At 37.9% G+C, this 144,179-nt stretch overlaps 2 protein-coding genes across 3 annotated transcripts; one reads left to right on the forward strand and one right to left on the reverse strand.

The window, feature by feature from the left end:
• The first annotated feature begins 15,345 nt into the window (after window positions 1-15,345).
• LOC127437629 (neuron navigator 2-like) lies at window positions 15,346-93,406 on the forward strand. Of its 2 annotated transcripts, none has more exons than XM_051692662.1 (31): window positions 15,346-15,470; window positions 19,405-19,516; window positions 20,965-21,309; window positions 29,794-29,916; window positions 56,504-56,633; window positions 59,547-59,835; window positions 60,875-61,541; window positions 67,430-67,819; window positions 69,748-69,813; window positions 70,193-70,353; window positions 70,735-70,917; window positions 72,974-73,026; window positions 75,136-75,159; window positions 75,524-75,598; window positions 77,800-77,883; window positions 78,238-78,349; window positions 78,473-78,639; window positions 81,630-81,802; window positions 82,249-82,329; window positions 82,934-83,087; window positions 83,170-83,317; window positions 83,406-83,503; window positions 83,613-83,708; window positions 84,091-84,259; window positions 84,462-84,697; window positions 85,272-85,426; window positions 85,532-85,603; window positions 88,132-88,328; window positions 88,852-88,970; window positions 90,232-90,435; window positions 90,889-93,406. In XM_051692662.1, the coding sequence occupies exons 1-31, from the start codon at window positions 15,365-15,367 to the stop codon at window positions 91,030-91,032; spliced, it is 5,133 nt and encodes a 1,710-aa protein (XP_051548622.1). In that variant the 5' UTR covers window positions 15,346-15,364; the 3' UTR covers window positions 91,033-93,406. The 2 variants fall into 2 exon arrangements, with proteins under 2 accessions (XP_051548622.1, XP_051548623.1); XM_051692663.1 differs by having other exon boundaries at window positions 15,359-15,397.
• A 6,734-nt stretch (window positions 93,407-100,140) lies between these two features.
• On the reverse strand, window positions 100,141-102,735 carry LOC127437627 (homeobox protein DBX1-B-like). The gene is made up of 4 exons (XM_051692658.1): window positions 102,378-102,735; window positions 102,133-102,234; window positions 100,540-100,742; window positions 100,141-100,443 (listed from the first exon to the last, which is right to left on the reverse strand). The coding sequence occupies exons 1-4, from the start codon at window positions 102,733-102,735 to the stop codon at window positions 100,141-100,143; spliced, it is 966 nt and encodes a 321-aa protein (XP_051548618.1).
• Between the last annotated feature and the right edge of the window lie 41,444 nt (window positions 102,736-144,179).

Here is a 144,179-nt window from a genome sequence, read left to right on the forward strand (position 1 = left end):
GTGACATTTCACCCCACACGTCCTGTAGCACTTGCCATAGATGTGGCTGTCTTGTTGGGCACATAAGCTCAATGGAGTTAAGATCCATAACACACCTTTCCAATTATCTGTTGTCCAGTGTCTGTGTTTCAAAAGTGGCTTTTTCTTTGCAATTCTTCCCATAAGGCCTGCACCCCTGAGTCTTCTCTTTACTGTTGTACATGAAACTGGTGTTGAGTGGGTAGAATTAAATGAATCTGTCAGCTGAGTACATATGAGGCATCTATTTCTCAATTAGAGTCTCTGATGTACTTATCCTCTTGTTTAGTTGTACATCTGGCCTTCCACATCTCTTTCTGTGCTTGTTAGAGCCAGTTGTCATTTGTCTTTGAAGACTGTAGTGGACACCTTTGTATGAAATCTTCAGCTTTTTGGCAATTTCAAGCATTGTACAGCCTTCATTCCTCAAAACATTGATTGACTGATGAGTTTCTAGAGAAAGCTGTTTCTTTTTTTTGCCATTTTTGACCTTATATTGACCTTCAGACAGTCTTTTGCATACTGTGGCAACTCAAAAACAAACACAAAGACAATGTTAAGCTTCATTTAATGAACCAAATAGCTTTCAACTGTGTTTGATATAATGGCAAGTGATTTTCTAGTACCAAATTAGCAATTTAGCATGATTACTCAAGGATAAGGTGTTTGAGTGATGGCTGCTGGAAATGGGGCCTGTCTATAAATTACTTTTTTCAAATGGTGATGGTGCTGTTTTTTACATCAGTAATGCCCTGACTATACTTGGTGATCAGTTGAATGCCACTTTGGTGAATTAAAGTACCAATTTCCTTCTGAAACAGCAAAATCTGTACATTATTCCAAACTTTTGGCTGCCAGTGTATATATTCTTGTTGCACTCTAATCTGTCTTGAATACTACTATTCTTATGCTAGTGAAACTTTGTAATACAGCACTTTTCGTACCACTGTCTCCTTAAGATGAATCGCTTATGATGTATTATTACTCTTTTGTAAGTCACTTTGGATAAAAGCATCTGCCAAATGAATAAATGTAAATGTAAATATGTCATGTGGTTATACCATGGTTCTTTAATAGATATCATGGTACTGAATGATTGCCAAATTCATATACCTGTCCAAAAAACATGGTATTACTATGGTACCATGTCAAAATGCTTGTTTTTATTCAACTAGCCCTTAAAAGATTGCAAGTATGTGTAATTTGTTCTGATGTCCCTAACAACAAGGTACTGTGGTGGTACCATGGTAAAGTGGTGGTACATTAATATTTATTATTAATGATTGCTATATATTCATATACTATATTCACTTTAAAGAATACCATGGTTTCGCAACGGAACATTTCCAAGAAACATGTTATTACCATAGTACTATGTCAGTTGTATAAAAATGGCTTATTTTTAGTGACTACAAGTTAATTGATATTAAAGCTCAAAAACAAGATGCAGTTGTGGTCTTTGTGTGAAATGTCCAAATTTTTTTCTAATGTGATTGCAACAACCATGTGATATGATAAACAACTGGGTTACTGGTTTGTGAACAGGCGATTCTGTCTTGTTAACACTGAAAATGGTCCACATACCTCTTTCCCTATGTTTTTATTATTAGAGATTATTATTCCCACATGCTGTCCACCACAGCCTAGAGCTCTTGTTTACAGCCAATGAGTGGAGCGGTTCTCTAGGCTCTGTGGTCAGAAATACAAGCACCCCCTGCAGAACTCACTTGAAGTCTCTGTACTAAAAATAGAAGTTACTCCAAAGTTAAATGGCCCATGTTTGACTCCGTTCTGCATCATGTACAGCCATGCCGGTTCTGATTTTATATGAGTGTCCCATTTACACTGACCTGTTCCAAAGTGTGTGATGTGAACTCACCCATAACTTGTTCAGCAGCAACAAAACACTTGGTGGTTTTCACACTGGGCACGTTTGTTGCGGTCTGAATCCGAGCTCGATTGTTCCCAGCGTTGGTCTGGTTTCAGACTCGCATGATTCCGTTGAACCCTGGTGCTTTTCCGACATCGACTTGCATCATCACAGACGTGCACATGATGGAAAACACAATGCGGATCGCTATATTTGTGTTGTTTTTTTATTAATTTGGTGTCATTATGCACACCAGAGTGAAACTTTCATGCGTCGCATGCCATAATTCAGTAGTAGTACATGTCCAGGAAAAGGCGACTATATCAGCTGCTCACAAACTATCTTTTTTGAGGACACAGCTGGTTGCACACTCACTCATGCATGTATATATAAAAGGCACCTCACCTCTTCTGTGTCCCACAATGTTCCCCTGTCATTCATGGTTTGTTTCTGCACAAATGATGATGTCATAATACTTAAATCAGCAAAAACGCACGCACAAGTCATTTTACTTCCTGAACAAGTGCGGACCCGAGTACAGGTTGCTTTCTCACTCGTGCAAACCGAGCCACAATTCCATTTGCAACAGAGCTCAGACCACCTCCAACAGGTAGTCTTGGGTTCGGTACCACGGTCCCCTCCCCAGTCCACAACACAGCTTTCACATGACCTACTTTTCATGAGAACCGTTATCTGTTTCGGATTAAACCGCCTGTGTGAAAGCCCTCTAATTACAAACCATAATTTCTGACTCCTGTTCTAGTGGTAATAACAGACTAGTTGCCTGTTGAGACTGTGCTGCCCCTCACTGCCCACTTTGTGTAATTGCATGAAGATTATGGAACTTGTACAGATGCAAAGGGTATATTTGGAATTGTATACTTCCATATTACTCATACATTATATTGCAAAATGTGCTATGTATACTGTACAACATATGCAAATGTCCTGTATGCATGGAGTACCTGTATGACCTGCATTTGCCAAAATATGTAGTATGCAAGTATGTAGTGCTCTCAACTTGACCTTCTACAAGGAAGCAATATTAACCATGATTTTTAAAAATCTCCTCCTTATCTCATTATTTGATCAGACTGCCAAAATGAATTTTACCAAATATTTGCCAAATATATTTGTTACATCTTTTTTTTATTGTAGTATCAACTTGGTACTGAAGTACCAGTACCTTTGACATCTCTAAGGACTATAGTTGGCTATTACACTGAGAACCACAGTGCTAGTATTCCATTCCAAACAGATTCTTCAATTTATTTTTGTTTTAATTTTTGCTGTTTAGTGTAGTGCATTTTGTGGGACTTTTTTCCACATTTGTGGAAATAAAGCTAACTGATATATTTTAAATAAGAATACAGATTTATGATACAGTAGTGTTATTAAGTAATAACATTTTCAGTCTGATTCCAGACTATTTGACAGCCTGCTTTTATTAATACTGCATATGTATTTCCCTGTCTACACTCTAATATTTAAGTGGTAGTTGATGGACCTCAGTGTGGGATTTGTCTTTCATTCATATAAGAGCTCAACCCAGAGTTAGATGTTAAGTACCACTTCGTCATTCTGCCTCTCTCCATCTCCCTTCAAATAAATAGGTTTACACAGATTGGGCCAACCACTACCTCGCCAAGTCTGGACACAAGCGCCTGATTAAAGACCTGCAACAGGATGTTGCCGATGGCGTTTTGTTGGCAGAAATCATTCAGGTTGTAGGTAAGATTAAACATGATATAAATTCATTTTCCATACTAAAACAAAACCCTTTACTTCACTTGGAAAAAACTACATTTTTGCTCCACTGTACCAGTAATTCTAACCGTAATGAGGAGATACAGGGGAAGAAATAGCCACACATGAGTATCTAATGTTTGGCTGTTATTTGTTATTTGGAATCGGTCTGAACGTGCTCTGAAGCAGTTTTATGAGATCGGTTTATGAGAAGGGGTCATTTGTGGGTGGTTTATGAGGCTGCGAACCAAGTTGTGAACATTTTTATTAAGCCAAACTAAAATAAACGTATGCCGGAGAAGAATATGCTTTCCTATTCTCATACCTATAATGTGCAGACCACACACAGTGAATAATGACCGCTTTACTCATAAACCCAACTAGTTGGTGTGAAACAGCATTTTGTAAATTCAAAGTCTCTATGTTCTTCTTTTCATCCAGCTAACGAAAAGATTGCCGATATTAACGGATTCCCTGAGAGCCGCGCTCATATGGTGGGTCATATTTTTGTTTTGGTGTATTGCTTTGTATTTAAGCCCAGAAGAGCCAATCCACAGGACTGTAAAACATAGAGCTGCCCTATTGAGCTCCATCTACGTTTTACTAATTTTAGACCCGATTGTAGTATGCAGGCCAGCCTTGGAGGGACTTTTTTTTCTTTTTTTTTTTTTCCAGAGTATCCTTTTAAAAGTGTGTCATTGAAATAATTGAAAATATTATTAGTGTTGATTTCAGTAAACAAGCTCCTGATGTATGTGCATCTCTCTCCCACAGATTGAGAACATTGATGCCTGTCTAGGCTTTTTGGCTGCTAAAGGGGTGAACATAAAGGGACTTTGTGCCGAAGGTGAGCCACTGGTGTTTATGACAGCTTTTTGTGGGCTACAAATGTAGGCTAGACAGTCAAACCACAACTCAATTCCAAAAAAGTTGGGACAGTATGGAAAAAGCTAACAGAAACAGAAAGGAGTGATTTGTAAATTCAATTCACCCTGTGCTATATTGAAAGCAAAACAACAACACATTATTTGATGTTTTACCATGTGAATTTAATTGTTTTATTTATTTATTTAGAAAATATACACTCATTTCAAATCAGATCATTGCAACAAAATCCAAAAAAGTTGAGACTGGGGCAATTTAGGACTAATAACAATCTGACAGGTTGAAATAACAAGGTGATGTGAAACAGATGTTAAACAGGTAAGGCAATCGTGTTATAGTATATAAGGAGCCACCAAAAAAGTTTTTCCTGAGCAAGGATGGGTTGAGGCTCGCCAGTTTGCCAACAGATAGGTCAGCAAATAGTCCAGTGCTTTGAGAACATCCATCTTCTATAGCTGCTTGTCCTATGTAGGGTAGCGGGTAGTGCTGGAGCCTATCACATCTGTCTCGGGCCGAAGGCAGGGAAACATCCTGGCAGGTGGCCAGTCTATCACAGGCCTTGATAACAATGTTCCCCGAAGACAAATTGGAAGGATTTTGGGTATTTCACCCACTACAGTTTACAGATTATAGTTGATAGATTCAAGGAATACAGTCAAACCTCAGAGCGTAAAGGGCAAGACCAAAAACCTCTTCTATATGCATGTGATCTCCATTCCCTCAGACGTCACTGTTTTAAAAACTGTTATTCGTCTGTAATAGATAACATGACAAGGGCTCAGGAATACTTCTGAAAACCTTTGTCAGTCAACACCTTTCACCGCTGCATCAACAGATGCAAATTAAGGCTTTACTAAGCAAAGCAGAAGCCATACATCAACACTGACCAGAAGCGCCACTGACTTCTCTGGGCTCTGTCTCATTTCAGATGGAAAGTAGAACAGTAGAATCATGTTTTGTGAACCGACAAACCCATTTAATGTGGAAAAAAGGTCCAAAAGACTGTGTCTGCCATTGTATGGGGGTATATCATTGCCCATGGCATAAGTAACACATCTGTGAGGGCACCATTAATGCAGAAAGATATGCACAAATTTTGGAGCAGCACATGCTGCCATCCAGACGCCATCTTTTCCAGGGATGTCCCTGCATTTTCCAGCAGGACATTGCTAAACCACATAAATTCACAAGATAAAAGATCAAATAATGTGTTGTTGGAGTGTTTTCAATGTAGCACAGGGTAAAAAGAATTTACAAATCACTCCTTTTTGTTTTTATTAGCATTTTCCATACTGTCCCAACTTTAGAAAAACTGCCAACTTTCAAAAAACATTTATTTTTCAGAGATCCGCAATGGCAATCTGAAAGCCATTTTAGGTCTATTCTTCAGTTTGTCTCACTACAAGCAGCAGCTGCAGACTTTCAAACAGGCCTCCAGCAATGCTCACATGCTTCATAACAACCAGGCCCACCGATGCGCCAGCCCTACCCTGCCTTCTCACACCTCTCCTGGCCCCTCTCCCAACGGCTCTCCTTGTCCATCTCCCATTCATCAGCACTGCACCTTCTCCCCATGTGTACAAAAACCACAGGCTGACCTGCAGTCCAGGTATACTGTGCTTAAAATACTATTACTATATTTATTGTCTCCATAGACATAATAACAGTAAATCCAGAATAACTCAGTCTAGAATAACAGCTGGATTGTGTGATAATTTCTCAATTTAAAAAAGTCATGTACAGATAAAGATTTACAGTGTATGAATAAAGGTCTTTTTACAGTACATGAAGTCTGAATTTTTTTAATGAAAAGAGCTCATTCACACCGAATTCCATACAACTCCAGTGATCAATTGTTGTTGGTTTTTCTTATTTGGGTAGGGTACAACAAGGCTTAAGGCACCCCTTAAGGAAATTTTGCTTCTTTCTTGTCACAAAATGTATCAAGGTCAAAAAATAAATATTTATTTTTACTGAAAATTGATGGAGCAACCTTTGTGTGAAAAGAAATAATAACAGAAGGATGTTTTGATTAAAATTAATTTTTTTATTTAAAATAAAAAAAGAAGGTTAGGGAGCCTTTTACCCCACACTTGAGGTAAAAAGCTCCCTCACTTGGGGTAAAAGGCACCTATAGGGGGTTTAAAGTGATATTGTGTAGATACCGGGGCAATAGTTATAAATGCAAATAATTTTGAGACAGCAAGATGCTTTTTTGAGTAACAAATTAAGATGATGCTTACTCAAAATAACTACTTAAGAAAAAAGTCAACCATTTCCTGTTAATTTCAAACACATTTGACATTTCATTACATCTCAAGTATTCTATAAACAAACTAATCTCTATTATGATTGGATCAGTCAATGTGAGTCCACTTTGTACATTTTTCGTAACAAATCTATTCGCCCTACTTAAGAAAATTGTATAAAAGGCCAAAGAAATTGTGTGAAGTATCCAACATACTATGCTTTGAAACTCTTAAAATTCTGAACTGATTAAGACTTTTTGTTTGTTGTTATAGTTTCAGTTGTGACCGTTTCAGATGCTTTTCAGTACTTCTCTTCTTTTTCTTCTTCCTTTATTGCTTCTTATGTCCTCAACATTTCTAACAATAAACCAACTAACCCTGCATTTCCATTTCTAACAGTTTATTCTCTGTTGTTGCTTTTATTGCTTTAACGCATCTCTTCTATCCATTTCTTTTTCTCTCTTCTGTCTTTTTCCCTTTATTACGAAGTCATCCATCCAAACGCTCCAGTCAGAAAAAAGCTGCCAAACTCTCAGTTGCTCAGAAAAAAAACTCTAGGTCAGCTTTCTGCATTACTACATCCACTCCCAAAACATTACACCATGCCTGATTTACATCTCCTTGTCCACTCTTTGTGTGTTTGGTTGTTCAGAATATCATACAACCATACTACTCTTAAAAGTATACTACTAATATATTGTGCAGTATGCAGTAAGCTAGTTTTCCATTTCGAACATAGCCTGAGTTTGTAACATTTGTGACCATGTCTAGTATACTACTACACAACAGCACCAACTTCTGGTCTTATTGTGATACTACAAAGCCAATCTTGTGTCCTCAGGGCCTAAGAAGCATGTGAATCCCCTCCAATGGTCATTTTGTTCTCATTCATATGATCATATATTGATTTAAATATCATAAGGTCATTGTAGTTCATTTATAAAATTGTCTCTCTAGGCTTGTGTCTTTGGAGCATAAAAAGATATTGTTTAAAAAAGAGGATGAATGGGTATGTTATTTCTGACTGAACTCAGGCTTCTGAGCCCCTCTGTGAAGGCGGGTGGAGCGGGTGGAGAGTGTAAACCTCGAACCTGCAACAACGCCAGCAGACGCAGCCAGAGCTTCAGCCAGTGTGACAGAATGAAACCTGCAATCTCTGCCTGTCCTCAGGAAAGAGGTGAGTAAATCGCTGTTGATGTACACAATCTCAGAACCATCCACGCTTGCTATGTAAGAGTAAATATGCTGTCATTTAGCTAACACTTTTATACAAAGCATTTTACAGTAAACTTATTACAAGGAAAATTGCCCTGGAATAACCTGGAATTAAGTGATTTGTTCAAGGGCACATTGGTGACAGTTTATGGATCACTCCTTATGAGGTTCAAACCTACAACCTTTTGTTTGCCAGCCTAGATATTTTACCACTATGGCCCTCCACCCATAGAATCCACAGGTTTTATTCTTGTATCAATTTGGAGATAATTTCAGAAATGTATCAGACTTTTCCTGTTAAAAGTTCACTCTTAGCTTTTTTATATTTCAGTGACCAATGACTATTAAAAATGTACTAAGTGTGCCCATATAGGTTGTGTCTATGCATCAGTGTGCATCACATCAATTTTCAAGTGTTTAAGTATTGTTTTGCTGTCCGTGTTTATTCAAGTTCTGTGTGTACAGCTACAAGAACAGCTGCATGCAGTGTGAATGTTATTAATCTGAAGTGTTTACACGGTGAGTGAGAAAGTTTTGAGATATTTGTTAAGAAAATATTCCGGGTTCAATACAAGTGAAGCTCAATCGACAGCATTTGTGGCACAACATTGATTACCACGAACATTTATTTCTACTTGTCCCTCCTTTTCTTTAAAAAAAAAAAAAAAGCAAAAGTCATGGTTACAATGAAAGGCACTTACAATGAAAGTGAATGGGGCCCATTTTTGGAGGGTTTAAAGGCAGAAATATGAAGCTTATAATTTTAATTTAATTCTTCTGTTAAAACTCATGTATTATTTGAGCTGTAAAGTTGTTTAAATCGTAATTTTTTACAGTTGTTTTAGGGTTTAAGGGGTTGTTGACATTACATCATGGCAATGAAGTTGTAAAATTAGCTATCACTTTACACAGAAAAGGTTAGTAAGTGATTTTATCACACTAAAATCATGTTTACACGCATATTGTTCATGACTTGTGGCTTTAAATTAATATTTTAACATTCAAAAATTGGCCCCCATTCACTTTCATTGTAAGTGCCTCACTGTAACCCAGAAAAAAAGGGATGACAAAATAACTGACAAAGTGCCTCAGCAGTTTTTCACTTTTCTAAATGAGAACATAACGTACACTTCTATTGTTTATATATACATGATATATAAAGCTGTTTAAAACTGACTACAGACCAATCCTAACCCAACCCCTTAAAGAAAACAAATAAAGCAACTTTTTCTTTATAAATCGTTTTTCCAAATGGGGACATTCCCAAATGTTCCCAAGGGAGGATTTATTTAACTCGCATATAGCTAAGAACCCCACCTGCAGTGGCAGATTTAGGCATGAGCAGTTGCCCAGGGCGACATCATGTGGGGGGGGTAGCATGAGGCAACCCCCCCCCCCCCCGGTCAACAACTTTGGGGGCGTTGAAGCGGTTTTCGCCCAGGGCGCCATACAAGCTAGAACCGCTACTGCTCACCTGAATGGCTCAGGCTGTTTCCTGACATGAATTACCACCTCCAGGTTGAAGAAATATTTGAGCCAAATATTTTCTTTCTCTGAGTTCATCCCAGAGATTTTTTAAAACATACTGCAAAGAGAGCAATCCAAGCCATCCTTCAACCTCTGAGTTAGATAACTGCTCATAATCTTCACAATTTTACAATTCTGTAATTGCATACTGTGTTTTTGACACATCGTTGACTAGCTGTCATTTCATGTTTGGTTTACACACTTCAGTATTTAGTTATCTCTGTATAAGATATTTGAAGTTTAGGATTGATGACCTGTTGTTTCTGAATCCCATCTGGTGGTTGTTTACCCTCTAGCATTTTACACACTTGGAATTCTTGATTTAAATCCTAAGAGTAAGAGATATATTTGCATTGTTTGTTTTGTATGGCCAAGTTGTTTAATTGAGCGTATAGTTAGGTTGTATTCAAACTTCACAAAATCGAATTTCTTTGGATCTAAATCACTTTCAATTGTTTTAGGTGTATTACATCCCCCATATTATGCATATTTATGTCAACTGTGCCAATAAATACATTTCAACTTTGAACATGTATGGTCTGCGTGTCTGTGTGCATGCATGCAGATGTTTTCATTTGTGTGTGTGTGCACGATTGTCTGCACTCTCGGCTGCACACTGCTGACTCTAGTATGCTGATGATGAGGTGTTTACCGCTCACTGATTCAGCTCTAATTAATGTACTTGTGGCACAGCCAGTGCAGGAACAGACAAAAAGAGAGAATGACACCGCTGAAGTCAGTCATCATGACCGAACTTTTACAGAATGTGATCAAAGGATTGAGAAGTTTTTCACCTGGATGGAAAAGAAGGAAGGTAGTATTGACATTAATTTTGCACAGACTTGAAATGCAGTGTTGACGCCATACAAAAGGCACACAGAGTTGGTCGTCAGTCTATGAGGTAAGCATCGCTAAACCAACTTTTAATGAAGCAGACTTGTCAATAATTTCTCTCAAGACCAACTGTCAGATAAACAGTGTTGGAAAATTGGTATTGATTTTCCACCAATGAAATCAGGGCAACTCAAAGAGACATAACAGAGAAACTTTTCAAATGTTGACTTACTGTAGACTGAACGCGAGTTCATCACATAATAATGCAGAATGGTTTTATTGCTTGCTTTTTTGCTTTTCAAACAAAAAAAAAAAATCAAAGCTGCAAAAGCTGATTACTGTCTGATTATGATCATATGATAATTCTGTCATTGTTTACCCACCCTCTTCTTGTTCCAAACCCATATAACTTTTTTCTTTCTTTGAACATAAAAGGATGTTGGACAGGTTGTAATTCTTAAACTTTCATTGCATATTTTTTCTAATGAAAGTGAATGGTGACTGAGGCTAACATTCTGCTTAACATCTACTTTTGTGTTCCATGAAAGAGAGAACGGGTTTGGAACAACATAGGGGTGAGTAAATTATGACAGAATTTTCATTTTTGGGTGAACTGGCCTTAACAATAGTCAATATCAGTGGTCAACAGTGCTTTTCTAACTGCTTTTAAACTTTTACGCTTCATTAAATTACGTAGTTTAGAAGGTCCAATAGGTCCCTCAACAATGTCTCGTTTGTCATGCACCATTGAGCAAACCTTTGGATCTCAAAAATAAATATAAATACATCCCTTAACATACTTGGATTTTTCCTCTTTAAAGTTCATGCTTTTTTTCCTCAGTATTTTGTTTAATACTAATACACTTTGTCCAACTTTCATATTTTCAGAATCACAAGTGTGTCACGCTTGTTAATGTCCATGTACAACAGCTTAACTGCACTTGCTAGGTTTTGAAATATTTGACACACTTTCTTAGTGCCAGAGTGGCTATATTGCCTCTCTACTTGGCAAATTGCCTGTTACAGTAGTTAAAAGTTCAAATGTGAGATCAAACAATGAATACATTAATAATCCTTTTTTGTGAGGTTTGGACATTTTCTACAGTTTGTAATATAATGAACTATAGATGTAAAGGTATTGTGCCATATTTTTTGGAAATCTTTCAAATTATGAATTTTTAAAGATTCCGGGAAACAGACATGTGTAAAATTGGAAAAAAAAGACCCAGGTAGACAGGCAGTATTTGATTTGATCTCCCAAAACTGTGAGCACCACCACATTTCACAAAACACAAACCTGAATTTGGTTGTCTTGGACTGTAGTTAAAAATAACTGGATCTTTTTTCTATGGCCAGCAGACATCATTCAGATTAGACAAAACTTTGTGTGATTGTGAAATCCTTGGTCCTCACCATTAGCTGTATGCTGATTGGCAACATGGATGTTTACTTGAGAAATATTTAAACTTTTGTTGCAATGTACAGTAACAGTTGTGATTAGCAGCTTATAAGATGTCACATTAATGTATATTTCTGCACTTACAGAGAAAACAACCCCATCCCCCATGATGGTTGAACATGGACCCATCAGTTCCTCCATGCCTCCACCCAGTAGCACCAGCAGCAGCAGCAACATCACAACTACCACCTCTAAACCCTGGAGAAGCAAATCTCTCAGCACTAAACACTCTGCCACCTATTCAATGGTCACTGTTAAACAGCCACCCTCAGCTTCTCTTGAGGTTCCTCCAAAGGTGATTGCCCAGAAGTCCATGCTGGAGAAGCTCAAGCTCTTTAACAGTAAATCGGGCCCCAAAACCTCCAAGACAACCAGTACGGAAGATCTGGAAGCTCTGGAAACAGTGGAAGACCAAGTTCAGATCTGCCCCATCCACCCTAAGAACCAAAGCCCAGTGAACCCCAGCAGCTCCAGCAGCTCCAGTCCCAAGCTAGCCCTGAAGAGCATTGCACAGCTGACAATTGGTAGGGCTTTAGCACCCAAAATAACCTCAGCAAAGGCAGAAAAAAACAAAGTCAAAGACAAGTTGAAAACTAAAGAGAAAGACAAGCTTGGCAAACAAGTTACAGAATCAGACCACACTAGAGGACATACCAAAACTGAGGGACATGCTGTATCCGAGTTTAAGAAGTCCATTCCCAAAGGAAATAAAGGCAGCAACTGTGCGAAGAAAGATATTGCCAAATCGGCCATGAGTGGCATACCCAAACCAAGCCAGGCAGGGAAGGGTTTAGTTGCAAATAACAATATTGTGCCACCCACTTTAGGTACAGAAGGAGAACGGTTACGGAATGGAAAGGTGGGAGGTTTGTCTGTACTTAAGGGCCAGAAGCACAACAGACAGTCCTGCTCTACATCTAGTTTGGTGTCATCAGAAGGGAAAAGTTGCCAAGACCCCGCTACTGGGGCTCAGACCCACTCAACCGCCAACAATACAGTCAGTGTGCAACTTCCACAGCTCCAGCAACAATGCAGTCATCCCAATACGGCCACGGTCGCTCCATTCATGTACAGGTGATGACCGTTGTAATGAGTAATTGTATGTTTCTTCACAAAGTGTACTAATAAAGGGTTTGTTCACCCAAAAATTAAAATCCTCTCATGATTTACTTACCTTTAAGCCATCGCAGATGTGTATGACTTTCCCTCTTCAGCAGAACCAAAGTGAAGATTTTTATAAGCTGATTTCAACTCAGTTTGTCCATACAATGCATGTAAATGTATGCCATCAGGCTGCTGGCTCTTTGACGGTCCAAAAAGCATATTTAAGCTGCATACAAGTAATCCACACGATCATTTAATGTCTTCTGTAGCAAACCAATAGGTTGGTATAAGAAACAAATCGATAATTAACATTTTTTAACTTTAAATCGTTGCTTCCGCCCAGCGCTTTATTTCTGTTTGAAATGAACTAACTCTAGCGTGACGTTCGTTCCTCTGTTGTGTACAAAGCATACGCTTCCGACTTCTCGCGTGAACGCACCATTGTGCTTACATCACTGATGCATTGACTGCTGGCTGGAAGTGATTTTTTAAAGTTAATAAAGTTTTAATTATCGATTTGTTTCTTTGTTTTAAAGCCTGTGTAATTTCTGACCCACTAACCTACACCAAATTGAACTGTTAAAAATAACATTGTTTTCAAACAGCTTTTCCAAATCTGAAAAAAAAAAAAAAAAAGATTGTCCCTCCCCAAACTCTTGCCATTGTTTGAGTCAGTGTTGCTGCGTCTGGCTGGATGGGCCACTTCCTTGAAAAATCAACCTACAAATGGCTTACATTTAATTGTCTCTACATATTAAGCTGGAATACAAGAAAGTATTTTAACCTGGAAAAAGTTACTTGCTTCTGCTTTAATACATAGTGCCCCACTTTGTGGTACTATAATGCATTCTGTCCTACACATGCCATATGACACCCAGTTTAAGAATGCATGTTTGTTATACTGTAATGAATTTGAGCCAGAAGTTTGCTCTGTCTCTGTAGGTCTCAAACGGAAATTGATAAGACAGGACTAATGGCGGGAACAGATGAAAGGAGAGAAAGAACAGGCCTACGCAGTAAATCCATCCATACTTCTCTGGAGAACCTGACAGGTACACTTTAGTGATCATATAGATTCACAACCTAGTGTTTAATGAAACATTTAAAGCTGCGACGCGTAACTAATGAGCACATTTACATACACATTCTTACACCGATTATGCTTAATAAGCCGACAACGTGTGTGGTCATGTATTGCTGTAAGGTCATAAACGGTGTAAGAATTAACCGATCCACACGGGTACATTTTTGCACATTACATCAATTTCACGTTGCATGTCAACACCTTAAATGTCGTTCTTACTGGCTTATCCAACATGTGCATGTGTTTTGCACATGCCTCTTCATGGTTTTACATCAAAAGCAGAGAATAACACCATTATTTCAAATGTCACATAATGTGGATTTCTTGCTTTGTTTGACTGACTTTTTAAATAAGCTGATTTTTTGATAGCCAGCGTATTGGTGTGCTTATAAACGCGCTCAATGGCCCATTGTTTAGAAAACAGGTTGTCCTGCTCCCAACGCATGCTATTGGTTGCGCCTGAAATTGATAACAGTGTTTTGAAGTGTTGTTTGCTTTCAATAATTACGTGGTAATGTGTTACAAGATAAATCTCTTGACTTGAAAACACCTTTGTTCATTTAAATGTTTGCCTTAACCTACTGAGCACCATGTGTCAAGAAATTGTGATGGCCAGAAGAAGGTATTATAGAAGGTATTATACAATATCATATTTGTTCAGTGTGTCTTTAAGTATGAAAACACTGTTCATTTGTGAATTAGTGAGCAGTGTTTTCCGAACTCTGAGGCCAATGTCAGGCCAGACGGAGAGTGAAAAAGAAAACAAAACAGCACTCATCTGCATGTAAAAGGCTATGGATGTCAAGGAGTTGCCAAGGCCTACCAGCATGTGGGTGTCTGTGTGTGTGTGTGAGTGTGTGTGTGAGAGCAGATCCTTTCTCAGTTTGTCAGAGCTCTGTGCAAGAGAAAAACTCCTCTCCACAGGGGAAGTTCACTGTGCTGGTGTGGGCATGAGAGCTGTATTGCAATTTCCTCTCTCTTTTCCATTGAGGACAGGAAAATGCTGGATTGCCGTCACAAGAGCTTCTTTCACGAATCAATCGGGACATTCTCTGAAAACAACTCAGAATGTGTCAGACAGACCATTTATCCATCTTTAATAGTAGTGTAGGAGAGTCAAAGACAAACACGTTACCCAAAGAAAGTGTGCAAGGAAGGACAGTAGTTCCTCTCTGGAGTCTCCTCAAGACAGAAACTGACACATCTTCTCAATGGACCAAATGAGAAGTCATAGTCCATTGGAGTCCCCTGTTAGAACCAGAAGAGCAGGAAATGGATCTGATGAGGAAGTCTTACAAGACAGGTGCGAGGGGGTAGATACCTCTAGAGGACCACCACGGCCATCTGTTGAGGAGGTGAATGCATTCAGTTGCATGCATCAGCTGCACCTGACCCAGCACAAGTGGGTATGGGATGGCATTGCACAAGTTAACGAGGAGATCCTTCTAACCATGTTGGATATTTTTGAGAAGCATAGAAGTAAGTGTGGATGTGAATTTTAGATGACTTGATTGCAGTGTACACCAGCAGTGTTGGGTAAGGTTACTTTTAAAAGTAACTCATTACAATATTGTGTTGGGGGCCTGGGTAGCTCAGCAAGTAAAGACGCTGACTTCCACACCTGGAGTCGCTAGTTCGAATCCAGGGCATGCTGAGTGACTCCAGTCAGGCTTCCTAAGCAACCAATTGGCCCAGTTGCTAGGGTGGGTAGAGTCACGTTGGGTTAACCTCCTCGTGGTCACTATAAATGTGGTTCTTGCTTTTGGTGGGGCGCGTGGTGAGTTGTGCGTGGATACCGCGGAGAATAGCGTGAAGCCTCTACGTTTCTGCGGTAACGTGCTCAACAAGCCACATAATAAGATGCGTGGATTGATGGTCTCAGACACGGAGGCAACTGAGATTCGTCCTCCGCCACCTAGATTGAGGCGAGTCACTACAGCACCACGAGGACCGCATTGGGAATTGGCCATGCCAAATTGGGGAGAAAAGGGGAGATATATATATATATATATTGCATTACTCCTTAAAAAAGTAACTTAATTAATTAAAAAGTTATTTTTTATGGAAAGTAAAGCATTACTTTACTTTTGAGTTACTTTTTTAACTTTTTTTGTTTTTCCATCAACATGGCAGCCAATATGAATAATGAAGAATAACTATTGTCTTGCCTAAAGCAGCAAAGTCCAACACTTGAACCTGCATCATATATGTCATCATGTGCTGTGCCCATCGACAATGCCAGAGTCAACTTGAGATGTTTTTCAAAAGTCAGGATATAATTCAATAGGGAATGCCAGCCTAACATGTTCAAGGAATAAGTCTGATGAATAAATAAATATTTTTCACTTAAGTCATGGCAGTGCACGCTTGTTTTGAGCTAATCCACGGTGCGTTCAGATGCCACTGGTTGATGCATACAACTTCAAAGGCACATGTTGATACAACTTGAATGGAATCATTTTAATGCTACTAAAACGTCATAAAACAGTTTGTTTCATGAATCAAACTACTTGTTTATTATGAAACAAAAATTTAGAATATTTTTAGAAACTAAGACATTTTCTCTGCATACACAATCCATGTAGAATGTTGCTTGGAGTCACTGATCCAGAGTCAGCATTTCTCATCCCGTTCTCCCAAAAACGTGTTTACGGATTTTTTTAATGCAGTGTGTATTAACACATGAATCAACCATGTTTCACTCAACCGAAAGTTGTTGACTTTATATTACGTTAAAACACGAAATGCGCATGCATGTTAGTGAGTTGATTGACAGGTGATGTCTGTATCTAAAAGGTGATTGGCTCTTTTACCTGCAAAGTGGGACTTACTTTCTACATCCATTGACTGTTGGGTGCTAGAGCTTCTTGGTTGGGCGTTCCAATTTCTCCTATTCATTTAAATAGAAGTTACTCGTCTCTACAGGCAATACAGGGACAGTAGAGGTGTACAAAAGCAACACGTTACTTTATTTAAAAAGTAACTCCGATATTATGGTCTAAAATAAAAAATATTGCATTACTTTACTTGTTACTCGAATAAAGTAATCTGATTACATAATGCGCGTTACTTTTATCTCGTTAACCCCAATACTGTACACCAGTATTGAGTGACATCTTTTAAAATTCCTGACCTTTGGCACAGCTCATCTCAGCAGAGTTGCAAGTGGCCATGAGGTATTCAACATACTTTACGTCTTATTTTTATTATTATATTCTTTGGCTTTTTGACACTTTTAATTAACAGCAGAGACCAACTTTGTGTGTTGTCAAAGTATGTACCACATTTGATGAAGAACATCAACATAATAAGTACATTCTTTAGGTTGGCAGGTGAGTAGTATGAATACATTCCTAGATATACTTCATCCGGTAATGAGAGCATTGTCCCGTGGCCCGAATATATTACGTAGTAACAATAACTACTAAAGTAATTTTAACAAGTACAATTTAACCACAAATAACAACTTTCTTTGTATATATACCACTTACGGTTAAGAAAGCAACAGCAACTGTCTCGTGGTTCTCCGGCATTTTTAAAAATTCACAGTTTTGAATATGACATTGGATTATGAAGTAGTAAAGTGTCCAGTGGATGCACACTTCAGAATCTCATGAGATGTAGTATGTCAACCAGGTATTTCTCATAGTACTCAATTGACATACTGTTTTTGGTATATTGTATAATATGGGGAGAAGGAGTGAGAATACAAGTGGTACATAATGCATAATTTTGTTAGACTTTTTTTTGTCATAGCAGATGGCATAAATCTCTGTGCACTCTTACAATTATAAGTAAATCTCTTAAGGTGCACTCAGTAATTTTTTTCCTATTAAAAAAGTTTTATTCCTAAAGAAATGAGTTGTTAGTTTTAAGCATATGTATAAAATCATGACCACTCACATGAGATGAAGACTTTAGTCATTTCAGGAACCTTATAAAAGCTGTTTTATACTACATGGGCCAGGGGCGCCCTCATGGGGCCGCCATTTTATAATCACATGACCAGCTAAATACTACTTGCTTAATCTCAGTAACCGTCTTGTTATTGGACACATTCACTCTTGGATTGGCTGATTGTGAGTAGTGAATTTCTACAGTGACATTTGTAACTGAAAACTATTGATTTTATATGATGTTGCATCCACACCACTTGGTGTCACTGTAAGTCCAAGATGACACGAACAAAAATTTACTGAGTGCACCTTTAAAATATATACTCACTGAGCACTTTATTAGGAACACTTGTACACCTACTTATTCATGCGATTATCTAATTAGCCAATCGTGTGGCAACAATGCAGTGCATAAAATCATGCAGATGCGTGGCATGATTGTTGGTGCCAGATGAGCTGGTTTGAGTATTTCTATAACTGCTGATCTCCTGGGATTTTCATGGCCAGAGGCCAGAAATATACTCTACTCAAGTACACAAATGTAGATGCAAATGTTTGGCCAATGCATTTACTTTTGTTACTGTGCTGGTAACAAACCTCAGTACTCAAGGGGCTATAGAGTTACCTTGAAAGGTCTGAGCCATTGAAACAGATGTGGTTTTATTCAGGTAGCTAGTTTTAAACATGTTGACTTCAACTAATTTGATCAGCAAGATTCTCTTTATCTGTTTCTCTGCCAATACAGTTTTTGACCTGAAAAACAGACAATTGACCATAGAAGAAGACTTTTGTGCTAACGTTGCTATCTGGCATACATTTCAAAATGCAGCAACATGAAATCAAACTTGTGTAGCTAGAAACATTTGCATTCAAATTTTGGGTCTTAGTGATGCAAAAAATAATGTTTCCAGGAAGGTGGGTCTCTTTTTTTTAAAGGTCTGCAGAGGGCCTAAATGGCCAAGAGTTAGCATTAGCATGCGGTTCTGAAAGGGGCTGTTTGTGCTCTTACTGCCTTCAGGAATGTACTGTACCTCAACACTCGTTGTCTTGCACGTTTTACATCATGTGTGTCTGTGAATGTGTTGGTGTGTGTGTGTACACCACTCTGTACCTCCTGAGCCCCTTGTGGACCCCTCATGATCAGTAAACAGCCCTTAATCCAACTGGCCAAATCCCCTCTCACCTCTTGCATACAGTGTGTTTCTTTTTAAGCAGCAGTTGGCTAAGGTTTCATACGTTGAAACTGCATCAGGAAAACAAAAAGCTCTTTTAACAAGCACTGGGAGATTTAAACTCATGCTTCCTAATAAGCAAACAGGGGAGAGTTAGCACCGTGTTGCCAATACGTAGTCTGGAATTGCTTCATGTACATTATCCCATGATTCTCCGGATTTAGGAGCATTTTTTAAGCATTTTAAGTGTGTGAATGTTTGTGATCAGACATGTCTTAGAGTTACGGGAGCAGCTGTTTGCAGGCTGTGGTGAAGTTTGTGTGATGAAAAGTCTGGTTTCCTCAGGTGAAGATTCAGAGGCGAAAAGACTACGTACTGCAAAAAACATTGCTGATCTGAGGCAAAACCTAGAAGAAACCATGTCCAGCCTACGGGGAACAACTCATTTCAGTCACAGGTAGGACTGGTGTGTATGAGTTTGTGTTTTTACTTATGGGTGGTTGACAGATATGCATTTAAAAATTGGGCTTTTATTTATTTAATTAATTTATTTTACAAAAAGTTTTTAGGTTACAATTTGCATTCACTACCAATTTCGAAACCCTAGACTGAATTTATATTTTTCATAATCTTAAAAATCTTTTGATCTAAAGGCTTATGCTTCAGTGTTTATGCTTCAATGCTAATTGTGTTTACGAATGAATTTACCAATGAAAACTAAAATTATATTTATTATTTTATTTTAATGGATGAGTTGGACCTAAAAAAAAAAACTACATGCATAATGATTACACTTTGTAAATTGATACTAAAAAGTCAACGATATAGTGTTAAACAAAACTAAAATATCTGTTTGCCTTGACAGTTTGTACATAATCACACTCATTTTCAAAAATGTTAATCAATCACCTGCTTAATTATGAAATGGTATTTAAATAATGTATATTATGACACAGAGGTTTCCCTCTAGTGGTAGTTATCTCTTATTGCTCTTTCCACTGCAAGGTTATATTCAGATTCTAAATGACTTGAGTTCAGTAGGGCTGAAGTAAAACATGACATTAATTATGACTGGGCACAGAGATCACAGCAGAGCTCAGAATGCACCCCATTGTTCATGGGTGTGTGAACCCTTTTATCTGTGGGGGATTGTGAATAGTTGAAAACTCTTAACTGGCTTTGAGGAAGACAGTTTGATTGACATTAGGAGCTGTTTTGGGGGGTGTCGGGTTTTGTGTTTGCTGCGATCAGTTTGATATGTGTCTAAGCCATTCAGTGTACAAAAGCTAGCCGTGAAATCGGCTGGGGGCAACCTACTGTCTGCTAATGCTGGATAAAAAGCTTGTTTCAGTATCCCAATGAAACTCTGTCTCGACAGGATGCAGAATTGTGGCAGAAGTTTTTCTTAATGCTACTTTTACTTTTTCTTTGTTCGCTGTCTTTCACTCTGTTTAAGAACAAAAGGAAATCCCCTTATATGTTGATGTAACATTTTCAGTCTGTTTTCTTAAAGGAATAGTTCACCCAAAATGAAAATTCTGTCATTATTTACTTGCCCTGATGTTGTTCCAAACCTGTAGGCCTTTCTTTCTTTTTTGTGGAACACAAAAGTGTTAGTTCCGTACAATGAAAGCGAATAATAAAAAATAAAAAAAGCCATGAAAGTACAAAAAAGATGATATTTTTCCGCTATATTCCAAGCCTTCTGAAGCCATACTATAGCTTTGTGTGAGAAGCAGACTGCAAATCTTTGTCCTTCGTAACTCTAAAATCATGTTCCTATCTACCTACCTACCTCTTTGTCTATCTGTCCATCTGTCCCTATTTAACCTTGTCTGACATCTGTGAGTGTATGAATATGTCATTAACATCTCATGTATTCTCTCTCTATCAATCACCTTCCAGTACCCTGGAAACAACCTTTGACAGCACCATAACCACGGAGATCAATGGGAGGGCCTTGCTTGCCCTTAGTCCACGCCCAGCTTCTGCATTGCCGTGGCGACTAGGCTTGTCTAGCCCTCGCCTGCAAGCTGGTGATGCCCCCTCCTTAGGGAACACCTTCATGCTCCATGGCAGTGGCTGTGGGCAACACACACACAGACATCAGACCTGCACACACAACCTAGGCAGCCTTGAATGCTCAGAAAATGTGGAGAAGATGGAGGGTGTTGCAGTGGAAACACTGGGGTACATGAGTGATGGAGATATCCTTGGAAAATCCATGAGAGTGGATGGCGTCTCTACTGGGTGAGTGAGGTTTGCAAAGTTTTTCAACAATACATAAAACATATTCATATACAGTATATGATTACTGAGAGAATTTATTGATTATCAGAAGACAGCATCTCCCTGCATCTACCACTGGATGGCACTCTTTAGTTAGTCCTTATTACTGGAATCACCAAGCAACTCGCAAAATAATGAATTATTTATATGTTTTGAAAAACTTTCTCTCTTTTTAATTGTTAAGTGTGTAGTTTATGTTTTTTTTTTCTTTTGTCCCTGCTGCCTAACACTCTGTTTGCTCAACCAATGGCAGACAAGGGAGTTAAAAAAAAAAAATATGTTACAAAATGGTTTTTGCAATTCTGTTAAAGGGATAGTTCAACCAAAAATGAAAATTCTCTCATTATTTAGTCACCCTCATGATACCCCAGATGTGTATGACTTTCTTTCTTCACCAGAACACATATGAAGAAAAATAGAAAAATATCTCAGCTCAGTAGGTCCTTAAAATGCAAGTGAATTGTGATCTGATTAATGAAGCTTCAAAAATTACAGACAGTTAGCATAAACGTCATCCATACGCCTCCAGCTGTTAAATTAATGTCTTCTAAGCAACATGGTCGCTTTTGATGCAAAAAAGATAAATATTTAAGTACTTTAATCTCTAAATGATGCTTCCGGTCAGAAGCAGTACGCGCGTGTGACGTAATCGCATTGGCATTTGAAACGTGAGAACTGACGCTCATGAGTCAAAGCCGGAATAGCAGCGCTGTTTAATAGTAAGAAGGAGGGGGGCCTGGGTAGCTCAGCGAGTATTGATGCTGACTGCCACCCCTAGAGGCGCGAGTTCAAATCCAGGGTGTGCTAAGTGACTCCAGCCAGGTCTCCTAAGCAAACAAATTGGCCTGGTTGCTAGGGAGGGTAGAGTCACATGGGGTAACCTCCTCGTGGTCACGATTAGTGGTTCTCGCTCTCAATGGGGCTCGTGGTAAGTTGTGCGTTGATCGTGGAGAGTGGCATGAGCCTCCACATGCTGTGAGTCTCCGCGGTGTCATGCACAAGGATCCACGTGATAAGATGTGCGGATTGACTCTCTGAGACTTGTCCTCCGCCACCCGGATTGAGGTGAGTAACCGCGCCACCACGAGGACCTACTAAATAGTGGGAATTGGGCATTCCAAATTGGGAGAAATTCTTTTTTTTTTTTTTAAATAGTGAGAAGGAAGAATGCTGTACAGAAGCTTTGTTGGTTTTGGTTTAGATCTGTTTTTATCTGTTTCTTTACTCACAATGGTGCGTTTGTGTGCTTATCCTGGATATCTCAACCGAGAGGAGAACGTGAGATTACGTCCATATCATGGCAATGCGAATACCTCACACGAGAGACGGCGTGATCTCCACCCTCTCGTGAAGCTTACTGGAAGCGATGATTAAGAGTTAAAAAGTATTTGAATATTGATCTTTTTTCGCACCAAAAGTGATCATATCGCTTTAGAAGACATTAATTTAACCACTGGAGTTGTATTGATGATGTTTATGCTGACTGTCTGAGATTTTTGGAGCTTCAAAAATCGTATCACAATCCACTTGCATTTTAAGGACATACTGAGCTGAGATATTTTTCTATTTTTCTTCAAATGTGTTCTAGTGAAGAAAGAAAATTATACACACCTGGGATATCATGAGGGTGAGTAAATAATAAGAGACTTTTCATTTTTGGTTGAACTATCACTTTAAGTGAAGCTAGTGGTGCAGAAATTAACACCACAAACCATATTTTTCATGTTTGGATTTGGAATAATAAACAGATATGGGAGTGTTCCAGAAACTGTATTGCCTTGAGATCACGAAGACATACAGTAAGTAAAAACTTTAATGGACGTTTTTTAAATAGTTTGCAAACCATAAAACATTTTTGGATAAGCAAACTTTTAATTAAGGCTACAAAATGTACAATTTGCTTCCTTAACAAGTTTTGTTTGTTTGTTTGTTTGTTACATTAAAATGTATATTTTAAGTGTGTGCATGCTCTTTTTGAGTGTGTGTTTATGTATAGTGCAGTGGCTCGGACCGTATTGCGCAGAATTCCTTGTGCCATGAGTGGCTAGCCACATCTTTTTAGCATGTAATCATGCAATGCCGATCCAGCTTTCTTTATTCACTTCACTCTGTAATTGTGTCATTCACCAGGAGCTCTGGCAATTTCTGCTTGCATGCTTAAAGTCTGTTTTCTCTGGTATAAAACATACTTGTGTGGTTTGTGGCAACATGCAAATTACAGTATTTGGATGAACTCTTGACCTTGTCTGTTCCATGTATAGTTTTAAGCGACAACTGACATGGAAATCAGCTTAAATGAACAATTCACCCAAAAATGAAAATTACGACCGATAATGGATTTTGCAGATTACAAAAATGGGGGGAAACCTTATTTCTGATTAATTGGACGATTTTCACATTATTTCACATTAAGTTAATTTGTGTTGAAATTGTAAAATAAAAATAAATAAAAACATTATATAAAAATGTTTAATGTTATAATTAATTAATTAGTTATAATAATTAATTATACATAATTAGAGTTATAATTAAAGTAATACTTAGAGTTAATATTGTATAATTATTATTATTATAATAAATAATTTAATGCAAAGATATTAAAAATGAACCAATCGATATATTTATGACTACATGTAATGATAACGGTGATTGTTTTTATTTCACCTCTAGTGGCCGCTGTTGTACTCTAAAAACACCCCAGTGTCACCCACAGAAAAACAGAAATATTGGTGTTCATTTTTCTGATATCTGATAGTTCCAAAAGCTCTTTTCAGTGCTGATTAATCAGCAAAAATGATAAACATTTAGTCTGCTAATGTGTACATTAGCATTAGTCTCTAATAATGAGCCGGTCTACTGTATGATAAATACTGTGTGGCTAGAATTTTGAGAGCCCTCATTGCTCTTTCTTTTAGCAATTATTTTGTGCAGATGTCTGTTGTCAGCTGTTAATTTCACTGTCTGTCAGTGCACGCAACGTGTAGCCTGTGGAAGAGAACTGGAGTCAAGGGTCATGGGAAATATTCATGGTTGGATACTGAGAGAGGATGAATATTTGAATATTTGGGGCACAAAGAGAGAGAGGGCAAAAGAAAGAGAAAGCATTCAGGATTAAGTATTTACCTCGCAGAGATGCATAAGTTAGCTGGGTCTCATGGAAAAATCAGTAACCTTTTGACCCTGTGCTAGAGATATGAGGTTACATCCAAATATGGAAATATGACTAAATGCATAAACACACTACATGTAGCATTGTACACTTAGAGTCATGCATAATCTTTTCCCCTGTCTTGGTGAAACAAGAATCAGACAGACACCTTTTATTGAATTCTCATATTCCTTTTGCTCAGTACTGAATTCCTGTAAGTGATTCTATTACCAGAAGAAAATCTTTGGGAGACATTTGATCATAGTTGGAAAGCTTTTAGGGCCAATTACTGTGACCATATATGGGTGAGTTTTTTACTGGCTTATCTTAGTGCCATCAACATGAAGACAACATGAAACACATGTAATCATGTGAAATAGAAAATTCAGTGGGAAGTAATGTGGGGTGTGACTTTTATCCATTGGAATTTGATTGGATAGTGAATGTAAGGCTATGATATTAATAGTTAATATTATTTTTCCCCCGCCCATGCAGCCTTGGTTACATCAACAGAAATTGAAAGTTGTTTCAAAGATGTAGAAAGATACCACATTTTTTCTGAATAATTAAAACATAAAACAGTTTTATTCTCCAAAATAATGTGCACTGAGTAATCATGCACAATAATACCTAGAGCTTTTATTTAAAAGTTATTATTATTGATTTCATGATGTTTTGCTGGTGATCTCACCTTGTTCCTCTGTTCATCTACCATTCTTTTAAGATAAGATGTTAAATTACATATAAAGTGTTTACCAGGCCAGGGCAAATTAATAACCTGCTTGCACCAGAGTGTTTTACTGGTCAAGCCAATGTTAACAAGACTTTGTTGCTCAGTAACCAATGTTAAACAGCACCAATGGCCGCAAATCTTCCCATTAACACACCTGTCATGGAGGTATATAAAATGAAATATTTTCCAAGCATTGAACTCAAAACATTAAAACTTAAAAGCACTGCACAATCATAAATAACTCCTACAAAGCACACTGTGGAAGTGCTGTGTTGTATTTATTGTCTTAAATGGTAATGCCATGATACTATGATATATACCATGGTACATTATGTTTGCCATATTCATATACCATGGTATTTAAATGTTACTGTAAGGTACTTCAAAGAATAGTACCATGGCATTACCATCACTGTAGTGTCCAAAACACATGGCATTTTCATGGTAAGACGATGGTGCTTTTATGTAAGTAAATGTGATACAATTTTGATAAAGGGCAACCTCTCAATAAGTCTATTACCACATGCTATATTATAGAGTATTTATTCTAAAATAAAGTAACTTTAAACACAGTTTAAGCAATTAATCATTTTAATCAATAACTTAAAGGGACACCTAATTTGAAGCATGCAGTTCATGTCACTAAAACAGTGATATTACATATTAACATTCACAGTGGCGGGCCGTGCATTAAAAGTCTAGGCCTACAGTGTGATTCATGCCATTAAGAAAACACAGTTTCATAATGAATAAGACACCCTGTGCCTTTGGGCTTCATACGTCATGTCGCAGCTAACTAGTAATACCAATTGACATTTTAAAAACACGTCCACGCACGAAAGCCAGAACTTGAAATGACACTTAGTGCTCAAGCAAGCCTAATTTTAACTGCAGCATGACTGTTTTGTGAAATGAACATCTCCCGAATAAATCATAATTTTTTATATGAATCTACCAAGGAGGTCTATAATACCTAATCTATCTAATAATATTTGTGATTTAAATGTTGCTTGCAATAAATTTCATTTCGTCAGGGTACATGGTTATGCTGTGTTCCATTCAAGTTGGATGTGGGATATTCCTACTTGATATCTCCGACCATAAATGCATTCCATTCCCTGATATACGGAAGATGACGTTTAAGGAAACAAAACTGCAACGCTCCCGTTAGCTTAGCAGGTGTTTGACTCTCATTAGAAATATCTCCTAGCAACCCAACTGATAAACAATGCTGCAGCGCTAGCATTTGTGCTACAGGTGTACGATTATCAAAAGAGATTATAATGTTTTATACACCTGTTTCTGCAGGCGTTTGTTAAACAAGCTTTAATATCATGTAATGTGGAAACGAATTCATTTATCGATGTTACTTAATAAAGTGAATGTTTATCACTTACTTTGTATATCTCCCTGAGTGTCAACATGTTTGTGTGACATCATGCCCCTGCATCTCGGTGAAATCGGAAATAAGAATTTCTGCATGAGCCTACAAGTTGTAATTCTGACTTCAAGATGCATTACATTGCACTTTTCCTGGTAGGAAGTTGTAAAATCCAACTTTCCAAGTTGAATGGAATGCAGATCAAAACTTGATCCGACACTGAATGCTCAAGCAGCCTAATTTACACTTAGAAAACGCCTGATGTTGCTATAACAATGCAAAAAGCACTTACCAATTTACTTGAAGTGAAAATCAGTCCTCCTTTCCTGTTTAATAAATTAAGCAATCACACGGTCATGCAGAACATCTCGTGTTTTTAAATCCATATGGATCTCTTTCTCAATGGCGATAGCGGCAGTAATGACAGTCGACTCGTCAGCAAGATCTCGTGCTCGCTTTCAAATTACGTCACTTAAAGCGTGATTGCGTCACTCAAGGCCAGCTAGAAGGCCTCAACCGGGACATATCCTAAAGATCACACCCACCAAGAACAAATAAATCAATCTGATTGGCTGATGAATCTGACAGTCTGACTTTAGTTGCCCATTCATTTGCACTATTGAGGGATTCTGTGGAAATTCTGAAGGCCTGAAGGGGTGGAGCTCAAACTCACGCACTGCTTCTGTTAACAAGCTCAGCTTTGGGCATGTGATTTGTGAAACAGTTGTAAGGCAATAAATTCTGACTGGATAAACTTTTCGTTTTTCTCTATTTGTTTGTAGATTAATTAAGAGTGGAAAGCGATTAAAAATACACAGGCAAAAAGGTGATTGAGAATGAAAGGATGAAAAATATTTATTTATTTGGCATGTTAGGCCAGCAGAGAAGGCTTCTGAGAAGAATTCGCCACGGAACATTCATAGTGGAAGCTCAAAAGCCACTTAATGGACCAATTTCTTTGTCCTTTACTGGCTTCCAAATCCTTGCTAGATGTTTGGAAAAAATATGATCAGTAATAAAGGATTGCACAATGTTAAGCAACTGACTAAATCATATCTCTGAAAATAATCATACCTGATGATTTATTTGCTGCTTAAATGATTAGTGTGGCATTTGCTGTTTGGAGTCGCTCCCAATTTGCATGTACCTAAAATCCTCCCGCCTGCTCAGCAGGTTAGTCAGCAGCCCAGATGATAAAATTGTGCCATGTGATTGCTTCACAGCAGGAAATGAGTGATTAAGATGAAGGAAATTGGTCTATTAAGAAGTTTGTTTCACTAGAAAAGTCATGGAAATTAGCAAAATCCTATTATGGATTATGGAGAGTCATGGAAATTTCTATTGTAACTATAAAATGTTTCTAGTTATGCTTGCTACTAAAATTATGGCTAGAGATGGCTCTAAATATACGGCTGCTAGAAATTGCTCTTTGTGAATGCAATGGTGCAAAAATCTTCATCAGGTACTCAAGAACAACTGGGAAAATCATGCAAATTCATTCATCAAAAGGTATGGGAACCCTGAAATTGAAAAAGCTACATTATGCACGTCAAAATCAAATTAAACTGACAAAACATAAACTTAATCTTAAATTGGATGAGTGCAATTGCAGCTCTCCCCCAGCAGTAGTTTTAAGTGTTTGATGGATCATGTTGCTTGTCCCTTGAAGGCAAATTACTTTTGAAAACCTGTTTAGAACATCCACTTAAATGGCCCAACAGAGCAAACACCCATCAGTCTATTGCCTCAGGTTAAAACCCAATGTCCCACACAGATCAGCTGTCCACTTCTGCCTGCAGTCCAACCCACCAACTTCCCCTTATCTGTCTCTCTTATCCCCTCATCTCAGTGCAGTGTGTCCTTTATTAAGAACACATAGATACACTAAGATCACAAACACACTCCAGCTTAACAGTCAATAGACAGTTATGTGAAACCACCATGCAGGTTATATTGATGGTCGCAGTCCTGGTTTGTGACTTTTAGGGAGGTAAGTGAATATCTGGACTTGGTTAAGGTTTTGCTGGATTGATTGGATTGGTGTTAAGTAGAAAAAAACATAGTTTAGTTTGCAGCTGCTTATTTGGACTAATTGTCAACTGTTAATGAGTTAAAACACATTTTAAATAGCTAAAGTGTGAAAGTTTAAAAGTTCATGTTAGATAGATAGCTCATACCACGTGAGGTTCCTTTAGGATTATAGTTTTACAGATCATATATAGATGTGCTGAGCATATATACACAAAAGAATATATATATATATATGAGAGCATATTTATAGAGCTTACAAACTGTTGATGTTCTGCAAAGCTTGAATGTACATACAGCAAATTGTGCATGCTGTTTTCAGTACACAGAATGTCAAGTCAACATCATGGACGGTTACGTTTCAGAGACGGACTATAAAGAGGAATTGTGCAGACAGAAAAAAACAGCTTTTATTTCTTGAACAATACACTGTAATCTTAAACTGCTTTTTTTATTTACAATTGATGAAAGATACATTACTCTTAATTAACTCTTTAAAGGGAGATCATTAATATATGTTTATGTCAGTCACTTTTCTGTCACCAAATAAAACATTACAATGAGCGTCTAAATGGGTCAATATTCAGAATGACATACGACTATGAGTTTTTATGTGTGCTAGGCATCCTTTGCATACAAACAATGTTAACATAGTTAAACAGTTTTCATTGTTTCCATTTGTCAGCATACTGCAAGATATAAAAACATTATAGCACTTCTCAAATATAATGTTAACTCCAGCTGTACTACTTAAGGTGGTAAAACTGGTTTTACCTGTGTGTTGATTTCACTAACATTGACAAACATCCCTCTTTAAGCTGTTGGTATATAGATAATTGAATTCATTTGTTATGAATATGAACACTCCAAGTCATGACAGGTTGTCAAAAGAGCTGGGTAAGTACAGATCAAAAGAGTGGCATTATCTTGTAAAATATTTTCTTTTGTTCATCTCTCCCAAATACATTTTAAACTGTAGCGCTTACTGGATCATTTGTTTATGCTCCATTTACAGGTAAGGCATCGAATTAGACATGTAATTGCATTTCAGTTGTTTTAAAGGGCTGAAAAGGGTCCCATTTATTTCCCACACTGTAAACTAGGAGCATTTTATTGAATACAGCATAAAGTATGACACTGTGTCTGTGTCTGCAGCTATATGACGGATGGAGGGCTGAACGTTTACTCCCGGAGGGTTAATCGGGTCTTGGATGGAATGAGCACCGGAAGAGGGACCATACACCACTTCAATCCCAAGAGTCAAGATGACACTGACAGGTAGGACTTAACCTTTGATCTCTGCACTCTTGGTTACCTGAACAGATCCACCTGTGGACACTCCTGGTTCTTGTTCGTAGACTTCACAGCATGTTCAGTAGTCAAGTTTAGGGCTGGATGATATAGTACGAAAAATACATGTACATTTATGCATTTGGCAGAATCTTTTGTCCAAAGCAACTAACAGTGCAATCAGTTTGTGCATTCCCTGGGATTTAAACCCATAGAGGAAACAAATACTTTCCGTTTTTTTTTTCAGCCTTTTAAGAATAATCAGTATCCTGATTTTAAAAAAATAGCTCACCCAAAAATGAAAATTATCTCATCATTTACCCACCCTCATGCCATCCCAGATGTGTATGAATTTCTTTCTACTGCAGAACACAAATGAAGATTTTTAGATTAATATCTCAGCTCTGTTGGTCCATTCAGTACAAGTGAATGGTGGCCAGAACTTTGGCAGCACATAAAGGCAGCATAAAAGTAATCCATACAAATCCAGTGGTTAAATCCATATCTTCAGAAGCAGTATGATAGTTGTGGGTGAGAAACATTCAAAATTTAAACCCTTTTTTTTTTTTCTTTTTTTTTTTTACTATAAATCAACTACCGACCCCACCTATGCACGCTCACCAGAGTTCTTGTTCTTCTGTTTTTTTAATAATTTGCATTATTTGTGCATATCACCACCTACTGGGCAGGGAGGAGAAAGAAAAAAGGGAGGGATACAGCAAAGGAAAAAAATGAATAAATCATATTTGCACAACAAACCAGTAGGTGGCAATATGCACAAATAATCTGCAAAAAACAGAAGAATAACAACTCTGTGTGAAAGCAGATCTATATTAAAAAATGACTTAAATACTGATCTGTTTTTTTTTTTTTTTTACCCACACCTATCAAATCACTTCTGAAGATATGAATTACTTTTATCTGCCTTTATATACTTTTTGGACCTTCAAAGGTTTGGTCACCATTTGCTTGCATTGTGTGGACCTACAGAGCTGTGATATTCTTCTGCAGAAGGAAGAAAGTCATACACTTCTGGGATGGCAAGAGGGTGAGTAAATTATGAAAGAATGTTCATTTTTGGGTGAATATACCTTTTTTTTTTTTTTTTTTAATGAAATGGAGATTATCCTGAAAGATAAAAAAAAAAAAAAAAAATCAATTGGGGAAATTACCATTTCAAACAAACAACCGCTGTTGCCAAGTAGATTCAAAAGTTTAATGCAAATAAAATACAGTAAACTGTAGTTGAAAATTATTAAGGCATTTTTTCAATACTGCCCAATTAATTAATCTTAAATATTTTTTATTTATAGTCAACCAATTAGCTATGCATGTAGTAAATGTTCATTTTTACCTACAAACTTGACGCAAATGAATCGATTTTTGATTGAAGCATGAGTTGATTCATTCAAATGGACAGTTTGACCTGATTCACATTAATTCAATTTACCAATTTATGACATTTTTTCTACAGAGTTTAAATCAAAGACACTATTGAAACCCCTCTGTCTTTATGCTCTCATTCTCACAAGTTGCGAGAGCGAGGATTCGCAATCTGTCTTCAGTAAACTTGATGGCCATATAAAAAATGCATTAAAATCATCACAATACTCACAATTTAGTTTAATTTTATATTGGCAGTAAAATCATTCGACATATCACCCAGCCCTAGTAAACCTGGAGCATATCAGACAGGTAACAGAGTTGGCTTTGTTTGCTCACAAAGAAGAGAGCGGCGATTGTCTCATTCAGTGCCAAAGGCAACAGCTAATGGATAGGTTTAGACATAACCACTCACACACACACACATGGGCCATTGCAAACACTTTATGCATTGTTTTCTTTGAGTCAAACGCAGCTGCTTCACCAGCCAGTGCATTAATGTCTGTTTTCGTGTGTGTGTGCTTGCGTTTGGTGTGTCTGTGTACTGTACTGAAGGCCCTAAGGCTGTTTAACATCCCACATCCCTCTTTAAACTCATGTTTTTTGCACGGTGTTTCCTAAAAAACAAATATGAATGAATATGGTCTGCATATTCATTATTAAAAATGTTGATGGAACCGTGACTCACTGATTGAAAGTTGAAAGGTAAATGAAGACATGTTACAATCAAGCAGAATTACTCTCTCTTGCAAATCTTTATGTAAAAGATATATAGAAAAATATAATCGATACAAAAGAAATATGAGAAAAGATTTTAAGGAAACAGATGAAGAGAAAGGAAAGTAAAAAAATGCAGTAGGTGGGGAGGTAAGCAGATGTTACAAGAATGTGCAACTGGACTCTTTTGAAAAGAATGATTAAAGAAAGAAAAAACAAAATCATGTGAGAGGATGCCAGTTTTCTAGCATTGTGAACCTTAAACATTTTATTGATCATTAGTGATCATATTGTCTAGTATAGTAGTCTTCATACAGACATTTTAATCAAGGTTGCACTTGCCCCAGTATCAACCTCAAAAGCAAAAATCAAAATCATAAGTTCCAGACTGATTGGCTACTCAATTTCTATGTGAGAGTGCACAGGCTTTAACGGTCCACCAGGTACTAGGATGCTACAGCAAGCACTTCCTAGGAAGAACTAATCGCTGTTTTTGAGATTCAGGGCATCACATCTTTGTCTTATTGAAAGGGGGTTCGGTGGAAAGGAGGAGGCGAGAACCGGCTTGACAACTTAAATAATAATTTAATAAACAACTTAAACAAAACACACAACCAAAATCACACAGTACAGCTGCCTGCAGTTCTCTCTCTCTCGAACTGTCGTCCCCGGCCGCCTTTATCCCTCGCGCTTCCCATCAGGCTGATTGGGGACCGGGTGTGTCTCATTCCGGCCCGGCCCCGCCCTCCTCAGCTCTACACTTATATATTCAGGGGCCAATTCACTAACCAGTTGTGTGACTTTTATGCACTGAAAGCTGCTTCTTTTTCACTAACCACCCACAATCTACTTTAAGCAGGCACAGTTAGCACTGAAATAGCACTGCTTTGCTTCTTGAGAACTTAAATTAAGTCACTGTCATTCCTTTTTCGGGCAAACATGACCCCTTTCTATGTAAATTATTTGTGCTTTATGCACAAAACTCCTTTTTGCTCTTTCCTTGCGCAACTAACATTGTGCTATTACCACCCAAGGAAAGCAGGCAGTATACTGAGTTTAATTTAAGATATGTTTGTGTACATTTTCTATTGATCATTGCAGCAGTCATTCATCAAATAATAATCAAATGACGATGAAGAGCATTTAACCTGGCATATATCTATACACGTGGCATAGTCAAGCACTTTTTTGGCATGTTGAAGGATGATTTGAGGACTGCTTTGCTATTATTTCAATGAGTTAACGCTTTTGTCATGCTGTTCTGTAATTGGAATCAACAATTGGTATCATCGTTTTCCAGCCTGGTCTCATGAAATTTACGTGAGCATTGCAAAAAATGTGCTAAACTGAAATTACATGCTTCATTATACATTTGGCTGTAGTTTTAGGTGAGTTACCAAGCAAGCTAATGATATAGAAATAAGTGTGTATATGTAGGTGGGTCTGTAATACAAGTCTTAAAATGTATCGTTTTTCAAATCATGCATTAAATTAAAAGTGTTTTGATATCATAACATAGCGGGAGGTGAGTAATAGAGAGAAAAATAAGTGTTTATAAAGTCATAGTCAGCAATTGTTTCCATGATTTGTGTGGCAATGAATAAAACGCACAGTTGTTGTAGCGCCTTCAGTGTTAATTTCACCAGGAAACTGCAGCGAAATGTAGTAAGTGGCATGTAAAAATAAGTTTGCAAAAATGTATATAGAGGAACATTCATTCTATGAGACCAGGTTGTCATTTTCAGTTTTACTTACCTCTTAAATGTCACAAAAAGCTAACTGTGGTTGGACAATGACAGGTCAGTCAGACAGCCCCTTCTTGTACATGTGGGCAAGAATTTGTCCAGACTTTATAAAGTTAACCAGACTTTACACCAATAGTTAAAAGTCTGGCTCTGCAAGGCTAAGCTTGCCCTGTTCTTGATGAAGTAAACACACGCAACATCTCACAGATGGAGTGGCAGTTGATCAAGATCTTTCAAACCTTGGTACGTTGAAACTGAGGAAAGTCAGACAGATGACCTACAGACAAGCATTGTTAGATCCACAGTTGCCCAAATAAGGTCTTTTTTTTTTAGACCAGCCAGGTGAGCTCAGAGAATCCTGTGCCCAGTACCTGTCAAGATATCGACTTAGTGCCCAGACTGATACAGGTGAAAGAGGGATGATCTAAGACCTCATGAAATGTTTCTGTGGGGCAGGAATGGTGAGAATCCAAAAGGAATGTATTTTTTTCCCTTCTTCTTACTGGAAATGTTGATGTAATTTGTAATATGCGAATTCTTTCTCCACCAGCTGGCATAAGACAGAATTAGACCAATTCTCTTGCGTTATTTTGACTTGCTTTGTCATCAGATCTGCCAAAGCATAAGTCCCGGGCCAGTGGAGAAAGACGAGGCAGTGCAAACTTGGTGATACATTATCGTGAAAGCTGCATGAATAACATTGCGAAGAGAACCATGATAGATTTGGAGTTAGATGATGGTAATGCTGGAGCAGATTGTTTGATTCATACTGGACTATAAATTCGGTCAAGAATCCATGATCACAACAAGCCAAGCTCTCGTTTTTATGGTCTGATGATGCATTTTTGAACTGATGCTCCAGGTGAGCCATTAAAGGTTGTTGTTTTGTTTTGTTTTTTGCTATATGACTATGTTTGCCTTGCAGAAAATAATTTATTTTGCTGAGACGTTTTAGTTTTTATTAGTGTATCTATATATCTTTTAGTTGTAGGCCAAAACTTAAGGTAGTAGTGTTTGCTAAGGCAATCAGACTTAGAATTTTCACTTTGTTCACGATAAAATGGGTGAAAAAATACCATAAACTTATATAGAAGGTTGGACCCAAACTATTTCTACAGACCAGAATATCAAAAATACGGGAATAAAGTAGGGGGGCATTCATCAAAAAAAAGGTTGAGAAACACTGGGTTAGGGGCTCTGTAAACTGTATCTTTGCTAGCGGTTTGGAGCTCCCGCCCTTTTTAGAGCTTGGCCTGCAGCAATATCCTTCTCGTCATTACACTAGCAAGAACAAAAAAAGTCCTGTCCGACCCAGATCTTACTGTATCTATTTTAGACATGAAAAGTGCGGGTGCCATTTTTTCATGTTTACACTGTTGTATTACAATAGCGTGACGATGTGTCAACCGGTTAAGTTAGTAGATTGAGTTGTGTCAGACCACAAACTGTTTTTTTGTTGTTTTTTCAAGACTTTGCTTTTTATTCCCAGTGATGGCTATGCGAGAATCGGGGGAGATTAACAGTCATTCATCATGAACAAAGTTCTGTTACTAGCACTATTAGGTGATAAGGTTACAGTACACTATTAGGTGTTGAAGAATCATCCTCACTGACTTGACATCAGTTTTGCTTTTTTCCTCATAATTGGTCCACTTTGGATTCGACCGATATGGTACAGATTATTTTTTTATTTAAGTGTTTGATAACCGTTATGCAGAACTGATTATTATTATTTCTTATTTCTGCTTTTTGAAACAACAGTAGCTATATATTTCAATTGGACTACTACAATAAAACATAATGAACATTTTGGATATTTTGAATTGAGCTAGCTGTTAAGGTTAAAATGCTAGAGCTGATATTAAAGAGTTGATAATGAAATATGTTGTAAAGTGTGAATATTGGTAAAAATATTGGTTGAAACGATTGCAATGGCGGTCCAAGCCATTTTCCATTACTCCACTATTTTCATAAGGGAAGGTCACATAAGTATTGCGCCCATGTGGATATAAACCTATAGTGTTTGATTTCCGTTTGTCAGGATACAAAAATAATCTAACTTGAGAACCAATTACACTGTACAATTCAGAATTAAAGATGACTACATGGTCTTGTACACACCCCTTGGTTCTTCTTCTTTGTCATATACAAAAAGTTAATGGTTATTCATGCATACATATTACATATTATATTGACCGCAGTCAAGTGAGCCACAAAAAGAGGGAATATTTGAATTTTAAATATCTTCACATAAAAATAGGAAATATCAAACAAAATAGGAGAACTTTATACAGTTTAAATATTCAAAATAGGCATATTTTAATATACAAAAAACACTTAATATTAAGAAAAACATTATGAACCTCTTATGCTATTTATGGCTCTTACACCGATTATTGGTCTATCTCTACTTTGGAGACAGTTTCTTTATTTGCACAAATTCGCACATGATTTATGTCAAGCCTCTATTCTGTGTACTTTTTTCTTTTTGTAGAAAAGACACAGGACCTCTCTCCATTTTGTAATTTTACAGACATATTGACACGCCCTCATAAATGACAGTCGTCTCAAATGTGTAGTGTCTGAATCCCTGCAGTAGATGTCCATTTTTCAGTTGTGTGTTGACTGCTACATTGTGTTTAACTGAGTAATTTGGCTAAGGCAGTTCAAACGCAGCACTGTAATGTGATCGGGGCGTCTCGCCCAGAAAAGAGCTTAGGGACCATGTCTGGACTGAAAGCAGAGACCTGGTCAAATCCTCACCCACGCACAGAGGAAATGTGCCACATTGCACTCACATCTGTGGGTCAGTGGGTTTCTCTCTTTAATTTCAGTGGCTTTGAATGCCTTTGGCTTAGGAACGCTAAAGTTCTTGAGACTGATCAGGCTTTTGTACAGCGTTCTGTGTGATGTGGTGAACTTAACTTCTGGAGCTGTTGAGAGATGCTTTGCGGTAACTCTGTGGGGTCTTATTCTATACTTTTGTAGCATTTGGTAGTGTTTTTCCCTTAAGTCATTTTATTATATTGGAATAGGATGTGTGTTTTTATTGTTTTTCTATGTGTACATGCACTAGATGTACATTTGACCATTTTAACACATCTCTCTTTTTTTTCTTTTTTTATGCCAGTACGTGTCCTGTGTGAATGGCCCCTTAGAAGGTTTTTTTTTTTTTTTACATGGAATTGAATGAGCTTGTTTATTTTGCCTGCCATTTTGGATGTTAAAATGATTGTGATTTATGTTCATCTCTCTCTAGAAAGCAGTTTTGTTTTGGGTTAATGTCTGCCAGTATTGTTTTGCTGTCAGTAAATGAATGTATTTTCCTGCTGTTCTGTATTTTTTTTTTTTTTACCAGAAGTCTATCCGCCTACGCAAATATGATATCCACTAAGACATAGCACAGAGAAAAAGAGAGAAACACAGGGTGAGAAAAAGAGAGGGGCCTGTTGTCTTGCCAAACATACATTTAGTATTCATGATAGCCCAGCAGGTACATTCATTAAGTTCATGGGAGGGCTGAAAAAAATCTCTGCTTTCACACTTCTCTCGCACCCCTAGGCCCCTCACCACACCCAAATGTCAATTTATTTATGAAGTATGATTAAAAGCAACAGACTGTTCACCATTGTGCTGTGCAATAATCAATAAGATATAAAAATAAAGAAATAGAAATAAAACAAAAGGATACAGCCGGAAAGCTATTAATAACACTAATAATTATAAAAACTTTAAAGATTTAAAAGATTTAAAAATGAGGGGCAGTTCTTATGTATGGGGTAAGCTGTTCCAAAGCTTCAGGGCAGCTACTGCAAAAGCACGGTCACCCCTTAGCTTTAACATGGGCCTGGGAACGTAAAGCCCTCTGGTCAGAGGACCTAAGAGACCTTGAAGAGGCTTGTGTATGTGCAGGAGGTCTGAGAGGTAGGATAGCGCTAACCCATTCAGTGATGTTAAAACAAACAATAAGAGCTTACTCGATACTGTAGCAGACTGTCAGCCAATGAAGAGGGACTAAAATGGAGAAGATATGATCTTGTTTACGTGTACCCGCCAAGAGCTTAGCAGCAGCATTTTGTACTGTTTGCAGACGAGACAATGACAGCCGCCTGTGACTGACAAACACACACACTTGGCAGTAAGAGTGCAGTGGCGGAAGTGTTATGGCTGAGACTGATTGAGATCTTTGATAATATTGGTGTGTCTGGTTCTCATGGATCTGATATGCATCCCTGCAGTCTGTCTGTACCTGTAGAGTGCCAGATAGAAATGGACTTTGTTACAGAGAGAAAGACAGATCAAACTGGAGGGAACGCAATGGACATGACAGACTGGAATAAGCCAGGACAGTGAAGTAAGTGTGGTATTGAGGATGACAGTTCAAGTGTCTTTTGAATGTGTTTCTGTGTGCTTGCACTTAAATTTGTGGTTGTCCAGTAATTATATTGACTATATATTTTTAATATACATTTCTTGTTTTGTTTTTTGTGTTTGTTTTGCTTCTCACGTTTTACTTTTAGTTTTTTTTGCTTTGTTTAGTTTTTTTGTTTCACTTTTGTGTTGTGTTTAAGTTTTGGTGGTGTGTTTGTTTTGTTTTGTGTTTTGCTTTGCTTCATTTTGCTTTTAGTTTTTTGTTTAATTTAGTTTTTATTTTTGTTTCTCTTTTTTGTGTTGTGTTTAAGTTTTGGTGTTGTGTGGTTTTGTTTCTCATTTTTTGTGTTTTGTTTTATGTTTTGTTTGTCCTTTTGTTTTGTTTTTTTGTTTACAGTCCATTTTATTTTACATATTAAATGCATTGCAATTAGCCATTGTTGCTTGCTAGTATATTATTGGCAAGTTAGTAACAGGAGTAAATGAAACCCAGACAATCACAATTCAGCTTGCAGAATTTTAACACAAAGGGAGACACAACTGTGGTCTTTTGTCATCTGTTACGCTGAAGTCATTGTCCCATTGCCAAATATGTAGTGAATGGTTCATTTACCTTAAGCCCTAAGGACAGGCTCAGTGACAGCATATGAAGCATTCTTCAGTTTTAAGCTGCTTAAGTCACCACCCGTGCAATTATACTTTTATTGTCATGTTGAGACAGAGATGTGAAAGCAAACTTTTGGAAACTCAATCTTTTGGAAAAATACAAAAGAGATGTTTTGGAAATAAATAAAAACATTGTAAGATAATGATTGATTTGTTGTTTTGCTTTGAATCACGGAGACAAAAGCACATCCGTCCTTTTTTTGACACATCTGGTATTGATAGAGAAAGCATTACAAAGAAAGAGAACTACTTCCTCTTGGGCTCAGGTCGGGTGAGAACAGGCACTCAGGGGGGCTTAGTAATCACAACAGAGTGGGACCCATCTCCAAACAGTTAAATGGATGGGACGAGAGAGAGAGAGCGAGAGAGAGAGAGAGAGAGAGAGAGAGAGAGAGAGAGAGAGAGAGAGAGAGAGCGCGAGCGAGAGCTCTTATCTGTCATCTGCTAGAGGAAACAGCCACTTCCTTTACCACCAGCCTATACATACAACCCATGAGTGGCAGCCAAATTTGGTGGTTTCTCGTCTGATAAAGATGTGAATATTTGGATGGTACTATGGAGGAATTTTAAAATATATCTGTTGACCAGGAATTATTGTTTGACTTTTTGTTGAATCAAAAATCATTCTTTGTTGGTATTTTTGAGAGCTGTATTTGTTTTTATCCAAGAAAGCTTAACTCAGGGTGGGGTATCAGCAGGGACCTAGCGAAACGTTATTAAATCAGTATCAGGGTGGCAATATGATAATATTGCAATTCTTTATGTTTACTACTTTGAGATTCAAAACTGTAATATATTGCTATAGTTTTTTTCCCTCATTCACCTTCATTGGACTTTGATGATTTATGCAAAAAGGGCTGTTATTCCTGCTTTTCTTCATCATTTAGCCATAGAAGATACATGGAGCATAGACACAACCGTGCTAGTAATAAGAAACAACGTTAACTAATAGCGTATCTTCGTAAGTGAAAACTCTCGCAGTCTGTCGGTACAGAGCATCTGTAAGGACATCTTTACAAGTTAAACATGTAGACCTATATTCTTTGCTCATTCTAAGTTTGCATTTTGGTCAAATATAAATATGCTTCATATTTCATTTATATTTCAGATGACATATTTTGAAGAGAAATGGATGAATAGTCTTTTTAAATAGGAAAACATTGCTAAACAAAACGCATGAGAATTGAAATATGTCTAGAAATAAGTCTTTTCACACACTTATTCTGAGTGGTAATCAGTTCCTGTGAGAAATGTAAAAAAATAAAGAAAGAATATTGATTCTTCCCATTAGATTATCGATAAAGTATTGTGATAGTTTACCTCACAATACTTTGAAATATAAATATATTTTACTTCTCTCCTCCAGTCAAGTTCTTGGTACTAGATTCTTTCAGTTTTTACTAGGTTACTCCCAGGTTTTGAACTTAAGTGTTAAAGTGTTCACATGGACAATGCGATTTTGTTTGTGGAATGGAATCACACCCTCAACAGTGCTAATTGGGTGCTTGAGACAATGATCTCAATCACTCAGCCCAGCCATCACACCCAGCAGCCCATTCACATGCAGATGTGGCCAGAGAACAGGAAGTAGGAGATGGAGGGACAGAAAAGAAACAGAAAGACAGAGGGAGGAGGATATCCATCAACACAAGACCAAGAGACCCCCTTCCTCCCCCTCCACCACTGTGTGTGTGTGTGTGTGTGTGTGTGTGTGTGTGTGTGTGTGTGTGTGTGTGTGTGTGTGTGCGTGTGCGTGAGCGAGAGAGAGTGAATATTTGTTAGATAAATGGATTCTGTACGATGTGTGTGATCAATGAATATTGTCAAGATCATGTTCTTGCCCTCATTCCAATTGTAGATATTGTCATATAAGATTTGACTATTCCGAGAAAACAATGCAAGTATGTACTGCAACATTGTGTATTGTGTATTGTGTGTGTGAGAGAGATAAAAAAAGAGAGACAGAGGATATTTCTATTGTTTCAGTGTAGCATGTGTATTCGCAACAAAAGAAGAGAAAGTGAGGGATGGAAACACAGGAAGGAAAAAAGAAAAACAATACTGGAACTTGTGCTTTCAGTGGTACGTTCTGGTCATTGACCACTACAGACATTAGCTACAATGAACTCTGCTCTTTTATATTTATCTCTCTGTCTTAAAGGAGAAGTGTGTCATTTCTGTGTCATGTCTTGAACATTGGGGGGTCTGTCTTTTCATCACTGATGTATCTGTAAAATGACAAGACTGTGTCAGCTGGCTAGCAAAAAGAAAACACACCAAATTATCTACTGCCCTCAAGTTGTCCCTCATTGTTTTGTTTTTTTCCCCCAGCAGAATCTTAACACAATATTTTCTTCAAGAATCCTAACGCTGCTCTTTTCCACACAAAAACAGTTCAAATTGACCACTCCTGTCGAGGTCCCAAGAGAAAACAATTAACATACCGCAAAAGTAGTCCATGCAACACAAAGATGTTGCATGGCCCCGGAAAGCTTGGAATATAGTGTCATGTCATATGAACTATGGTGTCTGGATACTGCTACTTTACCAGTGCTTTATAGTGTTTGTCCTTTTTGAAGCTTGACAGCTCCTGCTCACTATAAACTGTTATTCTCTGGAATAGAACTGCTTAAAATATCTATTTTTATGTCCCAAGAAAAAGTAACAACAAATAGGTTTTGAACAACATAAGGGTGAGTAAATGGGTGAGAAAGTACATTTTCCATTTTTAGGTGAACTACTCCTTTAACTAGTGGCTCGTGACACTGCCCTTGTCGCAATCTAAAAACTCAATGGAAGCCACAAGTCACAGGTCTTACCATGTTCTAGTTCTGATCTGGGTGATAACGCTCTACTTTGTGTTTTGTTGATTATTTTCTGGGAATTCAGTGAATTTTTGAAAAAACTACTTCAGAAGCTTGCCAGATAACCACATTCACTCATTTCCTTCACAATATACACATACACTCTTTGTCTTAAGCCTAATATGCTGAAAACTGCTCCGTTAATGTTTTCACATTTACAGTTATGAGTGACATATGAATCACGTACTGTACATTACATATTTTCAATTTACAATGCCAAATTTCACCAAATGGTGAATAGTTTGCACCCTTGAAAATTACTGCCGGTTGGTACAACATTTCAATTATAAAATAGTGGGCAAATATTGCATGTTTAGTTACATACATCTTACATGACACTAACACTCTTAACATGAACTGCTTGCTGATGCACGGCGCTGGAATAATATATATGGTTCCCACTTAGCTTCTGAAACTTGCGTCTCACCTTCATCAATTTGACCACATCTCAAACGACATTGATGAGCGGTGTTGGATTAATGAGTACGCTAAAAATTAGACTTTTTTTAAACCATTATGTAATCCCTGCAACAACTTAATGACAACTAGACAGCACTGCTTAATGGACTGCAGCAGAACAGCAACAAGTATTTCAATTATTGGGGGGACAATCTGGCCATATCTGGTTATTGGGGGTACATGTCCCCCTCAATGTGTATTGTGGTTACAGCCCTGATGGAATTGCACAAGTAATGGCAGTTTTCAAACAGATTTTCTTGTTTATCTGCCATTGGTCAGGCTAACAGTTAATCCCTCCCAAATTCATGCTATTAGTTGAACCAGTTCTGCTGTGTCAGGCTGGTTGGGATGCAATGTTTTGATTTCTCTCATGCCTTCTTAAATATAGCAGATTTGAGTGAGACCTTACAAAATGGTTGGCTTTGTCATATTTGTATGTTGAAGTCATGTTGAAGGATACGAAAGTGAGAGAGAGAATGCAAAGAGGGATGGAGAAAGGAACTACTCTGAATTCCTCATGCTCACTAGCAGCTCTGTCATTACAAACGTCTGGCAGCAAAGGCTTGGGTATGAGGGCTGGAATCTCTCTCTCTCTTTATTTCTAACTCTGTGTTATTATACAGTCACACTTGTAACTATACAGACAGGAACCTCTCTTTACGCTATATATTCATTTTTAGGCATGGGGTTTGCTTGCACTTTTAATAGTTTTTCAGATTTAAAACAAACAAGATGGAATTGCATCCTGCGTCATTGTCGGTTAGTCTGGTTTTCCATCAAGGATTAGTGCAGATTGACCCTTAACTATGGGATGTGACCCTCAAAAAACCTCTCTAAACAACAGGGCATGAGAACATTAAGCGCAGAGGAATTAACTAATTGGGCAGGTTTGGTGAAGCCTATAAGTTAGTCACTTATTGACTTTAGGTACCTTACCCATAAGCTAGCCACATACTACCACCAACTCCAGACAGACACAACTGTTAACCAAAAATGGTTTCAACACAATCTGCAATCTTCTCGTATCAGAGTGGACTGTGCTTCCAAGCTGTAAAAACACACTTAGCCATAACTTATCACAAATGTTGGTGTGCTTAAGAAGATTACTCCTTTATGCACATACACGCACTCACTCATAGACTCTCACATACAAACATCTTTCATGTAGGAACCTACCTTAACTCAAACGTGTAGGGTCACCTGGCATTTACATTGTTTTAAGATGTTGACAGCTAAACCTGCCCGGTTCAGTGGCTACACAATTTTTGAAAATACTTTTTGTTTTTGTAGGACCTCCCAGAGCAAAGAAAAATCACAAATGAGATATTTCAGTTGTTTATTCTAGACAGCAGTGAGATTAAATGGAGACTTTTGTCGAAGTCTGATTTTTCTCTTGAGAAACAGCTGCTTTTGATTAGAGATGTTACCAAATGTTCAAGTTGTAAGGACTGAATGTAAAGATGTAAGAATCTACTGTAGCATTGGATAACCATGTTGACTGAGCACAAATCTGAATACAGGTGTGTAACAAAGGTGCAAGGAGGATGCGGGAGATGGCGAATCCAACTCGAACAGTATTTGTTTTATAACACAAAATTGGCTTTTCAGCACTTCACTCAATAATCAGACTTTTCAGCGCACACAGCCCAATATAGTCTCTGGGTGTGTGTGCTAGCTCTCTCTCTCTGCCTCACTGGCATCTGGCTTGCTCTTAAATCCATCTCCAACTCTCACTGCAATGACAAATAGCTGTTAGAGACAATCATTGCCAGGTGATGATCCTTTCAGGTCTTATCTCCTGATCTCACTCTCCATTCACAAGCCGGCACTCAACCACACCCCCACCACTACAAGGTGCATTTAAGCGGTTGTTCAGGCCGGATGCGTTCTTGTGCTTAAAAATGCTAGACACAGAGCAGCAAATAGAACAAAACACAGGTGTTTCGAGAGGTGCTTTTAAAAGTTGAAGTTCTTTTTAACTTGACATGGCTTCTTCAAACATGAGATGCTGAAAAATCTGCAAGATGAGGCCCAATGGTCAAAAACGTCCGTATAATGCATCTTTACATAGAAAATTGGACACAAAAAAGTTCAGATCAGAGCTGTTCTACAAACAATTTTATTTTTATAGCTTTATACTCTTACTGTATGTCAACAATTGTCTCTCTTGTATCTATTTTTACTTCTAAGGAATTTTAGGGGAAACACAAAGTTTTGACGTAATTGAAACAAAGCTAAGAATGTGAGCTAGGAAAGAGCAACTTTTCTCTGGTCTGATTTTTAACTTTTAACTTTGTGTTTGACCTGAGATTAGATAAACATTCAATACCAGGAGCAGTTTTGCACCTAAACTAATTACCTTAAGCCCTTTTCCTCATTACACATGAATAATTCTAGTTAATTAACATCTTGACATTCATTCTAATCCAGCTCTGTTCTGAGACCAGCTTATAAAGTCACCACCCATCTCCTTTTGATGTCCTGCCATGCTTAAGACTGCTTTGTGATCAGATTACCATTCCTTCAGTCGGTGAAGCCGCTCCCCTCAGCCTGTGGTTGGCTGTTGGGTTTGTGTGTTTTTGAGTTCACATGTGTAATAGGTTTCAGATTCAGAATAGTAAAAGGCAGAGAGAGGGAAGGAGTGCAGAGGAGGTTTACTTATGAAGCTCCCTGCCACCCAGCTAAACTTTAACGGCCTCTCGCCGGCTGTCCCAGGATCAGGGCCCTGCCAGAGAATTCTGCATCCAAACTCCGACACCCTGAGGTACAGTGGAGGAATTTTCTTTGTTTGAGGATTTATGGGGTGGAAAGTTGCTTTGCCACGTGGGACTGTTTGTGTGTGTGTGTGTGTATGATGACTTTTTTTTTTTTTTTTTTTTTTTTGATCTCAGGTCAGTTTAAAAAACAGTTAGTCTAATTTTATGCACAGTGCAAACACAGCATGAAATAGGTGTAAGAACATATAAAATAGTGAATTTAGTGAGGGTTATGCTTAGAACAGAACAAAATCTGCCAAAATTACACTTTTATTCAAGATTTATTCTCTGAAAACAAGTGTTAATACCTTAACAGTTTTGCTTCTCGGGTAAATTTATGTTGTTTTGAGGATTTAAATTTTTTTAAATGACAAAGATGCACATTAAGAACTGGGTTTTTGCAGTGAAAATGCAGGATATTGATTGTCAATGCAACTGCATAATGCTTGATTTTTTACATGTACACAAATCATGTCTTTGTCCACCTGGGATATGTGTTATGTTGTGATTATGTACTTTATGGTGGGAATTTTTGTTTTCTTAATATGACAATGGAGAACTGCCCTGTTTACACCTGGTATTAAGATGCATTCCAGCCGATCCGATCACAAGTGGACAGGTGAGACATCACTGTTTACAGCTGGTGGTAATATGCGATTTCGAAGGGAGGTGTCTGATTTCATGGCGACATACATCAATCATTACGTCAATGTATTAATGCATGTTAATAAAGCATAAAACAGAAAAGATGATGAAAGCATTAATTTTTTTTTCTCCAGTTATTCTTGCATTTAATTTAAACACAAACATGAAATTTCAAGCATAATTGTCAGTTATTTTAGTGGAATACCTGTATTAACTGAGCTTCAGATGAAGTCCCATTCTAGTGCATACATATTTGTGCACTTTTTCACATTTTCTAATTGAACGGTTCTTTCCTTTCAGTTTAAAACTCTTATTTTAGTGCATCAGTTGATTGAAAGGTGAGTGGGCGTTGCTTCGCTGCTGTTCGAATGCAGTTTGGTCGCATGCGTTTTCAACCTTCTCTAAATATGGTTGAAGTGGACAAATCTCAAAACGTTTTAGACCCCATTTACACCTGTCTTTAGCGCTGTCCCATTTCAATTGGATCGTCCATCTTAATACCGATAGTGTAAATGGTGTCTATGATTGTTCACAAGTTTGGGACATGTCTCTCATTCAGGTATCAGCTTTTAATTTATCTACAGGCTTTACTCTATTTTTAACAAATAATTTTGTCTAGTATTGCCTCTGCAATCTTTTGGTTTAGAAGTTTAGAAGTATTTAGAAAGTTTACAAACCATTCTCTCCACTGCCCCAACTGTTAATAATGGATGTTCCTCTCAAAGCAACAAGGTAGTCAATGATCTGTGCACATTTCTTAATACCAAGATTTTTTGGCCATTTCTAGTTAAAGTACCTTTCCTGATCTTCCACATTGCCTGGCAACAGTGCTGTGGTTGCTGTAGAGATGGGTATCCTTGCAGAACTAATTGGTGGGCCACTCTAAGCAAACAGGACAGGGCAGTGTGTGTGCAGTCTAGCTGTAGCTCACAACTCTATGCTGCTTTTTTTAAAACAGTTCTTTAGAAACAACCCATTTTCCTGCCCTGTGGATCAACCCCCAGTATGCCTTTACCTCTTTGGGGCTTGACACTAATCTAATGTCCCAGATGGGGGAGGGGGCGGTGCTTTTACATGCACATTTTTGTGTATGATTGGGGTAGATGAGAGGTTGTTTGGGGCAGTTTGTATGTTTATACATGTGCTCAACCGTGTCGTAAGCCTGTGGCTGTGGCTTCTCTTAGCACACCTGCGTCCTCTTTCAGTGAAAATTAATAAAATTTGCAGATTCATAAGACACTTTATTGTCATTGGATACAATACAATGACATTTAGTGTGGCAACCCTCAGAAAGCAATAGTAGACATATTACACTTAAAGAATAAAGTAGTGTTGGGTTCGAGTCCACCTTAGTCGAGACCAAGTCAAGGCCGAGTCTTTAAAAAATCAAGTCCGAGATGAGTCTGAGCCAAAAAGGGGCCGAGTCAGACTCAAGACCGAATCCATAACAGTCCGAGTCGAGTCTGAGTCCGAATGAATCTGTTTATGAATCTGAATTAAAATTGTAACCGTAAACTCAACATCAATATTTTAATTTGTTTTCATTTCTACTTCATTTTCAAATTGTCAATTCAATTTAATTTAGTTTTATTTAAAATTATCCCTATCTAAAGAAATAATAGTCTATACTGAGATTTCTTTCTGAATCTTTTTTTCTCTATCTGCCGACTGGTTTGGGAAAATACAGTACATACAAATGAGTCAACACAGTAGTAATTAGCATTTGCTGAAAAGTTTCGTCTCAAAATTTGTCTGCAAATGCTACATCCAAAAACACTGGAAAAGCCCACTGATAATATTAGGGGCATGTTGTCATGGACATGATTTTCTAGTTCATTTGCGGGAAACCGCACAATGCAGGGCAGATCTGCGTGCTGCTCGTGTACCTAAATCCCTGATGCGTCCCTGTGCGTCTCACAGCAGCTGCCGCAGAAGATAATAATTAACTGATTTAAATTAATTTTATTAAATTAATTAATTTAATTTTTATTGAAATCTTTAAATACCAACCAAAAAAAATTTCATTGAGCTCCAAAAACCTGGAGAATAATAATTTTGAGTCATAAATTTAACAGAATTGTCCTTCAAAAGTGTTAGAGATGTGGGCTAAAAAAAGACGTGCATAACCTAAAACGTGTAAACCTAGTGGTTTACAATAAAAATCAAAAACATTTAAAATACAAACATCATAACCAACTAAATTCATCTCGTAACATGAAGTTTAGCTTCATACACAAACTCTGTTATCGATTAATACATTTCTTTTATAGTCTATAATTAAATTATAAACAAAACATTTCACTGCCCAAAATATCCTAATATTTTATTGTGCATGGTTGAATGTTGTGAATGGTGGACAAATGCTATAAAAGAATGTATTTTAAGCAGCTCTTCAATGCTTTGAAAATAGTCATTCAATAATAAATAGGTGCTGTTTATCTTTTTAGAGTTGCTGTCTGCTTTAGCAATAACACTTTCCCCCCGACTATTTAAAAAGTGACACAGTTAATTCATCAAGCTATTATGGACCAGTTTAAGCTGACAACACTGCGTGGACCACAAGAGACTACAGAAGCCTACATGTGTAGATACATTATGCCTAAAAATACTTAATATCCAATATTAATACTATTTTATATATTTTTATTTCTATATGCTGTTTTTAGTAACTATGAGAGACATGATGTGGGTGACTTGACTCAATGAAGTTCTTGATTTAATGTTTTTATCCACGATGAAACTTCAATGCGAGCACTTTCTTGGCTGCACAAACGCCACACGCAATTTTACCAGTTGTCAGGTCCCGTGTTGTGTGAAACTGCCTTGTTTAGTTTGTATTACATTGGATACATACCCATCTTTGACTGATGAGTGTGCCTGTGCATGTGCGTATGTGTATGTGCGTGTGTTTGCTTAAACAGTGAAACAATTCTAGCTATGTCTACGACATGATTTTATTTTCATCGCATCACAAATGTCATGGACTCGGAAAAAAATCCAGAGTCCGAGTGAAGTCCGAGTAAAAATGCATCCGAGTCCATGAGAAGTCCAAGTCCATTAAAATCTCGAGTCCGAGTCCAAACTCAAGTACCCCAGCTCTAGAATAAAGATAAATAGATTAAGTAATAAAGATAGAATAATTAAATTATGAATAATGAAAAATTTGTTGTGCTTTCTTCACCAGGTGGGAGGGGTTGATGGACCATGTGAGATCTTTTGTTAAGTAGACTCCAAGGAACTTGATGTCGTTGACACACTCCACCTCCTCTCCATTTATGTGCAGAGGGGGATGGGTGGTCTTCCTGGATTTTCTGAAGTCTACAATGATCTCTTTGGTTTTTGTGGTGTTCAGGGCCAGGTTGTTGTCCATACACCACTCAACAAGAAGTTGGACCTTCTCCCTGCCTATGTTTGCTCATTTCCTGATATGAGGCCCACAATGGTGTCATCATCAAACTTTATTATAGAGTTGGAGTGGTGAATTGGGGTGCAGTCATGAGTGAAAAGGGTGAATAGGGCTGGGCTGAGTACACAGCCCTGCGGTGCACTTGTGTTCAGGATGAGGGTGGAGGAGGTGTGATTACCTATTCTGATGTGTTGTGGTCTATTGGTGAGAAAGTCCGTAATCCATGAGCAGAGTGAAGTGGCTAGGCCCAGGTTGCAAAGTTTCTGTACTGAAATCAATGAACAGCATCCTAACATAGGTGTTTGGCTGCTCCAAATGAGTCAAGGCTGTGTGAAGTGCAAGTGAGACAACATCATCAGTATATCTCTTTGCTCGGTAAGCAAACTGGTGACTATCTAGATCCTTGGTCTTGATTGTATGAGTCTCTCAAAGCACTTCATAATGACAGGGGTTAAAGCAACTGGACAGTAGTCTTTGAGGCATTCACTGCAAACTTTTTGGGAACAGAGATGATGGTGGTGGTCTTAATATTAGTTTAAGATTATATGTTGAATGTGATCTGTGTTGGCGATGAGAGGAAGTTGACGCTCTATGTGTACAGTGTCTACCGTTTTTATTCAAAGCATCTTAGAGGAGTGTCTGTTTATTAATGGGAAATATTTGCTTGTAGGATTTGCCTCTTTAATATCTCATTTGTTTTTGCCTCAGCCTCAGTCCCTTTTGCATCTTTTTTCCCATAAAATGGAAGTGAATGGTGACTGAGTCTGTCACTACCTAACTGTCACAAATTCTGACTAACATCATCTTTTTTGTTTAAATGCATTTATTCACTGCTGTTTTCTGCTCTTAAGATGTACAAAATGTTCTTTTGTTTCCATTTCAGAAAATGTCCTTTTTTGAATTCCTTGCCTCTTTCAAAAGAGTTCAAAAGCAACATATTGCACACACCCTTCTATTTTGGCCCGGTGTGCAGTTGGGACTGGCAAGAGGAGGAATGTTTTCGGATTATATTGAAAAGAGAGAAACAGAGGGATGAATTCTTTGAAAGTGTATAAAAGTAGGCCTACCGTCCTCTGCCACCCACACCTTCCCCATACGCTCCCTCTGACTCTCTCTCTTTCATTTCAGAGTCATTATTCTGTGGCTTTGCAGAACTTTGTTTTGCTGTTATGAAGGACAGAGAGGTTCAGTAACTGGTCAACAAGTTAAAGCTATGTTTCTCAATGGTGTTAGTTGAGCAGCTAGGAACAGATTTTACTAAACTGTACAGCATTTGGTTGGGCTAACCGTAGTTATTCAATATAACACTCATTTATAACTGAAATACATGTGCAATGCAATGAAATATTATGTACTTATAAAGTTTCAGTGAGTAATATCTGCTGTATTAGTGGCAGTGTTGAGGAAGCTAGCTTCCCAAGCTACAAGCTTCTTATAACCAAAGCCCAAAGTAAACTTTGGTTTTGACACAAATGCTTAGCATCTGCGTACAGTCGAACGCTCATATTTCAAAATGTACTTCATTTGACTGTGCGTGCTATGACTGCAATGAGACACTGGACTATTTCTCTTCATGAGTTTAAAGATGTCTTTATAGTTCTTCAGACTCGAGTTATACAAATGCAGGTATCTCCTGACTTCACACACGTGCTCTTGACATGCACAGCCACTGTTTTTGTTTCCACCTTCGTCTCCTGATATTTAGCAGAGATTGCATCTTCTTGCTTTTTTTCATGACAGCAACGTGAGTGTTGCCCTTCCTTGTGGACTCCCTTATTAGTGCAGATAATTTCAGGCATATACTGTGTATTCATATTACAACTAGAAAAACAAAAAAATATATATACTATCTTTTAAGACCTGTTGAAAAGGTGTGACAAACACAATTTTCTCTCTTTTGTTGATGGATTTCCTTTTGAAACAGGAAGTTTGGGTGGAACATATTGTTTGTTCTTTTTTAAACAGTCAGTTGCCTTTCTACATTAAGTCACAGCATAGAAAAACTAATGATTTGCTACATGCTGTTGCTAGTCAGTTACAGGTGGAACATTTTGAAGCAATGAACAAAAATTTGCTCAAGTCATCAATATTTCTGGTCCATTTTTCTTGGAAGAGAATCAAATACGAGATGTTAGAACTGTCCCTTGTGCCAGTAGGTGGTGAGCACTTTTCCAAGATTTGCCTTGTTGTTGGGAGTGGTAGACGATCAACTGGTGGGGATTCTCAGAGTTGTGTGGGAGCTAAAAAAAAGGTACTTCTTTCCGCCACCTCTGAGACTTCTCTGATGGTCTTCCACAAAGCCTGACTGTGGATTCTGAGTTCTTTCAACAGTCTGATGATAGATGACGCCACAAATCCTCTGCATCCCATTTCAACTGGATAAATTTTGGTGTTCCAGCCACGCTGCTTCTCTTCTGCTACTAGCTCTGCATAGCGCAGCTTCTTTCGCTCATAGGCCTCCTGAATTCTCCCATGGGACCGTGAGCTCTATGATGTAAACCATCTTAAGTGAGGGGGACCAGAGTACCAAGTCTGGCCTGAGGTTGGTGGGGGCGATCTCCGGTGGAAAGATTACCTGTTGGCCAATGTCTGCCAGCATTTTCCAGTCACGGGTCATGCATAGTTGTCCTGCTTCTGACTTGGAGGAAGGATGTTTGGGTGTTTTCTGCCCTTCTCTGACAAACATTGTTACCTTCGGGGGATTGCTTGCTCTTGGTGGCTGGGAGTTGGACGCGCTCCGCTTGCTCTCCAAAGCTAATGCCAGGGTCTTGAGGACCTGATTGTGTCTCCAGGTGTATCTCCCTTGCATGAGGCTGGTCTTGCAGCCTGTCATGATGTGTTTGAGAGTTGCTGGAGTTGGGCAGAGGGCACAGGTTGGATCCTCGCCATACCACTAATGGCAATTCGTTGGTGATGGAAGCACGTCATACATTGCCCTGATGATAAAGCTAATCTTGTTTGCTTCCATTTCCCATAGCTCCTTCCAGCTGATCTTTCTCCTCTCCACACCTTCCCAATGCATCCATTGCCCCTGCTTAGCAAGAGAGACTTCCTTCGCACTTCTCACAACCTCCTCCTGTCGACGTACCTCCTCGACCACCAGTGTTCTCCGGTCTGATGTTGTAGCCTTTCGCCAGGTTGGTTCACTTGCTTTCAGGCCAAAACCTCCTCTTCCCTGCTGGACCTGCCCCACAATGTCTTTGAGCTTCAGGGCTGATGTAGATTGCTGCACTGCGTCGGATGGTGTCCACTTCCGCCCAGTTACTAGGGGCAGTGCAGCAGTACTGATGGTCTTGTCTCTGGAGTCCTTCAGTGTCAATTGTAGTCTTACATTAGAACACTTGTATTCTTCGGTTAGACTAGTGAGAGGTAGTTCCAGGACCCCTTTGCCATAGAGGCTGATGTTAGTTAGACACCGTGGGACACAGAGACAGTTTTTTGCATATGAAGTGATGGTTCGCTCCATCTTCTCCACGGTTGTTAATGGGACTTTATACACGGTGAGTGGCCACATTATCCGGGGGAGGAGTCCCAACTCTAGGCACCAGAGCTTTAGTTTCCCAGACAGTAGAGTCTTGTTGATGTTGTCCAGGCCATTAACAATCTCTTGCCTTAGTTGTTGCACCTGCTCTTTATCCTTGAGGCTTGAGTTGTACCATCTGCCTAGGCTTTTGACAGGCTGCTCAGACACTGTTGGTACTGGGTCGTCCCCGATGCAGAAACTTGTGTCTCTAAGCACCCCCTTGACTATGGAGATGCTTCGAGATTTGCTTGGCTTGATTTTCATTCGGGCCCACTTGATGTTCTCTTGCAGCTTTCCAAGTAGCCGCTTGGTGCATGCTGCAGTAGTGGTCAGAGTTGTCATGTCGTCCATGTATGCTCTGATAGGTGGAAGATGGAGCCTGGCCCTGGTTTGTTCCCCACCCACCACCCATTTTGAGGCCCTGATAATGACTTCCATGGCCATTGTGAAAACCAGTGGTGAGACTGTGCAGCCTGCCATGATACCTACTTCCAAGCACTGCCATGTTGTGGTGAAGTCGGCTGTTGTGAAGCAAAATTGTAGGTCATGGAAATAGGTCTTGACCAGTGTTGTAATACATTCTGGTACGTGGAATAAGTTGAATGATTCCCAGAGAAGATCATGGGGAACTGAGCAAAATGCATTGGCCAAGTTGAGGAAAACCACATGTAGGTCTCTCTTGTCCTTCTGGGCTGCTTGGATCTGGTGCCAGATCATGCTTGGAAGCAGCCAGAGAATCCTGGAATTCCTGCTTTCTGTACAGATGTATCAATGTACTTGTTTCTTTCCAGGTAGGCGGACAGCCTCTGTGCTACTATGCTGAAAAAGATTTTCCCTTCAACGTTGAGAAAGCAGATTGGCTGGAATTGGCTGATGTCTGATGCACCCTTTTCTTTTGGTATTAGCACGCTGCCAGCCCTTTGCCAAGCCTTGGGTATTCTTTGCTTCTGCCATACTTGTGAGCCTCCACAGAAAGCGTAGGACATCCGGTGCTTTCTTGTAGAGCTTATATGGTATTACGTAAGGCCCCAGAGCGGATGCTGCTCTTGCTCTCCGGACCGTGTTTTCTACCTCTTTCCATTTAGGAAGGCTAGTGTCCAGGTTGAATTCAGGTGGTTGAATTGGTGGGATGTCCGGTGGGATGACTATCTGCTCATGCCTTTTTGTGTCGTGGTGGACATTTTCCAGGTGTTTCTCCAGTTCCTGCCTTGATGTTTTCAATGTTCTGCTTTTTTCCTTTGCAAAGAGGTCTTTGATGAACTTGAAAGGGTCTTTATAGAAACGTGTTCTTGCATGTTCTTTCTTCTTGCGAAGTTCTCTGCCCTTCGCAAAGTCGCCAGCCGGCTCTTAATGTCCACTTGGAGTGGCGTGAGACCTTCTCTCTCAACGTCAGAGGCTCTTTTCCACTGTTTTTTCATCTGTCTCCTCTCTCCGACTAGCCTCTTGATCTCTTGCTGCCTCCTGGACTTGGCTGGTGCTGGTAGTTTCTTTCCACTTCTCCCTTTAGTCACTCCAAAGCGCTCTTCTCCGTTGTTGTAAATTATCCCGACCATCCTTTCAAGCTTTTCCACCGCTGTGCCTTCTTGTTGCTCCAAGTGCTCCATTTGAGTTAGATCATTGTTGATTGTTCCCCATTCTTTTTTATTGACAGCTTTGGGCCACTTCACACCAGGTTTGCGGCCTTCAATCTTTTTCTCCCTTGGAGGTCTTTGTGGTTGCGTGGGCTCCTCCACTGACATTTCTGTGCTTGTATCTCTCTCTCCAGTGACAGGGGTGCTGATGCTCTGCAAACTTTGGTCTGTGTCCCGTCGCTGTGCTTCACTCGACTGATTTGACCGGTTGCCACATAAGAAGTACTGGTCAATGCGAGGCCCTTGTCTCTGCTCTCTCAAGCACCTTTTCCTCCCTTGGTGGATCCTCAAGCCCTTCACTGATGTTATTTTCTCCCAACCACAAATACACACCTGGAGCTTGCGTTTTGCTGCTGTCATTGATATCTTGTGTGCTGTGCTCTCATTGTCCGTAGTCGTTTCCGTATCTGGGTCTGTAACCGTGTTATCAATCAGTGAGCCATCTTGCGCCCCCGCTCTCGCAGGCTCTAGGGGTATTTTCTTTCATTTACTTTTTGTATCATTTAACAGGTGTAACATTTTAAATGTGCATATCTTCTAAAGGTTTGTTTTATCAACTTTTAGGAGTGCACTAGCATATATAAATAGCATCTAAGCAAATAACTCATGGACTCAAAACATTTATCTTTAAAGGATCTTTAAAGAGGAATAAGTGACTCATTACAGCCATTCATGTCTGTTTTCTTCCTTGGGGGCTTTTTGCTGTTCACTGTTTGTTTGTATTTCCCGTCTATAGCATCTGACGACATTCACAAAATGATGAATGAACCAGATAATTTAACCAGAGACACGCAAGCACACAAACACATTAGCACAATCTGTTAGTGACAAATAGCCCCAAAGAGGCCAAATTTCTCACAGCTCATTTAAACAGGAACCATAGTCGTCCCTTCACACCACAGTTTGTTGTATATTAGTTACATTGAGTTGGGTATGACAGATATGAACTATAGGGACTTTGTACATATCAAAACAAATATCTGTTCAACTCTGCTGCAGAGCTTAAGCACAGTTTTGGATGTTTCAGCAAGATTAATAACATTTGAACACACACTGCTCTTGATTCATGACTGCTTTTGAATGAGCTGTTGGGTTGTTTGGTTTGCTTGAATTATCCTGAGAGATTGAGGGGTATTAGATAGATCCTTAGGTGTTGATTGGAAGTTGTGTTGACATACATTGCTAAAGTTCCCCTGGCATTGTTTGAGTCTGAGGTGGCCAAGACTGGTGACATGTGGGAGTTTGAGCAGATGGTGTTTGGATTAGCATTTGTGAGCAACCAGCATGGAAGGACTTCTTGTGTACAGTCCCACACATTCATATCAGCACATGTCCTTCTCTGTGTCTTTGATAATGGCAAGATAGTGATCGATATACTGTATTGGCCAGGCCAGTTTAACAGACAATTTTCTGTTAAATTTGGAGAAAAATGTTATGTAATTCTCATTTGCTATCATTTAATTTTATAATATCAGCATTAAATTAGCCATCAGCCACCCTGCTCTCTCTATATATATATCATATCAGCCATTAAAAAAACCCATATTGGTCCACCACTACACCGCCAAAAAATGTTATAAGTGGTGTTGCATATTTTGGAGATCTCTGTTTTAAGTTCATAGATAAGTTAATGGATATAGTATTGTCCTATGAAGAATATCAGAGATTGTATGAGGAGGAGAAAGGCTACTTGTTGAAAATGGATGAATCGGTGAAACATGGTGGCTGTTCCTTTCAATAAAAAGAGGCAGTCGTCATAGTGACCAAGGCACACCCTTACTCTGGAATGCATATTGCTGGACCAACCTGAAAAATAATGTTTATTTTAGCATGGTGATTTGACATTATAACACTTCTAATGCAGTGATGTTTTTTGACAGACGATAATCTTTCCAACACAATCCATAGCTCTTCAACTTCCACAATATTCACGCTACTTGCTTTTAAGCCAGGGTTTTCCGATGGACCAAAGACAGCTTCAGTCCATATGACTTTGGTTGGGCCCTGCTGAGCTTCCTAATGGATTTTGTCAGACAGGACGCTGTGGGAAACAGGACTAGCAAAGCAGAATGCATTGAGAATTTGAGGCACAGAGCTAATTAAAACAAGTTTCGAGGAGCCGAGAGACGCGCCTAATGTCTCAAGCATGATGGGAATGCAGGCTTTTACACTCAGGCTGCCCCTGTGCACATCTCAGAGTCTGTGTAGACTTCATGAGTCTTCACAGATGTGGTCTTCTTGCTGTTCACCTTTTTCATATTTTGTTGGATGTTCTTCCTCCATGCATTCTGTTTTGTCTCTGCCTGTCCCAATTTCACTATATTGATAACATGATATCCCTCAGGTGGAGCAATGTACATACATTTTCAAAATAATTACCCATTCCTCTTTGTTCATCTTTGTTCTCAGTTGGGACGACAGCAGTTCAGTCAGTAGTGGGATCAGTGACGCCTTGGATACAGATGAACTTAACACCAGCTCATCTCTTAGCTCCTACGTCAACACCCCATCAGTCCCACACCGGGACGTGGATGAACAGGTCAGTCATTGATACTTTAGAGGTAACTTCAGAGCCTCTCAGTCAGTGGAATCAAAAACATCTGCGGAACTTAATGAGGAACAAAAGTATGCTTAAGATATGAGCATTTGTTTAGTAAGTTTAAAAGAGCTGGCTGAACCACTAGATTCAGGGTTATTAGGGTCCATTCACAGCAAAAATGTTTTTTTTTTATTTTATTTTTTTTATGTAAACAGGCGCTAGACTGAAGTCTTTGAACATTGTCTCACTACGTCTGGTCACACACAGCACTGAGCACTGTGTTTTTAATTTTCAATTTTAGATTACTTTCCATTTTCATCCCTTATAACAGTATTTCCCAACCTTTTTTGCCATAAGTATCCCCAAGGCACCATAATGCTCAGTTACCCCTTCAACACAAAACCAAAGATGTGTACCAAAGGCTAAATATAATTTATATATATTTAAATATAGAAATTTCATTTTTATATAAATATCATTTATGGTGTTTATTTATCAACAACAACAAAACCAGGCCAAATGAGCAGTGAAATGTGCAATTAGAATGCTGTTAATTATACAGGGCTGGGGATCTTCTAACTTGATAAATTGAGAACTATTAATTTTACCGATTTTATGTAATTAGTTTTTCATAATTTTTTTCACCACAAATCTTCCCTTTGCAATTAATTCTAGTGAAATGTGGATTTCCATAAAAGTAATCTGAAATTACATTTAACGTAATTTGGGTTTGGATTGTAGCATAGAGTAACATCTGTGTCGAGAGAAATTAGTAGCCTTAAAAGTATCCTGTAGAAAGATAATAGCTCTTTAATTTGGTTTAACATCTCTGTTCGTCATCACATACAATCAAAAACAGGCCTTGAAGTTTAATGCTCTTCTCTGGCAGCTGTTCTGTTGCTTCTTTGTCCCTCTGATTCAATTAAACATTGGTGGGTCCTTATCAAAACCTGCCTCTGCTTTGTGTGCAGTCTTTGTGAGCGTGAGTCAGCAAGCTGACTAAACTCTGCCCTAATGATAGATCATCTTTACAAGCTCCTAGTAGGTTAACATATGCTGAACAAATGGGACGGTAAAGTGAAACTTAAGATACCGTGTCTGTCTGGCCTGTTCGAACAAGGTGACCCCTTTAAATCCAGACGTTGCTCCATGTGGCTTATTGATTTGTGCATTTTTGTGTTAGTTTGTTGAAGACTTGAGAATGGCATTTAAAGTCATATAAGGTCTCATCATGAAAGTTTGACAATGTTAAGGCCACAATCTTGTTTTAACAACTAATAATTTTAGCATAATTGTATTCTGGAATTAGATTATTGTTTAAAAAAAAAAGAAAAAATGAGGGTTTTCCAATTTCTTAAACTTTATGTGGTTCTTGTCCCTGCTAAACTTGCTGTTACGATGCTAGGGCATTGTGGGTTGATGCCAGTATGTTGGCAGGGGTGTGCCTTCATGTAACTATAATCTCCCAGAACCACCAATCCCCATAACTCTTATATTTAAGATTAAAGGAATGCTCTGGGTTCAATACAAGTTAAGCAACAATGGAAGTGAATGGGGTCAGTCACTAACATTAAAATACACATGTTTTTTAAAGTATAGCCTTTAGACGTATATTTTTTATTTATTTTTTTTTATTTTTTTTAACGTGATTTTAGTGTGATAAAATCATTACCAGGGTCACAGTGTTTACTGGTGTTGTAATGTTAGATATAACTTTGCACAGATAAGGTGAGTAAGTGATTTTTTCAACATTAAAATCATGTTTACACACAATTTTGGCTATAGTTACGAATTGGTGTGCATTTTAACATTTATGGACTGGACCCATTTTCTTCCATTGTAAGTGCCTTGCTATAACAGTGATTATTATTATTATTTTATATATATATATATATATATAAACCACAGATGAGGCAAAGTAATTTACTGGTAATCAACATCATGGCACTCAACTTGTATTGAACCCAGAACATTACTTTATTTTATGCATCTCCATAACAAATAAAAACATGTAGGCAACTTCAAGTATCTCCATTTGTTTTGGATCTTTGCACCACACAAAGGCCAGGTGTGGTTTTTCTAATACCAGCAAATCATTTAAAATTCAAAGAGTAAAATCAAGCCGTGACCCAAAAACACAATTATAATCCAAATACAGTATCTGCCACCTCTCACCTCCACACCCTTATAATTTTCCCCTGTATAGTCTCCCCTCATTCTTCAGGCCAAAGTGGAGGACAGATTTATTTGTTTAAATGTAGAGATAACAATGTTTTGGAATTGGCCCGATAACAACTGGAGGCCATTAACATTCTTTCCTTGGCAATAATTTTTTTTACGAGGATTTTCAGTAGCAGCTGAACAATAAACGTTTCTGAAAGGGGGTGATGTCATCTTGGTTAGGCCATGTAATTCATGGGTTGGCTCATATAATCGGGTTTTGTGATGGCAGTTGATAGTGTTGCAGAATAAATGAGAAGGAAATTAGCTGTCTGTGATGATATCCTATCTCAATCATTACAGACGTTACTCAGCAATGTTGTGCGTCATTCAGAATTAAAAATAATGAAATGATAATTACAAATACAATCCTGAATTTGAATTTAATATATAGAACTGTAATTCAAATATGAATTTAAGGAAGTAGTATTTACCTCTGGGTTAAGATTAACATTGTCTATATTCACTGAAACATAATAAATCTTTAGAAACTATATTATTTGAAAGCATAAAAAACAAGATTCAACCTATGAAATCTGTTTTTAAGTCTCAACATTGTAACGGCAATAGTACTTTAGTAAGGAGTAGACATTTAAATAATGTATATGAATTAAGAATGCTTTGTAAATTTCAATCTATTCCAATGTATTAAACAGAACTATCACTGTAATAATATTGTTTTTCCTCCCACAGCTCCAGACGGATGCAGAGAAACACTCTGCTGTGAAAAATAACCCCAACAACGACCTTAAACATTCCGAAGGTGGCCCTGACAGTAGCATTAAAATGGACACCTCATCCAAGTGGATCCACCGGTCTTTGGATTTACCTGATGAATCAGAGCAATGCTTTACAGGACGCAAGATGCCAACCATCTCCCAAACAGGTTCTTGGAGGCGGGGCATGACTGTCCAAGTGGGTGTCACCTCCCCAAGGACCAAGACTACCATACCTACAAACTGCAGCTCACTAAAGTCACATGGTAATGGTTCAAATGGTAACTGCCATTGTCAAATGCAAAAATTCCCAATTTGCATATTGACGAATCACAAATCATAGTACATTTGAACATAGTATATCAAAGGTACCCAGATGGCATACTACTTCTGGTGTATTTCAAAGTATGTGTCCATGCATGCTAATTGGGATAATATTACCCATGATCCCTAGTGGTATGGAAGAGGTGTTTACGCAACAGTTTGATGATATGGATGTACACGACTATGCTTTATAGGGGTCTGTGGTATCAAAACAAAATTTAATGATGTTGTAGTATGTTCACTACTGGTTTTCTTGTGTCCTACATACTCAAAATTGCATACTTTCCTTGTCAATGCAGTACATACTCTTTGTGCAAAGTAGAAGTAAGTACAAAGAAAATAAGCCCATTTCTATGTGAAACAGACACTTTTAGTTGATGCTGTGCCTCTTCAGTCTTGAAGACTCTACTACTAACACTGTGGAATAAAGATTAAACTTCAATGAGATTGACTGAAATAGACATACTGAAAAATATGGCATTGAACTGCCCCAGAGCAAGATAACAAGAATGAATTAGGATTAAGACCAAGGGCTCGTCTGCACCAATCCGTTTTCATTTGAAAACACATTGATTTTGCTACGTTTACGCCTCTCATCTACACTTGAACATTGTTTTCCTCCCCTGAAAATGGTGACTACTGCATACTTTGGAAAATGATGTTGTTAGAAAACTGAAAACGAAGGAAGGTTTTAAAATGAAAATGACTTAGTATGGACATGCCCTAAATAAATAACCTAGAACCAAGCCATTTCTGTTTTTTATGTGATAGTCTAAAGCATGATTCCTCTTCTAATGCAGATATGAGACAACCACAGAGATGTGTTATCAGATCTTAGATTGTTTTATGTACACATTTGTTGAAGTGTGGAAGGCTTGTGTTCAAACATGTCCTGACATGGACCCTGTTACTGTATTCAAGGCTGTAGAAAACATGATTTCATTTTCTGCTTGACAGTCCATGTCATTGATTGTCCCACAGGTAAGACCGATGACGCCAAGGTGTCGGAGAAAGGACAGCTCTCCCCTCATTCCAACAGCAACCCCCGTTCCTCTTCTGAACGGCAAAGGGTTGTTGATGAGACCAAGAAACCTCCCACCAATTCTAATGCATGCACCCCAACCAGCACTTTTGGTTTCAAGAAGGTCCCAGGTTCCATGGCGACCATAACCGCAAGTGGCGCTGTGATAACTAGTGGTTCAGCTACAGTGGGCAAAATACCAAAATCATTTGGATTTTCTGGGAGCCGAATTGTGGGTCGAAATACAAGTGTGGATGATGGATACCTTCCAACGAGTGCCCTGACAACTCTTCAGTATCGCAGTTTGCCTAGGCCTAGTCGTGGCAACAGTAATGCCAGCACTGCTCGTTGTTATAACCGCTCCAACTGCTCTACCCTTGATCCTAGTCTTTGCAACAAGGGCACTGCCACACTACCCAATTCTAAGAGTCGCAACCTAGTCAAGACCACAACAGGGTCCAACCAAACGGACAGAGAGAAGGGTGTCTTCTCAGGTGTGGAGAGCCAGACATTAGGGCAGGCACTTAAGACTGGTACAGCTACCCAGACAGGGATGCCAACACAGTGCCAAGCTGGAAGGCAAGTAGGAGGAAAGTATTCCGAGATGTCCTCACCAACCCTGCATAGGTAAGTTCTCGCTTGCCGAGTACACATTTACTAGTCACAAAGTTTAGCTTATGGAGTCTTAAGACAGACTTGAAAGGCTGTTGTGATGAAAAATGCTGTTTGTGAAGTAAGATCCTGAAGCACTTTCTGGCTCTTCTGACACGTGGATGAAAGCACTGTTTAAGGTCCCTCAAATATTTACACAGCAGCTCTCAGCTGTGCTTTGTGAGTGCCAGAATGTTCTCCCTTGGTGTTGGATGATGTTCACAGAACTCAATGTTTACAATGTTTACACAGAACTCAGTGATTTGATGGTTGATATTCTGAAGTTTTTAGGCATCTACTGGTCCTTTTCCCTGGGCTTTTTGCACAGGCTTCTTGATGGTTCTCTTAGACATGGCACGGACTAAGGGGCTTGTGTTTGTTCTTGCTGATTAGCCCTCTTTTTGACTGATTGCCCACTTAATATTAGTTGAACAAGTCTAGAGATAAGCTGATGTTATCACAGACCAGGCAGTCTATGGGTTTGAAAAAATAAAGAACCTCTTAAGAAATGCCAGGCTTTCCTGATCTTACATGTTCTTTTGTAAAGAATGACTTCCTTCTTTGGTTTGTGTTCTGTTGACAATGACCAGCATAAAAAGAAAACATCCCAGATAGCACCTGTACATCTCCAAGATATCTGTATAACAGCATTTCACAGGGCTCCAGACTGCAACTAAAATGGTCACAAATGCGACCAAAAATAAATGATTGCGTGAATAATTTTACATTTTGTCACCATTGGCGGCAGTCGGGATGTGTGCTTTCATATGTTGTTTCGTCATCTTGTGAGTTACTGAATACATCTTTAGAGCGACAGTGTGTCTTGTGCCGCTTTTCATCCTTTATGTTGATGATATGAGCTCACTGGCTGCACGCAACAACAAACACAGCTCAAAGCCATGAAGTCCGATTTGTAAACAAATGACTCTTTTGAACCGGGTCTTTATAATGAATCACCTGACAGGAGCTTGTTTGAACTCAGGTTAGCAGTTTGAATTCAAGTCAGTTTGAATATTGAAAGTGAATGGTGACTGAGACTGTCAGTCCCTAACATTCTGTCTAACATATTTTGTGATCCCCATTATACAAAGCGTCACACTGGTTTGGAACAACATGAGGGTAGAGAAATGATGACAGAATATTACATTATGGCTGAGCTATCACTTTAAAGAGATAGTTTACCCAAAAATGAAAATTCTGTCATCATTTACTCACACTCATGTCATCCCAGATGTGTATGACTTCCTTTCTTCTGCAGAACACAAATTCAGATTTTTAAAGGAATATTTTAGCTCTGTAGGCCAACATTTTGATGCCCCAAAAATCACATAAAGGCAGCATAAAAGTAATCCATAAGACTCCAGTGGTTAAATCCATGTATTCAGAAGTAATATGATAGGTGTGGGTGAGAAACAGATCAATATTTGTCAGTTTTTGCTAGACAGCAGGGGCGATATGCAGAGAATGTGAATCACCAAAAACACAAGAAGAAGAATGTGAAGGTGATCTGTTTCTCATCCACACCTATCACATCGCTTCTGAAGATATTGATTTACCCACTGGAGTAAATCTTATGGATTACTTTTATGCTGACTTATATTTGTTTGTTTAGCTTTAAAATGTTGCCACCCATTCACTTGCATTTTATGGACCTACAGAGCTGAGAAATTCTTCTAAAATCTTCATTTGAGTTCAGCATATGAAAGAAAGTCATACACATCTGGGGTGGCATGAGGGTGAGTAAATAATGAGAACTGTAATTTTTGGGTGAACTATCCCTTTAAGGGCTCTTGTCAGATCTGGATTAATTTGTCAATAAGAAGAGAGGTTTGGAAACATTTCTAGTAATTATTGCAGTGCAATCGTGAAAATGTACCACAAGGACATTATATATAATGCTGAAATATAAACCAAAGCAAGATCAAGCTTTATTAATGCTTTCTTTCGCTATGTCATAGCTTTTAAAGTCCTGTGCGGATTCTTATTTCAGTGTAGTTTTCAGTGTCATAAGTATTTACATCATTAGTTCTGTACAGCAGTACCGCCGCTCTCTAAATGCAGAGTACGCAGTATACATAGAGCAATAACTCCGGTCGCGGAACACTCGCTGTGTCTGAAACCGCCCCCTATCCACTATATATTGTGCTATTTTGTAGGAGTGTCTGAATTCTGAGTGAGCCACTCGTTCCTTACTTTTGTTCACTCATTCTTACTCACAATGCACTCTAATTTCAAGTGTACATTTGATGTACATTCAACAATGGTTAATTTCCCACAATCCACCACGGGGAAGACGTACGAGCTGGGAGTTTACTGCTTTCTTCACTCCTGCAATGTTTTATTTCATGCTGAATGTAGCAAGTTACTTTTTGACAAATCATTACTTGATTAAAATAACATAACATATAGAGAGGCAAAACATATATACATTTTAAAATGTACTCTTTATTTGATCAAATGGGCTTAAATTTTATATTAACACACAGTATATATTAAAAATGACAAACAGAATGAAGATTTATTGTATTAATCTATTATTTAATAAGAATAATAATTAAGGCCCAAGTATTTTAAAATTTCATATGTGACGTTGTTTCTGCGACAGCCCCAGAGCTCCGACACTCACGTCTGAATTCACTCATTTCGTTCACTTACTGCTGAGATATAGTGCACTAACTGCCATACACTATATAGGAAATAGTGAACGATTGCGGACACAGCCACTCTCTTGGCCATGCGATAACCTCGCGCCCACACATTTCACACGCGCGCACCTCGCTGTTCACGTGCAGAAATGCTGTCTGTTCGCACTCCAGTTGTCGATCATGCAAATGGCAGTGATTTACACTTAACTTGGATGTTTACATGGATTTATACAGTTAATCGCATGAAGTAGCTGCGATAGTTTCCGGTACCCCCGCGAGGGCCCGGAGTAAATGCATAAATACTGCTTATTACATGCGGGACAAAGCGCACTGATATATTGCTGCACTGATTTAAAAATGTACACTTAAAAACTGATGTCGTAAGAGCCCAGTTACATTATCACCCTGAAAATGACCTTCTCATTACACAGAAAAGCCCGCGTTAGTATTAGAGCCAAAACTTACCTCAGTTTGCTGCCTTAAGTTGGAGCTGTGATTTTAATCTTGAAATATCCCATAGTCTTGGTGTTAAATGAAGGCATTGCGTGACGAAACTATTCTTTTTTCACTGTGCGGAGCGAAGAAAATGTTTCACATTGAAGAGTTTGATGCTGCAGCAGTGATGACTTGAGTGACAGTCTGTGACAGCAGCGCGCGCAGCTGTGTGAACTTCCGCTCTCGTAAAAGTCCCATTCAATAATCTCTCAATAAATTACACATTAATTAAAAATTAAACCCAGTAATGTAACGACAGTAACGCCACCCATTGTAAAGAAGTAAAAGTAAAAAAAATTAATTAGAAATGTACTTGAGTGAGAGTAAAAAGTACCCACTTTTAAACCTACTCTAAAAGTAAATTTTTCCCCAGAAAGTTACTCAAGTAAATGTAACGGAGTAAATGTAGCACATTACTACCCACCTCTGATTAAAAGTCACATGTTATGTACCAAATCTTTTTTTATCTGGTTATTGTTGATTGGGATTGGAGTAGCACAATAAACTGCATTTGGGATTTCATTCAGTTTGCACTCTTGTAGTCTTTGTGTCTGGGCCATCAAGTCATAGTAAAGAAAGACTATGATTTATATACAGCTCTGGAAAAAAATTAAGAGACCGCTGCAAAATTATCAGTTTCTCTGGATTTACTATTTATAGATATGTGTTTGAGTAAAATGAAAATGTTTGTTTTATTCTATAAAGTACTAACCATTTCTCCCAAATTCCAAATAAAAATATTGTCATTTAGAGCATTTATTTGCAGAAAATGACAACTGGTCAAAATAACAAAAAGATGCAGTGTTTTTAGTCCTCGAATAATGCACAGAAAACAAGTTCCTATTCATTTTTAAACACTTTTTAAACTCTGCATGTGGAGGCGCATGCTACTCTCCGCGATCCACACACAACTTACCACGCGCCCCATTGAGAGCGAGAACCACTAATCACGACCACGAGGAGGTTACCCCATGTGACTCTACCCTCCCTAGCAACCGGGCCAATTTGGTTGCTTAGGAGACCTGGCTGGATTCACTCAGCACGCCCTGGATTTGAACTCGTGACTCCAGGGGTGGTAGTCAGCGTCAATACTCGCTGAGCTACCCAGGCCCCCGAAAAAGTCATTTTTGATCAAATCTAGACAGGCCCCATTTCCAGCAGCCATCACTCCAACACCTTATCCTTGAGTAATCATGCTAAATTGCTAATTTGGTACTAGAAAATCACTTGCCATTATATCAAACACAGTTGAAAGCTATTTGGTTCATTAAATGAAGCTTAACATTGTCTTTGTGTTTGTTTTTGAGTTGCCACAGACTGGCATGCAATAGACTGGCATGTCTTAAGGTCAATATTAGGTCAAAAATGGCAAAAACAGAAAAAGCTTTCTCTAGAAACTCGTCAGTCCATCATTGTTTTGAGGAATGAAGGCTATACAATGCTTGAAATTGCCAAAAAACTGAAAATTTCATACAAAGGTGTACACTACAGTCTTCAAAGACAAAGGACAACTGGCTCTAACAAGGACAGAAAGAGATGTGGAAGGCCAGATGTACAACTAAACAAGAGGATAAGTACATCAGAGACTCTAGTTTGAGAAACCGACATGTCCTCAGCTGACAGCTTCATTGAATTCTACACGCTCAACACGTTTCATGTACAACAGTAAAGAGAAGACTCAGGGGTGCAGGCCTTATGGGAAGAATTGCAAAGAAAAAGCCTCTTTTGAAACAGAAAAACAAAAAGAAAAGGTTAGAGTGGGCAAAGAAACACAAACATTGGACAACAGATAACTGGAAAAGAGTGTTATGGATCTTAACCCCATTGAGCTTTTGAGGGATCAGCTAGACTGTAAGGTGTGTGAGAAGTGCCCGACAAGACAGCCACACCTATGGCAAGTGCTACAGGAAGCATGGGGTGAATTGTCATCTGAGTATCTGGACAAACCGACAGCTAGAATGCCAAGGATCTGTAAAGCTGTCATTGCTGCACGTGGAGGATTTTTGATGAGAACTCTTTGAAGTAGTTTAAGAAGTTCTGAACTTTTTTTTCAAATTGTAATAGTAATTTTTCACGTTATTAATATCCTGACTATACATTGTGATCAGCTGAATGCCACTTTGGTGAATAAAAGTACCAATTTCTTTCCATAAGAGCAAAATCTGTACATTATTCCAAACGTTTGGCCACCAGTGTGTGTGTGTGTGTGTGTGTGTGTGTGTGTGTATATATATATATATATATATATATATATAAGGGGTGTGGAAACTTATGAGACAAAAGGGGAATGCAAATTTGTGCACTCAACTATACAGTTAATAAATATGTAATATATTAATCACCCAATTAATGAGCCATTAGCTGTCTTTTCTTTGGCTTTCTATTTTGTTTTCGAACAACAATCTAGCAATCGAGCAATTCTGTAATGTGGAAAGCATCACATTCTAATTTTTGTGTATATACATCTGATAAACATCTTAAAAAGAGCAGATTTACATCCATTCTAAATCTTAAACATCTCAAAGTGATCTGCTGAATGTCCTTTAAACATCTGAGAGGAAACATATTATAGACTTATTGCAGATGAGCAAACGCTCAAAAATATCTCTTTCAGATAAAAACGCACACATCATATAGATGATTAGGTGATGTACATGTGCTATCAGGGAATTATATCTTGTTTTATCTATCTCATTGAACATCTCTCTCCCCAATTGCATCCAGACTCTTTGGTGGCAAATCTGGTAGCAAGCAAGGTCCAGTCACCACTATGGAGAACATGAAAAACTCCACCATCATCTCTAATCCCCATGCCACCTCCGTCCAACAAACTGGTGTTCTGGACACACCATCTGTCACCAGCGGAGGCAGCAGTCCACTTTATGGTGACAGTCTGACAGTGCCTGTGGGTAACGGGGAGCAGGCCCTTTCCTCTGTTGCTTCCAGCCCTGGATCGGCTTTCTCATCTTGGGGAGGGAGGAATGGAGTGGACTATCCTTCTCAAAGCTCCATTCATACCAGTAGTGACTCCATAAATGTTTGCTTGGGAAAGGAAGATACACTGTCAGCATGTGTTAATCGGACTAACAGTGCCCGAATTGGCCTCTCAGACAGGTGAGAAATGGAGTCACATATTTAGAAGTTATGTATGTCTAAACTATATGGCTGTTTTGCTCAGTATGTTAATTAGTTGCAGTATTGGTAGCCTAGTTGCATTGTTGTTTTTCTATTGTTTTTCCATATAAACATGCGCTAGAGGCACTTTTTAGACTTTTGCGCCACGTCTCCCTGTTTTTCAGTGTCTCATAGTGGATGGCATGTCAGGTAAATAGATTTTCAATCTTTAAAAGCACGTCTAGAGGCACCTGCGTTCTTTATATTTGTTGTGCTGCATCTAGGTTTTAGCACAAGAAAGCATTTGGTCTGAACCGGTCTTGGACTCTGAGCTATAGATTGCAAGTTTGATCTCAGGTCTCTAAAGGTATCAAACCCACAAGGGTGTTTCAGGGGCACTATTCCTGCAATTGGTTTACTGTGTTCTTTGAATCTCCAGTGTTGGCTAAATAGGAAGTAATCAAATACATTTTCCACTTGTTAAAACACTGTAAATGCACAGGTGAGCTTACTTAAATCTTCAGCACTCATAATACATCACGTTTTGGATATCAGGGTATAGAGATAACTACAGAATGCTCTCTTATTGTAATATGTTTCTTTTACCATGTTTTTTGAACAAGTACCTGCATTGTATGGACAAAACCTACTCTTTTATTAAAGCAATGCGGACACTAGTGACGTGTGGTTGACTTTTGAAATGAGGAGGCAGAGTGCCATCTCAGCATTCTTTATATATATATATATATAAGAGTACAATAGAAATTCCTATTTCAGTTCCAGTTGACATTTATATAGCTTTCAGGTCAAACCCATACAAATCTGAAATCTTATTTATCACAACATATGATATAAAAAAGTAGGCCTGCATAAATATATATCATATAAAAAGTTACATATTTTGCTTATAAATGCAACAATATTATAACAAAATACTAAAAATGGCTGTTGTTCTATATGAAACATTTACAGTTTTTTCTTTAAATCAGTTTATTATCATCAAATTTGTATAGGCTATGTACAAATATACTTATGATTTATGTTAATTGCCATATATCAGATTTCTGGAAGGGAAGGTGTATAAAATACATTTTAACTTACACTGTAAATAAGCATGAAATACTTAATACTTACTAAACAGACATGTAGATTTAATATCAACTAAGTTGATATTAACACTATTTATTAAATCAAGTCAAATCAAAGACTCATCAAGTGTATGCATTTGTTTATTCATTTTTCATTGCTTCAGAAACAATACCTACAAGAATACAGCAACAAGGATATTTAATGTATATTTCATCTGTTCGCCTTCTATTTTTATAGTCATCTTATTTTTGGATCAGTCATCTCCTCCTTGGTAAACAAGGTTCAAAAAATGTCATTTTGATTTGGATGTGTGCAGTCTTCCCCCCCAGACACACACATTCACGCCACACTATAGGTGCTGAATAAGATCACAATGAGCTAAAGGGAGGCTTGAAAGACGCTGCCTCCCACTGAAACTTTACCCACTGGGTGTCACTATTTGACCGAGTGACTGCAGAAAGATGACTGCTATACACATTATTTGAGTTCACATTTTGTAATATTTTATTTGTTTTATTTATGTACAGTCTTTTATTTTGCTCACCCGAATCTTTGAGAAGACATTGCCTCCCTTGCCTACTCTGAGAAATCGCCGCTGGCGGACACAATTTCCTCTATCTCTTTCTTTCTTTTTTTTTTTATCTCACAATCATTTATTGAAGCTTGCCAACATCATGCCAAAATGAATGATCCTTTCAGCTGTTTGTGACTTGAAAGTAGGGCTTATATCTCCACTGATAATCTCTCTTCCTTTTCACTTATTCCTCTTAAATAATTTCTATCTCTTTCTTTCCTTTATCTCCTTCTTTGTTTTGTCTGCCCCTATACCCTTCCTATAGCCCCATGTCTTCCCCCTCTGCTAGCCCTAAATTGACCCGCAGCACACTGCCACGGAAGCAGGACAGGTAAAGCTGTTTGGTTAAGTGATCAAATTTTACTTTTTGTTTTACTCTTGCATGTGTGCAATATGTGATTAATATTCTAGTATATCAATAACATGCAATATTATGTAAATTGGTTTTGAAATGTTTTATATGCAGTCGCATTCGTTTTTTATTTGTAGGTGTCTTTGGTTCATTGCCTGCTGACGTGGTTATTGTAGTATGTAAATAAATGTGGGATTCCAGTGCAGTAGACTTGGGTTTTCTGTATCCCATCATGGATTGAATAGCTGTGCTTATTCTGGCATTGTGGTATTTTTATTGGACCTGTTTTCAACTTACAGTGTGAAGAGAGAGAGAGCACACAGTCTCACTCAGTCATACACTTGTTTTAAATCTGCAGGTATGCCCATGTACCTCAGATCAGATGTCATGAGGAGGCCCGTGATTGGCTACGTTCCCCCACTGCTGTTGGGCTCCCAGACTCGGCTGTCTCCTCCCCCTTCACCCCTGCCTCTGCAGTCACCTCGCCCTCTGGTACACGGTTCAACTTTGCCACACTTGGTAAACACCAGCAAACATTCTCTTATACATACCCTCTGTCTTACTTAATACATAAAACCTAATCTGCTTTGAAAATTGTATGTTAGGTTTTCAATGTTACCAATACTAGTAGCTGGGTAAATCCTTCCAGCGTAATCTGACTTCTAGTTAACTGGCTCAATGCAGGATTCAAATGATGATCCATATAAGGGTTTGTTTTAATAGTATAATTTACCTCGCTTCTAATAGATTGTTATCTTGCCTTTTTTGTTTTCTTACACTTTTAACAACTAAAGTACTAGTCTTTACCTGCTGCTTTACCGTGAACTTTGTATGCATGTACATGTCATGAGATTCGATCATAGAACTTAGTTAACATTGACCCCTGTGTTTACACTCCAGGCAGTCCAACCTCAGGTTCGCAGATCCATCTGGCTACTCTGCGCAGCACCAATGGTCAGGGCAGTCACGACGGCCCGTACGACCCCTATGGGGACTCACGTCTGCGAAACTCCTCGATGAGCTTGGAAGAGAAGAGTCGTACCATGAGCAGCTCCGGGTCTTTCCGTGAGGGACTAGAGGAAGGTGAGACTTCTGAATCATTTCGGAATTATACTTGTATATACTTGGAGATAGTGGCTTGATTGTTTAAAATGAAACAAGCTGGGTCTAGATTCACGAAACTTTCTTAAGAATACATTTTCTTAACTACTATTTTCTTCTTAACTGAAAGTTAAGAGTGTTTTGTATTCCTGGAAAGACTTCTTAAGAATGTTGTTATCCTTTAAGCTTTAAGCGTCAACATTTATAGCTACTGTAGATACTGTCTTACAAACTATGATACTTATAATTTATTGTAATGACTTAATATTTTCTTAATTAAGTGCAAGTTTTTGTGCTTTCGGTGAGTGATTTTGGTCGGATTTGACTGATTCATTCCCACAGTCCTGGAGTTATCAGAGAATTTGAAATCTGTGATATCCAGGCCTAGAAAAGTCATGAAAATTAATTACATTTTTTAAAAAGTCATGGAAAAGTAATTGAAATTTCTATTGTTAATCTATGTTTTTTTTTTTTTTGGTTACATTAAACTCTAAAATATTTTATTGGCTAGAAATTGCATTAGATGACTATTATTATTTATTGATTATTATTATTTTTAAATCCCTGTACAGTTATCACAAATAACTGGAAAAATCATGGGAAAGTAATTGAAAATCATGGAAATTCATTGGTCAAAGGTGTGGGAAACTTTAGTGGAATATATCGTACATATTGTTCTTGCACATACCAAGACTAAAACTGATTTAAATGAGTGCCATCTAGTTTTTGAATGTGTTAGCTTATCTGTCTCCTATCAAAATAAACCAACATGACTCCAATCCATAACATCATGTTTGTACCAAAGACCAAATAGACCTGAATTGTTCTTCTCTGCTAATAACCAAATGATTGTTGTCATTAATGGTTAGGGCTTTTGAATATGTCATACTGTAACGAGTGTCCTTGCACCAAAGCATAAACAAACAAAGAATGGCTTTCTTGGCCTTGCAGCCTTTAACTTGATTTGATGATTAACTCGCCTGCCTTGGCACTTCACCACTTGTCCCAAGGCTCTCTTGTGCTTTCTTTCCATTTGTCTCTCTCTTTCTCTTTATAATTCATGCCTTTTTAAGGTAGTGATTGTGTTGATTTCAATGTGCCCATGAGCTTAAGATAGAATTACAGTCAGCAGTGCTGTTCAGGCTTGTAAAAAGAACACAGTTGTTGATTGCACTACTGATGCATATCCTTATTCTAACATGAACTAACAATGAACAATTATGTGTATATTTAAAAATGTACATTAACCAAGATTAATAAATATTGTAATAAAAGGTATTATTCAGTTTAAGTTTATGATACCTATTATGATGCATTAACTAATGTTAAGAAATAGAACCTTATTGTTAAGTATTAACAAATTATATAATGTAAATATAATCCAAAAAACATAGTAGTACAATTTTGCTAGTGAATGTTGCTGCATCATCACAGCTTCCTTTTCATCATTTAAAAAACTTTACTAGAAATTTGAGTTCCAAGTAATTCACTTCCAGAGCATTGGCCTGTTTGCCTTCAAAACAACTTAATAAACCTAAAGTTCACAAGGGGCTTTTTGTCATAGGTAAAAATTTCCTCTTAAGCAGCTTCCCTGGACAGTGAAGAAATCATTGTTCCTTGAGATTAGTCATAATGGGCTGATCACTTTTTATAATTAAATGTTGCAGCCTTAAAGGCAGTTTAGTTTAGGTACCACTTGACATAGTTATTTCTTCATTTAGAAAACAATGAAAGGAAGACATTAACTCATAATTCTTTGTAAGTACAGTATGTAGTGTGGTGAAAGGGATTTAGAACCATGTATTGTAATGGCAAGTTGAATGCCCTTTCATCCACAAAATGATTTTTACACACAATAAATTGACATGCTTATACCTTTACTCTACCAGCAAACTAGTTTTAAAGCATTTCAAAATTTCTTTTCAGCATGGGCTAGTTTATCCTTTTACTTGCATATTTATTATTTGCAATAACTCATGTTACTGAATGATACCTGAAAAAATGGTTTAAGTAGAAGTTATTTTCCTTTTCTCCTCAGTTCATGGCTCATCTTTGTCGCTGGTATCCAGTGCATCTTCAGTTTACTCAACGGTGAGTCAAGGGTTTCGAGATACAGCAAACTCTAACCTAACTAGGTTTTTGACACATAATCAACTTTAAAAAGCCCATCAAATAAAATTAGAATTAGTTTTTGTTCAGTCTATGTCTGTAGTTTTCAGGCCATTTGGGCTTGGGTATACAGTGCATCCGGAAAGTATTCACAGCGCTTCACTTTTTCCACATTTTGTTATGTTACAGCCTTATTCCAAAATTGATTAAATTCATTATTTTCCTCAAAATTCTACAAACAATACCCCATAATGACAATGTGAAAGAAGTTTGTTTGAAATCTTTGCAAATTTATCAAAAATAAAAAACAAAAAAAACAAAAAAATCACATGTACATAAGTATTCACAGCCTTTGCTCAATACTTTGTTGAAGCACCTTTGGCACTAATTACAGCCTCAAGTCTTTGAGTATGATGCTACAAGCTTGGCACACCTATTTTTGGGCAGTTTCTCCCATTCTTCTTTGCAGGACCTCTCAAGCTCCATCAGGTTGGATGGTGAGCGTCGGTGCACAGCCATTTTCAGATCTCTCCAGAGATGTTCAATCGGGTTAAAGTCTGGGCTCTGGCTGGGCCACTCAAGGACATTTACAGAGTTGTCCCGTAGCCACTCGTTTGTTATCTTGGCTGTGTGCTTAGGTTCGTTGTCCTGTTGGAAGATGAACCTTCGCCCCAGTCTGAGGTCCAGAGCGCTCTTGAGCAGGTTTTCATCAAGGATGTCTCTGTACATTGCTGCATTCATCTCTCCCTCGATCCTGACTAGTCTCCCATTTCCTGCCGCTGAAAAACATCCCCACAGCATGATGCTGCCACCACCATGCTTCACTGTAGGGATGGTATTGGCCAGGTGATGAGCAGTGCCTGGTTTCCTCCAGACATGACGCTTGCCATTCAGGCCAAAGAGTTCAATCTTTGTTTCTCACAGTCTGAGAGTCCTTCAGGTGCCTTTTGGCAGACTCCAGGCGGGCTGTCATGTGCCTCTTACTGAGGAGTGGCTTCCGTCTGGCCACTCTACCATACAGGCCTGATTGGTGGAGTGCTGCAGAGATGGTTGTTGTTCTGGAAGGTTCTCCTCTCTCCACAGAGAAATGCTGGAGCTCTGTCAGAATGACCATCGGGTTCTTGGTCACCTCCCTGACTAAGGCCCTTCTCCCCCGATCGCTCAGATTGGCCGGGCGGCCAGCTCTTGGAAGAGTCCTGGTGGTTCCAAACTTCCTCCATTTACGGATGATGGAGGCCACTGTGCTCATTGGGACCTTCAGTGCTGCAGAAATTTTTCTGTACCCTTCCCCAGATCTGTGCCTCGATACAATCCTGTCTCGGAGGTCTGCAGACAATTCCTTGGACTTCATGGCTTGGTTTGTGCTCTGACATGCACTGATAACTGTGGAACCTTATATAAACAGGTGTGTGCCTTTCCAACTCATGTCCAATCAACTGAATTTACCACAGGTGGACTCCAATCAAGTTGTAGAAACATCTCAAGGATGATCAGTGGAAACAGGATGCACCTGAGCTCAATTTTGAGTGTCGTGGCAAAGGCTGTGAATACTTATGTACATGTGATTTTATTTCGTTTTTTATTTTTAATAAATTTGCAAAGATTTCAAACAAACTTCTTTCACGTTGTCATTATGGGATATTGTTTGTAGAATTTTGAGGAAAATAATGAATTTAATCCATTCTGGAATAAGGCTGTAACATAAAATGTAGAAAAAGTGAAGCGCTGTGAATACTTTCCGGATGCACTGTATCTAAAAGTTGACAAATTTACTGTAACTTTTACACTCATACAGGAAAGCAGGCCAAATATGATGATTCATTTTGTACGCTTTTCCATTAAAATGCACTCTAAAATGAGAATGCTGGCTTGTAAGTTACCTCAACGAGACCTTGTACAGATTTGCTTGTGAAAAAGTTTTAATTTTAATAAAATCAGGGTTTAGCTGAACACCCCAGAGCTGATTTAGTGGTGCAGCTTGTTTGTGCAAACTCTTTAGCTTGCAGGGTTAACTTGATGTTGTTCGTTCACTTATTAGAATAGTTAAAAAAGCCTTAATTAAACATATGTATCTTCTTCTTCCATTCCTAGCCAGAGGAAAAGGCTCAGACGGAGGTAAGAGCACCGTCTTTTCATTTCATATAATGTAAATTGTTGAGTGTGTTACACATTTGAGCTTGTACACTGCCCAAACACTGTTTTTATCAATTGGTTTGTAACTTAAACACACTATTACAATATGTAACTCTGTTTAAAGTTTTCAACATCTCCCTGTTTGTTATGGTGATCTTGAAGTTACTGTCCTTGATCGCTACTCTTTAATCTCTGTAATCTTATGTCTACAAGCAAAGTTTCCCTTTCATGCTGATCAAGGGACAGTCTCTCCTCTTGTCATTATATTAGAAGCAAAATTAGCATCAAAAGCCAGCTTATAGCAACATGGCTTGTGTTTGATGAATTTAATTTAATGTGTGTTTAGATTCGTAAGCTGCGGAGAGAATTGGATGCATCTCAAGAGAAAGTCTCAGCTCTCACAACACAGCTCAGTGCAAACGTGAGTTAAAAAAAACATAAGCAGACATGGCACAGTTGCTTTGACATGATAACCCATAATATATTTCTAATACACTGAAACCATTATTTCCTTTCACTGTTCTCATTCTAGTTCAAAATCCTTAAATATCAATATCAGTTTTTAATAAATTTTTCATTCACTTACATTCTAAATTATATACATTACATCACAAAAACAATTTGCTGAGTTTTAAAATCCAACAGGGAACACTGTAGCAATGAATTGCACATGAGCAGACTCTTCAAAAATGTAAAATTTCAGAGGAAAACACATCGAATAGACAGGTTGGAGACATGTGTATGCTATCTAGGGAGTCTTGTGTACTATGAGCATTATACATTGCTAGTGGTTCGAATGCACTTATATTGCTATTGGCTTTGGAGGTTATTGAGTTGTTAAATACTGTATGTGGGTATTATTTATAGAACTGCATCATATTGGATTTTGAATTGTGGTGTAGTTTTGAGTTTTGTACAACTTAAGCAGCTGTTTATAGAGTGATTCAGTTAGCTTTTGGTTTAGTGTTTTGAAATTTTACCAGCAGCTTGCAGCGCACTAAATGATGTGTAATGGGGTGTGTGTGATACACCATGAAGAGGAATTATTTGCTAAGTACAAACAAACATGACGGCCTGTATCGGGCCAACACAGGCTAATGAATCGTCACATCCTCAAGCCCCTATCTATCCATCAGCTCCCATACAGGCTTCATAACAAAGCTGGAGGGTTCTGCCCTTCTGGGAGACTTATCAAAGCATTTAACATCTACAAACACACACAAAACACAGAATGCTCTGAATGCTACCTTGCTTGGACATGAACACTTAGTGGGGGCTTTATTAAGCATCATTATCGTTTAAAGCCGTACATGCCCAAACACAAACCCCTGACTCCCTCCAATGGAAGTCACTCAAATCAAGTCTCTTGTCTAGATTATCAGCTCATGTTGCAGTGTCGGATATGCTTGTTGTGTTATGTGTGAGTGTAGTTGCTCATTCTTGGCAGCTTCATCAGAGCAGAAATCTGAGGAACACATCGTACTAAGTGTCTCAGTCTGCGATTAACATTTTCCACCATAGAGAAACAACAGAGATGTTGAAAGGCAAGGCTAACTCCAGTCAACCTGATCCAGTGATTTGGCACACTCTGAATCAGTACCCATCTCTGAAGAGGGTCCATAAGAGGACTAAGCCAAAGTCCCTTAGACGCAGCAAAAGCCACGGTTTCGGCTCGCAGAACCAGAACAAATGGAGGAAACGGGAAGTTAGTGAGGTGGGCAGAGCAGATTTTGGCTACAAGATCTCAGTCTTGCTACTGTGTTCCCCTAATGCTTGCTCTTTGCATTCTTTGTCTATTTAGTGTTGTGTTTTTGTGGTTTTTGTTTTGTTTTTGCTGTTTTGCTTTTGGGTTTGGTTTGATTTGGTGTTTTGCTTTTTTGATTTGGTGTGATTAGGTGTTTTTTGTTTTGTTTTGTTTTGTTTTGTTTTTTGTTTTTGTTTTGTTTTGTTACCTTGAGGGAGTTTGTGGTGCTTCTCATTAGTTTGAAGATTTTGCTTGTTGGTTTGGCCTCTTAATTCATCTCCTGTTCTTTTATGAACATGTTGTGTGACTGAAAGTGATGAGTTACAATGTGTAGCTGCTTTTTTGAAGTTGTGGTTTTCCAGATACATACTCGAAAAGGTTAATCAAGTAACCTATAGGGGTATGTTTTGTATGCATTGTGTCATATTATTACGAAGCATCTCACATGCAGTTGAAAGTGAAGGAAAAATGTCTTGTTTCACTTCTAGCCCTTATCAATCTAATAATCTACTACATTTTAACATGAAATGTATATATATATTTATTTCCCTCTTCCTTAATTTTGCATACAGTGGGGCTTGAGGTCTTCAATTTGGCAGTGGAAATTAATAGGGCTCGTGCCGGCTTCTCTATATTCTAGATGCTGGATTTAGAAGTTCATGCCACAGCATGTCTTTATCAGAGAGTCCAGTCGCACGGACATAGTTGGCACTTTGGGATGCATTACTGACAAGTTGCAACCCAATACTTTAGTTAGCTGTGCAACATCAGGTTTAATTTGAGGTTTGAGGTTGTTGTCCATTTTATGGCATTTTTTACATTTTGCTTTGTTAAATAAAACGTAATTATTTTTTGAGTGAAATTGTGTTCGTCTTCAGGCTCACCTTGTGGCAGCTTTTGAGCAAAGCTTAGGAAACATGACCATCCGGCTGCAGGGCCTGACAACGACAGCAGAACAAAAGGTAAATGTGTGTTTCTGTGTGTACTTTAGGGAAAAAATGGACTAATTAAATCTGACAAAACCTCACTATGGGCACATCCAGGGATGTCTTCATTTGGAAAAATATTTAATAGATATAATATGGATGGATGGATTGATGGGTCTATGGATGAATGACATCTTTGCGAGGAAAATAGCTTCATAAAGGATCTAAATACAAATTTAGCATCTAAAATACAAAAAGAGGTGTTTTTTGGGGCTAGGGATAAGGTTAGGTTTAAGAAAGTCCCAACAATATACAAATTCACCTAGACCTAGAGTTAGGTGGAGGGTTAGATTTCCCAGAGTGTTAACATCACTGCATGCTTTTCTGCAGGAAACAGAGCTGAGTGAGTTAAGGAAAACCATTGAGCTCCTTAAAAAGCAGAACACAGTAACTCAGTCCACCATAAATGGAGTCATTAACACACCAGACCCAAATCGTAAAGGTACAAACATTTGGATAAGTACCATAAAATAAACAGTACCATCACATTTATTGCCTGATTTATGCTACATGATTCCTTTTCATTTTTTTATATTCTCTCTCATCTTCTCTTCCACTCCCTCAGTCTCTCTAGACTCCATTAATGGATCATCTCAATCCCAGCGAGATTTGCAGATCCACAGGCAGCCCTCCTCAGACAGTGTCTCTAGCATGACCAGCGCCACCAGCCACTCCAGCATTGGCAGCAACCTGGAGCTTGACACTAAGAACAACAAGAAGAAGAAAAACTGGGTGAGTCTTCCACAACCTCTTTCCAATGCAATCACATCTCCCAAAAATACCTTCTCTTCTCATAAATGATTGTTCTCTCAAAGATTGAGCATGTTGAACTCTGTTTACTGTATTTGAATGTATTTTAAAGGAATATTTCTCCCAAAATTAAAATTCTGTCATCATTTACTGATGCTCATGTTGTTCCAAATATTTACAACTTTCTTTTCTCCTTGGAACACGTTAGGCAGAATGCAATGCAAATGAGTGGTGGACTAAGGCTAACATTCCAACTAATATCTCATTGACCACATTTACATGCACTCTGGTTTACTCCAGGGTTTTTGCAGAAAGTGGTGTTCTGAAGCGTCACGTAAACAAGAAGGCCTATTTTTTTATGCCGCTCAAGTGATTAAGAGAAAGCTGTTTAACACCTGGGTTTCTCCAGGAGAACGCAGACTATGTAGCTATGTAAACGCATAAGCGGCATTGTGACAGGTTTTTGAGGAGTGCATGTGTGTGTGAACAGACCGGATAACAAATGTCATAGGATGGAGCCCAACAACAATTCAACACAGCGGAAAGAATTCAACATTTCTGGGAGTACAATGGGAAAAGCACATACACTAAAAACTATACCCATTTATACACACCAATGTAAAATATCAACTGTCCCTCATGTTTGTGTTTTAGCTCCTACATTGGGGGAATCCCGGGCTTTGACGTAAGAGGAAAACCCCACTTTTGCAGCACAATTCAGCTGCAGGTCACGATTGAAAATGAAGGAAACTCTGAAATAAATGCAAATAAAGCAAAGCAAAAGAGAATAAAATAGCGAAGTCTTCCTCAGATGCCATGTTTGTTATTTACCCAAGCGTGTTTATTGCGTGTCACAAGTGGGAAATTACGTTGCTGTGGAGAAAGCAGCTTACTGACCGAGCTGAATGTATACGGAAGTAAAGAGAAAGCAGTGAACACAGCTCATGTAAATGCACATGCCAATTTCGAGCCTTAAGCAGCTTTCTTGCAATAAACGTCTTTCTGGTGTCCATGTAAAAAAAAGTCATTTTGTGCTCAACAGAGGAAAGAAAATAATACAGGTTTTGGAACAACATCACAATAAGTAAATGAAATTTCTGCTTTGGGTGAACTATCCTTTTAATGCTAGATGGGATTAGTTGGCCTACATTGGTTTATCCATTTTTAATGTACGTATTTTGACAGTGCTGATGTTTGATGTGCTGACTCTCACAATGTCTGTTGTCAGTCTACATGCGTAGGAGGAAAGGTGAATAAATACCATATTAAAGAAAATGTGTCACATTCCATTGTGGTAACTTATTGACTTTCTCTGTTGCTGCATGTGACAAACAAAAACACAATATTAAAGGGATAGTTCAACCAAAAATTAAATTAAATTAAAATGATCTCATCATTTACTTACCCTCATGCCATCCCAGATGTGGATGACTTTCTTTTTTCTGCTGAAGACAAACAAAGATATTTAGAAGAGTATTTCAGCTCTGCAGGTCCTCACAATGCAAGTGAATGGATATTTTCAAAATTTTAAAGCTCCAAAAGCACAAAGGCAGCATAAAAGTAATCCATTTGTGTCCAGTGGTTAAATCCATATCTTCAGAAGCGATATGATAGGTGTGGGTGAGAACCAGATCAATATTTAAGTCCTTTTTTCCTATCAATCTCCACCTTCAAATTCTTCTTCTTTTGTTTTTGACTATTCACATTCTTCGTGCATATCGCCACCTACTGGGAAGGGATGAGAATTTAAAATAAAAAAGGACTTAAAATTTTTTCACCCACACCATATCATATTGCTTCTGAAGATATAGATTTAACCACTGGAGTCGTATGGATTACTTTTATGCTGCCTTTATGTGCATTTTTTAACTTAATTTTTTGTCACCATTCACTTGCATTGTGAGGACCTACAGAGCTTAAATATTTTTCTAAAAATCTTTGTTTTCTGCAGAAGAAAGAAAGTCATACACATCTGGGATGGCATGAGGGTGAGTAAAATGATGAGAGAATTTTCATTTTTGGGTGAACTGTTCGTTTAATTCACCATAATGCCATTATTCAATACATTTTCCTGAATCACTCTGTCCTTGTCAAGTGCAGTAAACAGTGTTGAAACAATTCTGGGTTGATTGATAGTTGGCCTTAGGTTTCTAAAGTGTAGAATAAAAGTTTAATTCAGCAATTTCATAAATTCCTTTGTCTTCTTGCATTCAGGATGGGTCATGTGTTGGAGGGAAAGTACAGGATAAATATGTATGCTCTGCTGTCCTTGTTGTTGTGGTGTTGTTTTTGGGCTAGTGTGTATAAAGATGTTGACAGTCACTAGCATGTAGATCATGGCCTGAAGCTACTCTTGTTCAGGTACAGTAGTCGAGGAAATGTCTAGACCAAAGATAAAGTACAAAAGATTGTTTAATTTTTAATTTAATTTCTTCCTAACGTTTTCCATTTGTGTAGTGCTAGAATATTTGGAGCCCTTCTGTAGCATTTAGAAGTCGGCTGTTGGCTTTTTCTTTTGCTAATTGCTTAGCTTCTACATAGAAAGAAAAAGTAATAGTACATGAGTATTTTTGTAAAATATGTTTAAAATGTTGTACACACAAAAAAAACAAAAACACAATTTTACTGTGTGCTCCTTTAAAAATGTATCATGATTATCATAAACTGGATCCAAAAGCATTTTTCTGACTATACCGTATACTCGACTGACTGTTAGAACTGGTTGTGTTTTCAGTTAAACTTGATGTGTTAAATTTTTATTTTTATTTTTATTTTTTATTTTTTATTTTTTTCTGATTTTCCCCTGTGCTTTCATGTTATGGTACAGGTGTATGAGGTAAGATTTGATAAAAATCTTCAAACCAAGCTCAGTTTCTGCTTTAATGTCCACTTTAAAAAAAAAGGAATGGCAGTCATTGCAAACACACAATGTTGAAGGGTTCATAGTAAAATCTTTGTTTCCTTCCTCACAGCTGCGGAGCTCCATTAAACAGGCTTTTGGAAAGAAAAAGTCTCCCAAATCAGCCTCCTCTCAATCTGACATTGAGGAGATGACGGATTCCTCTCTGCCGTCTTCTCCCAAACTGCCGTATAACGGCTCGACGGCCTCCTCATCGATGATACGCAACTCCAACTCCAGCTCCCTGTAAGTACCTCTCTCTTCTTCTTTCTTCCACTCACCCTTTTCACCTGTTAGTAAAGCCAGAGAACCCAAACACACCCAAATTAATACATGTAACACCAACCCTGACTCAACAGTTTTTCAGGTCCCATTGGGCTTAGATTAGGTAGCAGACCTCTAAGCAGAATTTACTAAAGAATTGTTTTTTCTGGAAACCTCTTGGCCAGAGGATGGATTAAGCAGACAAGCACCATTTACAATGTGATTTAGTCTAGGATTGGGTTGAGTTTTTGGAAAATAATCCCCTTTTATAAACTGAAAGGTTTGTTTGACCCACACCTAAACTTTATGTTGCTATAGAGTAACTCTTAATGTGAATGGCACTGTTGGATATAGCACTTTAGAAATGTCCTATGCAACATGCAGCACTCTGAGTTTCTCTTATGGTTCATATATGTGTATGTTCATAGTCCTCATCTGTCCTCCCTGCCTGCACACGGGCTTGGCTGGAGCTGTAGCAGCAAGTCCATGAGGTCTGCCTCTCTGGCACGGTAATAGAGAATGGCACAACAATACCGAAATTAAATAATCTCTGATGATCAGCTCCCAAAACACAAAGCAATGTGTTGATGTTTAACTAATGACTGCAGTTTTGCCTTTCAACACTTATTCATCCAGTTCCACTTATTCCACCTATCCCACTTAACTACTGAAAAAAATGTGTGCCCTGATTCATTAATAATTAAGTAGTGCTGCAATACAGTTAAATGAATGCCATCATGTGCTTGACTTCCACAGTGCATTGATGGAAAATTTACTTTCAGGCTAATCATTATCTGATGGTTTGTGATTTTTCCAAAACACAAAATAATTTACTAAGCTAAAGACGTTTTTTTTATTTTTTTTTGGTTTTGTTCCTATTTGTTTGGTTTTTAGTGATGCATTTCAAAGCAATCATTTTTTTATTTCAATTTATTACATTTTTTTTACTGATGCATTTTAAAGCAATCATTTTTGTTTTCCTTTTTTGCTTTTAACTGATGCATTTCAGAGCAACCATTTTTGATTTCCTTTCGGGGTTTTTTTACTGACGCATTTCAAAGAAATCATTTTTGTTTTCCTTTTTTGTTTCATATTATATATCTTTTTATACAGGATATCCGAATGCACGGACAGCGAGGCAGAAACAGTCATGCATTTACGCAGTGAACTACGCGATAAAGAAATGAAACTGACAGACATCAGGTTGGAAGCTCTCAGCTCTGCCCACCAACTGGACCAGCTGCGCGAATCCATGAATCGCATGCAAGTGAGCATCTTTTTAAACACAACATCAATTGTGGATTGCTTAATTATGCGGAGGTGTCACTCAATTAATTTTATACTGACAGATTGAGATTGAGAGGCTGAAAGTGGAGAATGATCGATTAAAGATAGAGAGCAGGGGCAGCACTAGCAGAGTTCCTTCTCAGATGTCCATCTCCCCTTCATCTGTAGGACTGTCCTCTCAACTGAGCCTCACAGAATCCACCAGCCTTGGTATGAAAGACTATTTAAGGAGTGTATTTATAGTTTTTAAAAATCTTTTCAAGCATTATAAACTCTTGCATTATGTGCTGGCTTTTAGATATGTTGTTGGAGGACAGTGGAGATGGAAGTTCCTGGAAAGAGGGCCAACATGTTAAAGTTATGGTCAGTCTAGAGAAAGATCCAGAATTGAAAGAGGTAAGACTCAAGGTGTTTCTTTCCATTGATTAATAAGTTCCATTAGCAAAGATAATTTGTTGTTTACATCAGTTTTTCTTCAAGCACCTCTTTGTTCTGTTTTTGGCAGGAGTGCAGACCTTGCCAGTTCTTGCTGGGCTGCATTGGAGTCAGTGGAAAAACCAAGTGGGACGTCCTAGATGGCGTAGTCAGACGCCTCTTTAAGGTTCATAGCCTTAACTGAGACAGTTCATCTGTTACACTGCAAAAAAAAAAAAAATTGAGTGTTTTTATCTTATTAAAAACAAGATACATTTACTTGAGAAGCAAAATTGTCTAAGATATTTAGACTTATTTTCAGAGAATATATCTTGAAAATAAGTGTATTTTGTCTTACTGTACTAGCAGATTTTCTCCCTTTTTTTCTTTTCTTTTTACTTGTTTATGCTAGATACATTGTCTGAAAACAAGTCTAAATATCCGATACAGTGTTGTCTTTCAAGTAAATTGATCTCGTTTTAAGGATTTTTAGAAACGGGAAAACTTTTTTACTGTGTATCTAATGATAAATATCTTTTACGTTTGCTAAACATTTGTCACTTCAATAGGAATACATCATCTGCGTGGACCCTGTCACTCAGCTGGGTTTGAACACTGACAGTGTGATGGGGTACAGCATTGGAGATGTTCATCGCACTAGTGATGCAGATACACCAGAACTTCTGCCATGTGGTTATCTTGTGGGTGAAAGTAATACCATCTCTGTCCAGTTGAAAGGTATTAAGAAGATACTGAACTAGTTCTTCTAGCTTTCTTAGAAATTTTCACATGTAATATGGTGCTATGAGGAGATGCACATGAAGATGCATACATTGATAGTGACACAGATCTTTTGTAGTTCTCATACAGAACTGAACAAGAACCTGTGCAGATTTTCTCCTTGAATATTCATACCAATGATTAAAATCTCCCTCTGCAGACTCGTCCAACGATAGCCTGGACAGTTTGGCGTTTGAGACGCTCATTCCAAAGCCTGTTTTGCAGCGATACATCTCTCAACTCGAGGAGCACAGACGAATCATCTTTTCAGGGCCCTCTGGTACTGGGAAGAGCTTTCTGGCTAACAGACTAGCTGAATACATGGTCCTTAAAGAAGGAAAGCAGCTGGAACACCAAGCCATCGCTACCTTCAATGTAGATAACAAAACGACTAAGGTCAGTAGAACCATTTAGCTCAGTAAAGTCGTATTTAATAACAGGAGTGTTCCGGGTTCAAAACAAATTAATATCAAATGACAGCATTTGTGCCATAATGTAGATTACCACAAAAAATAATTTTGACTCATCCCTCGTTTATAAAAAAATAAAATAAAAAAGTAAAAATCACAGTTACAGTAAGGCACTTACAATGTAAGTGAATGGTGGGGCCAGTCCATTAACATTACAATAAACACTGTTTCCAAAGTATAGCCACAGTATGTAAACATTATACATGTTAACAATGGTAAACGTCAGTGCCGTTAAATCTCTGATTTTACCACGCTAAAATCTTGTTAACACGTATAATGTTGATGTCTTGTGGCTATACTTTTGAAACTGTGTATATTTTAATATTTATGGTCGTGCCCCATTCTCTTCCATTTCAAGTGCATTACTGTAACCATGTTTTTGTTCTTTCTTTTTTTTTTATATATACACAAGGGACAAATCTAAAAAAAAGTTTACCTTTGAGCATACAGTAAATTTGAGGGTTTCAGTAATAATGGACAGTGTGTATGATTTAATACAGGAACTGAAGCAGTATTTGTCCAATCTGGCCGAGCAGTGTAAAAGCAGTGTACAGGCTGTGGACATGTCTGTGGTTCTCATACTAGACAACCTGCACCATGTCAGTTCACTGGGCGAGATGTTCAATGGCCTGCTTAACTGCAAGCACCACCAGTGGTGAGCAATACGCCTGACAGTTCATCCCAATGGTGCAAAGTGTACAAATGCTGAAAGCCTTTTTTTGTTTCATGCTAATGGATAAATTGAATTGCTTTCTCACAGCCCTTATATAATTGGAACCATGAATCAAACCACACCATCCACTCCAAATCTACAGCTTCATCATAATTTCAGGTACCATTTCATTGCATTTATGGTGTAGGCTAATTCTGCCAAAATTCATGCATTGTTTATGTGTGTGCAATTGTATTGATACAGCATGATAAGCCATTTAAACTTTTGAAGAGCAAGCACAAAAAGAGAAAAACCAAATCGTTTTCTTGTTTTCCAGTAAAAATATCTAAACATCCTTAAAACATGATAAATGTAGCACTTTTTTCTTTCCCCATTTTCTTGTTTTAAGCATAAACCTTTTCTAAATGTTGTTAGATTTCTATGAAAACAGTGCTTGTTATCTAATGTCATTTTGCTTCTCAAGTAAATTTATATTGTTTTAAGGATGTTGAAAACAAAACAAAAATCCTCAGTAAGAACATTATTTTTTAAAGTGCATAAATGCATTATAAATGGTGGTTGCTATACCGTCAGTCTCCACAAGAGGACACCTCAAGTATCCAATCATGCATTTCTCCGAAACTTTTGCTGAACTGTCAAACAGTGCTGGATAGATTACTTTTAATTGTAATCTGCTACTTATTACAATTGACATGGTTAAAATTGTAATCTGAAATTTAATCTCTTGGATTACATGTTTTAGGTAATCTAATCTGATTACTTTTGGGTTACTTCTGATTTAACTGTTTATTTGATATCACATGCCTTCCTGTAGAATAGTCTTGTACCATTTTGACATAAAAGTAAAAATAGCAAGAAAACATTTTCCATTCTTTATTGCAACAAATACAAGATTTGAAGACATAAACTTATATCAGCGTTAGGCTGATTTAGAATGAAAAGATTTTAAAAATCATACAAAAAATAAATAAAGATAAAAAAAGAAGACGAATTAGGGGAATCAATAAATTATGAACAATTTACTGCTGTTGCCTGATTAATAGTTAATCATGTTATCTATAAAAAACAAGGGTGTCACTTTGTTTTAAAAAGTGGTGGGGACAGTGGGACAGTTTAGGGTGGTGCCGGTTACATTAATTTTATTTAGGTTATGCACAGATATTTCAAATAATCTTTTACTTTTTTAATAAATAGTCATTCTTGATGACCAATTCAAGCACTCGATATAAATATTTCACATAAATAACTTTATCCCTATATCTGCAACTGTTGGTCCAGGGATTTTGTTAGTCTATGGATAAATACATGGATCAACACATTTCTATATATGATGACTGATTGGTCTAGGGGTTACGTTTTTTTCCCCGGTTCTAATACGCCCTAGTATACATTTTATTGTAATAAACCAAAATTACATCCGTACATCTTTGGATGTACAGTATATCATGAATCGGGACACATGTGTTTGCATTTTGCTTGGTGATTTAACTGTACAAGAGCTACGGAACAGTGGAGCGAGTAGAGCGCATGTCTGTATACACAAAAGAACATTGCCGCTGTCGCCTGTCACTCAACCCCACTTATAAAAGCCGCAACGAGCACTGATCATAATATTCAAAATAACACATTCCAGCGCCAGATAGCTGCTTATTATAACACACACAAACGAGATGGAAACTCCTGCTCAAGAACTGCCAATGTTTCTTCTGCAAGAGACACTAACCTGGCGAAAGTAATTTCAAAAAGTGGTAGGGACGAAATTGGCCACGGCCTGGAGGGACATTGAATTTATTTTTATTTCAGCATTTATACATTTCAATTTTGCAATCAACCTAGCATCTTCTTTTTTTTCTTTCTTTTTTTTTTTTTAATGGATGAAAAGGAATAGGCTGAAACCAAAGTTAATTTTTTCATTTCTTATTTTATATACTCTCTTTCCATTTTTCCATTTACAGTCAAATTCACAACTCCTACAAAGAAAACAAAGAAAATATAAACGAAAAGATAACGAGAGTTAAATGTAACATTTATAAATTTTACTTCACCCTAACAAATAATTCATTTGAATCAAACTTTACAAAATGTACTGTTTGCTTTATATTTGACACATATACATTTATACAAAGAGATATACATATATACATTATACAATGTTCCTACCAACCTAGTCTTTCATACTTTTTTAACACCTAAATTTTAAACATTCTCTTAAATTTATTAATTGTTTCACACAATTTTAATACATTTTTAAGCTTGTTCCATAATTCCAGTCCTTTCATTGTAAACATCTATTTTTCAGATCAATCCAAACTCCACTTTTCTTAAATATACATATTCCTTCCAAATTATAATGACTCTCTCTCAAGACAAACATATTTTGTAAATTGTTTGGTAATAAATGCTTGTATATTTTATACATAATTTGAACAATATTGAAATCCACCAGATCTTTACATTTCAGTATCTGTAATTTTATGAATGGATGACATGTCCCACCCATCCCACCCATAAATGACACCTATGCATAAAAAGTAACTTTAATCTGATTACGAGTATTTAAAAATATAATGTAGTTTGCAGTTAAAAGTATTTTTTTTTCTAATCTGGTTACGTAATTAGGATTACCTGCAATCCGTTACCACTCAGCATTGCATGTGTAGAGGTGAAAAGGCCTTTTTTTGTTTCAGATGGGTTTTATGTGCCAATCATACTGAACCAGTGAAAGGCTTTCTGGGTCGGTTCCTGCGGCGGAAGCTTCTAGAGACAGAGATCAGCAGTCGAGTTAGGAACGGGGAGCTAGTTAAAATTATTGAGTGGATCCCATGTGTCTGGCTTCATCTGAACCGCTTTCTGGAAACACACAGTTCTTCTGATGTCACAATTGGTGAGTTAGGCCACAGCCAATCACATGGGAGCAACCAAATGCCTGCCAAGAATGTCTCCGCTACTACTGATTAGAACTTGTACAGACTCTTAAAAGTCTTAAAAATATAAACAAACAAATAGATAAATATATAACTAAAAACATATTTCTCATTCATAAACATATTTATTTATATGTCCAATATAATGTAGAGTCTTTATAAATACGTTCACTCATCTGATGTATGACACTTTTCCAAGTTGACAGGGGTAGTTTACCCAAAAATGAAAATTCTGTCAATTTAATCATGTCATACCAAACATTTTTTTTACTTTATGCGGAATACAAAAATAAATATTTTAATTAATAACTGGTCTTTTCAATACAATAGCTGTGGATAGGACCAAAAAGTATCATAAAAGTAGCCCATGTGACTTGTGAATCATATTCCATGTCTTCTGAAGTTATTTCCAAGTCTTCTGAACTATTTTCTTTTAATATATCGCATCTTGTGAGACATGATCCTGCCTTTTGTCCACCACAGGGCCCCGGCTCTTTCTATCATGCCCGATGGACGTTGAGGGCTCAAGGGTGTGGTTCACTGACTTATGGAACTACTCCATCATCCCCTATATGCTGGAGGCGGTGAGAGAAGGGTTACAGGTATGAGAGCCTTCCTTCATATCTAGTATTAATTGCAATACTAATACTGACTATGTTTACATGGACACCAGAAAGCCATTTATTGCAAGAAAGCTGCTTAAAGTGTTAGTTCACCCAACTATGAAAATTCTCTCATCATTGACACCCTCATGCCATCCAAGACGTTTATGACTTTCTTTCATCTGCTGTACACAAACAAAGATTTTTAGAAGAATATCTCAGCTCTGTAGGTCCATATAATGCAAGTGAATGGGTGGCAAAATTTTGAAGCTCCAAAATCTACTTAAGGGCAACATAAACAACTCTGGTGGTTAAATTCATATCTTCAGAAGCGATATGATAGGTGTGGGTGAGAAACAGATCAATATTTAAGTCTTTTTTACTATAAATTCTACTCCCTGCTCAGTCAATCTCCACTTCACTTTCACATTCTTCTGTTTTTGGTGATTCATATTCTTCATACATATCACCCCCTACTGGGTAGGGAGGAGAATTAATGTTACAAATTTACTTAAAAAAATGTCTCACCCAGACCTATCATTACTCCCGTATACATGTGGCTCAGTCAGTAAGCAGCTCTCTCTATAGCAACGTAATTTCACTTGTAAATAACAAACATGGCATCCGAGGAAGACTTCGCTATTTTATTCTCAGTTGCTTCGCTTCATTTACAGTTATTACAGAGATGTTGCTGTGTTTGTTTCCTTCACTTTCTATTGTGACCTGCAGTGGAATTGCGCTGCAATAGTGGGGTTTCCCTCATGTCAAACTCTGGGATTCCCCCAATGTACAAACGCATATACACAAACGAGAAGGGCAGCTGCTATTTTACATTAATGTGTATAAAATTATAGTTTTTTATAGTGTATGTGCTTTTCCCACTGTACTCCCAGAAATGTTGAATTCTTTCCCTGTGTTGCTGGGCTCCATCCTGTGATGTTTGTTTACTGGTCTGTTCACACATACTGTATGCACACTGTTTAAAAACCTGTAACAATGGCGCTTATGCATTTACATAGCCACATAGGCCGTGTTCTCCTGGCTAAACCCAGGTGTGTAAAACCACTTTCTCTTAATCACTTTAGTGGGTAAGAAAATCTGCCCTCTTGTTAACATGACATTTTGGAATACTGTTTTCTGCAAAAAACCCTGGAATAAACCGGTTTCTTAAGTGCATGTTAACGTGGTCAATGATCTTCATTCTAAAGCAAGCAATTGAAGCCTGCTTTTTAAGTGAACGTTGTCCATGTGTGTTCTGCAGATGTATGGGCGTAAGGCAGCGTGGGAGGACCCGGCTAAGTGGGTGATGGAGAGTTTTCCTTGGGTGGCCAGTCCACAGCAGCATGAGTGGCATTCTCTACTACGCCTTAGGCCAGAGGACGTGGGGTTCGATGGCTACTCTCTCTCACAAGAGAGCAGCCCAGGCAAGCAACCTGCTCAGGGCAAATCAGGGGAAGACCCCCTGGTAAGATTTATTTAATACTTCTTAAGATTATTGAGCAAAATATTAATAGGATAATAATCTCTCAAATGAATAGTTCACCCAAAAATTTAAATTCTGTCATTCTTTACTCCCCTTCATGTTGTTCCAAACCTGTATAATTAATTTCTTCCATGGAACACAAAAGGAGATGATAAGCAGAATTTTAGGGACTGACAGCCTCAGTCACCATGAACTTTTATTGCATCGTTTTCCCATACAATGAAAGTGAATGGTGACTGCCTAACATTCTGCCTTAGAATTTTCTCCTTTTGTGTTTCATAGAAGAAAGAAATTCATATGGGTTTGGAACAACATAAGGGGAATAAATTATGAATACGTGTTTATTTTCACTTCTATGATTCTTTTGGTGACCAAATATGCATGTTGAATCAACTACTGAAATTAACATCATGAATGTTAAATAACCCTTTGAAGATATTCCCATCACCACAGATGAATATGTTAATGAGACTGAAGGAGACGGCTCACTGCACAGGCACTGAAAGCTATGACAGTGATTCCACAAGCAACAGTCAACAAGATGATATACTGGACTCGACATTAGAATCTACACTGTGAATAACACTTTAAAACATAAAATATGAGACATGAACTCCTTTTTAATGCCATAGTAGGCTTTGTATGGAATTGCAGGGTGCTGGTAACCCTCAATATCCCTGAAAATCAAGGTGCCGGTAACCCTGAAAAATCATCATTCCAAACTAAAAGTAGGCAAACAAACATGAAAGATTTCACATTTACTGGAATAAAAGTCATCTGACCACAGACAAGCATTTTTTTTATAACTGCAACTTTTTATGAGAGAGCTCAACATTCCAAAACATTATTAAGCTTGAGAATTTAAATGGATAGTTCATCTAAAATCATTTACTCACCCTCAAGTTGTTCCAAACCCCATATGACTTTCTTCCGTGGAACATAAAAGGAGAAGTTAGGCAGAATGCCTCAGTCACCATTCACTTTCATTGCATCATTTTTAACCCCCATATTTGGAAAGTGAATGGTGACTGAGGCTAGCATTATGCCTAACATCTCCTTTTGTGATCCACAGAGGAAAGAAAATACTACAGGTTTGGAACAACATGAGAAGAAGTAAATAAAAACAGAATTTTCATTTTTGGTTGAACAATCCCTTTAAATGTCTTTCCTGAAATTGACACTAGATGGCAGTAAAAGTGTGTTCTATAAGGAGGAGTTCTCTTCCACTTTCTTGATGAGATGTAGCAGCTGCTTGCAAAGCATTCATGCTTAAGTCAAATTACAGTTCAAGAGTGAAAAAAAAGTGTGGAATATACTGTAGACCTTCAAGAACCAAGATGTAATGCCACCAGTGTTGACAGCAAAAATGTTTTTCCTCATTATATGATTCAAAGTTTAGAATCAAAGTTCAAAGATATCAAAACTTCTGTTAAAATGCATATTCCCATTCTCTCGTAAGTTTCTACTCACAAATCATACTCTTTCTGAGTGGATCTCTATAGGGTGACTAATGCACTAGTGAACTTTTTTGGTGCTTAAATTGATAACAATGCCTTACAACTTTGTGTTGGGCTTTATAACTAACTTATAGACTTTTCTGTTACTTCTTATAAATAAAAATAATCAAAGACATTAAAGCCTTCAAAATGTGCGACCTAATCTGTGTGACCTAAAAGGGAAATATAGTATATAATATGAGCTATATTGTTGTTGCTTTTGGCAACAGTAGAGGAAGTGTGGGTAACTTACTGGGTTGTTGGCAAAAGATTTGAAAATATCAACCCTAATTTAAGAGCTTCTGAGAAGTTAGCTCATTATGTGCAAGACAAATATTTGTGCCTCTTTTTGTGGTCACAAATATTTATGTAGATGTTAACTAAATACTCAAGTAAATTATACTTTCTACGCACTGTTGGTACATTAAAAAAAAATGTATAACATTCATCATGATGCAATATGTGGTAGAATTTTAATCAAACACAAACTGGGGACTATCTCTGATGATGGATAAAATAAAATGAATGAAAACCTTCATCTGTCATGTTACACCTTGTAACAACTTGCATTTGCATTGTTGCAATACAGTGGCATTATTACATTCAAATTATATTGATATTAGTACAAATTAAAGCCCAAACTGACTTTTTGTGGTTTTGTATTCCCAGCCTTTTTCTAAATGACTATCCAGCCTCCTGACAAGTGAAAAATATATCAAATTAGTGAGATCTCTGTTCAATTTGAGCAGATGTTTATCCAAAATACTTGTTATGCGTAGAAATGACCTTCTATTGTGTATATTATTTGAGGTCTATACTGAAGATCTTTTGGGGGTATTTATACATACATTCACAAAGTTCTGGCACTCGGATCCGTGTGATGTGCTTTACTTGGAATTGGGGGTTAGCGTGTCTGGTGGCCCCTTCAGGAGTTTAACATGGCACACATTTGCATGTGGTGCAAATAGATTACTGAGTGTTGCTTTAATTGTATGATTGCATTTTCTTCACCCAGAAAATGAAGTGTTTTCATGATTTCACTTGTTTTCTTTTGTGTTTTCTCAAATGTAATTTGACAGAACACCAATTTTTTTTAACATTTTCTGTGGTAGATACCACCAAATAATCTTGCTATACTTTTAAGTACTGCCAGGATTTTTCTTTTACTTTAAGCACAGCTACATTTGAAAAAGTTTATATAATGAATTGAGAGTTTAAATGATCATAATAAGAGAAGATGGAAATATTGTGTGTAGTTTACCATACAAATTTGCTGGTAATTTTTTTGAAGAATTTTGATTTGTTTGTGTATATTTTCAGCTGTACTGTATTTTTGTAAATATTTGGATTTTTGTGATTGTTTCTGTAGGCTGTAAAATAAACTTTTTGACATGTTTTATGTGAAGAGTTTGTGATCACATGTAGCCCTTTTTGGAATAAATGTGATCGTTTTCCTATCCGACTAACAACTGCTGTCAGTTATTCAATTCATTTAAGTCATTGAAGCACAAGGAGACCATTGAGTTAGTATAGTGAAATTATGAAAAATATATATCTTTTTCTTTTAATTATTTTATTTCTAAACCGGGAGTTATATATAATGATATATGTAGATACAGTTGAAGTCAGAAGTTTACATACACTTAGGTTGGAGTCATTAAAACTAATTTTTTAACCACTCCACAGATTTCATATTAGCAAACTATAGTTTTAGCAAGTCGTTTAGGACATCTACTTTGTGCATGACACGAGTACTTTTTCCAACAATTGTTTACAGACAGATTGTTTCACATTTAACTATCACAATTCCAGTGGGTCAGAAGTTTACATACACTAAGTTAACTGTGCCTTTAAGCAGCTTGGAAAATTCCAGAAAATGATGTCAAGACTTTAGGCAATTAGCCAATTAGCTTCTGATAGCATTCTGTCTCCTAGAGATGAATGTAGTTTGGTGCAAAAAGTGAAAATCAATCTCAGAACAACAGCAAAGGACCTTGTGAAGATGCTGGAGGAAACAGATAGACAAGTATCTATATCCACAGTAATACGAGTCCTATATCGACATAACCTGAAAGGCTGCTCAGCAAGGAAGAAGCCACTGCTCCAAAACCACCATAAAAAAGCCAGAATACAGTTTGCAAGTGCACATGGGGACAAATATCTTACTTTTTGGAGAAAGGTCCTCTGGTCTGAAGAAACAAAAATTTAACTGTTTGGCCATAATGACCATCAAGGGTGATGGAGGAAAAAGGGTGAGGCTTGCAAGCCGAAGAACACAATCCCAACCTTGAAGCATGGGGGTGGCAGCATCATGTTGTGGGCGTGCTTTGCTGCAGGAGGGACTGGTGGGCATGCTTTGCTGCAGGAGGGACTGGTGCACTTCACAAAATAGATAGCATCATGTGGAAGGAAAATTATGAGGATATATTGAAGCAACATCTCAAGACATCAGCCAGGAAGTTAATGCTCAGTCGCAAATGGGTCTTCCAAATGGACAATGACCCCAAGCATACCTCCAAAGTTGTGGCAAAATAGCTTAAGGACAACAAAGTCAAGGTATTGGGGTGGCCATCACAAAGCCCTGACCTCAATCCGATAGAAAATATGTGGGCAGAACTGAAAAAGCGTGTGCGACCAAGGAGTCCTACAATCCTGACTTAGTTACACCAGTTGTGTCTGGAGAAATGGGCCAAAATTCCAGCAACTTATTGTGAGAAGCTTGTGGAAGGCTACCCAAAATGTTTGACCCAAGTTAAACAATTTAAAGGCAATGCTACCAAATACTAACAAAGTGTATGCAAACTTCTGACCCACTGGGAATGTGATGAAAGAATAAAAGCTGAAATAAATCATTCTCTCTACTATTATTCTGACATTTCGCATTCTTAAAATATAGTGATCCTAACTGACCTAAGACAGGGAATATTTTCTACGATTAAATGTCAGGAATTGTGAAAAACTGTTTAAATGTATTTGGCTATGTAAACTTCTGACTTCAACTGTATATACACTGGTGGCCAAAAGTTTGGAATAAAGTACAGATTTTGCTGTTTGGTACTTCAATTCACCAAAGTGGCATTCAACTGATCACCAAGTATAGTCAGGACATTACTGATGTAAAAAAACAGCATCATCACCATTTGAAAAAAGTCACTTTTTGATCAAATCTAGACAGGCCTGTCTGAGTAATCTTGCTAATTTGGTACTAGAAAATCACTTGCCATTATATTACACACAGCTGAAAGCTATTTGGTTCGTTAAATGAAGCTTAACATTGTGTTTGTTTTTGAGTTGCCATAGTATGCAATAGACTGGCATGTCTTAAGGTCAATATTAGGTCAAAAATGGCAAAAAAGAAACAGCTTTCTCTAGAAACTCTTCAGTCAATCAGTGTTTTGAGGAATGAAGGCTATACAATGCTTGAAGTTGCCAAAATACTGAAGGACAACTGGCTTTAACAAGGACAGAAAGAGATGTGGAAGGCCAGATGTAGAACTAAACAAGAGGAGAAGTACATCAGAGACTCTAGTTTGAGAAATAGACTCCTCACACGTCCTCAGCTGACAGATTCATTGAATTCTACCCACTCAACACCAGTTTCATGTACAACAGTAAAGAGAAGACTCAGGGGTGCAGGCCTTATGAGAATTGCAAAGAAAAAGCCACTTTTGAAACCGAAAAAGAAAAAGAAAATGTTGAGTGGGCAAAGAAACACAGACATTAGACAACTGGAAAAGAATGTTATGGATCTTAACCTCATTGAGCTTTTGTGGGTTCAGCTAGACTGTAAGGTGCGTGAGAAGTGCCCGACAAGACAGCCACATCTATGGCAAGTGCTACAGGAAGTGTGGGGTGAAATGTCACCTGAGTATCTGGATAAACTGACAGCTAGAATGCCAAGGATCTGCAAAGCTGTCATTGCTGCACGTTGAGGATTTTTTGATGAGAACTCTTTGAAGTAGTTTAAGAAATTCTGATCATTTTTTTTCTCAAATAGTAATTTTTCACGTTATCAATGTCTTGACTATTGTGTTCAGCTGAATGCCACTGTGGTGAATAAAAGTACCAACTTCTTTCCATAAGAGCAAAATCTTACATTATTCCAAACTTCTGGTACATTATTCCAAACTTTTGGCTGCCAGTGTGTGTGTGTGTGTGTGTGTGTGTGTGTGTGTGTGTATATATATATATATATATATATATATATATATATATATAATGTACACACACAGTGTTGGGGAGCAACGGAATACATGTAACGGGATTACATATTTAAAATACAAAATATAAGTAACTATTCCACTACAGTTACAATTTAAATCATTGGTAATTAGAATACAGTTACATTCAAAAAGTATTTTGATTACTGAAGAGATTACTTTGCATTTTATTGTCATTTGTTTCATTTAATATTTAGTCCTTTCAGATGGAAAACATTTATACATATAAATGATGCGATCCAAAGTACATTTGAACAGCAGTGAAACACTTTCTTATGATGTGTTACATTCATACGAGCAGACAGAGAAGTACGTTTGAAGTAAGTTTGGAGCAGAAGAAATATAAATACACCTTGTGTAAATTGTCAGCTTTACGGTAAGTTAAATGCTATTTCTAGCCATTTTACATGCACGTTACCAGGCACCTGTAACGCTTTTACCCGGAGATAAATGGTTTAGTCCGACAAATCACGGAGCCAAACAGCAAAAGTCTGTATTCCACACATTTACTGGCAGATACACAGGCTGCACGCTCTTCTCATACATGAGAAAATTAACAAACCATTAGCGTCACAAAACATAAAAGTATAATAAAGGTCAGGGAGAGCATATCGGTCATCATCCTCCTGCACCTGCAAACCGACTGAGTAACTATCACACAGCACACACAGATGCATATGAGATGGTCAGCGTCTTAAAGGTACCCTGCATACTAATATAATGCGTGTAAATACATTGTCTGAATCATTACAGAACGATCATGTTTTGTTTTTTTTATCAAGAAAATTCATGATGGATCATAATTTCCTTTTTTTTTTTTCTAGTAAGACCTTTGATATTAGGGCAAAAATCGTATTCTTGATAATTTTTGTATTGGTTTCCTGTAAAAATATCTAAAAATCCTTAAAACAAGATCAATTTTATTAATCTTGTTTTAGAAACAACACTGCATTAGATATTTGGGTTTTTCAGAGAATGTATTTTTAACATGTGTATTTTGTCTTACTGTACTGGCAGAGTTTTTATAGTCAAAACAAGTGAAAAAATCTACCAGTGCTGAAGAAGTAATCCAAAGTATTTAGAATACGTTACTGACCTTGAGTAATCTAACGAAGTATGTTACAAATTACATTTTACAGCATGTATTCTGTAATCTGTAGTGGAATACATTTCAAAAGTAACCCTCCCAACCCTGTATATACAGTATATATTATATATGTACACTAAAAACCCTAATAAGTTGACTGTACTCGATTGAATAAAATCGTTCCCTCAATTTAATTGAGTAATGGCGTCGCCAAAACTTGTGGAATTAAGTTCAATTAACCTGATTTAAGATAGCAAGATGCAAGTAGACTTAACTCAGTTTTGCTATTTAAATATTGTTATGTCTACTTAATTATTTTGGTTGAATTGACTCAAATTTAGATCATACATTAACACTAGAGCCTGACCGATATGGGATTTTTGAGACCGATACCGATTTTAGAAGGGGGAAATTCACCGATTACCGATATGGTGGCCGATATAGTTCATTTTTGAGCTGGAATGAAAACAGACCTTTTCTATGTGGATTGTTCACCGATTTTGCACCGATATGACTATACAAAGGTACTCAGAAGACTGCTTTCTTAAATATTTTTATCAAAGAATATTTGACATTATTATTATACATTGTCAACAAATTCTAAAAATGAACACGGAGAAAATAAAGAATACATAAAATACAATAAATAGCTTAAAAAACATCAGTACTATATGTTTAGTATCAGTCAGTTGCTGACCATTAAAATAAAGAATAAAGTCAAATAAAATAAATAGCTAAATAAACATCAGTACTGTTTAGTGTCAGTCAAATGCTGACCATTAAATTAAAGAATAAATACAAATAAACCAAATAGCTAAATAAACATCAGTACTGTTTAGTATCAGTCAAATGCTGACCATTAAAATAAAGAATAAATAAAAATACAATAAATAGCTAAATAAACATCAGTAGTACTGTTTAGTATCAGTCAAATGCTGACTATATTAATACTGCCAGTCAATTATTGGCAGGTTGTAAAACAAGAAGCACAACTTCTCAGCATTTACACCTGCCAAGACAAGAGAAAAACAGCGGCAGCGGTGTTACACCGTATTCTGCTATACAAGTTCATGGGAAACTTTAAATGGTGGAAAACCTTTTAAATATTACATTTCATAAATGCAACGACTGGAATTGTTCGGATGAAGGGGGTACCAAACTGTGAATCCTGAACAAAACAGTTTGGTGAATACATGTTTACACATTAGCTTCCACTCAGCTGACAAGCAATGAAAGTAGCTACGTGGTTAGCTAGTTAGCTATAAGCTCATTGTTACAGAGAGTAAAAGATGGACCAGCATTGCGTCTCACCAACTAGGTAACAGCGTAGCATGAAATCAACACTCAACAGACACAATCCACCACCGCACAGTTGTCTACTGAGCTGCAAAAAGATGCTCTGATGTTTACTTTTCAATCTGCTACAATACTTACTGCACTGACAAACTATACAGCAAACAGACATGAGTGACATGGCTGTCGGGGACAGGGTTAACGTTATATTAGTTATATTGAAAAGGGAAAATGATGGGGTCATTGTTTAGTAACTTTCCAGTATGTATTTCACAAACTAGCTAGCAACTTACCAAGAAGACACCGCTCAACTACGTACTGCTTAACTCCGCCCTGTCTGCAGAGCCACATCAGCTCAGAGTCAGCTCTGTAAACAATGGAGTCGGAGTATGCTCTGCTGGACAAACTACGTAATGAAACCAATTCTAAAGCATTGTTTTCTGCATTATATGTTCTGAAAAAAAGTTTTCATATCTGTGCATATTGGTAAACATATACGCCGATACCGATATATCGGTGAAAGGCTAATATCACTAATTAACACAACTCAAATAAAGATTATATCCAGTTTTAGGTTAGTCATTACATAACTTAATTCTCCACTGTAATGCATATATATCTGTACTTCAGCTGCAAATGCACAAGGTACACTGAAATGGTATATCAGGGTCCAACTCTGGGACCAAATGGGACACAGATCACCCTAATGGTGTCATGACACAAAACAACTGTTTGCAACAAAACATCATAAATAATAATACAAAAGTGCTTAAACCTCTATGAATTCTTAATAACAATTATTTAAATGTCCCCCTTAAGTTATCGTTTGAGTCATTAACACTCAAAACCTTAAGTCTATAGATTTTCAAGATAAATAAGTTCAAGGAATTTAGATATTTGAGATATGAGCCCAAAACTTGACATTTCAAGAAATGTTTAATAAGGACAACTTGTTTCCAATAATAACAACATTAGAGTTTACAGTGTATGACTAATTGTTTTATCACATGAATTTCAGATCTCATCCTCTGACACAAATATTTAAGTTAAATCAAAAAGAATAATTCAGTTTGGGAAAGATCAAATCTGATCTTAGGTTGTTTTTCTGATCACTTTATTTAATGTTTCAGGCCAGATGAAGCACAAATGAAAATTTGGTGTTTTGCTTTGGGTTTTTAATTTGTAAAAATATTTTTTTTTCCACATGTATAGACATATTTACAGAAAAACAACAGCATACAAAATAATATAAGAATTTTAAGTTAGAAATGTTCCATCTACGTATTTTAGATCATAGACAGAGAATCCAAAATCATCAAGAAAGTGTAGGCCAGTTATAATCTTGGTATGAAAATTCCATAAAAAATATTCATACAAAACACTTTATACACGCTGCCAAAACGCAGCATTAACATCAAAAAGAAGTGTACTTTTTTAAGAGGGTTTTTTTTTTTTTTTTTGCAATTGTAAGGTTTTCCTATCAATTAAGTTCATAAGTTGCCAGCTACCGTTGTGTGAATCAAAGCACGACCACTTTTTTCCAGTTTTGTTCATAAACAGAAGTCATTAGAAATTACACAGTAGTGTGTGATTATGACACGGTTATTTCATCGTCCTCTGATTCTGAAAAGTCTGAGTGCTTGCAGGAAATTGATGATGGCGGGAAATGTAAATCAGCGTTGTGGAAGAGCTCGCGAGGCTGGCAGAAAGGCGCGCGTGGGCTTTCTCCCCTCAGACACTCGTCATTTTCAAACTTTTTTCCAACGTCGCTCAAGTCGGGGTTAGGGTTCATTTTCGTAGGTAAAGTTTGTTCCCTGCAGCCTCCTGACGACAGAAGCTCTCTTTCTTTGGAATTGCGCCATTTCATTCTTCGGTTTTGGAACCATATTTTTACCTGGCGGGAAATGGTGAGCGAAACGTAAGTGCACCAGTTTACCTCATTGACATTTACTAAGGTGAGAATCAATACATTTGGACAACATGTTCGTACCTGAGAGTCTTTGAGACCAAGTTTTGTCGCCAGTTTCTTTCTGTCTGGTTTGCTGATGTACTTTTGTTTCTGGAACATCTTTTCCAGGGCTTTGCGCTGCACGTCGGAGAAGACGGCCCGTCGGAGCATTCCTCTTCTCGGCTTCCCACGAGCTGTGAGGGGCCATGCGAACGTTCCGGGAATAGGCACTGCTGAAGTCGATACTATAAGAAAAAGAGTCGAATTTCACCATTTGACGGATTTTAAAAATCCACTTTTAGCAACTTTCCCCTCAAAATAAGCTATCGTAACGAATCTTGTCAAAGAACAGGAAGTAGTCGTTGGGTTTGGAATGAAAGTTGGCCTTTAATGTTTTTAAAACAAGTCCGTTTGAGTGATACGGAACGAGGAAGCTAATTAGCACATTGCTTGGTTCCCAAAAGCATTGGTATGGTAACAGGGGCCAGCAGTCATTCAGAGCGCTGCAGTGAAAGTGGTGCTAATGAAGCGTGGACGGTAATTGTGTAGTAATGAACTGACTGAAAAAGGCTTAGGACAGGCCACTAAAGCCATATATTACAGCCACAAAAGAGATTTACACTTAAAAACTAAACACAACGGCATGCCAGGGACATTTTGCGAATACTGATGGTGGGGGACTATGTTTGCCCTCAAATATTTTCATTAAATGGACACGAAAAGCCATTCATACTGCTCAGGATGTTTTGTTGACATATTCACACCGCCGTGAATGGAATCAGTCTATTATCGTCGATCTGAATGAGTGCACGATCTACACGTTTTATAAGGCACTTTCAACGACTATTTGTAGCACGCATTCATTAGAGTGATGGACATGAAGCTTAACGCAAACTAGACCCAATTTTATTGGCGTTATTTTAGTTTTACTTAATAGATTAAGCGTTAACCAACATGCAAACACAACTGTGGTCATCGTGAAATTATTTAGGGTAAAATCGTGTTTTTTTTTTAACTACATAATTCAGTTTAAATTGCCTCTAGAGAACACAGTAGCCTAATTAAGACTACTTCACCTTGTTAAGCAATTTCCATGCTGCTACATGAGACCAAAACTTTTGCTTGGACGTCCCGTGAAGACTCCCCACACGCTATGTGGTCTTGTGAGAATATTGAAACACTGAAAAGAAGCTAATAGGGGAATTAGTCCATGACTGGTAAATGCCTATCAGCGGCATGCTTAAGTCAACGACGGGTTTGTCTGTGGCTGCCCAAAGGGAGCTGACCAATTGGTCATGGTGCTGAAAGCATTGTTGGCAATCAGTAACTAAGTACACTGGCTCGGTGGGAAAAGGCAGCGATGAAGAGACGCCAACAGTTTTGATTGTAAGAGTGGACCCGCCTTAAATTGGAACCATGACAATTCCGGCTAATTTGTGGATTAGGGGAAGCGGTGCAAAATGTCAGCAGTCACTGCGTTTGCTAAATAGGGCATCAAATTAGCGAGACTGATTCCACAATGTCCTACAAATTCCAGCATTCGAAGTAGATTCTGAAGACCCATCAGTTTGAACAAATTAAGAAACGACACAACATTTTATAATAATTGCAATAAATAAGGAATAGCTGACCCACCTGGAAAATATGATGCTCTGATGAATGGGTGGAATGAACCATCAAAACACTGGAACGGAAATGTTTTCGCGTGCATCCCTTGCACTGAAGGTGGTGGTGAAGCTATGGCATAAAATAAAGGCGACCACAATCAAATAAACAATGAGGACAAACATGGAAATGGTTAATACATGGAAAGACAAATATTACAGGCATGCTGATGATTTTACAGTAACATACACTGCCACGACATAAGATAAACCTACAGTTTCGCGTTGTTGACGCAAGAATTGCATTCACTCCAAATTTCAAATAATTTGGATCGTTGTTGGAAATCGATGTTTGAGGCGAGCTTGATCTTTTTGGCATAGAGGTAGACATGGCAACTTGGACTGGAGAGGTGTTATTCAGAGTTGTGGCTCCCGTGGCTGGAGGAGATGCACTTGGAGATGGGATGCTCCTGTGCATGAAGGTGGCAGGTCTGCTGATCCGCAACAGGTCCTCCACCAGGAAACTCGAGCGCGTGGTAAACGACGTCTGTAAAGAGGGAGGGAAGGAAAGCGCCGCCGAGGGCCGCAGATAGTTCGGGTACATCGCTGGTGGCGCAATAACACTCGGCAACATAACTGCACCTTTTTCTTTGAAAATTAAAGCGAATAATTCACGTGTTGCTACTCTCTCACCGCAGTGGCTTACGTAGCTTAGGGTCCAAGAGGGCTGACTGAAGGAGCTTTTGCCCGTCCCTCTTTTCCAGGGGTTTTATAGTGGACCGCTAGAGAAGCCTTTTCAGGGGTGACAGCTCTAACAATGAAGTGCAACCAAAATCTCGCCGTGAGGTCCGTTTACTCTAGAATCTGAGCGCCCTGATTGGACAGAAAAATAAACAATTTTAGATTGGATTAGACTTCACAGGTAAACCAAAGTAAAATAAAATACAAAATAAAAAAAGCTATTTAAAATAGCTATTAGGTAATAATAATCATTGTCGTAATGCGTTTCAAACGTTACAAATATTGCAATCAAAGATTATTTACGTTGCAAACAAGCCACTGGATCCGCGATTTTCGGGAAAAAAAAAAATTCTTTGTAGCAATTTGCCTTGTTTCTGGAGGCAAATATTTAGTTAAAGGAAAACCCAACTTTATACTGTCCAGTGCATGGTTCGGTTATATAAAACTTTTACATGAGTGGGCAGTATTTGCCCTGGAAACACAAATGGTGTCTTATCCGTTTATATATAAAACAGAAATGTAATCAATTCATCAATACAAATTATTGAAATGTTGAATGAAATCAACATCAACTCATATTTTATGCCATGGGATGCAGGATAGAATATTAAAAAATATAGGGCAAGGGAAGTTTTCTCTGCTCATTTTTTTATAATTGTGGCTTAATTTCTGACCCAGATATATATATATTTTAAGTGATATATTTTTTTTATTATAAATACCCACAACAAGGCTCTTCTGTCCATTCATAATTGCGGATAAAGTTACCATAAAACAGACAGACAGATAGATAGATAGATAGCATCACTTTTCCCCCACGGTTGATAGATACTTTAGATAACATTACTACGGTTGATGCCTGACTTTGGCTTCAGAGGTCACACACATTTTCTTCCACTGAGTTACAGAGAATAAAAAAAAATGGAATTTCATTGAGTTGCTGGTTCAGAGAACATGCTGCGCCACACGTGGATAAGGTTTAATACGCTATGGCGAGGCACAACCTTTCAAGTATTGCTGCTGAACCGCAGGGGGAAAATAGCAAACGCCTACCGATAAAATATATTATAAAACGAAAAAAAGAGAGGGATAAAAGGATTTCTTCTTGGAGGGTTTTTATTGGGACAGACGCTCTCTTCTGTCAGATGCACCAAAATAGGTGAATCCCGCAGCCTGTGGGCTAAGACCTGTGACTAATGGTGTTTGACCGCTGCTCTGTCAGGATTTGTCCCACTAACCATTCATTTTCGATCAGCTACCTTCACATTTATCTCCGCGGAGTCAACTCATGTGCTTTGATTTGGGCAGAAAAAATACGGGGAGAAGACATAGTCCGCGTGAGCCTTGTGTGATGACACGGCGAGTAAATCTCCATGAAATTATGCGCCAGGCGTTGCTCCTTTGTACAAATGGATTGCAATACTGGATCTTTAGACAATATATCAGGACTTTTTAAATGGGATCAGGTCGACAGCGTTCTTAGTCCATCTTAAGAAGTCTTAGCAACCATCTTAGTCAAATCAAAGAGATCTTTGTGGGGGGCATCGATGTGTGTAGCGCTAAGCAAATGTGATGTTAGGACAACTGTAATTCACGTAAAATTACGTCTTCCATTGAAATGTTGAGCAACAAAGCAGACAGCCCAAAACTTTTAATAGTTGTGTAGAAGATTTAATGGTAAATTTATTGGTGAATTGACAGAATTTTAATTCACTATAATACAGTGCTAGGCTTTATTTTCCTCCCAAACTAAATGCAGCATTTTATGCTGACCACACTACTTTACTTTTGGCGGCTGCTTAAACAAGTATTGAAATCTATCAACACAGGCCAATAACATAAAAGTAGAGAAAACTTTAAAAATTAAGGCAACCAGCTTCAGTACTATTTTTGATTTTTCTCAACTTAAGGGCAAATTATTTGTATCAGTTTTACAATTTAAATTTGTCTGTGCTTTCAATTAACTAAATAAATTAAGTCCAACACACTCAGAAATAACAGTGATTTCTACTTGTACACCCAAGTTCAAGAAGCTCACATTTTTAGTTTGTAGCAACATATTCTTTGTCATGCAGCTTTTCATTTCCATTAAAGCTTTGTTGGGCTGATTTCAAAAGCAGTGTATGTAATCACCACTAAAACCTCCTTGAAGTTAAAACAACTGAAAAACTGAAGAAACTTCACCAGAGTGAAATAAAACTTTTTACAGCAAGACATCATTAAAACACTAAAACACAAAGAAATAAGATGCTTCTATTCATTTTAAACATTAATTAGTTTCATGTACTTTTATGTTGCCATGCTTTGACCAAAGACACATAAGTAAATTCAAGTGCAAGGGATTATGGGTATTGCCTCCACACAAACTGCTTCTCCAACTGACATGCTCAGTGGCAGTTGCAACAAAATAAAATTAACACATCTTTTGACTCTGGAGAAAACACAAAATTTAAATTACCTGATATTTTCTTATTTTCTATGTCTGTGGGATTCCTGGCCTTATCTGACTTACTACAGTAACATGACGTTTTCACTGCACAGACGTTCACAAAAATTCTATAGAAAATCCACTAAATAGACAAATACAGTTATTGTGAATTATGTTGTCAACTAGTAAGATCAATACAGCAATCCAACAATCTGACAAAAACATCACTAATCAATATTTACATAACATGAATAGATTATATTAAACAAGAAAATATTCCTTGTCAAAGTATCAAGCCAAACTAGCAGTGTTTGCACACTGGTGGCAATGATAAGCAGGGGGGAGGTTTCTGCTACATGGCTTCCTCAGTGATCAAACTGAGCATGCACAAATGACAGTATGTTGAACCTTCAAGACCAAACTTGACATTGTATGTTCTTGCTGTTTAAAATTTTAAGATGATCACACTGAATGCCGTAAAAGTTAAGCTTACTGATTTTTAGTAATCTCTACCTTTTCTACATTTTATAGTTCAATCAGCTTTTAAAAGAGAGTTTGCCTGACAAAATGGAAGTTGGATTTTTTACAGTGATGACCACAAGTTATTAGCATGTTATTATTTATTTTTACCAAATAATACGACCGTTAGATTTGCATCAGATGTACTAAGCACCTCCCGGGGCAGTCGTATTAAGACACCTCATCACCTGCAGAAAACCAAGAGGACTGCTGCACGTTCAAAGCACTTTATTCTTTCTCTGTGCACTTGAAAATCCCTCTATTGTACCTATCAAGCAGATGGTTTGCAGGAAATATAGCTTAGCCTCAGTGACCGAAACTAATTTCTGCTTGCTTTCCAAGCCTGGCACGATTGTTTTTTCTTTACCAAATAGAGGGATTGCAGCTGGTCGGGCGCTGAATTAAACCTATTAAAGACAAATTTCTAAGATATTATATCCATATAAATGTGCCTTCCCTCCTCCAGGCACACACTAACATGCGCGCCTTTGCGTAACAGATTGTGCCAGACGTGCTAAAATAATAGATTAATTCCCATTTTGTGAGCTCATCACAACATAAATGTTATAGGCTATGTATAGCCTTATCCTCATATCATGGTTCATGTGTTAGAATCCAGCAGCAACTTAAGTGATAAAATGATAATACATTGATGACAGCAAATAATACCTAAAGTAATTTATAATTAGGCTATATTTTATTGAATTAATTTTATGTAGCATTTTAACACTGCATTCGTGTCTGGCTTTAACACCTTAAGCCACCTCTTCATGCGGACCCCTTTAAGACAGGCCAGCATCCAATGCAGCATCTGTTGCTGTAGATCTGAAGACGGCAGAACATTGAGGAGATTAACCAAGGGCAAAAATACAGAAGAGCAATGACAGGCATATAATTGATATTTACTCTGCATTAAACATAACATTAGCACTCCGATGGAGCAAATTCAAGTTTCAGAACAAAGCGTTTTGATTTGCGTTAGACATGCACTTGTTCTGTCAGTTAGGCAGAATTTTTGCAAAATGTCTGGGCTGCCTCTTATTTTTTCCATTTTAACTTTAAGAGCAGGATACAGCCTTTTCGTTAGGTTTTTATCTGCATTAGGCTACTTTTACTTAAATCATGTTTTTAATTAAATTATTGAGAAATGAAGACATGTCACACGTGTGAAAATGTGATGAGCCATAACACAGGAAACACATAAAATCTTTAAACAGAAAATTATAGCAATAATGGAAATACAAAAATTAGCATAGCAAGAGCAAATACTCATGAACTTATTTAATAATTAATTAACTTATGTAATAATTAACATGCTTATTATTAATACATTTTGATTTTGTAGTGTTGTGATGTATTACTCTTTAGATCCCCGGATCAACACTTCGATTTTGAACGCTAAGAAACTTCATAAGAACAGCAGCCTTGACCAAAGGTCCACGAAATTAATCGTGATCCGCTGAATATATTAGGAAGCTTGAAAAAACTATGACATTACCAACTCCAATTCTACTATAGCTGTTATGTATAAATTAGGCAAACTGTTGCTGCCACAGATAAAGTTTTAGGGCAAATGTAAGAATTTGTCCTGACACCCACCATTGCATGTCAGATTAATTGCTAAAAAGCCTACAATTTATAAACTATTTTAAATATATTAAATAATATTACCATATTTTCTTCATTGCATATTGTTTATCACTTCTAAACTTATACTGACCAACACAAGTGTAGTGTTGTTTAAAATAATGTGATTTGTGTGTGCGTTTATGGTGGTTACTTTATTCAGATGTAGGCTACATACTAAAAGAAACTTTAAAATCTTCAAATATTAGGGGCCAAATTCTTTCTTTTCATCATCCATTGTTCTCTTTAAAATAAGTTATTTAAATATTTATTTAAATACATTTTTACTATCATTAAGATATAATTTACCATATGCATTTCAAAAGAAACAACAAGCTTTTGAGATTACAAGAATCTCACAGAATCTATTCATTAGATTAAAACTGGTCATGGGAGCTCAGGCTACAACAATGTGGCAATGTATTTTATTCTCATTTTATTAATCTCATAATGTTTCACAGTTACGGCAAATCTTTTCAGAGTCCTAAGCACCTGGCAGGTTGTTTTGAAAAAAAAAAAAAAAAAAAAAAAGCTTGTAAATGGTTCTAGTTAAATTGTGTTCCGGGGTATCCCAAGCGTTGTTACGCAGCCTGAAAAAAGGAACAATCCTTGTGGTTGTCAAGACCACTTTAAATTAAGGGCTTGTTGCTAACAAGCAATCACTGCTCCATATAAAATGACCCTCGGTCTTGCTAACCTGTGCCATTTTTCTTGATGATATAATGGGAGCACTTTAGAAAAGCCACACAATGAGCTTCAAGATGGCACACACAAAAAAAAAAAATAAAAAAAAATCACAGAGTCCTTAGAGGGAGGACTCCCTATTTAAAGCTAAATGCTTGTATGGGACTGTAGGGTGGTGTTGAGAGTTTGAGTCCATCAGCACAATCTTAAGCTTTGTTTTAGATCTGAACTCAGAGCGCAGGGGAGAGAACCTTGTCGAAAGGGTTCTATTGAGGATGCTTGATAGGTTGAACATGGGGCAAAGAAGATGAAGCTGAGGCGCTTGTGTACTGAGGAGGAGCTGGGGTTGTTCACTGGCCACTTGAATGAGGGACGCCAGCGCCGTTGGCTGGCTGGTATTGATGTGGTTTAGCCGAGTAATCGGATTGAAAGTGAGCCACAGTATTTGTGTCAGTTCACATTTCGTCAAATGCATAATATGCATGGCCTTGACGTGGGGATTCTGTATTGAGACTTTGGCTTGCAATTCAGTGTTATAAAAAGGCGAAGCCTCATTTAATTCAAATATAACTCTCACTCGAGCATTTACAGATTGCTATATTTGCATAACAGCAAAGAACTTTTGCCTTTTCAAGGTCTGGGTATGTGTGTGTGTCTTTTTCGTGCACTTTTTCCTGGCCAGGCCTTAAAAGGGGGAAAATGTGCGAAATAAACGTGTACATTGTGAAGGATTGGGTGTTCTCACAGGGATAAGCAAACAGGGGTAAGGGTGAGAAGAAGTTAGACTATGACATTTAGCTTTTTCCCACTGTTGGAGCAATATGTCGAGTTGGACAAAAAGCAAATGTGCAATGGTGGTGTAATTCGCCTTAATTGACATGAACTCTCACACGATGACATTTTTAAATGGGATTTAATTGTGGGCTTTGTTGTCACGTTTCATTATTTCTATTTAATCTCTCTTTTGTTTGCCATGTTGAGCCCTCATTTTAACTGCAATTATAGATTCATTGTAATACAATGTTTAATAATCAGTTTAATAATCGTCTTTGATGAAGAACAAGAACGTTTTTTTTCTCATGGATAGAACAAATTAATTGGGTAAAACAAAGAGATATGGAAACATGGTATTATGGGATTTTGCTTTTTTTTTTTTTTTTTTTTTGTTAGTAAGTAGTAATTTAGCACACGTATAGTAGATTACAGGTCACCCTTCCTGAGACTGAACCAGCAACAGTTGCAGTACTAGTCCCCAACCTTAACTAAAAGGTGTACTACAAATGTTCGCTTCCGTACCTCTCTGTGACGTGCGCTCATGAGAGGGATGATGTAAACTCGTTGGTAAGGTCACACGTCACGTGGAGGAGGCAGGAAGCACGTCATTGTTTACAATAGAAACTTGCACAGACCACAGACCAAGCGCCGTTCACAAACCAAAACAGTCCAAAACAATTTCAAAACAAAATAAAATAAAAAATAATTTCCAAATAATAATAAAAGTACAAAAAGAATGTAAACAATGACGCGCTTCCTGACTCCTCCTCCACGTGACGCGTGACCTTACCAACGAGCTTACATCATCCCTCTCATGAGCGCACGTCACAGAGATGTACGGAAGTGAACATTTGTATTTAAAAAGTATATAAGTATTGTTTTGTTTCTCAAAATAATTAATCGTTTGGGTTCAGAAGAAATGTATTTGTCGACTGGAGTCGTGTGGATTATTTTGATGCATCCTAAATATGCATTTTGGACCTTCAAAAAATGGAGTACATTCACTTACATTGTTTAGAGTAGGAGACCTGAAATGAAATCCTAAAAGTCTTAAATTCTGTTTTGATGAAGAAAGAAACTCAGATACATCTTGGATGGCCTGAGGGTGAGTAAATTATCAGCAAAGTTTCATTTTTGGGTTAACTATTCCTTTAAGATATAATGTATCTTCCCGCAGTTTAGTTTCAACCCTGCTCTGTGTAGCTGGTGCATTTGTGATTGATTAGAGCTGGAATTAAACTTTGCAGGAAGGTGCAATAGTGTCAAGAATGAGACCAGAGTTCCAAGTGCGGAGGTAAAGTTAACAGAATTTATTAACAATAATATAACACAGCTGAGCTGGCAAAGCATGAGTGAATCCGGCACCGACTGCAGCATAGAGATGGAGAGTGTGTTTGTTGGCTTGTGTGCATTGTGGATCGCAGATCCGCGAGGAATCCTCTGGAGGAAAGTGTGTTCGTTGGCGTGAGTGCGTCGTGGTAGTGTAGAGGTATAACCGATGAGGAATCCTCAGGTGAAGAGTCGAGGCGAGCGAAGAAACCAACAGAAAGGTAACCACAATCCAGGCATTGCGGCGGGCAACCAATAGAGAAAACACGTAACAGGACCAACTAGGGCAGAGAGAGCGGTGAGTAACTACACACACAACAACAATCTAGCAATGAACAGGAAAAGAGTGGGGTTAATATAAGCAGGAAACAAACTAGGGGCATGTGCTGACAGCCAGCTGAAAGTTGGCATAATCAGCGTTCCCATGGAAACAGTCAAGGTTCCCATGGAAACGCTGATTCTGCATGCCAGCGGCACCTGAAACACATGAAGGAGAGAACGTAAACACAATAGAACAAACCGGCGGACTCACTGAGGCCATGACAAATAGATCTCCAGGAGCAGAACCCTGGCATAAAGTGTCAGGTAGAATGAATTTGTTTGCAGATATGTTCCCATTGGTTGAAGATGCTTTGCCACTCATTTGAGTGGCTTCATCAGTGATGTAATACTTAAAGTTTTATTTCAGTTATTTTCTATAACTGAAACCAAAATGGTGTCTAGTTCATTCTCCGCTCATGCAGCTTTGGATATTTCAATAATAAAAAATCTTGTCATTTACTCACCCTGTTTCATTCTAAACCTTTACAACTTTATTTAAAAAGAGATGTTTACCAGAGGGACTGAGCCAGGGGACTGAGGGACTGAGGCTGTCATTCTGGTGAATAACTCCTTTTGTGTTGGAACACATAAGACAGAAAGTCATGTTTGGAATGACAGGAGTGTAAGTAAATGATGACAAAATGTTCATTTTTGGGTGAACTATCCCTTTAGGTATTCAAAGCTACACAAGCAGAGAATGAACTTGACATAACTTTGGCCTCTGTCAAAATTATTCCATATCCTCATTACTGGAAAACACCAAGCTTTTGAAATGGTCTCCATTCTCTGGGCATAGTCCACACCCTTTCATGTGGTCCCTACCCTGCTCAACCTCTAAAAACAGACGCAAGAGTACTGCCACTTTTCTAGTGGAGTGTGTAGGGTGGGGGAAAGGTGGTATTAATATCAGCATGTCGGACCTGAGATTAATTCTAATCTCCTCTCTGTGTGTTGCAGGGCGTGGGGTTGAAAGGCATGGGGAAGTACCAGCGGGGGTGCTCCGGCCCAGGATCTCCTGCCCAGAGAAGATAATGCCAATGACGAAGCCTGCTGGTCCTATGGAATCCAGCACGAATCCCCACAGTTCTGTGCTTTCAGCAAACACTTTCTGAAGAGGTGCATGATATTGGCCTCCCACCTCTCTGGCCCACAGAAATCCATGGCTAACAAGCCGTTTCTGTACTCTTAAAATCTGTGTCTCTAGCTTACATCAAAGTTTATGCTACTTCTTCAGAATGTGTAGAGATGTGTGAAGAACAGATGAATGTTAACCTCCACATGGAATAATTCCTTATGGAGAGAGAGAAAGTGCCAGCTACAGGTGCACACATGATTATCACTGGCATCTAGGTAGGTCTATATTGAGAAATCAAATTTCAGTCACTTTACAGAACTGGTTCGTAGAAACAACAAGACAACTCTTCAAGACAACACTAACCTGAGTTGACAGCTCATCTCAAATCTTTAAAGCTGTGAAATGGAGACTTCCGATCTCTCTTAAATTCTTCCCTGCTTATTAAGGCTTTGGATGTTCTTGTGCATACACTCCTCTCTGTGAAGCTTAAAGCATATCCTCAACCTCTTCTTAATCTCTCCCTCTAAATGCGGTGAATGAAGACCGAAGCTAAGAGAAGCACAACGTTTGAAAAGTGGAGGTAGAGAAAGAAAAGAAAAAAGGCCAAAGAAGAACTTCAGTTCTTTTCATAATAGAGGGACTTCATAAAGTGAACAGCCACTCTAGACTTGGTGTTATTTTCTGGTCTCCAATGATGGTCAAGACTGATGGCAGCAAATTGCAGTGAGAACTTTGACCTCCTATACATTCTAAAGACCCTCTTTCAAGATTGGCATGTATTCAAGCTCTTGGCAGTTCTTTTGGTGAAAAGCAGATAAAATCAACCTAGAAGTACACGAAACTTTCCAGAAAAATTATAAAACTGTATATTGGCTAAATCATAAAGCCATGTGGAAGAAGTGGGCAGTTTTAATGTCCCACAAGACAAATTTATTGTCTTTCCTTAAAGAAGGAGCGCTGGAGGCCTCTCCTCAAGCTTTGCACAAAAACCCATCCATGAGTAAAGAGGCCGGCTGAACACTTTTGCCTGCCCAGCTGCCTTGAAGTGAATGGGTTCTCCTTTTGAGGCCATTCAATGCTTTCTGTCTCTCTGCATACAATGTAGGTGTTACTGCTTAGAGAGAGAGTGAGAGAGACTCAGGAAAATAGTCACTTGAGAACTGAGGCTGTTCTTCATTCTCAGTCAGTCATGAAATCATTCCTTCTTCAGATGAGGAGGGGTCCTGCTCACAATGTGCCAGGGGACTCTCAATAGCCGTCCTAACATTTTTATGGGACCCTTTCTTATCCTGGATAATAAATCTGATTTTGAATAAAACATGGATCCTCCTGTATATTTTTATATGCCAAGGACAGCCATTGAGCCATGCTGCACCAATAACTTGTACGTTTGGAATGCGTATTCATTAGCAAACTCAAGGACAGTAATAATCATTCAGTTCTTAAAGACTCCTCTTTTGTGCAAACTTGCTCTCATATTAAAAGACATCTCATTTCTTACAGATTTTATTTTAGCATTTTATTGAAAATTTTTTCCTTATCAGTCTCAAAGGCTAGGGACAAAAGGAGCTCTTTCAGCAGTCTATAACCCTCACTGGGTCAAAGCGAAATCTAAAGACTATTAGTGGCAGAAAGAGAACAAAAGATTGGTGGGGGGAGTTGTAAAAATGGAAGCCCACCATTCTACTGCAGTGGAACGGGATGCAGAGAGTGAAACTTTCAGTTTAAATTTTGCTGTATTAATGGAGGTCGATGACTGAATGGGAGTCTGCTGGATGTCCGCAGCGGCTCAGGGGACCTTTATTCACTGCGGCGGTTCAGGGCACAGTTTGACTTGCACTCAAAAGGGTGGCATGCTGGAGACTTCGACCAGAGGTGGCAAATGGTGCAGGCACGCGAGCCTGTCTTCTAGCAGGGGGTTACTAATCAACACCCTGGGTTGACCAGCAGGCTCGACTTCAAGAGGCTGCCTTTAAGAGGCCAGAAAGTCTCTTCCCCTCCCTACTGTTGTTTTGAGTCAGTATGGAGAGACTTTTTGTGCAGCTGTCTGTGATGCTGAGCACAGGCTGTGACAGAAAAATGTCTATGTTAGACACTCTTAAGAAGCAAGAAGAATAGATACTTTTGCAAATGGTGTAGTTTTAGCCACTCAAGTAAAGTGGCATGCAGTTTGATGGTAGAATTATTTTTTAGATTGCATTACATTTAGAATATAGACAAATATTTTGTCCTTATCAACATCAATAGGTGTTTTTTATTTTTTATTATTTTTATTTTATTTCCTGTAACCTGATGAATGTGGTTTATAGACAATGAACAACAAGTGCACCTTAAGATGGGTTTTAAACATATTTATTGAGGCAGAGGACCTGATGGACAGTGGTAAACCATTCCACAACCTTGGTGCAGCAACAGAGAAATCTCGATCCCCTTTGCACTTTAAGCACGACCAGGGAACATTAAGAAACAGTTGACTGGCAGATCTAAGAGACCTCTGAGTACGATGCAAGGCAATGAGTTCAGAAATATACTCTGGTGCCATTCCATGTAAAGATTTAAAATCATAGAACAACACCTTAAATTGTATTCTGAATTGAACCGGTAATCAATGAAGGGAGGCCAGGATTGGTGAGATATGGTGCCTCTTCCTGGTATAAGTCAAAAGCCTTGTTGCAGCGTTCTGAACCAGCTGCAGGCGAGACAACGAAGACTGACTTATACTCAGAGCATTGCAATAGTCAAGGTGTGATGTAACAAAACCATGAATTACTTTCTCCAGATCATTAAATGAGAGGACAGATTTAAGTTTAGCAATAGATGTCAGTTGAAAGAAACTATATATTAGAGAATAAGATAACTATATATAAGATAAGACCCTTCCTCTCTGAACATGCCACACAACTGCTTGTCCAGTCACTTGTCATAACTAGACTGGACTACTGTAATGCTCTCATTGCAGGCCTCCCTGCATGTGCAATTAGACCCCTGCAAATGATCCAGAATGCAGCAGCACGTCTGGTCTTTAATGAACCAAAGAGAGCACATGTTACACCACTCCTTGTCTCTCTCCACTGGCTGCCGGTTGATGCACGTATTCAAGGATTCAAGGCTCTGATGCTGGCATACAGAACAGTCACTGGGTCTGCTCCAGCATACCTAAAATCATTTATGCAGAGCTACGCGCCCACTAGAAGCCTGAGGTTGGCTAAGGAACGTCGCCTTGTTGTACCAACACAAAGAGGCACCAAAACACTTTCCCGGACTTTCAGCTTCATCATACCACGATGGTGGAATGACCTCCCCAACTCCATCTGTGAAGCTGACTCACTCTCTGTCTACAAAAAACGACTAAAAACACATCTTTTCCATGAGCACTTAACCAGTCATTAATAATCATAATAATAATAAAAAATAATTCTTGTTGCACTTTAATCTGTTTTGAATAATATTCTGATGCTAATGAAACTTTGTAGTATGGCACTTTTCATACCACTGTCTCCTTAAGATGATTCGCTTTTGTTTTTCCTCTTTTGTAAGTTGCTTTGGATAAAAGCGTCTGCCAAATGAATAAATGTAAATGTAAATGTAATGTAAAACAACCCCAAAATCCAAGATTATCAAGACATTTGGGCTCCTTTAGATTTTCTTTGGGATCAATTAATCAAACTTTTCTTAGAATTTATTTTAAATGCAGTATTTAACTTGTTCAAATGAAACTGTTATTTTTTTTATTAAAAATTATTAAAATGATTCAAAACAACTTTAATTTTCTTCCCCCATGTACTAGAAAATAAGACAAAAATACTAGGAAATTATTTTTTGCAGTTTGTGAGGATGTGTATTCATCAACCTGTTACATGTCCGACATACAGGCCTATTGAATCATGTTAAAACTGGTTTTGGCAATAGTTTAAAAACAACCTACATACAGTATATTTTTCAATATAAACTGCAGACATCCCTCTATAATAACTTTTATTAATATACAAAAAAAAATTATTACATTATATAATGCTTAGCAGATTATTTTAAACCATAGCGCTGCTCATATCCACCATTAACATCTGCTGCTCAGAAGAACCTGGAAGCTGGGTTGCCTGCTCTGTGACGTTACTAGTTCAAAGGACACACTTACAGTATTTAAGCTTGATTTAAAATTGTATTTAGATGCCAAAATCTGTTTTCCTGTCATTTGGCATAATATTCATATTTAAGTGTAAGTCTGAAAATGCGATGACTGAACCTAATGTTCTTTTGACTCTGACTTTCTTATTAATTTTGAGAGGATAATGTTGTATAATATAAAATTTTTGTACCATGTACCATTTTGAATGTCTAAAATTTCCATTTGCCAAAATGTTTTTTACACTTTCAAAATAAATGTGCCCAATACATTTTCGAACTATACATGCCCCTTCAATAAATTTACCCCTAAAAAGTTCATAATTGAATTTACCCATTCTAAAATGCCGAAATTTTAATAAAAGTCTATATAATAAAATTAACATTTTAAAGATGTGTTAGTCCTGTGTGTGCCCTGGTCCATGGGTTCATAAGGAAGTTTAAAAATTCTGAGAAATAGTGTAGGCAATATATTACTGTCCCAGTAAAATATCTGACACAAAACACAATGTGAATAAACAACACAAGACAAAAAACAAATACAGTTCTCTCCAGAAAATTATCACATGCATCTTGTTCTACTCAGTTTGAGAGACGTGTCATGTTCACCATATTTTCTCTAACATTATAGCACATGCTCAACCTGCCTTCCTTTCAGTAAGGGCCCCAAATTAGATTTCGCAAATGTTGCCGTCACACACACACACACACACACTTGTGGCTATTCCCAAGCAATGCCTGCTCTCCGCATATTAGCCCCAGTTCAAAAAGGGTCTCGGCAAATGAAAGCATTCACCGGTCATTCATCTCCCTTTGGCTGGTACTGGTTTGACGAATTGTGCCATATCTGTAACACTTGAGAAAGTCCAAAGGTTAGGCAAGAGTGAAAGCCGGCACTTGATGCACTCAGTGTCTTGATGGTTATGGTGTTTGCTCCCTCTTTGTGCCTTCCCAGCAGGAAGCCTGTTGTCCAGTCACATTCACGTGCCATCGCCACACACTGGAGCCCTTCACCTGTTAGAAAGCCACCTCCAGACTTTTAACACCAGAATATCTCCCTTTGTTGTTTGCCTGCTCCGGCCCTTTCACCGAACAGACTGTAATTTCTTCCATTTTTCATGGCTTTAGTTCCATGAACGCTTTACATTTCCATGTCTAAACATCAACAATTTGGGAATTTCATGGACTATACTGGCTAGATACTGCCGCTCACAGCTTTGAAAACCCTCAAAATCGGATCCTTTCTTAAAAATAAACACTTCTTTAGTTTAAAAGCAAATAGTGATTATTGTCAAAATTGGAAGTGTCAAGGGAGGGTTAGCCTACACCATCTACTTCTCGCAGCTCTACTTCAAAATAGGACATTGAAATCGGAGTTTACAACCCAATCTTTCATCTGATTTTGCTTAATAAGCTAATAATGACATGTGAAATGCCTTATACGGTTTCCCTTTATCGTGTAAGGTCATAAAAAGTTTTAGCATAAAATAATCAGCACACAAAATTTTTGCCCATTACCCCGATTTCATGTTGCATGTAAACACCTTTACTAGCTTATCCAATGAGTGCAAGGTTTATGATAATACGATGATTTCATGTCTTGTGTAAACTCGATTTTCTTGCATTGTCAGATTTTTGTAGAGATCAGTGTAATGTTGTGCATGTAAACACACCATCTTTTCAATTTTTTTCTTACTCAACAAATATTTCCAAATCAAATTGTTCCACATCATGCATTCTACTTTTCTGATATGTTTGACAAAAAATATGCTATCTTTTATAGTTTTCAGAAGTTTTCAGTCAAGCAGTACTTTTATCAGTTTCAAGATAATTACTTTTATCTTAAGAAGGCTTCCAGCCTTTGTTAACTACTTGTTGTAAGAGAGCAGATCTGGGCAACAAGTACCTGAATCTGTTGGATGGGACACCCTTTACAAAAGTGTATCCAGCAGTACAGACAGACAGCATTATCCCCCTCCTTACGGTATGCTTTTGCATTTGAATGCATCAGTGAGCTCCCTTTCTGGATGAGGGCAGCGCCACTAACATCTCTAATCCTTAAAATATTGTCAGACCCCATGAATGCTGGCAACAGGGGCATATGTGTAATTATTCTGTAATTCCCCCAAATGTGATTTCTCTTGCATGCATTATGACTCAACACCCCCCACTCTTTTGTCATCCAAATTATTGTTTCTCTTTTTTTTTATAAATCTTGGAAGGGACAGGGAGGCTCAGTAGATAGAGCGACATGAGCAAGACTCATATGAGCATGCAATTTATATACTGATGTAAATTGCACGCTCTCATCTCCCATCTCCCATCTCTTGATTTGAACAAAGGGGGCAGTTTGAAAAGATGAGTGAAGATGAGGATGAATTCAAGGGCGTCATTTAAAAGAGAGCAGTATTTTTTGGGGTTTAATGGACATGGAGTCAAGTCACGTAGAAAGTGTTGGCTACAAAGCTTTTGGGCTGCTTTTAGACTACTTTGTGAGAAGCAGTACCAAAAAAAACTTCAGATAGTAAAGGAGATAAATATTAAACCGGATTCTGGTAGCAAAAGCGGTGATAATCTAAAAATGTTTTAATATGCAATACGATGTAACAGGAATGTTGAATAAATGTTTTTTTTTTTTTTTAAAAAAAACAACAGCAACTAAATATGACTTAAAAACTGCATGTGCATAGTGTCTAAAGCAGTATAAAATATATGTAAAGTCTGAAAGTCTATAATAAATAAAACAATTTAAATCATACAGTTTCAGCATATCAGCATGGGAAAGTAAATCGTATAGATCTCTTCAATACCTCTGTTGTTTCTTCTAGACAGTAATAATTAATTTGGAGATCAATAAAGATTTTTGTTAATATTTGTGATGAGAAGGAGGGCGTGGCCGGGCCGTAAGGATGGATACCTGCCGCTGAGTTGCCTCAATCAGCTGGCAGAGGGATAAAGAGGAGCCGGAGACGCCAGTTAGAGGGAGAGAGAGAGAGGCTCACGCAGCCGTTTTAAAGTGTGCATTCTGTGTTGGGCTAGGACGGCCAACAGTTTGAGCATTACACGGAGCTGTGTGTGTGTGTGTGTGTATGCCGCCGTTCCTGTATGCTGAAAAGCATTCTTATATTGTGTTTAAGTTGAACAGTCTGTCATTAAAGTCCTACGTGAAGCGTTCACCCGGTTCCCGCTTCCTCCTCCAATAGGGAAGGCAGAGGTCTGCCACAATATTTTTCTCCTAAGATCTCAGAGTTGTCTGCCCTTACATTTTCCAAAAGTCTGCAATCCAAAGTTATATTTAAAAATTATCATTTAGCTCTATAGTCTTTGTCTACTGTATATCAATAATTGTCACAGTTGTGTCTGTTTTTAGGATAAATTTTAGAAGAAAAAACTCAGGCAAAGTTGATACTTAAACATAAATGGGAACTTCATTATGTCTCTTAAGCAATGAAGAGCAACCTGTGAGAAAACAAAATCATTGTGGCTTTCAGAGACAGTTGTTGTTTGTGGTTCTGAGGTCTGCTTATTATTTCTGCAACAATTGTCACATTTTTATAAAGGCTGGAAAGTTTCCTTGAGAAATGAAACACTATTTAAATCACAGCAACTGAACTGAGAGAAAAGACTCAGACACCCAAAGAATCGTCACCCTTTCCTTAGCACAACAAACTAAGACAATACACATCCACACTAGCATGCTTTCCAAAAGAAAAAACTGTTAATTAGCAACAAGGGTTGTTTGAAGAGGGACTTTGAAGATGCTGTATTTTTCTCCCTTTTCAGTTCCTCATATTGGAAATAATGAGAGTGGATGTCATGGGCCGTGGAGGGGTCTCAGTTTTCATTTGAAAACTCCTCCAAGTTATTGTATCTATTAAGATCTTATACAGGTCCAAACAAGCTGGACTTAAAGTGCAAATTCACACTTCTCTCTGGCTTCTTTCGACATGCAAGAAAGAAATTCCAAATAAGCTGAGCCTGCTTGTGATTCTCTGCCTTAATTAAGACACTTGTGCCCAACTATAGGGCTTTCTTTCCCATAGTGCTGCTCACGAGTGTGTGTAAAATGAGAATGAAAGGAGAAGGAAACCACAGAAAAAGTGTTTGGAGAGAAAAACAGAGAGATTAATTAATGGACAACTTCACTTGAATGGGCCGAAGCATCGTGAAAAGAATTCCATAAGAAACATTTCATTTAAAAAAATAGTTTTCCTTAGAGACGGACAGCATCAAAACAAGTTTCTTTTGAAATCTCTTTAGAGTTAGATTCTTCTAATCCAGTCTCATGACAGATTACAATTAGCATAATATATCTATCATAATAATATCTAAGTGTGAGTATGAATATACAATATATGATGGATCTGCCTCCTAATGTTCTTTTACTCAAAGGATGATATTAGCCCAACTTTTGATGCCAAAAGTGTATCTCGATATTTTACCATTAGCAAAAATGACTTGTCTGTCTTTTTTCTATTATTTAATACACTTTCCAAATAAATTTTAAAACTAAACTTGGACTCTTAATAAATGATCTACTAAGGAAATTATGTTTTAATTATGTACAGGATAAGCATATGGCTGTTTTTCTTATTTTAGTTTCATTTAGTTCATTCATTCATTAATTTTAAAGGCTTTAACAGCTTGCACTGCATAAATCCCATTCCCAGAGGCCTACTGATTATATGAATACATTTACTTCTTATTGTTTCCTCTTCCTTGCCCCCCTCTTCTCTCTCTCTCTCTCTCCCTTTAATGTTTTCCTTGATCTAAGCTTATCGTTTCTCAGAGCTGGGAAGACACATGGGGTCAAGGCCAGCCACAAAAGGCATCAAAAGCTGCTCTCTCATATTTCTTTGAGAATTTTTTCTAATCTTCTACGTCAACCCTGAGTGACTCACTGACAAGTCAGATTATAAACAGTGGCTTTAAAGGACAGAGATCCTGTGGTCTTCAGGGGATTTGGTCACTGGGGTGTCCAGGTTCATGATGTCACTCTTCAGGCTGTCACTCATTAAACACCATGCATGACCCATTGTGGCCCTCTGTGTAATTTTAGTGATGGATCATGTTGGAAGTGTATTCATGAGCAAATTTTGCACGCTGCGGTAGAGGTATTGCATTAAGGTGTGCATGTGGGTGTTCAATTAAAGCAATAAGCCACTTGATGTCATGGCAAAATCACTGTAACACATCTCGAGTGACATATTACTTATTTAATATGACAGCAACAGCAATATAATGAAAGACATTAATGTTTAAAATAATAATATAATTGTATTTTTTTAAATTAATAATTAATTTTAATTATTGCAAATTTAATTAACTTGTAATTAAAAATATTTATATTGTTATTATTATTAAAATAGTACTACTACTAATATTAATAATTATGATAATAATACTCAGATTAAACAAATCCTTAGCCAAGAAACATAGATCAATAGTCTAACTGTAGGTTGTTTATGGTTGGCAAGTACAAAGACACAGATGTGCGTGTATCGCCTATTTAACAATGCTTTGAACGTCGCCCATTTCATAAGATTTTAGAGGGGAAACTTCTGTTTTTTAATTAAAATATAATTTGAAAACAAAAACTAAATGAGTACAATAGCTGAAGTTCTTTAAAAAAAAAAATTAAATACTGAAAGTGTCAAGTATGCAATTGTTATTCTTTTTTTCTACATTTAATAATTTTTAGCTAGATACCTGCCACTAGTAATAATAATACTCTATATATTTTCATCTATACATTCATTATAAGAGGTTACATGACTTATAAAATGCTAGTTAATTTGGCACTGAAGTATTTGCAAATCTGCATTGTTTTCATTTAACATTATGCTTTCCGTGTGATAAACTTGGCCTTAGATCAACATTTACACTCTGTGTCAATGGAGTACTGTGCGCATCCTGCATTAGAAAGTAGCGAGTGTTCAAATAATAGCCAGATTAGCTTGAACAGATGGAGGGGTCACAGTCCAACAGCTAAACACTGAGCACATAAAGACAATGTTTATGCAGAGTCTATTCCCCCTCAAAGACAATGTCAGTCAAACCCACTTAAAATTTCTGATGGACACCTTTACACCATTCCTTAAACAGGGGGATAACTTGCAAGCGAGAGATAATGTATCCCACTGTGAGACATTAAAATTGTTTAAATCCTCAATCTGGACAGATCCAATAAAGCTATTAGTCATATCAACTCCCTGACAGAATCTGCTAACTTTTTTTTTTTTTTTTTCATTTTCCATGCTAATTTTGTGGAAAAATCGTTGGAATTCTGTGGGATGGATTTAAATAATTGGTCAAATGTGAGCCGAGATCACAACACTCTTATTGGTAGCTAAAGCATTATCAGATGAACTGAAATATTCTATAATTAAACATGCAATGCAGTCGAGGATGTGCAGAACTTTGTGAATGACAGTCGACAAGCATTTCAATTCTGTGGAAATCTGCAGAGATTTCGACAGAGTTTTGCATACGCAGATTATATGTTGGCCTGGTCATATGACAAGTTGTCCTAGGTTTTATAAATCAAGTAATTATTTATTGTTTTTAGTCCGTTACACTTTGAGACTTTATACATTTTGGGACTAAATAAGTCTATGCAAGTTTGGTCACTATAAATGTGGTACTGTTCCAAAAACCAAAAAGCTTAAAACAGTGAAGACAACATTGTGTGTGCTTGGAGCCAAGTCTGGATGCCAACAAAATTCTTTGATTTTAAAGTGATCTAATCACACATTCTTAGTCGACAGCTGGGCTGTTTTCAAGCAAAATAACATCTTTTTTGATAGATCGCTCAAAAATTAATCGTCCAAAAAACAATTATTTAATAATTGTTCTTTTTACATGAGATTTAATATGATTTTTGTCTTGCTCTTTGGCATGACATGACTTGAAACCTTTCATGTGATCTGTAAAAGTGTGTTTATCGGCATCTGCATTGACTTAGCTTAAAACCCTTTGAAATTGGAGGTAATTGTTAACATGTCTTTAAAGTAGTTAAATATCTCATACTTGTAATGTTGATAGCAATAACAAGCAGACGAAGTATGAAGAACCCAGTTGCAGTTTTATTTACAAATGCTAAATGTGAATCCAGACAAATATGAAAGTACAAAACAAAGCGCCATAAACATGAACTTTGACAACATTACACCAAAACGATACCTGACATCCGACAAGGGCAAACATGAGGGCTTAAATACATGAACATGCATGACAATGACAACCAATCAACAGACAGAACTGTAAACAAGATAACAAGACTAATACATTTTAACCAATGAAAAGACAAGACTGCTAACAAGATACTCAAACAATGAACCAATGAAATCAAGACAAATGAACAGGGGAAACACATGACAGGATCACATGACAAGATCACATGAGGGAACAGGAACTTAACTATCAAAATAAAAGACATGAACTCATGAACTTAGAATGAAACATGAAAAAAAGAAAGAAAAAGATTTATACGTGACAATACTAAAGCCCAGCATGTTCCTCTGTCAGTATTGTCTTGTTAACAAGAGACCAACAAACCACAGGACGCAAACAAGACAGTCAAGATGAACTGATTTCTCTTCTCTATCAAGAACAAAGGCCGACAATCCCACATAAACCTTATTCACGCTAGCACCATCTTTGATTTTTAATGGGAATGACAACGAGGCTGTGAGGGATAGACTTACAGTCTCTTCAATGGGCTGTACTTCAGTTTTTGGATCATTCCACAGACAAAACATTAAAACAATATCTTTCTAAGAACATTCAGTAGACAAAAAACTCCAGACAACATGAGTTGTGGAAAATCAGATGTGATTTAAGAGCTTTATGCAGCTTTATTCCGTTCATCCCATTGAAAAGATGGTAAGTATATCCTTCACAGTCTCGTTGTCATTCCCATTAAAAATCAAATATGGTGCTGGCGTGAATAAGGTCTTGTTATTTTTGTTGTACTACTTCTTATATGTATATGTCTAGTCTGAGCTAATTGAATTTAAAGTTAGATCTCACAAGATTAATTTATTATCAGTGTCCCAACAGAAGCACAATACTTAAGTGTGATGACAAGAACCAATGGCATCTATCCTGAAAGAGCCAATACAATTTTAGATATTTTGTGTACAATGTTATCACTTGGGCTTAAGAAAAATATATTTTTACATTTTCAGAGAGCTTTTGCTTCTTGGTTTAACATGCTGTACCTGCAGATTTGCAAGCATGATGGACAGTTTGCTCTTTAGTGGGCAGACGCTAAATTGATGCACCCTCACCCTTTGTGCATGTGCAGAGAGGGGTGGACCCGTCAGGCTTTGATTCTCAAACAGACTCCCTTTTTAGATGCTTCCCCCGAGCCTGTCTCTGAGCTCCTCTGCTCACATCCTTGGAAAATTTGTGAGGAAAAAGTTTATGGAAGCGAGCAGTAGTTTATTCACCAGCCCTCCAAGGCCTTTCAGAGCCCTGATAGTGAGAGTCTATAAGGAGGCAATCAAGCATGTGCTGGGAGTAAGCTCAGTTGCCTGCCTACCTGTGACACCCCCCTCAAGTGCGGCTAAGAGACTCACTGAATGGAGGGAAGAACAATGGATGAGAGGAACAAACAATTCAGAGAAGTCTATCATTCTGTATGCTGTTATCTTAGGCACTGAATAAAAGCAGCCTCCCCCTCTTTCTGCCCAATAGTCAGCACTATTTTGAGGGAGCACTCCTCAGGTCTCTTTCAGAAGCTCACAACAGGTTCACAAGGGCAAGAAGTGGAGTATATTTAAAAAAAAAAAAAAAAAGAAAGAAAGAAAGAAAAAAAAAAATCAGGTAGTAACTTCACTTGACTGGAGCCACAGAGACTCAAGGGAGCAGCCAGAGCTGCCAAAAACAGAGCATTTGTTTGAGATTGTTTTGCAAGGGGTTTTTCAGAGTGTATAACAAAACTATAAGTAAATCAAGCAACTAGATTTGTGCTCCATGATACAGGAAACCTGTTTGAAAACCATTCCTAATTTGTCCAATTTTGGAAATAACACACTTCGCCTTTAAGTATCAAGTATATTTCAACCATACAGAATCATCTTACGATACCTATATTTTTGCCTTATGGCTTGTTGTTTGTATTGTGGCAGATTCCTGGTGAACTGAACACCCGAGGTACTAAAACAACAACTAATTTTTTCACAGAAATCATGAGTAAAACACCAGATTATCAGTTCATAAGCACTTACTTTTCACCCTGTTCATCACAATGCTATCTTATGACATCAGAACACTTAGTGCATGGCTTGTAAGGAGATATACTGTATATAACGTTTGCCTTACATAACTAACTACATTTACTATCTTGTTCAAGTGATCAAATGCACAACTGATAGAGCATTGCACTTGCATAGCGAAGGACTAGGGTATGAGCCCTGAAGAGCAAGCGAGTTGACAATTAAGGTGTGGCGTGACATGGTTCAGCAACTGCATTTTTCATATTACATTTATTTTTTATGACACATTGGGTTAAGTTTAGGTTAAAGTTTTTTGTGTAGGGAGGTAGGTTTAGTTGATTTAAAACTAGCATTAAAAACCTTATTTGTTTGGGAGAACATTTTACGCACTTTTAATCAACATTTCACCTCGGAAAATAAGGAAATATCATTTTGAAAAAAGTTGCCACAGTCACGTAATTTTCATGAAATCAGAGACTTCACTAAATAGGAATAAAGGTTCAGTTAACAGCTTTTTCTTTTACAGAAATGTCACTGTCAAAAACAACAAGAAATTACATCTCAATCGCTCAACATTACATCCCAATTTTGCTTCCTTTCTTCATCTTTTTAAGTGTAAACTCTCTCATGCCTAAGTAATGCCGTCCAAGACCGTAAGCTCTTTTTTTTCTTGTGTGAGGAGTCGTAAAGTAGGGCTTCCTGGCCACCAGTGCACTGCCTCACAGATGCACTGGCCCCTGCCTGTGGGAAAAGGGAAACCATGACTTATCTGAACATATGGTTTCCCAATTCAAGTCAAAATGTCTGAGCCCTGTTGCATCTGGTGCCATTTTAGTTGGTTAAAAATGCCACACAGGACTGTGACGAAAGGGGAAGAAATGGAGGAAAATACAGTTATTACACACCCATGGGCTCATTTTTTCAGCTCATTAGCCACTGGCCTCCGTGACCAATTAGGCTTTGTCATCATTGCCGGGGTCATTATGCTCACATCTTCTTGCATGCTCATTCAGCTGTCTTTAGGGAGAAAATAAAAGATGCAGAAAGAGAGCTCATTGATAGAGGCAGGAAAAGGCAAACCCTTATAAATTGATTGAAAATTAAAGAGAAAGTCACAATGAGATCATATTGCTGCCAATGCTGTCTTCATACGGTTGGGTCTTCATGAGTAAGAATGTGTGTAATTTACAGACAATCCCTATATATCTCCTAATTGATGCTTAGCCATTGGTTAATATTTTTCTATTTTTTGTTTTCAGGTGCACAATCGTCTGGATCAAAATGTTGCTCAACTAACTGGAATTTTGCAACAGTGAACATATATATCTCTTTAATTTGTTAAAATGCTTGATACTTTGATTTGGCACCTGCCTAAAGTTTGATGTGCATACATTCTCCCCTTCTGTTAGTTTTTCTATTCTTTTTCTTTTTTTACAAAGCGGAAACGTTTTGAGCTTGTAACGCTAATCAAAAAAAGTACATTTGACTATAAGCAAATAGTAAATTTCCAACGGCTTACCTGAAGTCATAAGTTAATCTCTACTTAATAACTCTCACCCTAAGGCAAAAGCCAGCTGAAAGATTGGTAAGTGCGTTACCTCCCCTGTACAGGTCAGTTTCTGGCCAGTATGTGTAAATGGTGTCCATGGGGAGAGGGTAGAACCGATGTCAATCACAGAGTTAGCCAGTACAAAAGACCATAATTGGCATGGGTCCACCTCATCCCTGCATCCAAGAGCACTGTTGGCCCTGCAAACCCCCTACCACCCCAAGACTGACCACAGTCCATTTATCAGTGATTGGGGGGGGGGAGCTTGACAGCCCCTGCACACACACTCCCCTCCGAAAACAGTGCACACACTCTCACACAAACACACACTGCATACCACCCAAACAAATATGTTCGGGACCGTGGCAGACACACCATGTAACAGCAAATTTACAACAGACGCACCATGGAAATGGCTGGGCCAATATGATGACTAATGGTGTAACACTGGGTAGATAACAGATGAGTATAAAATAACTAGATTGTCTGTTTAGCTTTAATGATCTGAGCATAATGAAAGGCAAAAGATTTCATTCAGTCAGCAAAGGGGGCAAAAGTAACATCAATTAAATGAAAGAAAATATCTTGAAAATTATCATAGAAGATTATGAAAGATTTTCATTTAAAAAATGTATATGAAAGTATAAGGGAAAATTTCACTTTTTGAATTCACTATTTCATTTTTTTTATTTTTTTTTTTTAAGTACAAATATTCCATGTAGTTTCTCAATAATATGAGGTCATTAAAACCACACGCATAAATCTACAAGAATTATGAAAATGCTGTTTAAAATAGTTTAAGATGGAGTATAGCACATCACTTCAGAACAGCTTTCCAGAAGCATGCCATATCAGCTACCCATAGACGGACGGACGGCGGGCGTACAGACGGATGGACAGACAGACAGACAGATAGATAGATAGATAGTTTTACCTTTTTTATTTGTTGTATTTGTATTTTTTTCATTGAATAGCCATATATGCCAGGTGCAAGTACTTCTCAGCAGGCTGTGTGTTCGCTCTCTCTTTAAATGAATAGGAAACCAGGCTGCTAACAGCAGGCTGAACAGTAGGCTAATTCCCTGTGTGTAATACAAAAGGACCAATTATATGCTAATCAGCACATCTCAGCACTACTTCAGCTCCCCATCCTTCACAGGCAGCACTAGATAAAAGTTAGTCATGCTTCTTTTTGGGGCCACTGCCTTTTTACCAGTCTGTAGTTAATGAGCTCTTGTGGGCCAATTCATAATTTAAAGTCTGCTGTGGAGTTGTAAAATAAATTTATTGAAATTTTTTTGAAAATTAGTAACATATGTAGTAATGTACTTAAGAATTTTGTTGCATTTGATAACAAAATCACCAAGTGACATTTATTTAAAAGGAAGACAGCATAAGCACACATTTCAAGCATTTCATTTTATTTTCAAGCACATTTAAAAAATATAAAAAATAAAAAATAAAAAATACAAAATAACTGTTAAGTTTAAACTTTGTTTAAAATACTGTTCAAAATTAAGATAAGAAGTATTTTGACACATTCTTGTTTGTCAAATTTAGTGAAACATGTCAATAGTTAATGTGGTGAACTACACTTGTGGGTACTCTGCAAGGACACTTGTGTGAACTTGAGGGGAAGTGACTATATACATCCACTAAAATTACTTTTCGACCAGTTGGTTGAATGTACAATAATTGCAAAAATGTCTAAGAAAAGTGAAGTTAGTCTGAGAAATTTTCTAGCATAATTTATTTACAAATGATGCCACTTGGTTTAATATAGAAATTCATACATTTCTAAGTATTGCTTAATACTTCCCATGGCCACTGTATTTTAAGAAGTTTTTTGGTAAACATTACTGCCAGTTTAAAATACAAAGGAAACTGTCAAGATGCAATTGCTAGCCAAAATAAAGAGTTATGAAATCAAGAACTTTTAAAAAGTAGGTCTCAACTTCCCAAATAAAGTTCCTTTTTCCTTACTTTTGCAAATGTCAATCACACACGCCAAAACCTGAATCAGCACCAGAAAAGCACCCATAGCAGAAAGGAAGTGAGTATCCCTTGCCTTGGCTAATCATTAGCAGCCTTTTGTCTTTTCACAAAATCAAACAGCATGCCTTAAACTCTTTCATGAGCCCAGTTCATCTGAGGAGTCAATTGTTTTAATATGAACTTCCTTGTGTGTTTTCATTAAGTGTAGACTAGCCCACTGCTATCCACTGCTCTGAATATCTCCACCCCTAAAGACCTGAAGAGTCAAATCAAATGTACTAGTATTTACTAGTCGCTTGACTTGAGACATCTGCCCAGAGCAACCAGTCAATATTGTGGCCCCAGTTCATAGCAGTCAGTTCATTAGCTGTGTCAGCTTTACAACCAGAAGGTAATGAAGGTTTGAAAGTGAGCAATGACCATGCACGGCAATGCTGGCCTCATTTAATAGTGATTTATCACCAGCCAAAAGCCCTGTTTAACCTTTGGCCAGTGCAGACCTCCCTTCCGCTCTCAAAGGATCTATTGTCAGCTCCACAGGGTATTTTACTGTGTGAATAAGGGAAAGATGATCCAGTTAAAGTCACATTACATCAGTATCCATATCATTATAAGTGGAGTTGTTTTATTTTACTGGGTAGAGCAAATGATTGGCAGTTGGAGCATGCAGACAGTATTTTGAATGGAAAAGTTTCTCTTATTGTCAGTGTTGTTTGGGTTTCCAATATCAGCTGACAGATACATTTTTGATGCATTTAAAAGGTTGTGTGCAAGATGTAATTTTCCATCACATTTATGTACTTGCTTGTGCCTATATTACTGAGTCTTTCATGTAACAACAATATATTTGTGTTTATTTTTTTCGTTTAATCCTCAGAAACCCAAGCATTGACATTTATGATAGATTTTCTTTTTTTACTTCTTAAAAGTGTTTTTACGAAGCCACTGTTTATAAAAAAAAAAAAAAAAAAAAATTAGTTTTTTTCCAGCATAATTTTCTTCAGGATATTTTTACTTTAGCAAGATGTGATATTTAATATGCAATTGTTTCCCACTGATACTGTTGTTGTGATATGGTTAAGAGTATCAGCTTCTGTTATGTGTAATTTTGTACCATTTTTAATTTTAAAAATAGGTAATATTAATCAATTGTTTTAAACAAATGTTGCAGTTCTGCTACGCCGGGTCTCTGAGAGTTAAAGCACATTATTTTAAATATATAACTAATAAGACACATCCACTTCAAAATCTATTCATTATAATCATGACACCATCCTTTACTATTAAGACACAAACACACATTAGCCAATTACTGTACTGTAAGTTGCATTAGAGCACACGGAAATATTAAAACATGCATATGATGCTCTAGATACACACACATACACATAAAAAAGCTCTTTGGCTGAACTTGATTCAATCATGGACAGTGGTTCCACATGTTTGAAATGAGTTTTCCTAATTTAAAATTACTATGTAATCTCAAAACAAACACTTTGTTTAGAAAAAACTTAGTTGAATTGGGTAAACGCAACAAACTTAGATGAGTTAGTGTAACCCAAATCTCTTTTATTCCTTTATGTACTAACTAGTGAAAGTGAATTTTAGCATTCGAAATATATGTTAGTCAGAAGCACTTCTGAGTGTAGATTAGCATCTGTGCTATGGTTTGCACCCCAATTGCTCAACAAAGCGAGCAAACAATTTAATGTGTGATATCTACCTGTACTCAACGTTAGCTCAAGCTCCACTCTTCACCATAATGGTAACCCCCAAAACTCCAACATAACAGAAACTCCTCTAAATCTCAACATAACATAACATAACTCCCTTTAAATTCATCTTGCATAAAAACACATAAAATAACATGCCATGTTAAGCATGTTGGGAAATGGAAATCCCCTGCGCGGTTTCATCAACACAACAAAACGTTTTCATGTAACTCTAAAATGTTTCTCCTAACTCAAATGGATTAAGTAAACATCCATTATACAAATTTAAAAAGACAGAACGCAATCAAATCAAGTTATGAAAGAATGTTCTAGAATTTTTTGCTTTAGTTCATTTTAATATAGTAAATTGAACAAGCAACAAAAATATATATATATTTTTAATGTAGGTAGCTATAAGACAGCTTTAAGCCATAGACATTATTCAAAATCAAGATTTAAAAAATACAAATATTTCTATTGTATTAAGTAATGAAACTACATAGAATAGAAGACTTCTGTTCTAAATAAGTTCTTGGCTCCTTCTTTATATTTTATGGTATTATGGGTTACCAGCAACATGGTTTGCATATGTTATGCTAGTGATCTGGTATAGTTAGGCCTGAATGGTCCTGCTAAGTAGTCCAGTGACAGGTTGACAATAAGGATGCTTGGTGTGGTCCATATGGACCTCTTTGGTCTTTGACAGCACCCTCTGCACTTTATTAAACGCATGTCTTACCAGCGCTTAGTAAACTGTTTTGTTAACAAAGCTTTGGCATGAAGAAGAAAAAAAGGGTCGGCGTTGAAATTGTGAACAGGTGCGATGTAAAGATGCAGAAAGCCTAATGGTACACCCCCACCCCCCACCCCCACCCACATCCACCTCACCTCCCTCTCTGCCTTCAGTCTATAGCACTCCGCCCCATCCTTACAAGGCATGGCTTAGTCACACCAGCTGCCTGGACCATTCTTCACTGGTTGAACTGCCCCCTGTCAGGACCAGAAGCCAGAGTCTTGTATCTACCCTGCTAAAGGGAAAATGCCAGACGGGTTAAGTGGGCCAAAGTCTAGGAGATAAAGTGATCAGTACAGAACAGATATTCGGATCAGAGAACACAGAGAGCAGTAATGACAATTAAGAAGACTGGTTTTGGTATGTATATATGTATATATACACCAATCAGTCACAACATTAAAACCACCTGCTTAATATTGTGTAGGTCCCCCTCGTGCCACCAAAACAGCGCCAACCCACATCTCAGAACAGCATTCTGAGATGCTATTCATCTCACCACAATTGTATACTGTAGAGTGGTTATCTGAGTTTCCATAAACTTTCTCAGTTCGAACCAGTCTGGCCATTCTCTGTTGACCTCTCTCATCAACAAGGCATTTCCGTCCACAAAAATGCCGCTCACTGGATGTTTTTTGTTTTTGGCACCATTCAGAGTAAATTCTGTTGTGACTATTGTGAGTGAAAATCCCAGGAGATCAGCAGTTACAGAAATACTCAAACCAGCCCATCTGGCAACAACAATCATGTCACGGTCCAAATCACTGAGATCGAATTTTTTCCACATTCTGATGGTTGATGTGAACATTAACTGAAGCTCCTGACCTGTATATGCATGATTTAATGCACTGCACTGCTGCCACATGATTGGCTGATTAGATAATCGCATGGATGATTGTTGGTACCAGACGGACTGGTTTGAGTATTTCTATAACTGCTGATCTCCTGGGATTTTCACACACAACAATCTCTAGAATTTACTCAGAATGGTGCCAAAAACAAAAAACATCCAGTGAGCAGCAGTTTTACGGATGGAAACGCCTTGTTGATGAAAGAGGTCAACAGAGAATGGCCAGACTGGTTCGAACTGACAAAGTCTACGGTAAGTCAGATAACCGCTCTTTACAATTGTGATGAGAAGAATAGCATCTCAGAATGCTATTCTGAGATGCTGGTTGGCGCTGTTTTGGCAGAAAGAGGGCGACCTAGACAACATTAGGCAGGCGGTTTTAATGTTGTGGCTGATCAGTATATGTGTATATATATATATATATATATATATATATATATGATAAAATTCAGTGTTTAGACAAAAGCACATACAAACAAACTATTTTTATATTGATGAATTATACTGCCTGGCCTTAAAGCGGGGGAACTGAAGATCATTGCAATAACAGAATATTCATGTTTTATGAAGTTTTGCTATTAAAACCTTAATATATGTATCTCCATGCTTTCCTAAAAACAGAATATACACTGGCGTCCAAAAGTTTGGAATGATATACAGATTTTGCTGTTTCGGAAGGAAATTGGTACTTTAATTCACCAAAGTGGCATTCAACTGATCACCAGGTATAGTCAGGACATTACTGATGTAAAAAAACAGCACTGAAAAAAGTGACTTTTTGATCAAATCTAGACAGGCCCCATTTCCAGCAGCCATCACTCCAACACCTTATCCTTGAGTAATCATGCTAAATTGCTAATTTGGTACTAGAAAATCACTTGCCATTATATCAAAGACAGCTAAAAGCTATTTGGTTTGTTAAATTTGTGTTTTTGAGTTGCCACAGTATGCAATATACTGGCATGTCTTAAGGTCAATATTAGGTCAAAAATGGTAAAAAAAAAAAAAAAGAAAAGAAACAGCTTTCTCTAGAAACTCATCAGTCAATCATTGTTTTGAGGAATGAAGGCTGTACAATGCTTGAAATTGCCAAAAAACTGAAGATTTCATACAAAGGTGTACACTACAGTCTTCAAAGACAAAGGACAACTGGCTCTAACAAGCACAGAAAGAGATGTGGAAGGCCAGATGTACAAATAAACAAGAGGATTAGTACATCAGAGACTCTAGTTTGAGAAATAGACACCTCACATGTCCTCAGCTGACAGCTTCATTGAATTCTACCTGCTCAACACCAGTTTCATGTATATCAGTAAAGAGAAGACTCAGGGGTGCAGGCCTTATGGGAAGAATTGCAAAGAAAAAGCCACTTTTGAAACAGAAAAAGGAAAGGTTAGAGTGGGCAAAGAATCACAGACATTGGACAACAGATAATTGGAAAAGAGTGTTATGGATCTTAACCCCATTGAGCTTTTATGGGATCAGCTAGACTGTAAGGTGTGTGAGAAGTGCCCGACAAGACAGCCACATCTATGGCAAGTGCTACAGGAAGCGTGGGGTGAAATGTCACCTGAGTATCTGGACAAACTGACAGCTAGAATGCCAAGGATCTGCAAAGCTGTCATTGCTGCACGTGGAGGATTTTTTGATGAGAACTCTTTGAAGTAGTTTAAGAAGTTCTGAACTTTTTTTCAAATTGTAATAGTAATTTTTAATGTTATTAATATCCTGACTATACATTGTGATCAGCTGAATGCCACTTTGGTGAATAAAAGTACCAATTTCTTTCCATAAAAGCAAAATCTGTACATTTTTCCAAACCTTTGGCTGCCAGTGTATAGATTATTTATTTATTTGTATTTTTATAAATACTGACTACCAGTTTGGACACACTTGACTGTATTTGTTTCTTGTGATTTAAAAAAAAAAAAAAGTGTCTAATGCTTAGATGCTTGAAATTAGTTTTGTAGACAAATATGAGTTGTTCTTTATTGGAGATAACCATTAATTTAAGTATTTCCATGCTTTCCTAAAAATATAAGATATTTATTTATTTTATTTTATCTTTTTTGGTAACACTTTACAATAAGGTTTCATTCATTAACATTATTTAATGCATTAGGTATCATGAACAAACACTTAACAATATATTTGTTACATCATTTCTTAATCTTTGTTAATGTTTATTAATAAAAATACAATTGTTAATTGTTAGTTGCATTACATGCCAATGCTGTATTTCCAAAGATTGGGAAAAAAGTATTTTTTTGTGTTGTTTTTCCAAAGTTGGAGTGCTGATAATTCCAGAAGAATTCATTAAATGTTTGTATCCTTTTAGATTGTGGATCAGAATAAACTGTAATTTTTGTAATCTTTATTTTAAACCCTATGTGGTTAAATCCCAGAGATATAGGGCTCTCAATGTGGCTCCCTCCGTAAATTGTTAAATTTGACATATTTTCAATGGTCGAAAAACAAATTAAATGAATGAAAAAAGAACATTATATTTAATTCAGTTCCTCCTACAGTATTTTATATTTTTCCTATAAATGTTGAAATTCATCAGAAGGTGAATGACAGGGAAACTTTGACCTATAGTTTAATTTGGCAAAAGATTGTGATCTTAGAACTTATCTGTCCTAATGATATACCTAATCAGATCTCCAGTACAGATGTTCATTCGGCTGCTCACAAACCAGCCAACCAAACTAAAAAAAAAAAAGAAGAAGAAAAACACAATGTAGGCGAAATGACTGAATTCCATTTAAAGACTTAGAATAATCCTTTTCCACCCTGACATAATTTGTAACATTTCAATTTTCTTTGAAGTAGTTTTCGGCACATTTGATGGTGAGCTTCGAAAGCACAGCATTATAGCTGCACGAATGGGACTTTTCAAGGTGTTTATAGATTTCAAAGATCTTTCTCTTGTTGAGCACAGATTGTGTGGTCTGACTGGGTCATTCCCTCAAGAGTCACTTGAAAAATCCACTGTATTTGGTCTTACTGCCGATACTATGTGCAAGCTATGCTAAGACTCCAAGGCATTTGCTTTGTAGCAAAATCTTCTTAGTTTCAGTAAGCATACAGAGGTTGTGCAACACAAAGAACCCCACAAAAACTTTCCCAAGAAAAAGAAGAAAAATTTAAGAATGATGCGGCCCATCTACGGAGCAAACAGAATGAACTAATGGATCAGCCATCTTCTCCTCCCATTCCAATTATCCCGATCCATGCTAAGAATATGGCCACATTGGTTAACGCCAATGCTAATACATATAATCCCTAACATACATATATATATCACATTCAGACTGGTCACTTAGCCACCAAGCCACCCAAGCAGTCAGAGTGCAGGAGTTGAGACTGCCAAGAGAGAAAGTGCATCCTTCAGGTTTGAACAAGCTAATGAAGAATATGTTAATGATGTTGGGGCTTATGAGATTACCACTGTCTCATAGTTATTACAGGTGTTTAGTAAACCAGAATTAGGAGCCTAGTTAATGCTAGTCCATTCAGACCCTGACTGATCCCTTAATAATGGCATTTGTGGATGTATTTACTGCCCTGTGTGGACACAGGCTTGGGCTGTGGTATCCACAATGTATACTCAATGCTGAGGCAAAAATTTGTTCTCTGATTTGCTCATTTTCTCACTTTTCTTAAGATTTCTTGCTTTTAAACACTGGTATGCAGATGCACACAGTATACAGTGACATAATATGCTTGGAAAGCTTCAATAAGATGAATTTCAGTACACAGACTGTCATGATCCCGCTCTGTCTGTCCTGTTATCTTTGTCTTAGCCCTTCTCCACAGAAATTGCGATGGTTCTCGTGCCTAGCCTGTGCTCCGCTGGTTCATGGCCAGGGCAATCTGGAGCCTATCGTAAACTGGCCGTGCTGACCTGAGAGCCGAACGGTGAAGTAACGGGCTACTGTCTACGAGGTAGTTTCACGTGACTACCTCAAAGTGTGTTTGTATACAGCATTTACCCTTGTTTTTGAAGACATATTTAAACATACAGATTAATGCAATCCATCGTTATTACATTGCTCAACAAGACTGTCAGAGACGACAAAGATGACAGGTAATTAACATTATATTGTATGAACTGTGGCTTAACTTGCTAAGTTCTGTTAACTGTTACAGTGGAATCATTATTAACATTGGTGTACCAGATGCAGCAGAGGACACCGGCGATTCACTGTTTATCACGAGCGTTATTGGCTGAATTCAATGCCCCAGTTAGTTAGAAGGCTGGTCGGTGTCCGAGTCCAAAGCATCGTTGCTCTGTCCACTGTCGCTTCTGCTTATGTCCTTCTTATGGTCCCTGTACTCCCTTAAGTGTTTTTCAATTTGTTTATGATTTGATGATTCAATTGTCAGATTGAAGGCAGCGTGCATCATTTTGTGCTGTATCTTCATTCTCGTAGAGTAATTTTTTCTTTTGCGATCTCTCTAGTTTATCTCAGATCTTCGTAAATACCATATCGCATTACCTGAACACTTTTGATGTCTGATCATTTTGTGTTTTTTTTTTATTGTTGTTATAGAGCGAAGAAGTACTCCTTGTTGCAGATGGTAGCTACTGTTGTTGTTTGGGAAAACTTTACCATGGTAATGAAACATTATCCCGCCCTCCGTCCCCTGACATAATCAGTTCCTGCGTAAAGACCAGCAAGCTTTTGGGGCCTGAGCAGAACCAGGTTTTCGGCCTTTTCTGCAGTGGAAATGCACGGAACAGTTCGAGAAATCGCACCAGCCTAAGAACCCGCACCTGAACCATGTCGGTGAAATAGGGCTATCTGTTTCTCGTCTTTGTGAGTTTGTACTGTGTATGAGCACATGGCTGAGCCAAATGTTTATGTTTGCCATGTGCTCTCCCTACTCCTCCCCCTTGTTCCCTCTGGGCTCACCCCTAGTCTAGTCCTTGTTATGTTTTTTGTCTTCACCTGTTCCTCGTGTGCTCTGCAGCGTCACTGGAGGGGTCCGAGTCTGCTGCAGCACTCCTGGAGGGATCCGAGTCTGCTGCTGTCCTCTGGGTGACCACTAATGTCCTTTCACCTGTGGTCATCGACGAGCCAAAATAAGTACTCGACTAGTAAAATAAGTACTAGCTGAAACTGCAAATATTGATATAAAAATGAGGTCTAATAGATTCTACCTTTAGATTATTTCATATGAAACTATAACATTTTGTCAAAATATAACAGTTACTTTTACTCATGTAAAATCATGAAACAATTTTGTAAAGGTGATGATGTAAAATGAAAATAAATAAATAAATAGCACATAACACAGTGTTGCTCTTTTCCTCCTCAGTGCTGTTTGGCATGTCAGGGCTGCCTACTGTTTGAGAGGTTCGACTTGACTTCCTCCGTAACGCTTTAAACTAGAAAAGTCTCACTAGAATTGAAAATGGTCACATCAGTTTTGAGGTCTGCACTCAGAAATATCAAGGGAAGCCCGGTTGTTGCACGCGCGCGCCAGACATAAGAGAGGTTATCGTGATTGCGAGCTGGTTCCGTTACACTCGTGCGAAAATGCAGATGAGAAGCCTTTAGCTGATTGCGAGATTATTATTAAATCTACCTCGGCAGTCCTAAATAGGCTATCACTTGGGCGGCTGCCGAAATATCTTCAATGGGAGAATCATGTCATTGTTCTTTCCCTGCTGTCCGCAACCCAGTCCGAATAGACCTGCGACCCACTTTTGGGTCGTGACCCACCAGTTGAGAAACACTGCTTTAACTCACACACACACTCATTTATGTCAGACCGCCTCGCTTGCATGTGTGTGTGGGGCAAGTTGACGAGTCTGACAGGCAGTCGAGGAGGAAACGAGATGCGCATGCGCAGGTGAGATTCTCCGTCCAGTTGCATTTCTTTTCTCAATACCGTAGATAAGCAAATGTACATGGTATTCTAACCGTCAATTTTCATACCGTGGTATACCGTGAAACCGGTATACCGCTGCAACCCTAGTCACCAGTGGCCACCTCTCAGTCTGACCACATCCAATTCCCTGCGGTCGCTACCCAGACTGACCTGTCCAGCAGCCGCTACCCAGACAGACCCCTATCCAACAGCTACCGGTCAGTCAGTCCAGTTTCCTGTGGCTACAACTCAATCTGTCCAGTACCCTGAAGACACCAGCCAGACTGGTCCCAAGTCCGCGGCCGTCGCCAGGTCTGAACCCTGTCCTGCGGCCGCTGTCCAGTCTGACCCAACGCCAGCAGCTGCCGGGCAGTCTGATCCCACTCCTGCGGCTGCCACGAACCTCACCCTCTGCCCAGGGGCTGCCTACATCCAGTCAGTCCAGATTCCTGTGGCCGCCAACAAACAGTCTGTCCAGTCCCCTTCAGGCAGCAACGCCCAGTCTGTCCAGCTCTCTGGGGCCCCTTCCGAGTCTGTCCAGCCCTCTGGTTTTCGGCCTTTTCTGCAGTGGAAATGCACGAAACAGTTCGAGAATTCGCACCAGCCTAAGAACCCGCACCTGAACCATGTCGGTGAAACAGTCTGTTCAGCCCTCTGGGGCCTCTGCCCAATCTGCCCAGCCCTCTGGGGCCCCTGCCAAGTCTGTCTAGCATTCTGGGGCCCCTTCCCAGTCTGTCCAGCCCTCTGTGGCCCCTTCCCAGTCTTTCCAGCCCTCTGGGGCTCCTGCCCAGTCTGTCCAGCCCTCTGGGGCTCCTGCCCAGTCTGTCCAGCCTTTCGGGGTCCCTGCCTGGTCTCTGGGTTCTCCTCCAGTTCTGCCCTGGCCTCCTGGTCTATCCAGGCCTCTGGGTTCTCCTCCAGTGTCACCCTGGTCACCTGGTCTTCTCTACGTCTCTGGTCTTCCTACAACCTGGACTAAACCATTGCCTTGGTTTCCCCCACCCTCCCTGTTCTGTCATCTCCCCCTCGGCCTGGTACATTCCTTCCATCTAGTTTCCCCCACCCACCCCATCTCTTTTCTATCCACCTGGTCCTCTGCCTACTCCCTGGTCCAGTCCGTTTATCCCACCTAGTGTGGACACCAAGAGGTGTCTATATGTACTGTCATGATCCCACTCTGTCTGTCCTGTTATCTTTGTCTGTTTCTCGTCTTTGTGTGTTTGTACTGTGTATGAGCACATGGCTGAGCCAAATGTTTATGTTTAACATGTACTCTCCCTACTCCGCCCCCTCGTTCCCTCTGGCCTCACCCCTAGTCTAGTCCTCATTATGTTTATTGTCTTCACCTGTTCCTCTTGTGCTCTACTTGTATATATTGTGCTCCCTTTTCCTTTTGTGTTTGTCGGATCATTTTTTTTTTCTTCTGTTGTTCAGTCAGTATTTTGTTTTTCATTTTAAAATTTGTTATTGTTTTGCTTTTCAGTTTTTCTCCCTTGTGAGAGTTTGTTTTCCCTGTTTGTATTGTTTCATTCAATAGAATCTTTATTTGCTAATATGATATCTGATATTACTATATTACTATAGTATATTATATATACTATGATATCTCATTCCTGCAATTGGGTCCTCATTTCTGACACACTCCGTGACACAGATGTCATGTTTCTCATTTTAAGGCTTTTTCATCCAGATTCAAAGAAGTCTTTGACTGTCCTATACCTTAGTCTATAAACTTCAGTTTTTCTTTGAAAGTCTCCATTTTTATATTTATCTACTCATTCTCTCCATTTAGAGCACTGGCAAGTTAAAGACGTCATTAAGCTTATCCAGACACAACAAAAGAAAGATTTTGCAGTGGCATACAAGAGCGTCAAATCAAACAGAGATTTGCCAGAGAGGCTTTGGTAAGAGTTGGTGAGGTCCATACCAGTTTGGAGATTTCAGTGCTCTCTTTCTCACTCCTGGGAAAAATCAATGAACTTGTTTGAAGAGGACAAAAGCACTAAATATTAAGAGAACAACTCAAGAACTGATGTAAGAGATGTAAGATTCAGTATCACATTCTGCAAAGTGAAACTCACTCAAATTTAATTTAATATGCATCTCCAAGCAGCTGAGTATGGAAAGAAGTTTATTATATGAAATGTATCCAGAACTGTTCACACAGAAAAAAAGGAAACCATATTTATAAGTGTTAAATGAAATATAATTTTTTCTAGTCCTCAACTACAAGGTAAAACTTCCCTGTCTGGATCAAAATCCAAAAAGGACCAGCTGAATGTGAATATCAATGTCAATCAATGGCAACAAGATAAGACAATAAAGCAGCATGTATTGCAGGAACTAAAGTATAATCTCTATTGCTCACTCTAATTTTCACCACCTGGCCAAAGCAGTATTCCAAGATTTGCCCCAAATGGGTTGGAAAGTTGAGAAAATGTACTGAGCAGATCACAGAGACTCATAGCACAACATTTCTCAAGAGTGTCCTACAGTACAAGACTCTCAATTGTTCTATGAGTAAAATAAATAAATAAATAAAACTAGAAAATTATATATGGCCAATAACTAAAAACTAAATTTAATTTCTCATGATCATATTTAAGCCTGGTTTTCATAGAATGGAAATTTCAATACTGAAATTCTACCTTAATCTCTCAGTAAAAGTTGATTAATAATGAATTATTTATAATTGTAATGGCAAATTCACAGCTAATACATATATATTTATTTGTTTTTGAATGGAAATAATACAAATGGAAAACCCAAGCATCTGATGTGGGCACACAATAACTAATTCTATAAAGAAAATAATTTATTATATTTATTAATCGTACATAGACATAATCAGTTATTAAGGATAGCTCATACAAAGCAGTAAAAAAATAATACATGTTGGATAGATGGGATTTTTAGCCAAGTATTTAGCCAATTTTGTCAACAAAAGCCTTGTTCTCATTATCAGTGTGAAAATGCATCGCAAGTTCATGGGAAAGCCCACTTAAATAGATTTAAATGGCTTAAGAATAATGAATGCAAAATATTTTCACTGTCCGCGTTAATGTCGCCCTCTGCTGGCTTCAAAAGCCAACACGTTAAAAGTAGCCTGGCTATAACTAAAAACATTAACGTTTTATTCAGTAAAAAGAATAAGAAGTGTAGAACTGTTTAAAGGGGACTTGATGGGGTATTATGCTGTAAAGTTTTAGGCCTAGATATTTTAAGGTTTGGAAAGCTTAGTTTGGTGGGAGCTATAATATTAGTGGCAGGAAAACCAAAGAACTCAGCAAAAGTAGGCTTTTTTTTTTTTTTTTTTTTTTTGTGAAAGAAAATATAAATAGAGATTGACAAAAGGATCACAGTGATTAAAAACAAATAAGTGCCCGTCAAATTAAGATTTACATTTTGTGAATGCGTTAAATGTATATATGTGTGTGTGTGTGTGTGTGTGTGTGTGTGTGTGTGTGTGTGTGTGTGTGTGTGTGTGTGTGTGTGTGTGTGTGTTTAAAACGAATGTTCTTTTTGTCACAAAAAAGCTAAACACCATGTAATTTCAACTCAAGAGCACCGTTTAAAAATGACTGTGTTCCGCAGCCTGAGACGAATTCGCGCGATGCATTTAAACGTTCTAAACGCAAAAAGTTTCTTATTTTCCTCTTGTTTCAAATGTGGCCAACAACACAAGCCCGGGCATTGTAACATTAACACAGAGTACTATTCCACTTTGAAAAAGACCAAGAACGATGGGATCAGAGGTGCCACCTATTTGCTGCTCATAAAAACAATATTTAGGTTGTGCTCGAGCGTTACCTCGCTGAATAGGCCCTATTCATGTGGGGTTAAGAGTGTAGCGTGGGTCCTGTGAGGAGGTAGCGTGGGTCCCTGTGTTTGAGGGAGGAGCTGTCAGTGCTTCGGAGGACATGGAGAATAGCGACCCGCCAGAGTCTCTTGCTTGGGTTCGAACCAGAGCGATTTAACTGCATAATCGGATTGAAAGTGAGCCGCGGAATTTATGTCAGTTCACATTTCATCAAACGACGAGTGTGAATTGAAGTCGACAGAACAGAAGGTTAATCCAGAACTAAAGGCAAAATAATTAGGGGCCCCCCATCTAATCTCCTGCTCATTCTGACACCCTTGAATGACATTAAAATATGGCAAGGCTTGCTGCTGGCAGTCAAATGTGTTCCCCAACTTTAAATGGGCCAATCAAAGCCCAGCCATGGAAAAAGCAGAGAATAGGTTTGGATGAATGGGATGTCACCAGCAGTGAATTATTCATAGAAGTTTATTATGTCGTTATAAAACATGGAACAACATATGTAGGAAAAAATAATAAAAAGTTGCATTAATGTAAGTATATCAATTAAAATAAAATTAAAGTAGTTAAATGGGTGATTAGTGTTTGGCGTAGACAATATGTTGTATTAGGGTACAACGGGACTAAAGGCTCCCATTGTAAAAGGCTCCTTTGATTTAATTAAAAACTATGACAGGACTTTACTAAACACCTGTTTGTCACTATGCACTGTAAAAATTTCCTGTTTCATGATATTACTGTGTGTATTGTCTTTGATTTTGAGGCAGTTTGATCTAATATTTAACATTTCTTAAAATGTTATACATTTTTGTAGCTCATGAAAATCCCTGAAATTATCACTTTTTTAAGACCAAACACTAATTTGTCATTATCAATTTTGTTCAAGGTGTGAGATATATATATATATATATATATATATATATATATATATATATATATATATATATATAGTTGAAGTCAGAAGTTTACATACACTTAGGTTGAAGTCATTAAAACTAATTTTTTAACTACTACACAGATATCATATTAGCAAACTATAGTTTTGGATGTTTAGGACATCTACTTTGTGCATGACACAAATAATTTTTCCAACAACTGTTTACAGACAGATTGTTTCACTTTTAATTGACTATATCACAATTCCAGTGGGTTATAAGTTAACTGTGCCTTTAAGCAGCTTGGAAAATTCCAGAAAATTATGTCAAGCCTTTAGACAACTAGCCAATTAGCTTCTGATAGGAGGTGTATTGAATTTGAGGTGTACCCGTGGATGTATTTTAAGGCCTACCTTCAAACTCAGTGCCTCTTTGCTTGACATCATGGGAAAATCAAAAGAAATCAGCCCAAAACCTCAGAAAAAAAAAATTTGTGGCCCTCCACAAATCTGGTTCATCCTTGGGAGCAATTTCCAAATTCCTGAAGGTACCACATTCATCTGTACAAACAATAGTATGTAAGTATAAACACCATGGGACCACGCAGCCATCATACCGCTCAGAAAAGAGACGCATTCTGTCTCCTAGAGATGAACATATTTTGGTGCAAAAAGTGCAAATCAATCCCAGAACAACAGCAAAGGACCTTGTGAAGATGCTGGAGGAAACATGTAGACAAGTATCTATATCTACAGTAAAACGAGTCCTATATAGACATTACCTGAATGGCTGTTCAGCAAGGAAGAAGCCAATGCTCCAAAACCGCCATAAAAGAGCCAGACTACACTTTGCAGGTGCACATGGGGACAAAGATCTTACTTTTTGGCCATAATGACCATCGTTATGTTTGGAGGAAAAAGGGTGAGGCTTGCAAGCCGAAGAACACCATCCCAACCGTGAAGCATGGGGGTGGCAGCATCATGTTGTGGGGGTGCTTTGCTGCAGGATGGACTGGTGCACTTCACAAAATAGATGGCATCATGAGAAAGGAAAAGTATGTGGATACACTGAAGCAACATCTCAAGACACCAGCCATGCAGCTTGGTCACAAATGGGTCTTCCAAATGGAAAATGACACCAAGCATACCTCCAGAGTTGTGGCAAAATGGCTTAAGGACAACAAAGTCAAGGTATTGGAGTGGCCATCACAAAGTCCTGACCTGAATCCGATAGAAAATTTGTGGGCAGAACTGAAAAAGCATGTGCGAGCAAGGATGACTACAAATCTGACTCAGTTACACCAGTTCTGTCTGGAGGAATGGGCCACAATTCCAGCAACTTATTGTGAGAAGGTTGTGGAAGGCTACCCAAAATGTCTGAACCAAGTTAAACCATTTAAAGGCAATGCAACCAAATACCAACAAAGTGTATGTAAACTTCTGACCCACTGGGAATGTGATGAAAGAAATAAAAGCTGATATCAGTCATTCTCTCTACTATTATTCTGACATTTCACATTCTTAATGTAAAGTAGTGATCCTAACTGACCTAAGACAGGGAATGTTTTCTACAATTAAATGTCAGGAATTGTGAAAAACTGAGTTTAAATGTATTTGGCTAAGGTGTATGTAAACTTCTGACTTCAACTGTAATGTAATAACTCTCCAGTAAGTAAAAGGATAGTATTTGGGGTAAAAAGCCCCCCTGTTGCAGAGGCTAAAGGCCCCTATTAAACACTTTGTTTTTCTTAAGTGGAGGGAATAGAAT

Source organism: Myxocyprinus asiaticus, chromosome 48 (assembly GCF_019703515.2).
Source record: "Myxocyprinus asiaticus isolate MX2 ecotype Aquarium Trade chromosome 48, UBuf_Myxa_2, whole genome shotgun sequence".
In the NCBI taxonomy this organism is placed as follows: domain Eukaryota; kingdom Metazoa; phylum Chordata; class Actinopteri; order Cypriniformes; family Catostomidae; genus Myxocyprinus; species Myxocyprinus asiaticus.

What these genes read in the sequence shown, in the direction of transcription:
- LOC127437629 (XM_051692662.1), top strand. Translation starts at nt 15,365, where the DNA reads ATGCATCAGCTGCACCTGACCCAGCACAAGTGGGTATGGGATGGCATT. An exon ending in TTCTTCTGATGTCACAATTG is followed by an intron (nt 88,329 to 88,851) that starts GTGAGTTAGGCC and finishes TGTCCACCACAG; the next exon opens with GGCCCCGGCTCTTTCTATCA. An exon ending in AATCAGGGGAAGACCCCCTG is followed by an intron (nt 90,436 to 90,888) that starts GTAAGATTTATT and finishes AACCCTTTGAAG; the next exon opens with ATATTCCCATCACCACAGAT.
- LOC127437627 (XM_051692658.1), bottom strand. Translation starts at nt 102,735, where the DNA reads ATGTTGCCGAGTGTTATTGCGCCACCAGCGATGTACCCGAACTATCTG. An exon ending in TGCGTCAACAACGCGAAACT is followed by an intron (nt 102,235 to 102,377) that starts GTAGGTTTATCT and finishes TTTATGCCATAG; the next exon opens with CTTCACCACCACCTTCAGTG. An exon ending in TTGGTCTCAAAGACTCTCAG is followed by an intron (nt 100,444 to 100,539) that starts GTACGAACATGT and finishes ATTTCCCGCCAG; the next exon opens with GTAAAAATATGGTTCCAAAA.